Genomic DNA, 144179 nt, shown 5'->3' with positions numbered 1-144179 from the left:
ACTTGATTGCAAATAGCCATGGTTACTTTTTGCCATATCTAATGATCTGATGGCTCCCTTGGTCAAGTTAATAATTTGTAACAGGTATATTTACAATCTTCTTTCATCTGTGTATGACCTAGCAACATGATAGGACTCATCCAAAGTGTGCCTGTGTGAGCCTATGTGTTTAATTTTATTATAGATGCATATAGGTTGCTGTTGCTAAAATAAATTATCATAGTTCTTGATAGAATTTATTTAGGCCCATTTAGTTTTTGGGCCTATTCAATTAATAACAGTTGTTCTTATTAAGGTTAAATTCCTCTCTTTTGGGCCTTGCGTGAGAGTTGGGAGCCATAGTAGTGGGTACGACATACTGAACCCAGCACCCCCTCACATGAACCACCCCAATTGTGAAGGCCCATTTGCCTGATTTGAATAACTGTACTAGGTTAATTAAACTAGTTTAACCTAATAAAATTGATTAGGAACATAATTAATTTCATTTATTTTGAAATTAATTTAAGAAAATTATAGTTTAAAGAATTCTTTATTCTAAGCTAAACTATATGTATTTTCTTGTATTTAATTAAATATAGAATTATAACTGTTGCTCCAAAATTCGCCCAAAATACGTGGACCAGTCGAGAGGGGACACGTGGATCAGATGACTTGGAAAGATTTGCTAAGTCGTTTTATGCCACCAGGAAGCGCTATTAGCATGGGTCCCGGAGGAGACACCCGGAGTACAAGGTACTCCAGGAGGCTAGTATAGCATGAAGGCTCTCCGGGATGTGTCAGGTCTCTCCCGAGAAATCAAGTCGCATTTAATGCTGCATGGGAGGAAGCGTGTTGGGACTGTAACACGCAATAAAGTCTCACGGCACAACCCCCAAACAGCAGCGCTACAGTAATGATCATTTAAGTCTAGCGACGGCTACTCTGCGAAGAGTCACGTCAATCACAAGACAAAAAGGACATTCTCCATAAAAACCCTACAACACCTAGGGATTTGACCATGCATCACCCATGGTATATTCATCGGAAATGCCCAACTTTATGGATACTTACAGACACATGTGTAAGAACAATTCTAGGGATTACCCCACCAAAACACTATAAATACCCCCTCAAAGCTCATTTAAAGGGGTCGAGAATCTTGGTTGCAAAAGAGCAAGAAGAGAAAAAACTCACCAAGAACATTCTCTGTATTTAAGAGAAAAACATTCTCTCAAGTGTAGAATCTGTATTAAATACATCCATTAATAGCAGTGGCTCGTGGACTAAGGCTCATTAACGCCCCAACCACGTAAAAAGTCTTCATCTCACTTTCTTACAGCTCCTTATTATAATTATATTTTAATAGTTGCCGAAAACCTCGGTCAACATTTTGGTGCTTTCATTGAGAGCTGAGGAAAGCTGCTTCACAACAAGCATTTAACTTCACGACAATGGTGGAGACAAGAGCTACACGTCATCCTCGCCCTCTAGAAGACGCTCAAGATCCCAATGAGGAAGATGTAGCCTCAAGGGCAGCAGAGGAGTCCGAGGAAGAAGAAGAAGAAATAGTTCCCGATGAAAACTACGAGGAACACCTCGACGAGTATGCCTATGACGGAGGAAGCTACTCGGAGCTGGTGCTCCTTAGACAAAAAGCTATCGATCATGAAGCTGAGATCGAAGCTCAGAAAGCGCAAAATCAAAAAATGCAGGAAGTGATGCTAGCCATGCAGAAAGCCATGGAGGCAGCTGGTATTCGCGTGCATCCCAAGGCGATGGCCGCTGGACTCGACGGGGAGCCAGCAACGTCTTCGCCTAATTCCCAGCAGTAAAGGCCTAGGGAACCTAGCCCTATAAGGCACCCTGCTGAGGAAAACCAAACAAAAAACCCTACTTCTGCCCCTGGTCGAAAGAAAACGCAGGATCCGCGAAAGGTCCGCTCGGATTTCCCTAAAGGGAAAGGTCCACAGAGGGGCAAGCCCCAAAGAGGGAGTCTTGGCCCTCAGGATCGAGGGGACCGGAAAAGCGTTTCCGTGCACCAGGAACCAGGGGGTAGAGGAAGAAGAGGACAGAGATGTCCACCCATTGATCTGAGAAATCAAATCAATGGGAATCAAGGTGACCTCCGGGATCACCTTGACCAAAAAAGATACAGGCCCGAAGTCTCCTCGGGTACTGTAAACGAAGGGATTATGGCCGAACTCGCCATACTTCGAAAAGATATTGCTCGAGTCTCCCAGAGGCAGAAGGGAGATGACTCCGACTCGGACAGTGAGGATCGGGAGCCTTGTGCCAAACATATCCTGGAGGCGGAGCTCCCTAAAAACTTCAAAATGCCCGAAATGGCAGCATATACTGGGAACTCCGACCCCAGTGATCACTTGTCACGGTTCAACCGGGTCATGACAGTCATGCGGGTCAGCAATGACGCCAAATGCTTATGCTTCCCCCTCACTCTGAGCGGATCGGCAGAGGAATGGTTCAAGAAATTGGAACCAGGATCGGTGGGTTGTTGGAACAAACTCCAAACCAACTTCCGGAGACAGTTTGTCGCTGCCAGGAAGGTCAACTTGGAGGTTAGTGCCTTGACCAACATCAAGCAACTGCCCACCGAGACCTTGAAGAATTACATCAAGAGGTTCCGGGAGGAAGCCTCGAAGACCAAGAAGGTCGACGACGGACAACAGCTTGCGCTTCTCCAAGCAGGAATCCGCACTGGGACTCCCTTCTGGAACGAATTACAGCAAGAAGGCGCTCCTAGCCTTCAGGACTTCCAGAAGCGAGTCCAAAAATATATTAACCTCGAAGAAGCCCAGATCGTGGCTTACGGAGGCTATTATCCCACGGGATAGCGGGATACATGCCGGGAGTATCGCCCTCGGGTCGTCCCGACCGCGACCCCTCCGTAAGTGGCATACGTTCTCGCTACTCCTGGATACGACGGGGCCAAGCTTTGGCCCCGGCATCTTCCCATTACGGCAACCGTCCGGGTGAATGGACGGACCCCTTCACGGGCTGCCCCGATCGCTAGCTTAACAGGCCCTACCCGTGGGTCGAGGAGCAAAAGGTCCTCCAAGGGCAAAGACCCGAACGGGAGAGAAGCGCCAAAAAGAAGGGGTACACACCCCAATACACCCGATACACGAGCTCACGGACTCTCGGGAACGTGGATATTTTGCCACAAGGCGAATACGCACTACGGAGACCACGGCCATTGTACAAAGACGGCTCCGGAGAGATCCGAGTAAAAGGTGCGAGTACCACAACGACATTGGTCACAGCACCAATGAGTGTAAAAATCTCAAAGACGAGATTGAGAATTTGATCCGTTTGGGCCACCTCTATGAGTGGATCAAAAATAGGTTGCCCCACCTTAATCCAGGGCAGGTGGCAGGGGGTATGCCTCCGGGAACACCAGGGGGTACGGCAGGGAGTATTGCCTCCAGCCTGCTCCCGCAGTGACACCCAAGTATACCCGGACTACCGCCCCGCCTAATGGACGGGTAGCCATGATCTCCGGAGGTCCCCATATCGGAGGAAACACTCGCAAGGAGCGAAAGAGATATGCCGAGGCCGCAAGACACAGTGACGTGTGGGAGGTCACTCAACTCCCGGCTCAAAGGCCTCGGCTAATGGACCAACCCATAACTTTCACGGAAGAAGACGCCAAGGCGGTGCGTTTTCCTCATCACGACCCACTGGTCATAGAGACCCCCATCGCAAATAAGGTAGTGGCTAGGGTCCTGATTGACAACGGGAGTTCCGTGAACTTGCTCTTCAAAGAAGCCTTCACTGTGATAGGGTTGACCGACCGGGACCTCTCGCCTAGTGGATCGCAGCTCACAGGGTTTAACGGGACGACGCTAATCCCGATGGGAAAAGTCAGGCTCCCGGTTACCCTGTGCCCCGATACCCCCCAAAGCACATTCAAGTATTGCACCTTCGTGGTGGTAGACTGTCCAACAGCCTACAACGCAATCTTAGGCCGACCGGCCCTCGTCGACTTTGGTGCAATAACCTCAATCCGACATCTATGCCTAAAATTCCCTACCCAGGAAGCCGGAGTCGGAACGGTGAGGGGAAATCAAGGAGAGGCCAGGCAATGTTACAATGTTGCCACCCACTTGCCAGTACTCATGGTCCGGGGGCCCCCTGAGATAGAGAAGGCTGAAGAGGACGAGTTGGATCCTCGCATAGGGTCCGAAAGGGTCGTAGAACCAATGGAGGACGTCGAAGAAATACCAGTGTGCGACGACGACTCCACCAAAGTACTCCGGATAGGGAGAAGCCTGGATCCGGAGGAAAAAGATAAAATAATAAAAACACTGAAGGGCGCCATCGACATTTTCGCATGGCGCCAAGAAGACATGACCGGCATCAACCCTCATGTCATCACCCATGTACTCAATGTCAACCCGGACGTGCCCCCTGTACAGCAAAAGAGACGCCCGCTCGACTCGGTGAAAGCCGAGGCCTTAGAGAAAGAGGTGGATAAACTTTTGTCCAATGGCATGATCCGCGATGTATAATATCCGGAATGGCTGGCCAATCCGGTCCTGGTGCCCAAGCCGAACGAGACTTGGCGGGTTTGTATAGATTTCACAGATCTAAACAAAGCCTGCCCAAAGGACTGCTTTCCGCTGCCCAGGATCGACCAGATGGTAGACGCCACGTCCGGATTTAAGCTGCTGTCTTTCATGGATGCCTATGCTGGGTACAACCAAATAAAAATGCATACGGCAGACCAGGAGTGCACTAGCTTCAGGACCGATAAGGGGGTATACTGTTACCTAGTCATGCCTTTCGGACTGAAAAACGCCGGAGCAACCTATCAAAGAATGGTTAACCGGATGTTTAAAAGCCTCCTGGGACGAAACATGGAGGTATATGTAGACGACATGCTCATCAAATCCAAAGCATGCAACAGCCATGCAAACGACTTAGAGGAATGTTTCGAAGTCGTCCGGAGAATACCAAACTCGCGGCGAAAGGATGGCCGCGTACGTCACAATAGTCCGAGAACTACTCCACGAGTTCACGGACTATAAAATAGAAAGAATCCCCCGAGAAAAGAACGCTCACGCGGACTGTCTGGTTAAGTTAGCCTCGGACAGCGAAATCGAAGAGCTGGGGGTAGTACCAGTGGAACGCTTGGCAGAGCCAAGCATCAAAATAAAAGAGACCACACAAGCGGTTGGGCAAGAACCCAGCTGGATGGTCCCCATCATAAAGTACATAACCACAGGTGAGTTGCCCCAAGAGAGGGCACTGTCTCGAAAGATTCAGTATCAGGCTCATCGTTATGTAATGACGGATCAAATTCTCTACCGGAGAGGACTCAGCATGCCTTATTTAAGGTGTGTATCGGACCCTGAAGCTAGACAAATCATACTGGAGGTCCATGAAGGGTTCTGTGGAGATCATACGGGAGGACCCAGCCTCTCAAAGAAAATATTGAGGCAGGGGTACTTCTGGCCAACAATGAAAAAAGATTGTATAGACTATGTCCAAAAGTGTGACTCGTGCCAAAGGTACGCGAACATACCGAGAGCTCCTCCAAATGAGATCACTTTGATGACCAGCCCCTGGCCCTTCGCGGTCTGGGGAATAGATCTCATCGGGTCTCTACCTACGGGAAAAGGAGGGGTAAAGTATGCAATAGTAGCAGTGGACTACTTCACCAAGTGGACAGAGGCTGAGCCTATGAAGACAATAACTGCTAAGAAGGCGTTGGACTTTGTTATCAAAAACATAGTGTGTCGATACGGCTTGCCTCACAAGATAGTCTCAGACAATGGAAAGCAATTTGATTGCGAGGAATTTACTGACTTTTGCAACCGACACGGAGTGGTAAAAAACTTCTCCGCGGTAGCCCGGCCTCAAACAAACGGCCAGGCGGAAGCAGTCAATAAAATCCTAAAGGTCACCTTGAAAAAGAAGCTGCTGGCCTGTAAAAATAATCGGCCCGAAGAATTGCCAAGGGTATTGTGGGCCTACGGACGACCCCCGAACCACAACCGGTCACTCGCCGTTCTCAATGGCGTACGGTTGTGAAGCAATGGTCCCGGTGGAAACATTATTCCCATCCCACAGGAGGACGACTTATGATCCGGCCACCAATCAGGCCCTGCTCCAAGAGGCTCTGGATCAAGTCGAAGAACTTCGGGATGAGTCCCAAATACGGATGGCTGCTTATCAAAAGAAGGTGACCAAGTATTTTAACTCCAAGGTTAAAAATAGAAAATTCGTTATTGGGGATATGGTCCTAAGAAGGGTTTTCCCAGCCACCCAAGAACCCGGAGTGGGGGTACTTGGACCAAATTGGGAAGGACCATATGAAATCGAGGACGAAATCGGTTCTGGCACTTACAAACTGAAAAGAATGGACGGAACTACTGTCCCAAGAGCCTGGAATGCCGATCACCTCAGAAAATATTACCAGTAGCGAATTAAACTTGGATTTTGTTCAAAGGGTTTGTACCGTCCAAATGTATGCCTCCTCTATATTAAATAAAACTGAGTGCCTTAAAAACAAAGTTTCTATGCCACTCAGGGGGTACTAGGGTATACCGCACGGACAAACAAAAACAAACTAAGTAAAATATCCTGACCCAAAGGGCAGGTCAATCTAAGTAAAATATCCTGACCCAAAGGGCAGGTCAAAAAATATGCGCAAAAATAAAGAGCATAAGTATAAAAACCCTGAGCCAAAGGACGGAGTTAAAATACCTAAGTGTGACAAATAAAGATCGCATATGTATAAGAAAAAATATCCTAGCCCGAAGGGTAGGTCATACACATGTAAATGGGCCGGGGGACGGAGCCTTAAGATATAATTGTCTCCCTTCAAATAAAAGCCGCCGCCTATATGTAAATTGTTCTAAGGCGGCGGCAAATATGTACAAACAAAAAAAAAGAGTTATAAGAAGAACGGGTAGAATGCGGGTCAATAATACGGCGGCTCGGTCGGCCGCGGAGGAAGACGAGGTCCAATCCGTGCCTCAAGCGCAGCATCAAGCTTCTTCTTCTTTTCCCGAAATCTGGCAATCATTTCCTCGGGTTTGGGATAAAAAGTAAGCTTGATACTCTGATCATTGGTGGCCCAAGCCATGTAGACACCATCATCAAAGCGCTTCGGGCACCGGGCGCAGGAGACAGGAGAAAGGAGCTCGGCCCTCTTGGCCTTCCTGGTAGACTGATCTTTGTAATCCCTAAGCTCCTTCAACCCCGCAGCTAGAGCGGCCTTGGATTCGATATCCGACTGGTGAGTCTCCTCTAGAGACCTCACCTTGGCGGCCATTTCATCCAAAGCCTCCCTGGCCTCCCGGAGATCTCGCCTGGCCTTCTCGACAGCCTCGGTTTGAGCCCTTAGTTCCTCCTGATGATGGGCCTCCATCCTGTCTCTCCGCTGGGCCTCGTCCCGGATCATGGCCTCACTTTGAGCCTCCCTCGGTGGGCCTCCTCTTCCTTGGCCTTGGCCGCTGCCTCCTGGCGCTCGGCAGCCTCCTGGTAGATCTGCCTCTCCGCTGTGAGGTCTTGGAGGACCTTCCTGACGTCGTTCATGTCCCCAAAGTCGGACAGAGCGAAGCCATGGTTTATGATGTTCCTGGAGAGTCGACCAGCCTCAGCAGCAAGCTGAACCATAACGAGGTATAAGGAAAAATTTCTCAAAAGGAAGAAAACAAAATACAAACAACAAAAGGGAAATGCAAAAAATTGCAAAGTACTTACCACTGTGAGAGAATGGCTGAGGTCCTGGACCTGGAAGATAGAGTTCAGGGAAGCACAAGTGGCAAACCGCTTGGGCGCACAACGTGTAAGCTGAGAAGCGAACTCACCGGTCATCTCCGCGGCAAAGGGAGCCAAAGTGGGCCCTAGGAGGGGACGGAACCAGTCCGTTAAGGGGTCCAGATTGAGGTTCCACGGATCATGATAGTCCGGCTGGTTGATGCTCGCCTCAACCTCAGCTCGCAGTATCCTCCTAAGGGCCTCCACTTCGGCATACCCCCGGGAGTACTCGTCCATAGCATAGTTGTGCTTGGCTATGCAAAGCTCCTGCCTCACCTCGTCCCCCGGAATCGGGGTAAGATCAATGTGGGGAGGAGCAGGATTTTCCTCCATCGATGAAACCCCGCCGTCTAGGCCATGAGCAGGAGTGTCGGCCCTCCGAGGCCTCTTCGGCTCGTCCTGGGCAATCATCTTGCCCTTACGCTTGCGAATCAGAGCCACTTCAGGCTCCTCCTCGTCCTCCTCTGCTACCACTGGAGGGGCTTGAGGCTCTCCAGTACCCTCAACGGCTTCCTCCGAAAAGTCCCACCCTTTCCCTTGGCCTTCTCCCGGAAGCACCTCCTCGTCATCCACTAAGTCAATGGTTTCGGGGGGAGCGCCGGAAGGAACCTTCAAGGAAGAAGCCGGGGAAGAGGGGGTGAAAGCCGGAGGAGCCACGGGAGTATGAACCCCGGCAAGCTGTTCCAGGATGGCATCCATGGAGGTACCTGTTCCAATAAAATAAGCAAGTGTTAGAAGTTCGTGAGGAACCGCTTATAAAAGATGCAGCAAATAAGCTACTCCTACACGAACTTCCTAATTCGGCCCTAGCAAAGTCCCGAACTTTAATGCTGGCAGCATCATCTCCAAGATAACTGTCCGAGGGCCGAAACCAGCTGGACGCTATGTAAGCCGACGGACCTAAGGGAATAGGTTCCGGAGGGCCGGAGCCCATCCGGGACCGACCTAGGTAATCTCCTAAGTTCGTAAAATAAAATTCCTTCAAATGATCCCCCCACCGGGTCGACGGCATCTTAAACCTACGGAGACGCTCGTCGAACCCTATGGGCCTATGACTGGTATATTCATCAACGGAAGGAACATAGCGAATTATCAAGGGAGACTTACCGCCGACACCGGAAGTGCTAGCACCGGGAGCACCCGAGTTTGGTTCGGGGGCTGAAGGCTGAGGCCGGGAAGTCTGATTCTCAGAAGAACCTTCAAGACGAAGGGGCCTCCCGGCGGAAGGACCCCCAATCTCTTCTTGAAGTATCTTGTCAAAAAATTTAGCCTCGGACTTCCCGCCAATGGCTTGGCTCCTTCGCACCACCGGACTCCCCACGCGAAGCCCTCTCCCAGAGGCAGCCTGGGCCTTAGAATACGCCTTCTCCTGGGCCTTCCGGTAGAGATAATCTTGGTACTTCTTCTCTGCCGTAGCAATGAGCTCATCCCGGAAGGCCTTCTCCGCAAACCGCGCCCCTCACATTGGGGCAGATGACCCGTGAGAGGTTGGAGTCATCCACGGATTGATGAGAAAGGATAAGTTTGGCCTTCCTACAATTCTCCGTGGTGACCAGACCCCCGACATCAAGATCGGCATGGTCGTAAGAGGCGAAGGCTTGGGCCCTTCGAAAGAAAGCCTGAGTGGGAAGCGTCCGCTGGTAAGGTGGGATCCGCACCCACTCCGTGAGAAGCTCCGGGTGGTCCACGGCCCTGAACCCGGACGAGAAGAAAAAGCGGTGGCGGTACTCCTTAACATGAGTCTGCCTATTATATGGAACCACCCCCTCGTTAGCAGGGTGGATCCGGAACCCATAAAAACCATCCTTAAGTTTGTCCCCTTTCTTGGGGACGGATACAAGTTCATAAAAATATAAAATTTCCGCCGGGCTGGGAGACCCCCAGCCACGGGCGGTGTAAAAAATGAATAAGCCTGAGAGCAGGCGGTAAGCTTGAGGAATAAGTTGGTATGGCGCAAGGCCGACAAATACAAGAAAATTCACAAAGTAATCTTGGAGCGGGAGCATGGCACCGGTCATCAAATGGGTCTGACTCCAAGCCCCGAAGCCCTCATAGTTGTGGTTAGGCGTCTCCGAGTCACGAGGAGGCCGGTGGAAGGTCCCCGAGGTGGAGGGTTTGATCCCAGCCACATTAATAATGTTCTCCAGCTGGTGAGGACAGGTCAGGGTCGATCGAAGCTCGGCCGCTTCCCAACCAGTTGCACGGGACTTGTACCCCTCCTGGGCAACGGGTCCCAGAGAAACCTCCTCCAGGGTGGCCATGCTTTTCCCTTTCTTCTTCGAAGATTTCGAGCCAGAAGCAGACATTTTATGCTCTGAGAAAAACAAAAGGGAAAAAGAAAAACCCAACAGTTAGGTCCCATACCAAACCCTAAATCAAGAAAAAGGGAGTGGGGGTCCCCTAACCGCTGGAAAGAGGCCCCCTCCGGACACGTGTCACCTGGGAAACTCTGGAGAGAATCCCTCAACAAGTGTCGGGTGCAGTGAAATTGCAGAAAGTGGTTTCGCAAAAAGAAAAAAAGGAGAGAAAAGCCATCCTATGCCCTAAGCAACTGTTAAACGAAGAACACATGGCCCTCTTCAAACAGAACTGTATAACTACAACTTGGGCATGATAAATGGTGATTCTACAACTAATGCAGTAAACATAAAAAAAAAAAAAGAACTCGAAGAACTTAAACACTCACACACCCAGAAGCCTCTAAGTGCGAACCCAGAAAACGAACGAAGTAAATATAAGCATGTTATTATCTAAGGATGCAAGGAACTTACAGTCGATCGTTGAACTGGAGAAACTGAAAGGTGGTTGAGTGAGAGTTGAGAAGCACTGGCAAAACCAAACACTGGAAAATTGAATGAAGTGTCTGAGTGTTAAGATAGTTCGTGCTACTTCGAGAAATTTTCTCTCTAGGAAATTCGAGCAGAAATGGCAAGGAATGGAAAGTAACCGAAATGAAGGAAAGGTGGTGGCTTTTATAGGCAAAAGTGCATGAGGAACAGGCGTCTTCACCTACCAATCGCACGGTAGGGGAAACGCACGATTCGAATTTCCAAAGATCAACGGACCAGATCAATCTACCATTAAGGCGGTGGAAACGTTTGAGTATCCGTCTGACACCATCAATGCGCCGCATCAATCATGGGGCGTGAAACGAATCGACCTCTGCAAAAGCGAATCGCTGCATTTAATGCCGTTATCAGACACACCTCCACGCTCCCCCAAGTTGTATCAGAAGACCGAGGAGGCGGCTGGAAACATTCCTGCAAAAAGCATATCGCTGCATTAAATGACATCATTTAATTTGCCCCCACGCGCTCGAGGCTCGAGCTAGGGAAACGAGGGGTCAACCGGAGACACTTGAACAAGCCTTGGTTTATTTTTACTAAGTAAACAAGGCTTGGGGGGTAAATGTTGCTCCAAAATTCGCCCAAAATACGTGGACCAGTCGAGAGGGGACACGTGGATCAGATAACTTGGAAAGATTTGCTAAGTCGTTTTATGCCACCAGGAAGCGCTATTAGCATGGGTCCCGGAGGAGACACCCGGAGTACAAGGTACTCCAGGAGGCTAGTATAGCATGAAGGCTCTCCGGGATGTGTCAGGTCTCTCCCGAGAAATCAAGTCGCATTTAATGCTGCATGGGAGGAAGCGTGTTGGGACTGTAACACGCAATAAAGTCTGACGGCACAACCCCCGAACAGCAGCGCTACAGTAATGATCATTTAAGTCTAGCGACGGCTACTCTGCGAAGAGTCACGTCAATCACAAGACAAAAAGGACATTCTCCATAAAAACCCTACAGCACCTAGGGATTTGACCATGCATCACCCATGGTATATTCATCGGAAATGCCCAACTTTATGGATACTTACAGACACATGTGTAAGAACAATTCTAGGGATTACCCCACCAAAACACTATAAATACCCCCTCAAAGCTCATTTAATGGGGTCGAGAATCTTGGTTGCAAAAGAGCAAGAAGAGAAAAAACTCACCAAGAACATTCTCTGTATTTAAGAGAAAAACATTCTCTCAAGTGTAGAATCTGTATTAAATACATCCATTAATAGCAGTGGCTCGTGGACTAAGGCTCATTAACGCCCCAACCACGTAAAAAGTCTTCATCTCACTTTCTTACAGCTCCTTATTATAATTATATTTTAATAGTTGCCGAAAACCTCGGTCAACAATAACCATCTAGATTCTTTCTGGAGTTTAATTTAAATTTTTCATTAAATATTCCTATTTAAGTTGATATTTAGTTATCTACAACTAACCAACTTAAATCTGAATATCTTTTGAATTTCAAATTTCAAAATTAAGTTGAGGAATTTTAGACATTGGTTATTAAGATTCTTTAGATATTTTTTAAGTTAATATCTTTTCGAATATTAACTTAAAATGGAATATTTTTGAATTAAGTTGTTACAACTTAATTTTTGATATTTAATTAAATTTAAATTTGAAAATATTTAACTTCTAGATTTTTTCTAATACAACTTAAATTAGATATTTTTTCAAATTTTGTGGAAAAGATACTTAGTCAAATAAGATATTTTCTAGATAGTTATTTCTAGACTACTTATTATTTCTAATATTAAATAGGAAAATATTATACATTGTGAAATTAATTATTTATATAATTAATTTTGGTACAATTTATTTTAAGTATATTTTTTCCTAGTATTAAACTAGAGATTAATAATTAAGCATTCTCTACACTTAATTATTTATTTCTTGAATTTAATACATTTAATTAATTTGAAAATTAAATATCCAAGTTGATTTTTATCATCATACTTAAATATTTTTTTTTCATGACATTTAATTAAATAAAAAATTATTTTTAGTTGAAATTTATTTTTTCAACAAAATTTAAATAATTTTCAAAATATATTTTTTCTCTATTTTATTAATCAAATTTTGAAATTGCATTTCTTAAATGCTGGAATTTCAAATTTTATTTGAAAATAGATTAAGTTGTAAATTAATTATTTATTTTAATTAATTCTTGGATCAACTTAAATCAATGATTTTTTCATTTATTGATTAATTTAAAATAAATTGAATTAAAGTATATTATTAGAAATTGAATTAATTAGTCAAAGGAAAATCTAGATAGATGATATTTTTGCTTGAAGTATTTTTCTAGTGTATTTAATTAAATAGAAAATTAATATTTAAGTTGATTTTCATCATCATACTTAAATATTTGAAATTTTTCTTATATATTTAATTAAATAGGAAAATTATATTTTTTATTGTAAATTAATTTTATTAATTAATTTTGGGCCAACATTAAATTAGAATAATTTTTCCAGGATTAATTTTTTTATTTTAACTTGCATTTTCGAAAATTGTATCCTTGAATACTTTAATTTTTCGAAATGCAATATATATTTATAGAAAATTAAATTTTAGTTGTAAATTAATTTAAATTAATTTTGTAACTTAAATTGAATATTTTTCTAAATATTTATTGGAAATTATTACTAAGATGGAAATAATTCATGTTATTTTCATATCCATCTAAGTAAAATTTATAAATATTAAATTAAAATTTATATTTAGAATTTTTCATTCTAAATTAGAAATTTTAAATAAATATATATTTAAAATAAATAAATTAAATAAAGAGAATCAAAGAAAATACAACTCACTTTAAATAATGAGCTTGATTATTATTAAGATATTCGATCTCCATTGTTGGTCTTACAAAAGTTAAATGTTTTCAATATAACCTCGAGACGCTAGACTTCGTCCCCCTATGGATGGTTATTCGTTGAACGCATTTAACACCGTAAGATTTCATTTGATAAGTGTTTTGTGAGTTTTCGTCTCTATTTAGACTCTCCCCTACGGTGACTACTTAGAGATAAACTCATAAAATATGAAACAATGGTGGAAGCTCATAAAATAAGAATAACCTTGACTCTCGCCTACCGGGACAACGTTGGATTCTTATTTTGATCGAATAAAAGGTTGCTAGAATGGTTTCTATTTTAGAAGAGCTGACAACTCTATTCAATAAATGATACTTTGACTCTCGCCTACCGGGACACTGTATCAGTTTGTTGAAAACCTTTGAAATTATTTAGGATTGTATGTTTTAGTATTTTCACTTGTCATTCCTACTTGCTATATGCTTATAATTTCTGAATTGTGTATGAATTTATATTGAACCATGTTATTTTCTGTTATTAAGTTGTAGTTTAATTTCGAATCTTCATTGTTGGTCTAACATGTTTGTTTTTCTAATGAGATAAATCCCTAATGGATTTTCACCATTAGACATACATAATAGTGTAAGATCTCGAAAGATAAATATTGTATATGCAACATCTAACTGTTCATCAATTGATGACACCTTATACTAGTATTTTTACAATATGAAACAAGAAGATTGTATAAATAAGATTACTTTGACTTTCGCTAATCGAAGCATCGTTGGATTCTTATTTTAAACGAAATTATCCTAATTCCTCTTAGCTTATTCATTTCGAACTAGCTTCAAAACATATCATTGGATGAATGGTCTATAAATCATTTCATGTCATTATATTTTCTCTTAAGAAATTAAATGACGCATATGATTATAATCCCGAAATTCTATTCCCAATTGATATAAATCCTCAATCTTAGAAATCTCCTACTTGTATGGGCAAATCAGACTTAGAGTTAAATTAGTAGTGGTGGTCCAAGATAGAATTACTCATTATATTTGGTATAAATTTAAGTCTTTGACTTTAATTTTAGATTCCAAATAGAAATTTTCTTATATTTCTAATTCTAGATACAATACTGTTGACCGAGATTTTCGGCAACTATTAAAATATGATTGTAATGAAGAGCTGTAAGAAAGTGAGATGAAGATTTTTTACGTGGTTGGGGCGTTAATGAGCCTTAGTCCACGAGTCTTTGTTATTAATGGATGTATTTAATACAGATTCTACACTTGAGAGAATGTCTTTCTCTTAAATACAGAGAATGTTCTTGGTGAGTATTTTCTCTCCTTGCTCTTTTGCAAACCAAGATTCTCGACCCCATTAAATGAGCTTTGAGGGGGTATTTATAGTGTTTTGGTGGGGTAATCCCTAGAATTGTTCTTACACATGTATCTGTAAGTATCCATAAAGTTGGGCATTTCCAATGAATATACCATGGGTGATGCATGGTCAAATCCCTAGGTGCTGTAGGGCTTTTATGAAGAATGTCCTTTTTGCCTTGTGATTGACGTGACTCTTCGCAGAGTAGCTATCGCTAGACTTAAAAGATCATTACTGTAGCGCTGTTGTTTGGGGGTTGTGTCGTCAGACTTTATTGCGTGTTACAGTCTCAACACGCTTCCTCCCATGCAGCATTAAATGCGACTTGATTGCTCGGGAGAGACCTGACATATCCCAGAGAGCCTTCACGCCATACTAGCTTCCTGGAGTACCTTGTACTCCGGGTGCCTCCTCCGGGACCCATGCTAACAGCGCTTCCTTGTGGCGCACAAAGACTTAGTAAATGTTTACAAGTTATCTGATCCACGTGTCCCCTCTCGACTGGTCCACGTATTTTGGGCGAATTCTGGAGCAACATTTACCCCCCAAGCCTTGTTTACTTAGTAAAAATAAACCAAGGCTTGTTCAAGTGTCTCCGGTCGACTCCTCGTTTCCCTAGCTCAAGCCTCGAGCGCGTGGGGGCAAATTTAATGATGTCATTTAATGCAGCGATTTGCTTTTTGCAGGAATGTCTCCAGGCGCCTCCTCGGTCTTCTGATACGAACTTGGGGCGCGTGGAGGTGCGTCTGATAATGGCATTAAATGCAGCGATTCGCTTTTGCAGAGGTCGATTCGTTTCACGCCCCATGATTGATGCGGCGCATTAATGGTGTCAGACGGATACTCAAACGTTTCCACCGCCTTAATGGTAGATTGATCTGATCCGTTGATTTTCGGGAATTCGAATCGTACGTCTCCCCCACCGTGCGATTGGTAGGTGATGACGCCTGTTCCTCATGCGTTTTTGCCTATAAAAGCCACCACCTTTCCTTCATTTCGATTACTTTCCATTCCTTGCCATTTCTGCTCGAATTTCCCAGAGAGAAAATTCCTCAAAGTAGCACGAACTGTCTTAATACTTAGACACTTCATTCAATTTTCCAGTGTTTGACTTCGCCAGTTCTCCTCAACTTTCACTCAACCACATTCAGTACCCCCAGTTCAACGATCTACTGTAAGTTTCTTGCATCCTTAGATAATAACATGCTTATATTTACTTCGTTCGTTTTCTGGGTTCGTACTTAGAGGCTTCTGGGTGTGTGAGTGGTTAAGTTCTTTGAGTTCTGCTTTAGGTTTACTGCGTTAGTTGTGGAATCGCCATTATCATGCCCCTGTTGTAGTCATACAGCTTTGTTTGAAGAGGGCCATGTGTTCTTCGTTTAACAGTTGCTTAGGGCATAGGATGGCTTTTCTCTTTTCTTTTTCTTTTTGCAAAACCACTTTCTGCGATTTCACTGCACCCGACACTTGTTCAGGGATTCTCTCCAGAGTTTCTCATGTGACACGTGTCCGGAGGGGGCCTCTTTCCAGCGGTTAGGGGACCCCCACCCCCTTTTTCTTGATTTAGGGTTTGGTATGGGACCTAACTGCTGGACTTTTCTTTTTCCCTTTTTGTTTTTCTCAGAACACAAAATGTCTGCTTCTGGCTCAGAATCTTCAAAGAAGAAAGGGAAAGGTATGGCCACGCTGGAAGAGGTTTCTCTGGGACCCGTTGCCCAGGAGGGGTATAAATCCCCTGCAACTGGTTGGAAAGCGGCCAAGCTTCGATCCACCCTGACTTGTCCTCACCAGCTGGAGAACATTATTAATGTGGCTGGGATCAAACCCTCCACCTCAGGGACCTTCCACCGGGCCTCCTCGTGACTCGGAGACGCCTAATCATAACTATGACGGCTTCGGGGCTTGGAGTCAGACCCATTTGATGACCGGTGCCATGCTCCCGCTCCAAGATTACTTTGTTAATTTTCTTGTATTTGTCGGCCTTGCGCCATACCAACTTATTCCTCAAGCTTACCGCCTGCTCTCAGGCTTATTTATTTTTTACACCGCCCGCTGCTGGGGGTCTCCCAGCCCGGCGGAAATTTTATATTTTTATGAACTTGTATCCGTCCCCAAGAAAGGGGACAAACTTAAGGATGGTTTTTATGGATTCCGGATCCACCCTGCTAACGAGGGGGTGGTTCCGTATAATAGGCAGACTCACGTTAAGGAGTACCGCCACCGCTTTTTCCTTTCTTCCGGGTTCAGGGCCGTGGACCACCCGGAGCTTCTCACGGAGTGGGTGCGGATCCCACCTTACCAGCGGACGCTTCCCACTCAGGCTTTCCTTCGAAGAGCCCAAGCCTTCGCCTCCTATGACCACGCCGATCTTGATGTCGGGGGCCTGGTTACCACGGAGAATTGCAGAAAGGCCAAACTTATCCTTTCTCATCAATCCGTGGATGACTCCAACCTCTCACGGGTCATTTGCCCCAATGTGAGGGCGCCGGTTGCGGAGAAGGCCTTCCGGGACGAGCTCATTGCCACGGCAGAGAAGAAGTACCAAGATTATCTCTACCGGAAGGCCCAGGAGAAAGCGTACTCTAAGGCCCAGGCTGCCTCGGGGAGAGGACTTCGCGTGGGGAGCCGCAATCCAGTAGGTGATATCATAGCCACTCCTGCTCCTGAACCGTTGTCAGTAGAAGCTCCGTCCACAAATACTCTCCAAGTGGGGATTGGTGGTTCCGGTGTATTGGCTGTTGCCTCGGCTTCATTGCATTCGGTGATGAAGTCTGCCAAGGCTTGGCCTTTTATGGAAATTCGGGGCACGTAATGTAAGTCGAACTGACTCAGCTCCATCGCCCACTTGAGGAGTCTTCCGGATGCTTCAGGCTTCTAAAGAACTTGCCGGAGCGGATGATTGGTCAAGATTCTGATCGGATGGGCTTGGAAGTATGGTCTCAACTTCCTTGATGCCATCAGGAGGCAGAATACTAATTTTTCAATGACCGGGTACCTTGTCTCGGCCCCTACCATGCGCTTACTAACATAGTACACGGGGTGCTGAATTTTTTCTTCCTCCCGGACCAGTGCAGCGCTGACCGCATGTTCGGAGACGGCCAAGTAAAGGAACAAGTCTTCTCCAAGGACGGGTTTTGATAGGATAGGAGGTTTGGCCATGTGGTCTTTTAATCTTTTGAATGCCTCCTCGCATTCATCCGACCATTCGAACTTTTGGCATTTCTTCAGTATGTTGAAGAAGGGTATGCACTTGTTCGTGGATCGTGAGATAAAGCGGCTCAGTGCGGCTACCTTTCCGGTCAAGCTCTGCACGTCCTTATGTTTCTTGGGGGATGGCATGTCCAGGAGAGCTTGGATTTTCTCCGAGTTCGCTTCGATCCCCCTTTGGCTGACTATGAAGCCCAGGAATTTTCCCGACTTGACCCCGAAGGTGCATTTTTTCGGATTGAGCTTCATGCCGTATCTCCGGACAACTTCGAAACATTCTTCTAAGTCGCTTGCATGGCTGTTGCATGCTTTGGATTTGACGAGCATGTCGTCTACATATACCTCCATGTTTCGTCCCAGGAGGCTTTTAAACATCCGGTTAACCATTCTTTGATAGGTTGCTCCGGCGTTTTTCAGTCCGAAAGGCATGACTAGGTAACAGTATACCCCCTTATCGGTCCTGAAGCTAGTGCACTCCTGGTCTGCCGTATGCATTTTTATTTGGTTGTACCCAGCATAGGCATCCATGAAAGACAGCAGCTTAAATCCGGACGTGGCGTCTACCATCTGGTCGACCACAGGCGGCGGAAAGCGGTCCTTTGGGCGAGTGCTTTGTTTAGATCCGTGAAATCTATACAAACCCGCCAAGTCCCGTTCTAGCTTGGGCACCGGGATCGGATTGGCCGGCCATTCGGATAATACACGTCGCGGATCATGCCATTGGACAAGAGTTTGTCCACCTCTTTCTCTAAGGCCTCGGCTTTCACCGAGTCGAGCGGGCGTCTCTTTCTTGTATAGGGGGCATGTCCGGGTTGACATTGAGTACATGGGTGATGACATGAGGGCTGATGCCGGTCATGTCTTCTTGGCGCCATGCAAAGATGTCGATGGCGCCCTTCAGTGTTTTTATTATTTTATCTTTTTCCTCCGGATCCAGGCTCTTCCCTATCCGGAGTACTTTGGTGGAGTCGTCGTCGCACACTGGTATTTCTTCGACGTCCTCCATTGGTTCCACGACCCTTTCGGACCCTATGCGAGGATCCAACTCATCCTCTTCAGCCTTCTCTATCTCAGGGGGCCCCCGGACCATGAGTACTGGTAAGTGGGTGGCAACATTGTAACATTGCCTGGCCTCTCCCTGATTTCCCCTCACCGTTCCGACTCCGGCTTCCTGGGTAGGGAATTTTAGGCATAGATGTCGGATTGAAGTAATTGCACCGAAGTCGACGAGGGCCGGTCGGCCTAGGATTGCGTTGTAGGCTGTTGGACAGTCTACCACCACGAAGGTGCAATACTTAAATGTGCTCTGGGGGGTATCTGGGCATAGGGTAACTGGGAGCCTGACTTTTCCCATCGGGATTAGCGTCGTCCCGTTAAACCCTGTGAGCCGTGATCCACTAGGCGAGAGGTCCCGGTCGGTCAATCCTATCGCAGTGAAGGCTTCTTTGAAGAGCAAGTTCACGGAACTCCCATTGTCAATCAGGACCCTAGCCACCACCTTATTTGCGATGGGGGTCTCTATGACCAGCGGGTCGTGGTGAGGAAAACGCACCGTCTTGGCGTCTTCCTCTGTGAACGTTATGGGCTGGTCCATTAGCCGGGGCCTTTGAGCCGGGAGTTGAGTAACCTCCCACACCTCACTGTGTCTTGCGGCCTCTGCATATCTTTTTCGCTCCTTGCGAGTGTTTCCTCCGATATGGGGACCTCCGGAGATCATGGCTACCCGTCCATTAGGCCGGGGCGGTAGTCCGAGGATATGCTGGGTGTCACCTGCGGGAGCAGCTGGAGGCAATACTCCTGCTGTACCCCCTGGCGTTCCCGGAGGCATACCCCCGGCCACCTGCCCTGGATTAAGGTGGGGCAACCTATTTTTGATCCACTCATAGAGGTGGCCCAAACGGATCAAATTTTCAATCTCGTCTTTGAGATTTTTACACTCATTGGTGCTATGACCAATGTCGTTGTGGTACTCGCATCTTTTACTCGGATCTCTCCGGGAGCTATCTTTGTACAACGGCTGGGGCCTCCGGTAGTGCGTATTTTGCCTAGTTGCAAAATATACACGTTCCTGAGAGTCCGTGAGCTCTGTGTACTGAGTATATTGGGGTGTGTATCCCTTCTTTTGGCGCTTCTCTCCCGTTCGGGTGCTGCCCTTGGAGGACCTTTTGCTCCTCGACCCCTGAGTAGGGCCTGTTAAGCTAGCAGTCGAGGCAGCCTGTGAGGGAGTTCGTCCATTCACCCCGGACGGGTTGCCGTAATGGGAAGATGTCGGTGCCAAAGCTTGACCCTGGCTGTATCCGGGAGTAGCGGAGAACTGTATGCCACTTACTGGTGGAGTTGCGGTCGGGACAGTACCCGAGGGCGACACTCCTGGCATGTATCCTGCTATCCCGGTGGGATAGTAGCCTCCGTAAGCCACGATCTGGGCTTCTTCAAGGTTAATATATTTTTGGACTCGCTTCTGGAAGTCCTGAAGGCTAGCAGCGCCTTCTTGCTGCAACTCGTTCCAGAAGGGAGTCCCAGTGCGGATTCCTGCTTGGAGAAGCGCAAGCTGTTGTCCGTCGTCGACCTTCTTGGTCTTCGAGGCTTCCTCTCGGAACCTCTTGATGTAATTCTTCAAGGTCTCGGTGGGCAGTTGCTTGATGTTGGTCAAGGCACTAACCTCCAAGTTGACCTTCCTGGCAGCGACAAATTGTCTCCGGAAGTTGGTTTGGAGTTTGTTCCAGCAACCCACCGATCTGGTTCCGGTTTTTGAACCATTCCTCTGCTGATCCGCTCAGAGTGAGGGGGAAGCACAAGCATTTGGCGTCATTGCTGACCCGCATGACTGTCATGACACGGTTGAACCGTGACAAGTGATCACTGGGGTCAGAGTTCCCAGTATAGGCCGCCATTTCGGGCATCTTAAAGTTTTTAGGGAGCTCCGCCTCCAGGATATGATTGGCACAAGGCTCCCGATCCTCACTGTCCGAGTCGGAGTCGTCTCCCTTCTGCCTCCGGGAGACTCGAGCAATATCTTTTCGAAGTATGGCAAGTTCCGCCATAATCCCTTCGTTTACAGTGCCCGAGGAGACTACGGGCCTGTATCTTTTCTGGTCAAGGTGATCCCGGAGGTCACCTTGATTCCCATTGATTTGATTTCTCAGATCAATGGGAGGACATCTCTGTCCTCTTCTTCCTCTACTCCCTGGTTCCTGGTGCACGGAAACGCTTTTCCGGTCCCCTCGATCCTGAGGGCCAAGACTCCCTCTTTGGGGCTTGCCCCTCTGCGGACCTTTCCCTTTAGGGAAATCTGAGCGGACCCTTCGCGGATCCTGCACCTTTTTCTTTCGCCCAGGGGTAGAAGTAGGGTTTTTTGTTTGGTTTTCCTCAGCAGGGTGCCTTATAGGGCTAGGTTCCCTAGGTCTTTGCTGCTGGGAGTTAGGCGAAGACGTCGCTGGCTCCCCGTCGAGCCCAGCTGCCATCGCCTTGGGGTGTACATGAATACCAGCTGCCTCCATGGCTTTCTGCATGGCTAGCATCACTTCTTGCATTTTTTGATTTTGCACTTTCTGAGCTTCGATCTCAGTTTCATGATCGATAGCTTTTTGTCTAAGGAGCACCAACTCCGAGTAGCTTCCTCCGTCATAGGCATACTCGTCGAGGTGTTCCTCGTAGTTCTCGTCGGGAACTATCTCTTATTCTTCTTCCTCGGACTCCTCTGCTGCTCTTGAGGCTACATCTTCCTCATTGGGATCTTGAGCGTCTTCCAGAGGGCGAGGATGACGTGTACTTCTGGTCTCCACCATTGTTGTGAAGTCAAATGCTTGTTATGTAGCAGCTTTCCTCAGCTCTCAATGAAAGCACCAAAATGTTGACCGAGATTTTCGGCAACTATTAAAATATGATTGTAATGAAGAGCTGTAAGAAAGTGAGATGAAGATTTTTTACGTGGTTGGGGCGTTAATGAGCCTTAGTCCACGAGTCTTTGTTATTAATGGATGTATTTAATACAGATTCTACACTTGAGAGAATGTCTTTCTCTTAAATACAGAGAATGTTCTTGGTGAGTATTTTCTCTCCTTGCTCTTTTGCAAACCAAGATTCTCGACCCCATTAAATGAGCTTTGAGGGGGTATTTATAGTGTTTTGGTGGGGTAATCCCTAGAATTGTTCTTACACATGTATCTGTAAGTATCCATAAAGTTGGGCATTTCCAATGAATATACCATGGGTGATGCATGGTCAAATCCCTAGGTGCTGTAGGGCTTTTATGAAGAATGTCCTTTTTGCCTTGTGATTGACGTGACTCTTCGCAGAGTAGCTATCGCTAGACTTAAAAGATCATTACTATAGCGCTGCTGTTTGGGGGTTGTGCCGTCAGACTTTATTGCGTGTTACAGTCTCAACACGCTTCCTCCCATGCAGCATTAAATGCGACTTGATTGCTCGGGAGAGACCTGACATATCCCAGAGAGCCTTCACGCCATACTAGCTTCCTGGAGTACCTTGTACTCCGGGTGCCTCCTCCGGGACCCATGCTAACAGCGCTTCCTTGTGTCGCACAAAGACTTAGTAAATGTTTACAAGTTATCTGATCCACGTGTCCCCTCTCGACTGGTCCACGTATTTTGGGCGAATTCTGGAGCAACAAATACAGTTACACTTTCTCAAGTGTTTAATATCCATCTTTTATTAATGGATTCAAACTATATGGAATATGAGTTAGGTATTCTGTGACCAGGATCCACTTGCATTATTCTAAGAATTCTTTTATAAATCTAAGTCATCAAAAGACACTACCATTTTTTTTAATCTATGGCATTTTATCTTGTTCATAGGGGATTTGACAAGATCAATCTCTGCAAAGAGTTAATATGCCTATATCCACTGAAAGTAGTTCATCTCATTCACAGATGGATGTACATTCAGGGGTGGATATGAGTTTTTTGTCGTATTCTTAAAACGATAACTCTAGATTATACCATTAAGGTAAGTGGTTAAAGATCTTACGAACTGATAGGGGTGGAGAAATAGTTAGTAGATATGCAGTTCAAAGATCATTAAATTGATTTTTGAATTATATCCAATTACCTCCCCAGAAATTTCGAGTTGCATGTTGATGATTAGTTACTAGTCGTTGCCTAATTCCTTCTATGGTAATACAATTTCAGAATGATGTAATGGTTGGCTAGTTAATGTAAATCATTACTAGATTCAAGGATGACCTAATCAAAATCTTAAGAAAAGCTAGAACTCTTAACCATGGTTTGTTAGCTATTCTAAGTAATTAGGGGTGGACCATCCCATTGTTAATAGATAAGAAAGTGTTTGTTCAAACAAATACTACTTTTCTAAGAAAATGACTAAGTCTGAAAATCAAGTAGCAAATAAAGGAGATATTTAATTCTTGATTCCAAAAGTGTTCTATCATCTTACATATGATAATTCCACTGCCTCTGTTGTCTTGTCACAACCAAAGAGGTTAATACCATTTAGTTTTCTTAGACATAATTCACGGTACCTTGTCGTAGTGGGAGAGTTTCTAGGAACTCACCTTCTTATGACTTGGGAGACACTAGTGATTAAAATCCATTGTGAGTTTAAACAACTAATGGATTGTCAAGAGAAGAAACTAAGAAGAAAAGCCAATAGAACTCTGGTTTAATCCATTCACATGGAATAACCTAAAGTTTTCTATTACAAGGACATAAAAGGAAATTTTAGTTAATAAGTCTATTCAATGGACTTAACAAACTTCCTGTTCCTAGTATTATAGGTTTGAGTTTATCTAAACCTATGGCTTGTGGTATACCTGGTAATTACTTACTCTAATGCAAGCAACTTACTTTAGTAAGATGCTGAAGCATTTTCTTTCTAATGGAAATCTATAGAAGCTTCACAACTTCTTAGGCATAGATTTTATTTATCTAAGGAAAAGTCTCAACTATTCCAGAAAAGATAAAGCCATGAAAGAATTTCTTAAATCAACAGTGAGAGGTCTTAGACATGCTTTAGTATGCCTTAGACCAGACACCTGCTGTTGAGTGGGAGTAATGAGTAGGTATCAGATTAATCCAGGAGAAGAACATTGGAAGACAATCAAGTAAATCCTAAGATTAAGAAGAGGAACTATATGTTAGTCTATAAGGGTGTGTTTAAAACTCTTAGACTACACCATATCAGATTTCGAAATTTGCCTTTGTGCTAGTAAATCTTTCTGATAAGATGGTGGTTACTCTGGGGGTGGAATAGTGATTTTGGAGAAGTGTAAAAACCTATCTAAAGTCTCTAGGTCTACCAGAAAGGGACTGAATGTTAAGGTTGCAGGAAAGGTACTTATTCAGTCTAAGGAAAGTTCTATACATTTTTGGCATCATTCCAAATTGCCTTAAACTACTAGTGTTAATTTCCTGATTAACCAAAAGTAGTTGCCAAAGATATAGAATCCAGTATCCCAAGAGAGTAGACATATAGAGAGGAATTTCACATTATCAATGATTTTGTGATTAAAGGAAGAGTAATGGTGGAGAAAAGGTTGTGTTTAATTCAACCTTTCAGGTCCTATTACGAGGAGTTTACTACTACTACACTTGATTTGTATATCAAGGTGTTGAGATTATTTGAAACGCACTTTTTGTTTTATATTAGTGCAAGTGGGAGTTTGTTGGGTTTTATGCCCTAAATAAAACTCATTTCAATATTATCAGATTTACTTATTAATATAGATCAGAAATGACACTTAATGTTGCATGGTTCACATGATTTATTTCTTGATTATATGTACATAATGTATAAATTCATCTGAAACCCTTTTGACATACTTGATCCTGTTTATTGTGCCGTCAACACATTGGAAAGTAAACATGACTATGTGAATAAAGTTTCCTAGATTTATCAGCCATAGGGTTTTACTGATATGATAATCTACAACAGAGTTTACTTGCATTTGGAGAAGTGCTATGTTCTTTCCAGAGCATTGGTTAAATTAAAGCTCAGGTTGGATGCATGGAGTATGCATCGGAAGGGACCGATATTAAACTTTGACTTAGATTTATTAAACTTACCGTAATATCTATTCAAGTCAATATCGCCAAGTTGATCCTAGATCAAATGTTCTTAATCCTGTTATGATTAGGCTCAACCTTGAAAGGCTATTCGTGTTCTTTGATTTGTTAGTTAAGCCTACTTTTAGGTCAGGGTGATACGTACATTTTGGGAACACGGTAGTGCAATTGAGTGGGAGCGCTATCATAAACATGGAATCTATAGCTTCTATCTGGCGAATAGTAAGCAAAGGATGATCTCCTTCGAGCTTGACCAAACGAACATAAATGGTGGAGTACTCATTTCACATAATCTGAAATATCATTTATACGGGGTCAAGTGTTTTAAGGATAAAATACATTGTAGGGTGTAACAGTAATCTAATCCCTTTACGGTGTAGATCATTCATATAGAGGATCATTGATCACATTAGGATTATAACAATGGATAACTAATGATGTGTCTATATGGTGGAACATATAGAGCATTCTATATACTGAGAGTGCAATTCTCAGTTCTATGCGTGGATTCAACGAAGAATTAATAAGTTAGTGAATTTTAGTGCTAAATTCTTGATCTACTTATTGGAAGGTCGGTTATATAGACCCATGGTCCCCGCACTAGTTGAGATAATATTGCTTGTAAGACTCATGTAATTGGTTTTGATTAATCAATTATAATTCTCAATTTAGACTATGTCTATTTGTGAATTTTTCACTAAGTAAGGGCGAAATTGTAAAGAAAGAGTTTTAGGGCCATATTTGTTAATTATGATACTTTGTATGGTTCAATTAATAAATATGATAAATGACAATATTATTTAATAATTATTTATAGTTATTAAATAGTTAGAATTGGAATTTAAATGGTTGAATTAGAAAATTGGCGTTTTTGAGAAAATCAGATGCAGAAAAGGTAAAACTGCAAAATTGCAAAAAGTGAGGCCCAAATCCACTGTGTAGGGCCAGCCACTTTTGTAGGAAATTTAAACTGATTTTTTCATTATTTTAATGCCAAATAATTCAAACCTAACCCTAGTGGAATGCTATAAATAGATAGTGAAGGCTTCAGGAAATTTCACACTTTTCTTCTGACACTTCTGATTCAGAAAAAACTGAGCCTTCTCTCTCCCTATCTTTGGCCGAACCCACTCTCTCTTTCTTCCCTCTCAAATTTCGAAAATCTTAGTGTGAGAGTAGTGCCCACACACAGCAAGTGATACCTCAATAATAGTGAGGAAGATCGTGAAGAAAGATATTCAGCAAAAGGAGTTTCAGCGTCAAAGATTGAGAGAAAGAGATCCAGGTTCAGATATTGATAATGCTCTGCTACAGAAAGGAATCAAGGGCTAGATATCTGAACGGAAGGAGTCATATTATTCCGCTGCACCCAATGTAAGGTTTCCTAAACTTTATATGTGTTTATTTCATCGTTTTAGAAAGTTCATATTTAGGATCTTAGATCTACTCACAAGTATGTTGATTAACACCCTAAATATGAACTTTCTAAAACGATGAAATAAACACATATAAAATTTAGGAAACCTTACATTGGGTGCAGCGCAATATAATGACTCCTTCCGTTCAGAGATCTAGCCCTTGATTCCTTTTTGTAGCAGAGCATTATCAATATCTGAACCTGGATCTATTTCTCTGAATCTTTGATGCTGAAACTCCTTCTTGCTAAAAGTCTTTCTTCACGATCTTCCTCACTATGGTTGAGGTATCACTTGCTGTGTGTGGGCACTATTCTCACACTAAGAATTTCGAAATATTGAAGAAGAAAAGAAGAGGGAAGTGGCGGCTAAAGATAGGGAGAGAGAGAGGCTCAGTTTTTCTGAATCAGAAGTGTAAAAAATTTAGTGTAATTTTCCTGAAGCCTTTACTATCTATTTATAGCATTCCACTAGGGTTAGGTTTGAATTATTTGCCATTAAAATAATGAAAATATCAGTTTAAATTCCCTACAAAAGTGGTCGGCCATGCATAGTGGATTTGGGCCTCACTTTTTGCAATTTTGCAGTTTTATCTTATCTGCATCTGATTTTCTCAAAAACGCCAATTTTCTAATTCAACCATTTAAATGCCAATTCTAACTATTTAATAACTATAAATAATTATTAAATAATATTGTCATTTATCATATTTATTAATTGAACCATACAAAGTATCAATATTAACAAATATGCCCCTAAAACTCTTTCTTTACAATTTTGCCCTTACTTAGTGAAAAAATTCACAAATAGACATAGTCTAATTTGAGAATTATAATTCATTAATCAAAACCAATTACATGAGTCTTACAAGCAATATTATCTCAACTAGTGCGGGGACCATGGGTCTATATAACCGAGCTTCCAATAAGTAGATCAAGAATTTATTACTAAAATTCACTAACTTATTAATTCTTCGTTGAATCCACGCATAGAACTTAGAATTGCACTCTCAGTATATAGAATGCTCTATATGTTCCACCATATAGACACATCATTAGTTATCCATTGTTATAATCCTAATTTGATCAATGATCCTTTATATGAATGATCTACACTGTAAAGGGATTAGATTACCGTTACACCCTACAATGTATTTAATCCTTAAAGCACTTAACCCCGTATAAATGATATTTCAGCTTATGTGAAATGAGATCTCCACCATTTATTTTTGTTTGGTCAAGCTCGAAGGAGATCATCCTTTACTTACTATTCGCCAGATAGAAGCTATAGATTCCATGTTTATGTTAGCGCTCCCACTCAATTGCACTACCGTGTTCCCAAAATGTACGTATCACCCTGACCTAAAAGTAGGCTTAACTAACAAATCAAAGAACACGGATAGCCTCATGAGATTGAGCCTAATCATAACAGGATTAAGATCATTTGATCTAGGATCAACTAGGCGATATTGACTTGAATAGATATTACGGTAAGTTTAATAAATCTAAGTCAAAGTTCAATATCGGTCCCTTCGGATGCATAGTCCATGCACCCAACCTCAGCTTTACTTTAACCAATGCTCTGGAAAGAACATAGCATTTCTCCAAATGCAAGTAAACTCTGTTGTAGATTATCATATCAGTAAAACCCTATGTCTGATAAATCTAGGAAACTTTATTCACATAGTCATGTTTACTTTCCAATGTGTTGACAACACAATAAACAGGATCAAGTATGTGAAAAGGGTTTCAGATGAATTCATACATTATATACATATAATCATGAAATAAATCATGTGAACCATGCAACATTAAAAGTTATTTCTGATGTATATTAATAAGTAAATTTGATTATATTGAAATGAGTTTTATTTAGGGCATAAAACCCAACAGCTACTTGGGTCCCCAAGTCGAGGATCAACATCTTCATCCTCGCCTTGGGAAGTTTCCTAATTGGGAATATTTGTTCCCTTGTCCGGGCTTTGGCTCGAGGATACTTCCTTCTTAGCCTTGGCCACTGCAAGGTTGTAACATTCCCGAGTAGATTGTTGATTCCCTCTAAAACACCCTACCCCGTTTTTGGTTGGAAACTTCAGGCACGAGTGGAATATTGGTGTGACAGCTTTTAACTCATACAAGGCTGGTCGGCTTAGCATTACGTTAAAGGCTGAAGGAACATCTAATATCAGGAATTGTGCCATGATAGTTATGCTCGTCGGAGCTTATCCAACTGTGAGGGGTAGCCGGATTTGTCCTAGAGGCGCAACTCCTTGTCCGGAGAAACCATAGACGGGCTGAAGGCATGGAGTTAAATCCTTGAGCTGGAGCCCCATCTTCTCGTAAGCAGTCTCAAACAAAATGTTTGAAGAAGCTCCATTATCGATCATGGTTTTGGATACCATTTTGTTTGCTATCTGGACTTCCACGACCAGCGGGTCGTTGTGCGGAAATCTTATTTGGACAGCATCTTCGTCGTTGAACGTTATGGTTGGCTCTCCTGCACGTGGAACTTTGGGCTTCCTCTCTTCCACGGCCAGGATGACTTCTTCTTCCTTGTATTGAGCTGTGCGGGCATATCGTTCTCGAGCTTTGCCCGTGTCTCCAGCGATGTGCGGGCCTCCAATGATGACTTGCAAGTGTCCATCTATTGGAAAAGGCATTAGATCCTGGTTATTCTGACCTTGGTTGGCCTTGACATACTTCTGTAAGTGCGGGTAATTTTTCTTGATCAGAAGTTCTATCCTGCTTCAAGTTGTAGCACTCGTTGGTGTCGTGGCCGTAGTCTCCATGGAACCGACAAAACTTTGTCATGTCCCTTTTGCTGGTATCTTTCTTCATGGGCCCGGGCTTCTTGTACGGAATTAGCGACTGAGTCGCTATATACACACTTTCTATATCTTCAATTAAGATAATGAATGCAGCGTGTTTGGTGCGATCACGGGAAGTCTGTCCGGGTTTTTTGGTGAACTTTCCCTTCTTCCCGTTTCCTTGCTTGTGGTTGTTGCCTGAATGCTTGCCACTTGAATTGCTGGAATATTGGGGAAGCTGGGCAAACGTTCCAGTAGAAGGAACCTTTGTTTTGTTCGGCTTTTGCTCACCTTCTGCTAGCTGAATGGCTTCTTCGAGCTTGATGAAACCTTCAGCCCGGTCAAGGAAATCACTCATTGAGTCAACCAGTCCGTTTTTCCTTATATCCTTCCACAGTTCGCCAAGGACTTCAATGCCCCCAGTATCGCGGATAACTTTCCATCCTCGGTTACCCGTGATACCTTGGTCGCTTCCGTCATGAATCTGTTGATGTATGCCCGGACTGGCTCGCCTGGTCGCTGTTTTACTTCGACCAAATCACCCAGATGCAATGGGAGTTGGCGTGAGGAAGAGAATTGTGCATGGAATTCCAAAGAGAAGGTTTTCCATGAACTAAACTTTCCAGGAGCCAACTTGAAATACCATTGTTGTGCGGCTTCCGACAGAGTGGCGGGGAAGATTCTGGAACATACGTCTCCTCGTACCCCTTGTAAATCCATTTGCATTTCGAAATAGTTGAGATGGGAGAGAGGATCTTCTCTCCCAGTGTACATCTTCCACGTTGGCATCTTGAACTTGTGAGGTAGTGGCAAGAGATTGATCTCTGGTGAGAAGGGAGTTTCACGTGCACGGTCTAACTCAAGATCGTTGTTACACTGCCCGACCATGCCATGAACATATTCTTCAGTTCGTCGAGCTGGGCCTGTACGGCTGGGCTGACTTGATTGGCATTCTGGTCAGGTTGGATTACGTCAGCGTCTTTCTGAGCGGGGATTTGAGTATGGGCTCTGGACTGCACGTTCGTTGTAGTATTCTGCTCGTCTGTTCCCCTTCTTATGTTTAAGTCGTCCCTTAGGTCATGGGTTGTTCCCAACCTATCGAACACAGAAGAACCTGGCTGCCTTAGCGATTGGTTCGCTTGGTTGGCAGATGGAATGGCTCCATTATTTTGCGTGGATCCGTCGAGCATGACCCCTCTAGATGAATTCCCGAACAAGGTCTGTCTACCTACCTCTTGGCCCACGAGTGGAACTCATGACCGGGGATTTGACGGCTGACCGTTGGTTGTCTGGGAAGCATTCACCGTCGGCTAATCCTCGGTTTCTCCTAGGGGAATGATGCTCGGCGTTTGCTGGCCTACAGTCTGATAGGCTCTTCGTATCAGCACGGTGGCTTGCCGACTACGATCTTCAATTTCTTCATGGTGAGCCCTTAATGCCTCCATCTCTTTGTCCCTCCACTCTGCGAACATACGCCTCTGTTCGTCAAATGCGAGGTTTACTGCGGCACGTAATTCCTCTTGATCGTGATGCAGGGTATTGTTGTGAAACTGCATGAGTCCGAGCGCAGCGCAGAGGTTTTGCAATTCAGTTGCGTCTTCGATGGTCGTTTGGGCGTTGATGCCTGGTGGAACAGTCATGTTATGAATGTCCTGGCTGTGTGTGGAACCGTTGTTTTCGGTCTCTTGCACACCAAGCACAGTTTCAGTAACAGGAGTCGTCTCACCATTCACCACGCTTAGGATTGACAACGGGTGGAACCCTTAAACTCCCTAGGTCCTGCAATGTCGGATCCAGCGTCTGTGAGTTTGCTGGGTCGGATAGGCCTCCACGAGTTTGTACCATCGTGTCGAGTATTGAAAAGAGCGATCTGTGATTCTGCTCTCAATGAAAGCACCAAAACGTTGACTTCGCTTTTAGCCAACGACAATGAGTCTTTTTGATAAGCGCTAAACGATATGTCGTAATAAGAATATGTAATAAAGCAATAATAAGACAGAAATTTTATAGAGGTTCAGCCCCGAGCAGTTTGGTAATAGCCTAATCCTCGTTAGTTGTATTGACTTAAGAATAAGGAAGAAGTTTCCTTTTCTTATAGCTCTTACCATAATATCTCTGAATATATAATTCTTAGATAGCCTTAGCTTATAGCATTTCGGCGTACAATTTCTCGGATCCCTTGCCCAGTGAACATTCCTCACTATGTATAGGGCTGGAAACTTGAGGAGGAAGAGTTTCCTCTATCGTTACAATGCGCATAAATAGAAAGATCGTGTGATCAATGCTGAATGCAAGGATCGTGGGATTGACGCTGAATACACTGATAGTGGGATCGTGTGTATGCCACACCCACGTAAGTTGATCCCTGAGTTATAGGGATTGCGTTGGAGACTCATGATGCGTTTAGTTGAATTCGCTAAGTGTTGCTCATTCTGCACGGCTCGTTGAGTATTCCATTATGGACATACCATCGAGGCATCCTGCTCGGCATATTGATCCGAATAGATTCTCTAAGTAGAGTCCACGTGTCACCATTCTCGTGATGCCACGTCAGAGTGCCAAATTTGGGATAACATTAATCAAACATACTTGGTAGTAAATCTAGATCCTGGTAAAATATTTCCAACAACTGGCACCAGAGCCAAGGTAATGATTTACTTTCATGAAGTATGAATTAAAACGATGTTTTGTGTTGATTTGGATGGTTTCATGTTAGTTTATGTGCTTATGTGTAATGCCCTGTCCAACAGGGACGCCACGTGTGTGCAATTTAATAAAATACTGATAATTATATAATATGTAATTATATTAAAAGTGTGGGTAATTAAATTTTGATAATTAAAATTCAACTTTTAAACCGTTTAACAAAAGATAGATAATATGGACTACGGGGTCCCCCTGTTTTAAAAATATTTACAAAATGGTTTCAAAGTATTTTACAACATAAACTTTATATTTCCCAAAATACAATCAAAATAGAGCATCCTGTTTACTGGGCTGCCTACGGCCGGTATGTACATTGCTGCTGCGACCACAAACTCATGGTTGCTCAACTTTAGCTTTCCCTTTACCTGCACCATAAAGCACCCGTGAGTCACAGAGACTTAGCAAGAAAGTGATCAAAACAATAATTGAAAGAAAAGTGAATATCAACTTGATCTTATGCCATCATGTTTACTCACTATACAATTTAATAAGCATTCCTTTAAACATTACACAGTCCTGGTACTTAATAAAGTACCCCTTTTTTACCACTCGTCACATACGAGCTGAATATGTCACTATCGTTGCCCGATAAAGCAAACGATAAGTAAGAAACCTAACCGCGGTTTCAAGAGTAATTACTCATAACGGTAATAACCGTTTCCAACCCTAGGTCATAACCTAGGCTCATTAAATATTTAATAAAAATCTTGATAATAATCAAGATCACTTCCATTCAACCAATAAACTTTAACCACATACGGTGCTTACCACTTTTCTTACCTTAATTCAGAAGTCAAGAATATGGCCGACCTGGGTGGAAAAACAAGCTAGGCAATCCCGGTCCTATGTCACGACAATTGAAACACAATAAATACCTTAACTTAAAATTCCGGATTAAAACCCTAATTTAAAACCGATTAGACTTAGCCTTCACCAACTTTAAAATAATTCAAATAACTTAAAATCATTCAAAGGCAGGTACTAGGTTCAACCCCGAGCCAAAACAGGGTTCAGAGAAAACCCGAGAAATTTTCCCCTGCTGTAACCGGTCTACCGGTTCTGATACACCACAACCAATCCGGTCGACCGGTTGCTGTCAGACCAGAAAAATTCTAGGTTTTCTTCCCCAGCTCGAACCAAAACCATTTCAGACCTAAATTGCATTTCCAGAACAGTTCAATATACCAAGTATAACATATTCAACACATCATTTAATCACAATTCACCATTTAACTCAAAATCACCATCTCACTTGACAATTTGCACTAAACATCACTTTCAACACCAATTCAATTGAACAGCCCTTAATCTCACTCAATTTTCATTCAAACAAGTTCCAATTCAACCCTAAGAACCTACCTTACCCTCAGTTTATACCCCAGCTCAGAATTCATTGAAAACCTTCACCAAAACTTAAACTAAACTCAAGAAAACCAATCAAGAAAAGAGTAGAAAATCATACCTTCACTTAGCTAGCTTCTAGGGCTTAGATTAGCTCAAGAGTGGATGAGTTTCACCTGGTTCCCAGCTGCTCCTAGGGTTCGGCAGAAGGAGAAGAAGAAGAGAAGCTTGGTGTTGAGTTTTGAAATGTTTTCTTGCCTTGGAAGGAAACTCTTTAAATAGGGTTTTCTTCTTTTTTTTTTTAAAAAAAAAAAAAATAATAGGCAGCTTAAAAAATAAAAGAAAAGTAAAAAAAAAAGGTTCCATTGAATTTGCTAAGCTACCCCTCTCACATAATTTTTTTAAAAAAAAACCTTAGGGGCATTTTGGTAATTTTACTAATTCCCCAATCCGACATTCTAATAAAATTCTAACTTAATCCGGGATATTCTCAAAATAATTCTTTCATTTAATGTCGTGACATTACTAACCACATAGCTAAATTTCCACAATTGCCGGGTCCAAAATAATGTATTTCATTAAATAATTTCTCAACAATTTACCTAAGTAAGATCATAATCCTACTTCATTTCCAAAGTAATTACATATTTAATAAAATATGTCCATTTAAATATTATTTATTTTCTGGGATATTACGTTATGTGATGAATGTTTGTGTTGTACGAAATTTTTCCATAAAAAATATTTTTTTTCTATTTTTGAAAATATTTTATTTGGATTCCTTGTGAAAAATTAAACAATTTTCATTTTTACGGAATTTGATTCCCATAAAAATTGGTGATGTTATGAATTTTGGAAAATCGGGATTCAAGACTATCGAGTGGGTGCTCGTGAGCACCAGGCACTCGGTCTGCAAGCCCCATCCGCGCTCGTGACATGCCCAGACGACCCTGTTGATCCGCCCATGATCACCCTGCCAACGCCGAGCTTTGCCGCTCATTCCCCCTGCAGGTCTCCTTGTCCGCGCGCGTAGGAGGCTGCGTGCAGCCTTCCTGGGCTGCACGTGCAGCCTCCTGGGTTGCATTCACCCATTTGCGATTTTTTGTGGGTTTTTCCCCAAAAATTTGAATTTTCATGGGATTGTTTCCCAAAATTCGATTTTTCTAATTTTAAAATTTTCCAATTTGAAATATTTCCTTTTTTTTTTTTGAAATATTTCCAATTTTAGATATTTCCAATTATGGTAAGATTTAAAAATTTGTTAGCTTCTTTAATATTTATATATTATTTAATTATAAGATTAGATATTTTGATATTTAACATATTTAAAAATTAAAAGATAACCTTGAATTTTTATTTAAAATATTATATTAAAATTATTTTATATGACAAATTAAATAATTAATAAATTTGAAATTAACATAGATATTTTTATAGATACACTTACCATAATATTTTTAAATTCATAATTTGTTATTTTGTTAAATATTTAATTATTTATAAATTATAAGTTTAAAAATGGTATTTTTCTATATATATATCATTTTTTTTTCTTATTGGAAATTTATAAATCATATCTTAAATATTTAAATAACTTAGATATTTTGTAGAAATTTGAATATTGCTTAATTCGAGATATTTTGACATATAATTATGGTAATTATTATTTGTTTATTATTTTTTTCCTTAAAAAATAATTATCTAACCAAATCTATTTTAAAATTAGTTTATTTTAATTAAATTATAAGATTTGCAAGTGATATTAAAGATTCTTTCTTTCAAATCATTGATCTTATTTGATATTTAATTTAATTTGATTCAAATAAACCTAGATATTTTAAAATTAGTTTCTTCATTTTGAGATTTTGAGGTTTGTTTTTAACAACCCTAAATTTTCAAAATTTAATTGGTTAGTTTAAGAATAATAATTTAATTATATTAATATCTTATTTCACATATGTTACATGGACAATGTTTGTTTATTTATTTATATTGTTTACTCAAAATTTTGTTCAACAAACCTATTATTTATTTGATCTAAATTGCTATGATTAACTTGTTGACAGATCCAATGATCTGATTTTAATCATAGTCCAATTGTCAATAGATCTTATAAATAATTTGTAACAGGTAAATTTTGTACTTCTTTCATCTGTGTAAACCTAGTAACATGATAGGGCCCATCCAAATCATTTGACCTGTGTGAGCCTATATGTTTGCTATTGGGCTTAGATGCATATAGGAAGCCCATTTAAGTTTTACTAAGTAAATGGACTAGGTTGCTAAAATAAAATTTGACATAAGTAATTTTATTTAGGCCCAATTAGATTTGGGCTTATTCAATGAATATCAATTGTTTATTTAAAGGTTAAATTCCTCTCTTTTGGGCCTTGTGTGAGAGTTGGGGCCCAATAGAAGTGGGTACGACATACTGAACCCAGCTCCCCCTCACATGAACTACCCCAATTGTGAAGGCCCATGTGCCTTATTTAAATAATTGTATTAGGTTAATTATATTAGTCTAACCTAATTAAAATTGAATTAGCAACATAATTAACTTTTTAAAATATATGAAATTATTTTTCATTTTATATTTTAAATTTAATTTTAGAAAAACACTTAGTTAATGATATATATTCTAGATCGTTATTTCTAGTACTAATTATTATTTCTAATATTAAAATAGAAAAATATTTTTGATTGTGAAATTAATTGTTTAATAATTAATTTTGGTACAATCTAAGTTTAGTATATTTTCCTAGTATTAACCTAGAATTAATAATTAAGTTTCCTCTATACTTAATTATTTATTTCTTGAATTTAATACATTTAATTAAATTGAAAATTTCAATATCTAAGTTGATTTTCATCATGATACTTAAATATTGTTATTTTCATCTTATTTAATTAAAGTTGAAAATTATTTTAAGTTTGGAATCTTATTTCAGAATAACTTAAATTTAAATAATTTTCAAAATATATTTTATTTTATTTTATTAATCTTTTTCCCACAATTTCGAAATTGCATTTCTTAAATGCAGAAATTTTGAATTTTATTTCAAAAATATATTAAAGTTGAAAATTATTTATTTTAATTTTGGACCAACTTAAATCAATGATTTTTTTCATTTAATGATTAATTAAAATAAATGAACTAAAATATATTATAATTAGAAATTGAATTAATTAGTCTATGAAAGTCTAGATAGTTATTATCTGTTTTGCTTGAAGTATTTTTCTAGTGTATTTAATTAAATAGAAAATTAATATTTAAGTTGATATTCATCATGATACTTAAATATTTGAAATTTTTGTTGTAAATTAATTTTATTAATTAATTTTGGGCCAACATAAAATTAAGATAATTTTTCCAGGATTTATTTTTATTTTATTTTAAAGCATTTTTCGAAAGTAGTATTCTTAAATACTTCATTATTTTTCGAAATGCAATATATATTTATAGAAAATTAAATTAGAGTTGTAAATTAATTTAAATTAATTTTGAAACAACTTAAATTGAATAATTTTCTAAATATTTATTGGAAATTATTACTAAGATGGAAATAATTCACGTTATTTTCACATCCATCTAAGTATAATTTATAAATATTAATTTAAAATTTATATTTGGAATTTTTCATTCTAAATTGGAAATTTTAATTAAATAAATATATATTTAAAATAAATATTAGAAGAAAATACACTTTAAATAATGAGCTTTATTATTAGGACATTCGATCTCCATTGTTGGTTTTACATAACTATTGTTTTAGTGAGTAATCCTCCCTAATGGAGGAACGTTCATTAGCAAGTTAGCATCGTTTAATCTCGAAAGATAAGTATTCTTGTAAGTTTTTTGTATAGTATTGATCACCCTAATGGTGGCGACTATATAAGACTTGCAAGAGTATGAAAACAATGGTGGAAGCTCATAAGATAGAATAGCCTTGACTCTCGCCTAAACGGGACAACACTGGATTCCAATCTTTATCGAATAAAAGGTTGCTAGAATATTTATCATTTTAGATGAGCTGACAACTCTATTCAATGGATGGTATCACTGACTCTCGCCTAAACGGGACACTGATATCAGTTTGTTGAAGACCTTGGAAATTATTTAGGATTGTATGTTTTAGTATTTTCACTTGTCATTCCTACTTGCTATGTGATTAATAATTTCTGAATTGTGTATGAATTTATATTGAACTATGTTATTTTCTATTATTAAATTGTAGTTTAATTTTGAGTCCTTGTATGAGTTTTTGTTAGGGTCTGGATTTCAGTATAGGTCCAGATCAGGCTCCGGGTGTAGGTTCGCGTCCTGGGTCTTGGTCAAGGTTGGGTCCGAGTCCAAAGTTACAATCCCTATCTGAGTCTAGATTCAGTTCAGGTTCTAAGTCCTTGGTTCTTATCCTGGTCTGGGTTCGAGTTTAGGTCCGGGTCCGGGTCTAGCATTGGGTTTGATTCTAGGTGTGGGTGTTTGAGTTCGGGTCTTAGTCTGTGTTTGGGTTTGTGTCCAGGTCTGGACCCCGATCTGGGTCTAGGTTCGGGTCAAGGTCCATGTTCGGGTCCCGAGTGCGGGTCCAAGTTTGGGTCTGGGTCAGGATCTCGGTCCAAACCTAGGTCAAGCATTTCGATCCCAGTCTTGGTCTTCGTCCGAGTCCAGGTTCGTATCCGGATCCCTATCTAGGTCCAAGTCTCTGTTTGGCATCATGTCCTAGATTTAGCTCCAGGTCTGGGTCTCAGTTCCGGTCTGGGTACACGACCGTGTCCAGGCCTGAGTTCTAGTGTCAGTTTGGGTCTGAGGCTAGGTCTGTGGTCGGTTCTAGGTCTGGGTCCGGGTCCTGGTCACGGTCCTAGTCTTCTTCTAGGGTCCTAGTGTTGGGTTTTATGCCCTAAATAAAACTCTATACAATCTCATTAGTTATCAATACACGAAATTTGAAGTGATTTATGTTTGCATGAATTTTACATGCTAATGGTTTAATATGTTTATTACATTTACACACAAAATCAGTTAAATCCAGATCATATGTTTATTCACAATTACAGTATCGTCAACACAGTGGAATGTGATTGTGATCATATGAATCAAAAGACTAAGTCCCTATTTCATCAGTGTTATTGGATTTACACTCATGTGATAATCAGCGATGATGTGTACTTACACTTGGAGTAAGTGTTATGTTCTTTCTAGGACATTAGTAAAGTATACTAGTTTCGAATGTATGGGGTATACATTGGACTGGACCGATATTGCAACTAAGTTAAGATATTACAAACTTACGTTATATATCTTTCCAAGTCAATATCAGTAGTTGATCTTAAGATTAAAAGAATCTAAATCCTGATATGCTTAGGCTCAACTCAGGAGTACTATTCATGTTCTTTGATTTATTAGTTAAGCCTACTTTTGGGTCAGGGTGACACGTATATTTTGGGAACATGATAGTATGATTGAGTGGGAGTGTTGAACATAAATATGGAATCTATAGCTTCTACAGGTGTATAGAAGTCAAGTGATGATTCCCTTCGAGCATAGAAAATAGAAGTAAATGGATGAGCTCTTGTTTAACTGACTAATTATTAGATCACTAAACACCATTTACAGGTAGCTAAGTGTTTTAGGGGGCAAAATACAGTGAGGGGTGAGAACGGTAAAATTATCCCATCTCGATGTAGATCATCTATATAGAGGATCTTTGATCACAATAAGATTATAACAATGGTTAAATGAGATAGCATACCTGTATCTTGGAACATATAATATGCTCTATATAAGTCTGAGAGTGCAATTCTAATTTCTAAGAGTGGATTCAACGAAGAATTAATAAGTAGGAATTTACTTGGTAAATTCGGTTCACTTATTGGAAGCTCAGCATATAGATCCATGGTCCCCATTCTAGTTGAGAACATTCTGCTTGTAAGACTCAATAATTGATTCGTGATTAGTCAATTATAATTCTAAAGTTAGATTATGTCTAATTTGTGAATTTTCACTAAGCAAGGGCGAAATTGTAAAGAAAAGAGATTCTAGGTTTATTTATTTATTAATGGACTTTATATGTCTAGTTAATAATTAAATGACATGACAATATTATTTAATAATCTATTTTAGTTATTAAATAATTAGTTTTGGCATTTAAATGGTTAGAATTGGAATATTGGCATTTTTGAGAAAATAGAAATAAAATTTGTTAAAACTGCAAAATCAAGTGGGGCCCATTATCACACCATGGCTGGCCACTTATTGTGGAATTTCAAATTGATATTTTCATTATTTTAATGCCAAATAATTCTTAACCTAAACCTAGTACTTGCCTATAAATAGAAAGTGATGGCTCAGTCAAACACAAGTTTTCAATAACATCTTTTGACAGAAATTTCTCTCTCTAGAAAAACTGAGCCTTCCCCTTTTCGACCCTAGTGAAAGAGTGAGTGCCCACACACATCAAGTAGTAACTCAATCATAGATTGGAAGACTGTGAAGGATCAAACTCAAAGAGAAGGACATTCGGGCTCAGATCTTGATTATACTCTGCGACAGAAAGGATACAAGGGTTAGAGATCTGAGTGGAAGGAGACATTAATTCCGCTGCATCAATGTAAGGTTTTCTTAACTTTATATGTGTTTATTTTATCGTTTTAGAAAGTTCATATTTAGGGTGTTAAACAACATACTTGTGAGTAGATCTAAGATCCTGGTAAAATAATATCCAACAACTGGCCTCAGAGCCATGGTAATTGATTTGCTTGCAAGAAATTTGGACTTTAAAACGACTGTTTGTTATTTGGATGGTTTCATATTGTATTGAGTGTTATATGATGATTGATTGATGTTTGTGAATTTTCGTGAAACATAATTGAAATTTTATTTCTGGAATTATTTTTATTGGATAGTATGGAAAAAATTAAGCAAGTTACTTTTTTACAGAACTCAATTTCGATTTAATTTGAATTAGTTAAGATTTTTTGAAGATTCGAAAAAAAAAATAGGGCAGCAGTTGTCACCCACGCGCGCGGACAGCACGAATTCAGACAAGCAACGACCGAGCTTGCTGTCTGAATCATGCCATGCGCTCGCGGAAACCCTGTCTGAAGCCCCTTACGCGCGCGGAAATCATGCATATTTCCCCAGCGCTGTGTCTCCTCGCACAAGACACCCACTCGCGCGCGCGGACGGGTATGCACTGCATCCCGTCCGTACAGCTTGCAATTTTTTCATTTTTCTTCGTTTTTTCATGCTTTTTCATGGATTTAACTTCTGATTTTTTGTGTAGTTCTATATTTATACATTTACTATTCCTAATTAAATTCTAATTATCATAATTATTTTATTTAATATTTTTTAAATTTAATTCATGACATTAGTGTAATTTGAATTTGAAGAATAGTAAATATCTATCTTTTTTGCTTAATTATCTATCTTATTTTTAAATTTGATTATATCTTATCTTATTTTTAAATTTAAGGTCAAATATTAAATTTTTAAATTATTTTTCTTAAATAATTTGACCTTATTTAAATTTAAAATAAGATAACTATAATCATGAAATTTTAAATAGATGTAAGATATTTTGCTAACTTTTAAATTTTGTTATTTTATTTATTTTAAATTAAATTTAAAATATGGAAAAGATATTTAATTTATCTTTTTTTTTAATTTTTATTTATAAAATAACATTTAATTTTTTAAAAGTAGTTAGCAAATTTTGAAATGATATTTAGTTGAAACCTAATTTTTCGAAATTGTAGGTTTAATTTTAAATATTTATTAAAATAATTTCGAAATTAAATTTATGTTATTTTTATTTTAATTTTCGAAAAAAAATTAATATTTTTTTTCGAAAAATTAAATATTAATTTTATTTATTTATGTAATTATTTTATTTTTCGAAATTTATTTATTTAATTATTAAATAAATCCTACTTCCAACTATCCAGCTAACCTTGTTCCAGGAGTATGTGGTTTTAGCTTGTGTGTAAGTTTTCAAAACCTATTATTACTTGATTGCAAATAACCATGGTTAACTTGTTGACAGATCCAATGATATGATTTTAACTCATGGCTCCCTTGGTCAAGTTAATAATTTGTAACAGGTAAATTTTAGAATCTTCTTTCATCTGTGTATGACCTAGCAACATGATAGGATCCATCCAAGTGCGTGCCTGTGTGAGCCTATATGTTTATTTTATTATATAGATGCATATAGGTTGTTGCTAAGTGAAATGTGTTGGAAATTATTTTACCAGGATCTTAGATCTACTCACAAGTATGTGTTGGAAATATGAACTTTCTAAAACGATGAAATAAACACATATAAAGTTTAGGAAACCTTACATTGGTTGCAGCGGAATTAAATGACTCCTTCCGTTCAGATATCTAGCCCTTGATTCCTTTCTGTAGCAGAGCCTTATCAATATCTGAACCTGGATCTCTTTCTCTGAATCTTTGATGCTGAAACCTCCTTCTTGCTGAAAGTCTTTCTTCACGATCTTCCTCACAATGATTGAGGTATCACTTGCTGTGTGTGGGCACTACTCATACACTAAGAATTTCGAAATCTCAATGAGGAAGAGAGAGTGAGTGGGTTCGGCCAAATATAGGGAGAGAGAAGGCTCAGGTTTTTCTGATTCAGAAAGTGTCAGAAAAAAGTGTAGAAATTTTAGTGTAAATTTCCTGAAGCCTTCACTATCTATTTATAGCATTCCACTAGGGTTAGGTTTGAATTATTTGGCATTAAAATAATGAAAATATCAGAGGGAAAAACCCTATAAAAGTGGCCGGCCCTATACTAGTGGATTTGGGCCGCACTTTTTGCACTTTTGCAGTTTTATCTTTTCTGCATCTGATTTTCTCAAAAACGCCAATTTTCTAATTCAACCATTTAAATGCCAATTCTTACTATTTAATAACTATAAATAATTATTAAATAATATTGTCATTTATCATATTTAGTAATTAAACCATACAAAGTATCATAATTAACAAATATGCCCCTATAAACGCTTTCTTTACAATTTCGCCCTTACTTAGTGAAAAAATTCACAAGTAGACATAGTCTAAATTGAGAATTATAATTGATTAATCAAAACCAATTATATGAGTCTTACAAGAAATATTATCTCAACTAGTGTGGGGACCATAACCGAGCTTCCAATAAGTAGATCAAGAATTTAGCACTAAAATTCACTAACTTATTAATTCTTCGTTGAATTCACGCATAGAACTTAGAATTGCACTCTCAGTATATAGAATGCTCTATATGTTCCACCATCTAGACACATCATTAGTTATCCATTGTTATAATCCTAATTTGATCAATGATCCTCTATATGAATGATCTACACTGAAAGGGATTAAATTACCGTTACACCCTACAATGTATTTATTCCTTAAAACACTTGACCCCGTATAAATGATATTTCAGCTTATGTGAAATGAGTACTCCACCATTTATGTTCGTTTGGTTAAGCTCGAAGGAGATCATCCTTTACTTAGTATTCGCCAGATAGAAGCTATAGATTCCATGTTTATGATAGCGCTCCCACTCAATTGCACTATCGTGTTCCCGAAATCTACGTATCCCCCTGACCTAAAAGTAGGCTTAAGTAACAAATCAAAGAACACGAATAGCCTTTCAAGATTGAGCCTAATCATAACAGGATAAAGAACATTTGATCTAGGATCAACTAGGCGATATTGACTTGAATAGATATTACGGTAAGTCTAATAAATCTAAGTCAAAGTTCAATATCGGTCCCTTCTGATGCATACTCCATGCATCCAACCTGAGCTTTACTTTAACCAATGCTCTGGAAAGAACATAGCACTTCTCCAAATGCAAGTAAACTCTGTTGTAGATTATCATATCAGTAAAACCCTATGTCTGATAATCTAGGAAACTTTATTCACATAGTCATGTTTACTTTCCAATGTGTTGACGGCACAATAAACAGGATCAAGTATGTTAAAAGGGTTTCATTATGTACATATAATCATGAAATAAATCATGTGAACCATGCAACATTAAATGTTATTTCTTATCTATATTAATAAGTAAATTTGATTATATTGAAATGAGTTTTATTTAGGGCATAAGACCCAACAAAGTCCCACTTGCACTAATATAAAACAAAAAGTGCGTTTCAAATAATCTCAACACCTTGATATACAAATCAAGTGTAGTAGTAGTAAACTCCTCGTAATAGGATCTGAAAGGTTGAATTAACCACAACCTTTTCTCCGCCATTACTCTTCCTTAATCACAAAATCATTGATAATGTGAAATTCCTCTCTATATGTCTACTCTCTTGGGATACTAGATTCTATATCTTTGGCAACTACTTTTGGTTAATCAGGAAATTAACACTAGTAGTTTAAGGCAATTTGGAATGATGCCAAAAATGTATAGAACTTTCCTTAGACTGAATAAGTGCCTTTCCTGCAACCTTAACATTCAGTCCCTTTCTGGTAGACCTAGAGGCTTTAGATAGGTTTTTACACTTCTCCAAAATCACTATTCCACCCCCAGAGTAACAACCATCTTGTCAGAAAGATTTACTAGCACAAAGGCAAATTTCGAAATCTGATATGGTGTAGTCTAAGAGTTTTAAACAGACCCTTATAGACTAACATATTGTTCCTCTTCTTTATCTTAAGATTTACTTGATTGTCTTCCAATGTTCTTCTCCTGGATTCATCTGATACCTACTCATTACTCCCACTCAACAGCAGGTGTCTGGTCTAAGGCATACAAAAACATATCTAAGACCTCTCACTGTTGATTTAAGAAATTCTTTCATGGCTTTATCTTTTCTGGAATAGTTGAGACTTTTCCTTAGATAAATAAAATCTATGCCTAAGAAGTTGTGAAGCTTCTATAGATTTCCATTAGAAAGAAAATGCTTCAGCATCTTACTAAAGTAAGTTGCTTGCATTAGAGTAAGTAATTACCATGTATACCACAAGCCATAGGTTTAGATGAACTCAAACCTATAATACTAGGAACAGAAAGTTTTGTTAAGTCCATTGAATGGACTTATAAACAAAAATTTCCTTTTATGTCCTTGTAATAGAAAACTTTAGGTTACTCCATGTGAATGGATTAAACCATAGTTCTATTGGCTTTTCTTCTTAGTTTCTTATCTTGACAATCCATTACTTGTTTAAACTCACAATGGATTTTAATCACTAGTGTCTCCCAAGTCATAAGAAGGTGAGTTCCTAGAAACTCTCCCACTACGACGAGGTACCATGAATTATGTCTAAGAAAACTAAATGGTATTAATCTCTTCGGTTATGACAAGACAACAGAGGCAGTGTGATCATGATATATCAAATAAGATGATAGAACACTTTTGGAATCAAGAATTAAATATCTCCTTTATTTGCTACTTGTTTTTCAGGCTTAGTCATTATCTTAGAAAAGTAGTATTTGTTTGAACAAACACTTTCTTATTTATTGACTATGGGATGGTCCACCCCTAATCACTTAGAATAGCTAACTGTTGCTCCAAAATTCGCCCAAAATACGTGGACCAGTCGAGAGGGGACACGTGGATCAGATGACTTGGAAAGATTTGCTAAGTCGTTTTATGCCACCAGGAAGCGCTATTAGCATGGGTCCCGGAGGAGACACCCGGAGTACAAGGTACTCCAGGAGGCTAGTATAGCATGAAGGCTCTCCGGGATGTGTCAGGTCTCTCCCGAGAAATCAAGTCGCATTTAATGCTGCATGGGAGGAAGCGTGTTGGGACTGTAACACGCAATAAAGTCTGACGGCACAACCCCCGAACAGCAGCGCTACAGTAATGATCATTTAAGTCTAGCGACGGCTACTCTGCGAAGAGTCACGTCAATCACAAGACAAAAAGGACATTCTCCATAAAAACCCTACAGCACCTAGGGATTTGACCATGCATCACCCATGGTATATTCATCGGAAATGCCCAACTTTATGGATACTTACAGACACATGTGTAAGAACAATTCTAGGGATTACCCCACCAAAACACTATAAATACCCCCTCAAAGCTCATTTAATGGGGTCGAGAATCTTGGTTGCAAAAGAGCAAGAAGAGAAAAAACTCACCAAGAACATTCTCTGTATTTAAGAGAAAAACATTCTCTCAAGTGTAGAATCTGTATCAAATACATCCATTAATAGCAGTGGCTCGTGGACTAAGGCTCATTAACGCCCCAACCACGTAAAAAGTCTTCATCTCACTTTCTTACAGCTCCTTATTATAATTATATTTTAATAGTTGCCGAAAACCTCGGTCAACATTTTGGTGCTTTCATTGAGAGCTGAGGAAAGCTGCTTCACAACAAGCATTTAACTTCACGACAATGGTGGAGACAAGAGCTACACGTCATCCTCGCCCTCTAGAAGACGCTCAAGATCCCAATGAGGAAGATGTAGCCTCAAGGGCAGCAGAGGAGTCCGAGGAAGAAGAAGAAGAAATAGTTCCCGATGAAAACTACGAGGAACACCTTGATGAGTATGCCTATGACGGAGGAAGCTACTCGGAGCTGGTGCTCCTTAGACAAAAAGCTATCGATCATGAAGCTGAGATCGAAGCTCAGAAAGCGCAAAATCAAAAAATGCAGGAAGTGATGCTAGCCATGCAGAAAGCCATGGAGGCAGCTGGTATTCACGTGCATCCCAAGGCGATGGCCGCTGGACTCGACGGGGAGCCAGCAACGTCTTCGCCTAATTCCCAGCAGCAAAGGCCTAGGGAACCTAGCCCTATAAGGCACCCTGCTGAGGAAAACCAAACAAAAAACCCTACTTCTGCCCCTGGTCGAAAGAAAACGCAGGATCCGCGAAAGGTCCGCTCAGATTTCCCTAAAGGGAAAGGTCCGCAAAGGGGCAAGCCCCAAAGAGGGAGTCTTGGCCCTCACGATCGAGGGGACCGGAAAAGCGTTTCCGTGCACCAGGAACCAGGGGGTAGAGGAAGAAGAGGACAGAGATGTCCACCCATTGATCTGAGAAATCAAATCAATGGGAATCAAGGTGACCTCCGGGATCACCTTGACCAAAAAAGATACAGGCCCGAAGTCTCCTCGGGTACTGTAAACGAAGGGATTATGGCCGAGTCTCCCGGAGGCAGAAGGGAGACGACTCCGACTCGGACAGTGAGGATCGGGAGCCTTGTGCCAAACATATCCTGGAGGCGGAGCTCCCTAAAAACTTCAAAATGCCCGAAATGGCAGCATATACTGGGAACTCCGACCCCAGTGATCACTTGTCACGGTTCAACCGGGTCATGACAGTCATGCGGGTCAGCAATGACGCCAAATGCTTATGCTTCCCCCTCACTCTGAGCGGATCGGCAGAGGAATGGTTCAAGAAATTGGAACCAGGATCGGTGGGTTGTTGGAACAAACTCCAAACCAACTTCCAGAGACAGTTTGTCGCTGCCAGGAAGGTCAACTTGGAGGTTAGTGCCTTGACCAACATCAAGCAACTGCCCACCGAGACCTTGAAGAATTACATCAAGAGGTTCCGAGAGGAAGCCTCGAAGACCAAGAAGGTCGACGACGGACAACAGCTTGCGCTTCTCCAAGCAGGAATCCGCACTGGGACTCCCTTCTGGAACGAATTACGCGCAAGAAGGCGCTGCTAGCCTTCAGGACTTCCAGAAGCGAGTCCAAAAATATATTAACCTCGAAGAAGCCCAGATCGTGGCTTACGGAGGCTATTATCCCACCGGGATAGCGGGATACATGCCAGGAGTATCGCCCTCGGGTACTGTCCCGACCGCGACCCTTCCGGTAAGTGGCATACAGTTCTCTGCTACTCCCGGATACAGCCAGGGCCAAGCTTTGGCCCCGGCATCTTCCCATTACGGCAACCCGTCCGGGGTGAATGGACGGACCCCTTCACAGGCTGCCCCGACTGCTAGCTTAACAGGCCCTACCCAGGGGTCGAGGAGCAAAAGGTCCTCCAAGGGCAGCACCCGAACGGGAGAGAAGCGCCAAAAGAAGGGGTACACACCCCAATACACCCAGTACACAGAGCTCACGGACTCTCAGGAACGTGTATATTTTTCCACAAGGCAGAATACGCACTACCGGAGACCACAGCCATTGTACAAAGACAGCTCCCGGAGAGATCCGAGTAAAAGGTGCGAGTACCACAACGACATTGGTCATAGCACCAATGAGTGTAAAAATCTCAAAGACGAGATTGAGAATTTTATCCGTTTGGGCCACCTCTGAGTGGATCAAAAATAGGTTGCCCCACCTTAATCCGGGGCAGGTGGCAGGGGGTATGCCTTCGGGAACACCAGGGGGTACAGCAGGAGTATTGCCTCCAGCTGCTCCCGCAGGTGACACCCAGCATATACCCGGACTACCGCCCCGGCCTAATGGACGGGTAGCCATGATCTCCGGAGGTCCCCATATCGGAGGAAACACTCGCAAGGAGCGAAAGAGATATGCCGAGGCCGCAAGACACAGTGAGGTGTGGGAGGTCACTCAACTCCCGGCTCAAAGGCCTCGGCTAATGGACCAACCCATAACGTTCACGGAAGAAGACGCCAAGACGGTGCGTTTTCCTCACCACGACCCGCTGGTCATAGAGACCCCCATCGCAAATAAAGTGGTGGCTAGGGTCCTGATTGACAATGGAAGTTCCGTGAACTTGCTCTTCAAAGAAGCCTTCACTGCGATAGGGTTGACCGACCGGGACCTCTCTCCTAGTGGATCGCAGCTCACAGGGTTTAACGGGACAACGCTAATCCCGATGGGAAAAGTCAGGCTCCCAGTTACCCTGTGCCCGGATACCCCCCAAAGCACATTCAAGTATTGCACCTTCGTGGTGGTAGACTGTCCAACAGCCTACAACGCAATCTTAGGCCGACCGGCCCTCGTCGACTTTGGTGCAATAACCTCAATCCGACATCTATGCCTAAAATTCCCTACCCAGGAAGCCGGAGTCGGAACGGTGAGGGGAAATCAAGGAGAGGCCAGGCAATGTTACAATGTTGCCACCCACTTGCCAGTACTCATGGTCCGGGGGCCCCCTGAGATAGAGAAGGCTGAAGAGGACGAGTTGGATCCTCGCATAGGGTCCGAAAGGGTCGTAGAACCAATGGAGGACGTCGAAGAAATACCAGTGTGCGACGACGACTCCACCAAAGTACTCCGGATAGGGAGAAGCCTGGATCCGGAGGAAAAAGATAAAATAATAAAAACACTGAAGGGCGCCATCGACATTTTCGCATGGCGCCAAGAAGACATGACCGGCATCAGCCCTCATGTCATCACCCATGTACTCAATGTCAACCCGGACGTGCCCCCTGTACAGCAAAAGAGACGCCCGCTCGACTCGGTGAAAGCCGAGGCCTTAGAGAAAGAGGTGGATAAACTTTTGTCCAATGGCATGATCCGCGATGTATACTATCCGGAATGGCTGGCCAATCCGGTCCTGGTGCCCAAGCCGAACGGGACCTGGCGGGTTTGTATAGATTTCACAGATCTAAACAAAGCCTGCCCAAAAGACTGCTTTCCGCTGCCCAGGATCGACCAGATGGTAGACGCCACGTCCGGATTTAAGCTGCTGTCTTTCATGGATGCCTATGCTGGGTACAACCAAATAAAAATGCATACGGCAGACCAGGAGTGCACTAGCTTCAGGACCGATAAGGGGGTATACTGTTACCTAGTCATGCCTTTCGGACTGAAAAACGTCGGAGCAACCTATCAAAGAATGGTTAACCGGATGTTTAAAAGCCTCCTGGGACGAAACATGGAGGTATATGTAGACGACATGCTCGTCAAATCCAAAGCATGCAACAGCCATGCAAACGACTTAGAGGAATGTTTCGAAGTCGTCCGGAGATACGGCATGAAGCTCAACCCAAAAAAATGCACCTTCGGGGTCAAGTCGGGAAAATTCCTGGGCTTCATAGTCAGCCAAAGGGGGATCGAGGCGAACCCGGAGAAAATCCAAGCTCTCCTGGACATGCCATCCCCCAAGAAACATAAGGACGTGCAGAGTTTGACCGGAAAGGTAGCCGCACTGAGCCGCTTTATCTCACGGTCCACGGACAAGTGCATACCCTTCTTCAACATACTGAAGAAATGCCAAAAGTTCGAATGGACAGATGAATGCGAGGAGGCATTCAAAAGGTTAAAAGACCACATGGCCAAACCTCCTATCCTATCAAAATCCGTCCTCGGAGAAGACTTGTTCCTTTACTTGGCCGTCTCCGAGCATGCGGTCGATCTTTGCCTTTGGTCGGGAGGAAGAAAAAATTCAGCACCCCGTGTACTATGTTAGTAAGCGCATGGTAGGGGCCGAGACAAGGTACCCGGTTATTGAAAAATTAGTATTCTGCCTCCTGATGGCATCAAGGAAGTTGAGACCATACTTCCAAGCCCATCCGATCAGAATCCTGACCAATCATCCACTCCGGCAAGTTCTCCAGAAGCCTGAAGCATCCGGAAGGCTCCTCAAGTGGGCGATGGAGCTGAGTCAGTTCGACTTACATTACGTGCCCCGGATTTCCATAAAAGGCCAAGCCTTGGCGGACTTCATCACCGAATGTAATGAAGCCGAGGCAACAGCCAATACACCGGAGCCACCCATCCCCACCTGGAGAGTATTTGTGGATGGAGCTTCTAATGAGAACGGTTCAGGAGCCGGAGTGGCTATGATATCACCTACTGGATTGCGGCTCCAGGCAGCACTCCGATTCAACTTCACAGCTTCCAACAATGAAGCCGAATATGAAGCCTTGATAGCAGGACTGAAATTGGCCAAAGTTGTAGGAGACAAAAGAGTAGAAGTCTACAGTGACTCTCAACTGGTCGTAAACCAGGTTTCCGGAGAATACCAAACTCGTGGCGAACGGATGGCCGCGTACGTAACAATAGTCCGAGAACTGCTCCACGAGTTTACGGACTATAAAATAGAAAGGATCCCCCGAGAAAAGAACGCTCACGCGGACTGTCTGGCTAAGTTAGCCTCAGACAGCGAAATCGAAGAGCTGGGGGTAGTACCAGTGGAATGCTTGGCAGAGCCAAGCATCAAAATAAAAGAGACCACACAAGCGGTTGGGCAAGAACCCAGCTGGATGGTCCCCATCATAAAGTACATAACCACAGGTGAGTTGCCCCAAGAGAGGGCACTGTCTCAAAAGATTCAGTATCAGGCTCATCGTTATGTAATGATGGATCAAATTCTCTACCGGAGAGGACTCAGCATGCCTTATTTAAGGTGTGTATCGGACCCTGAAGCTAGACAAATCATGCTGGAGGTCCATGAAGGGTTCTGTGGAGATCATACGGGAGGACCCAGCCTCTCAAAGAAAATATTGAGGCAGGGGTACTTCTGGCCAACAATGAAAAAAGATTGTATAGACTATGTCCAAAAGTGTGACTCGTGCCAAAGGTACGCGAACATACCGAGAGCTCCTCCAAATGAGATCACTTTGATGACCAGCCCCTGGCCCTTCGCGGTCTGGGGAATAGATCTCATCGGGTCTCTACCTACGGGAAAAGGAGGAATAAAGTATGCAATAGTAGCAGTGGACTACTTCACCAAGTGGACAGAGGCTGAGCCTATGAAGACAATAACTGCTAAGAAGGCGTTGGACTTTGTTATCAAAAACATAGTGTGTCGATACGGCTTGCCTCACAAGATAGTCTCAGACAATGGAAAGCAATTTGATTGCGAGGAATTTACTGACTTTTGCAACCGACACGGAGTGGTAAAAAGCTTCTCCGCGGTAGCCCGACCTCAAACAAACGGCCAGGCGGAAACAGTCAATAAAATCCTAAAGGTCACCTTGAAAAAGAAGCTGCTGGCCTGTAAAAGTAACTGGCCTGAAGAATTGCCAAGGGTATTGTGGGCCTACCGGACGACCCCCAGAACCACAACCGGTCACTCGCCGTTCTCAATGGCGTACGGTTGTGAAGCAATGGTCCCGGTGGAAACATTATTCCCATCCCACAGGAGGACGACTTATGATCCGGCCACCAATCAGGCCCTGCTCCAAGAGGCTCTGGATCAAGTCGAAGAACTCCGGGATGAGTCCCAAATACGGATGGCTGCTTATCAAAAGAAGGTGACCAAGTATTTTAACTCCAAGGTTAAAAATAGAAAATTCGTTATTGGGGATATGGTCCTAAGAAGGGTTTTCCCAGCCACCCAAGAACCCGGAGTGGGGGTACTTGGACCAAATTGGGAAGGACCATATGAAATCGAGGACGAAATCGGTTCTGGCACTTACAAACTGAAAAGAATGGACGGAACTACTGTCCCAAGAGCCTGGAATGCCGATCACCTCAGAAAATATTACCAGTAGCGAATTAAACTTAGATTTTGTTCAAAGGGTTTGTACCGTCCAAATGTATGCCTCCTCTATATTAAATAAAACTGAGTGCCTTAAAAACAAAGTTTCTATGCCACTCAGGGGGGTACTAGGGTATACCGCACGGACAAACAAAAACAAACTAAGTAAAATATCCTGACCCAAAGGGCATGTCAATCTAAGTAAAATACCCTGACCCAAAGGGCAGGTCAAAAAATATGCGCAAAAATAAAGAGCATAAGTATAAAAACCCTGAGCCAAAGGACAGGTTAAAATACCTAAGTGTGACAAATAAAGATCGCATATATATAAGAAAAAAATATCCTAGCCCTAAGGGTAGGTCATACACATGTAAATGGCTCGGGGACAGGCCTTAAGATATAATTGTCTCCCCTTTAAATAAAAGCTGCCGCCTATATGTAAATTGTTCTAAGGCAGCAGCAAATATGTACAAACAAAAAAAAAAAAAGAGTTATAAGAAGAACGGGTAGAATCTGGGTCAATAATACGGCAGCTCAATCAGCCCGCGGAGGAAGACGAGGTCCAATCCGTGCCTCAAGCGCAGCATCAAGCTTCTTCTTCTTTTCCCGAAATCTGGCAATCATTTCCTCGGGTTTGGGATAAAAAGTAAGCTTGATACTCTGATCATTGGTGGCCCAAGCCATGTAGACACCATCATCAAAGCGCTTCGGGCACCGGGCGCAGGAAACAGGAGAAAGGAGCTCGGCCCTCTTGGCCTTCCTGGTAGACTGATCTTTGTAATCCCTAAGCTCCTTCAACTCCGCAGCTAGAGCGGCCTTGGATTCGATATCCGACTGGTGAGTCTCCTCTAGAGACCTCACCTTGGCGGCCATTTCATCCAAAGCCTCCCTGGCCTCCCGGAGATCTCGCCTAGCCTTCTCGACAGCCTCGGTTTGAGCCCTTAGTTCCTCCTGATGATGGGCCTCCATCCTATCTCTCCGCTGGGCCTCGTCCCGGATCATGGCCTCCGCCTGAGCCTCCCTCCGGTGGGCCTCCTCTTCCTTGGCCTTGGCCGCTGCCTCCTGGCGCTCGGCAGCCTCCTGGTAGATCTGCCTCTCCGCTGTGAGGTCTTGGAGGACCTTCCTGACGTCGTTCATATCCCCAAAGTCGGACAGAGCGAAGCCATGGTTTATGATGTTCCTGGACCATAACGAGGTATAAGGAAAAATTTCTCAAAAGGAAGAAAACAAAATACAAACAACAAAAGGGAAACACAAAAAATTGCAAAGTACTTACCACTGTGAGAGAATGGCTGAGGTCCTGGACCTGGAAGATAGAGTTCAGGGAAGCACAAGTGGCAAACCGCTTGGGCGCACAACGTGTAAGCTGAGAAGCGAACTCACCGGTCATCTCCGCGGCAAAGGGAGCCAAAGTGGGCCCTAGGAGGGGACGGAACCAGTCCGTTAAGGGGTCCAGATTGAGGTTCCACGGATCATGATAGTCCGGGTGGTTGATGCTCGCCTCAACCTCAGCTCGCAGAATCCTCCTAAGGGCCTCCACTTCGGCATACCCCCGGGAGTACTCGTCCATAGCATAGTTGTGCTTGGCTATGCGAAGCTCCTGCCTCACCTCGTCCCCCGGAATCGGGGTAAGATCAATGTGGGGAGGAGCAGGATTTTCCTCCATCGGGGAAACCCCGCCGTCTAGGCCATGAGCAGGAGTGTCGGCCCTCCGAGGCCTCTTCGGCTCGTCCTGGGCAATCATCTTGCCCTTACGCTTGCAAATCAGAGCCACTTCAGGCTCCTCCTCGTCCTCCTCTGCTACCACTGGAGGGGCTTGAGGCTCTCCAGTACCCTCAACGGCTTCCTCCGAAAAGTCCCACCCTTTCCCTTGGCCTTCTCCCGGAAGCACCTCCTCGTCATCCACTAAGTCAATGGTTTCGGGGGGAGCGCCGGAAGGAACCTTCAAGGAAGGAGCCGGGGAAGAGGGGGTGAAAGCCGGAGGAGCCACGGGAGTATGAACCCCGGCAAGCTGTTCCAGGATGGCATCCATGGAGGTACCTGTTCCAATAAAATAAGCAAGTGTTAGAAGTTCGTGAGGAACCGCTTATAAAAGATGCAGCAAATAAGCTACTCCTACCCGAACTTCCTAATTCGGCCCTAGCAAAGTCCCAAACTTTAATGCTGGCAGCATCATCTCCAAGATAACTGTCCGAGGGCCGAAGCTAGCTGGACGCTATGTAAGCCGACGGACCTAAGGGAATAGGTTCCGGAGGGCCGGAGCCCATCCGGGACCGACCTAGGTAATCTCCTAAGTTCGTAAAATAAAATTCCTTCAAATGATCCCCCCACCGGGTCGACGGCATCTTAAACCTACGGAGACGCTCGTCGAACCCTATGGGCCTATGACTGGTATATTCATCAACGGAAGGAACATAGCGAATTATCAAGGGAGACTTACCACCGGCACCGGAAGTGCTAGCACCGGGAGCACCCGAGTTTGGTTCGGGGGCTGAAGGCTGAGGCCGGGAAGTCTGATTCTCAGAAGAACCTTCAAGACGAAGGGGCCTCCCGGCGGAAGGACCCCCAATCTCTTCTTGAAGTATCTTGTCAAAAAATTTAGCCTCGGACTTCCCGCCAATGGCTTGGCTCCTTCGCACCACCGGACTCCCCACGCGAAGCCCTCTCCCAGAGGCAGCCTGGGCCTTAGAATACGCCTTCTCCTGGGCCTTCCGGTAGAGATAATCTTGGTACTTCTTCTCTGCCGCAGCAATGAGCTCATCCCGGAAGGCCTTCTCCGCAACCGGCGCCCTCACATTGGGGCAGATGACCCGTGAGAGGTTGGAGTCATCCACGGATTGATGAGAAAGGATAAGTTTGGCCTTCCTACAATTCTCCGTGGTGACCAGGCCCCCGACATCAAGATCGGCATGGTCGTAAGAGGCGAAGGCTTGGGCCCTTCGAAGGAAAGCCTGAGTGGGAAGCGTCCGCTGGTAAGGTGGGATCCGCACCCACTCCGTGAGAAGCTCCGGGTGGTCCACGGCCCTGAACCCGGACGAGAAGAAAAAGCGGTGGCGGTACTCCTTAACATGAGTCTCCCTATTATATGGAACCACCCCCTCGTTAGCAGGGTGGATCCGGAACCCATAAAAACCATCCTTAAGTTTGTCCCCTTTCTTGGGGATGGATACAAGTTCATAAAAATATAAAATTTCCGCCGGGCTGGGAGACCCCCAGCCACGGGCGGTGTAAAAAATTAATAAGCCTGAGAGCAGGCGGTAAGGTTGAGGAATAAGTTGGTATGGCGCAAGGCCGACAAATATAAGAAAATTCACAAAGTAATCTTGGAGCGGGAGCATGGCACCGGTCATCAAATGGGTCTGACTCCAAGCCCCGAAGCCCTCATAGTTGTGGTTAGGCGTCTCCGAGTCACGAGGAGGCCGGTGGAAGGTCCCCGAGGTGGAGGGTTTGATCCCAGCCACATTAATAATGTTCTCCACTGGTGAGGACGAGTGTCGGGGTCGATCGAAGCTCGGCCGCTTCCCAAATCCGGTTGCCAGACGGGACTTGTACCCCTCCTGGGGAACGGGTCCCAGAGAAACCTCCTCCAGGGTGGCCATGCTTTTCCCTTTCTTCTTCGAAGATTTCGAGCCAGAAGCAGACATTTTATGCTCTGAGAAAAACAAAAGGGAAAAAGAAAAACCCAACAGTTAGGTCCCATACCAAACCCTAAATCAAGAAAAAGGGAGTGGGGGTCCCCTAACCGCTGGAAAGAGGCCCCTTCCGGACACGTGTCACCTGGGAAACTCTGGAGAGAATCCCTCAACAAGTGTCGGGTGCAGTGAAATTGCAGAAAGTGGTTTCGCAAAAAGAAAAAAAGGAGAGAAAAGCCATCCTATGCCCTAAGCAACTGTTAAACGAAGAACACATGGCCCTCTTCAAACAGAACTGTATAACTACAACAGGGGCATGATAAATGGCGATTCTACAACTAATGCAGTAAAAAAAAAATAAAAAGAACTCGAAGAACTTAAACACTCACACACCCAGAAGCCTCTAAGTGCGAACCCAGAAAACGAACGAAGTAAATATAAGCATGTTATTATCTAAGGATGCAAGGAACTTACAGTCGATCGTTGAACTGGAGAAACTGAAAGGTGGTTGAGTGAGAGTTGAGAAGCACTGGCAAAATCAAACACTGGAAAATTGAATGAAGTGTCTGAGTGTTAAGATAGTTCGTGCTACTTCGAGAAATTTTCTCTCTAGGAAATTCGAGCAGAAATGGCAAGGAATGGAAAGTAACCGAAATGAAGGAAAGGTGGTGGCTTTTATAGGCAAAAGTGCATGAGGAACAGGCGTCTTCACCTACCAATCGCACGGTAGGGGAAACGCACGATTTGAATTTCCAAAGATCAACGGACCAGATCAATCTACCATTAAGGCGATGGAAACGTTTGAGTATCCGTCTGACACCATCAATGCGCCGTATCAATCATGGGGCGTGAAACGAATCGACCTCTGCAAAAGCGAATCGCTGCATTTAATGCCGTTATCAGACACACCTCCACGCGCCCCCAAGTCGTATCAGAAGACCGAGGAGGCGGCTGGAAACATTCCTGCAAAAAGCATATCGCTGCATTAAATGACATCATTTAATTTGCCCCCACGCGCTCGAGGCTCGAGCTAGGGATACGAGGGGTCAACCGGAGACACTTGAACAAGCCTTGGTTTATTTTTACTAAGTAAACAAGGCTTGGGGGGTAAATGTTGCTCCAAAATTCGCCCAAAATACGTGGACCAGTCGAGAGGGGACACGTGGATCAGATGACTTGGAAAGATTTGCTAAGTCGTTTTATGCCACCAGGAAGCGCTATTAGCATGGGTCCCGGAGGAGACACCCGGAGTACAAGGTACTCCAGGAGGCTAGTATAGCATGAAGGCTCTCCGGGATGTGTCAGGTCTCTCCCGAGAAATCAAGTCGCATTTAATGCTGCATGGGAGGAAGCGTGTTGGGATTGTAACACGCAATAAAGTCTGACGGCACAACCCCCGAACAGCAGCGCTACAGTAATGATCATTTAAGTCTAGCGACGGTTACTCTACGAAGAGTCACGTCAATCACAAGACAAAAAGGACATTCTCCATAAAAACCCTACAGCACCTAGGGATTTGACCATGCATCACCCATGGTATATTCATCGGAAATGCCCAACTTTATGGATACTTACAGACACATGTGTAAGAACAATTCTAGGGATTACCCCACCAAAACACTATAAATACCCCCTCAAAGCTCATTTAATGGGGTCGAGAATCTTGGTTGCAAAAGAGCAAGAAGAGAAAAAACTCACCAAGAACATTCTCTGTATTTAAGAGAAAAACATTCTCTCAAGTGTAGAATCTGTATCAAATACATCCATTAATAGCAGTGGCTCGTGGACTAAGGCTCATTAACGCCCCAACCACGTAAAAAGTCTTCATCTCACTTTCTTACAGCTCCTTATTATAATTATATTTTAATAGTTGCCGAAAACCTCGGTCAACACTAACAAACCATGGTTAATAGTTCTAGCTTTTCTTAAGATTTTGATTAGGTCATCCATGAATCTAGTAATGATTTACATTAAGTATACAACCATTACATCATTCTGAAATTGTATTACCATAGAAGGAATTAGGCAACGACTAGTTACTAATCATCAACATGCAACTCGAAATTTCTGGGGAGGTAAGTTTGGATATAATTCAAAAATCAATTTAATGATCTTTGAACTGCATATCTACTAACTATTTCTCCACCCCTATCAGTTCGCAAGATCTTTAACCACTTACCTTAATGGTTTTAACCATTGCTAGAAATTAATAAATTTTTTCAAACATTTCAAATTTCTTGCTAAAAGGTATAATCTAGAGTTACGTTTTAAGAATACAACGAAAAACTCATATCCACCCCTGAATGTACATCCATCTGCGAATGAGATGAACTACTTTCAGTGGATATAGGCATATTAACTCTTTGCAGAGATTGATCTTGTCAAATCCACTATGAACAAGATACAAATGCCATAGATTAAAAAAATGGTAGTGTCTTTTGATGACATAGGTTTAGTTACATCAAAGAGTTCTTAGAATACTGCAAGTGGATCCTGGTCACAGAATACCTAACTCATATTCCATACAGTTTTAATCCATTAATAGAAGATGGATATTAAACACTTGAGAAAGTGTAACTGTATTGTATTCTGGAATTACAAATATAAGAAAATTTCTATTTGGAATCTAAAATTAAAGTCAAAGACTTATATTTATACCAAATATAATGAGTAATTCTATCTTTGACCACCACTACTAATACAAACTCTAAGTCAGATTTGCCCATACAAGTAGGAGATTTCTAAGATTGAGGATTGATATCAATTGGGAATAGAATTTCAGGATTATAATCATATGTGTCATTTAATTTCTTAAGAGAAAATATAGAATGACATGAAATGATTTATAGACCATTCATCCAATGATATGTTTTGAAGCTAATTCGAAATGAATAAGCTAAGAGGAATTAGGATAATTTCGTTTATAAATAAGAATTCAACGATGCTTCGATTAGCGAAAGACAAAGTAATCTTATTTATGTAATCTTCTTGTTTCATATTGTAAAAATACTAGTCTAAGGTGTCATCAATTGATGAACAACTAGATGTTGCATATACAATATTTATCTTTCGAGATCTAACACTATCATGTATGTCTAATGGTGAAAATCCACTAGTGATTTATCTCATTAGATAAACAAGCCAAGTTAGACAAACAATGAAGATTCGAAATTAAACTACAACTTAATAACAGAAAATAACATGGTTCATACATAATTCAGAAATTATAAGCATATAGCAAGTAGGAATGACAAGTGAAAATACTAAAACTTACAATCTTAAATAATTTCCAAGGTTTTTCAACAAACTGATACAGTGTCCCGTTTAGGCGAGAGTCAAAGCATCATCCATTGAATAGAGTTGTCAGCTCATCTAAAATGATAACCATTCTAGCAACCTTTTATTCGATCAAGATTGGAATTCAGCGTTGTCCCGTTTAGGCGAGAGTCAAGGCAATTCTATCTTATGAGCTTCCACAATTTTTTCATAATTTGCAAGTCAAGTATGGTCGCCACCATTAGGGTGAACTATACCATACAAAACACTTACAAACTACTTATCATTCGAGATTAAACGGTGCGAAATTGCTAATGAACGTTCCTCCATTAGGGAGGATTACTCACTAAAACAAACGCGGTGTAAAACCCACAATGGAGATCGAATGTCTTAATAATAAAGCTCATTATTTAAAGAGAGTTGTATTTTCTTTGATTCTCTTTATTTAATCTATTTATTTTAAATATATATTTATTTAATTAAAATTTCCAATTTAGAATAAAAAATTCTAAATATAAATTTTAATTTAATATTTATAAATTTTACTTAGATGGATAAGAAAATAACATGAATTATTTCCATCTTAGTAATAATTTCCAATAAATATTTAGAAAAATATTCAATTTAAGTTGTTACAAAATTAATTTAAATTAATTTACAACTCAAATTTAATTTTCTATAAATATATATTGCATTTCGAAAAATTAAAGTATTCAAGGATACAATTTTCGAAAATGCATGTTAAAATAAAAAATTAATCCTGGAAAAATTATTTTAATTTAATGTTGGCCCCAAAATTAATTAATAAAATTAATTTACAACAAAAAATATAATTTTCCTATTTAATTAAATATATAAGAAAAATTTCAAATATTTAAGTATGATGATGAAAATCAACTTAAATATTAATTTTCTATTTAATTAAATACACTAGAAAAATACTTCAAGCAAAAATATCACCTATCTAGATTTTTCTTTGACTAATTAATTCAATTTCTAATAATATATTTTAATTCATGTATTTTAAATTAATCAATTAATGAAAAAATCATTGATTTAAGTTGGTCCAAAATTAAAATAAATAATTTACATCTTTAATCTATTTTTCAAATAAAATTCGAAATTCCAGCATTTAAGAAATGCAATTTCGAAATTTGATTAATAAAATAAAGAAAAAAAATATATATTTTGAAAATTATTTAAATTTAGTTGAAAAAATAAATTTCAACTAAAAATAATTTTCTATTTAATTAAGTGTCATGCAAAAGAAATATTTAAGTATCATGATGAAAATCAACTTAGATATTTAATTTTCAAATTAATTAAATGTATTAAATTCAAGAAATAAATAATTAAGTGTAGAGAAGGCTGAATTATTAATCTCTAGTTTAATACTAGGAAAAAATAAATTGTACCAAAATTAATTATTTAAAATAATTAATTTCACAATGTATAATATTTTCCTATTTAATATTAGAAATTGTTGACCGAGATTTTCGGCAACTATTAAAATATGATTATAGTAGTGAGCTGTAAGAAAGCGAGATGAGGATTTTTACGTGGTTGGGGCGTTAATGAGCCTTAGTCCACGAGTCTTTGTTATTAATGGATGTATTTAATACAGATTCCACACTTGAGGGAATGTAGTCCTCACAAATACAGAGAATGTTCTTGGTGAGTATTTACTCTTCTTGCTCATATGCAACCCAAGATTCTCGACCCCATTAAATGAGCTTTGAGGGGGTATTTATAGTGTTTTGGTGGGGTAATCCCTAGAATTGTTCTTACAAACGTATCTGTAAGTATCCATAAAGTTGGGTATTCCCAATGAATATACCATGGGTGATGCATGGTCAAATCCCTATGTCTTTTGTAGGGTTTTTATGAGGAATGTCCTTTTTGCCTTGTGATTGACGCGACTCTTCGCAGAGTAGCCGTCGCTAGACTTAAATGATCATTACTGTGGCGCTGCTGTTTGGGGGTTGTCTTGAGTCGGACTTTATTGCGTGTTACAGTCCCAACACGCTTCTTCCCATGCGGCATTAAATGCGACTTGATTGCTCAGGAGAGGCCTGACACATCCCGGAGAGGCTTCATGCTATGCGAGCTTCCGGGAGTACCTTGTACTCCGGGTGCCTCCTCCGGGACCTATGCCCAGGGTGCTTCCTTGTGGCGTACAAAGACTTATCAAATATTTACAAGTTATCTGATCCACGTGTCCCTATTCGACTGGTCCACGTATTTTGGGCGAATTCAGGGGCAACATTTACCCCCCAAGCCTTGTTTACTTGGAAAAATAAACCAAGGCTTGCTTAGGTGCCTCCGGTTGACTCCTCGGTTCCCTGGCTCAAGCCCAGAGCGCGTGAGGGCACATTTAATGATGACATTTAATGCAGCGATTCGCTTTTTGCAGAGATGTCTCCGGCCGCCTCCTCGGTTTCTTGACACGAGCTTGGGGCGCGTGAGGGTGTGTCTAGTGATGGCATTAAATGCAGCGATTCGCTTTCCTGCAGAGGTCGATTTGTTTCATGGCCTTTGATTGATGCGGCGCATTAATGGTGTCAGACGGATACTCAAACGTTTCCACCGCCTTTATGGCAGCTCGATCTGATCCGTTGATCTTTGGGTATTCGAATCGTGCATCTCCCCCACCGTACGATTGGTAGGTGGTGACGCCTGTTCCTCATGCACTTTTGCCTATAAAAGCCACCATCTTTCCTTCATTTTGGTTACTTTCCATTCCTTGCCATTTTTGCTCGAATTTCCCAGAGAGAAAATTCTTCAAAACAGCACGAACCGTCTTAACACTTCGCCATTTCTTCCATTCTTCCGTGTTTGCTATCATCAGTTCTCCTCAACTTTACTCGGCCACACTCAGGACCCCCAGTTCAACAATTTACTGTAAGTTTCTTGCATCCTTTGATAGTGGCATGCTTTTACTTGCTTTGTTTGTTTTTCTGGGTTTGTACTTTGAGATTTCTGGGCATGCAAGTGTTTAGGTTCTTCAGGTGTTCTGTTTTGTGTCTATTGCTTTAGTTGTAGGACCGCCATTATCATGCCTCTGTTATAATCGTGCATTTTTGTTGAAGAGAGCCATAGGTTCTTCGTTCGACGGTTGCTTAGGGCATAGAATGGGGTCTTTTCCCTTCTATTTCTTTTACTCTGTAAAACCATTTTCTGCGATTTTACTGCACCCGACACTTGTTCAGGGAATCTTTCTAGGGTTTTCCATGTGACACGTGTCCGGAGGGGGCCTCTTTCCAGCGGTTAGGGGACCCCCACTCCCTTTTTCTTGACTTAGGGTTTGGTATGGGACCTAACTGCTGGAATTTTCTCTTTCTCTCTTTTTTTTTTTTGTTTTTCACAGAATACAAAATGTCTGCTTCTGGTTCGAAATCTTCGAAGAAGAGCGGGAAAGGCATGGCCACTCTGGAGGAGGTTTCCCTGGGATCCGTTGCCCAGGAGGGGTACAAATCCCGAGCGACCGGGTGGGAAGCGGCTGAGCTTCGTTCCACCCTAACTTGTCCTCACCAGCTGGAGAATATTATAGACGTTGCTGGGATCAAACCTTCCACTTCAGGGACCTATCACCGGCCACCTCGCGACTCGGAGACGCCTAATCACAATTATGACGGCTTCGGGGCTTGGAGTCAGACTCATCTGATGGCCGGTGCCATGCTCCCGCTTCAAGATTATTTTGTTAATTTCCTTGTATTTGTCGGCCTTGCGCCATATCAACTCATTCCTCAAGCTTATCGCCTGCTTTCAGGCTTGTTAATTTTTTATACCGCCCGCGGATGGGGATCTCCCAGCCCGGCGGAAATTTTGTATTTTTATGAACTTGTATCTGTCCCCAAGAAAGGGGACAAACTTAAGGACGGTTTCTATGGGTTTTGGATCCATCCCGCTAACGAGGGGGTGGTTCCGTACAATAGGCAGACTCACGTTAAGGAGTATCGCCATCGCTTTTTCTTTTCCTCCGGGTTCAGGGCCGTGGACCACCCGGAGCTCCTTACTGAGTGGGTGCGGATCCCACCCTATCAGCGGACGCCCCCTACTCAGACCTTCCTCCGGAGGGCCCAAGCCTTTGCCTCCTACGACCGCGCCGATCTCGATGTCGGGGGTTTGGTCACCACGGAGAATTGCAGGAAGGCCAAACTTATCCTTCCTCATCAGTCCGTGGAGGACTCCAACCTCTCACGGGTCATCTGTCCCAACCTAAGGGCGCCAGTCGCGGAGAAGGCCTTCCGGGATGAGCTTATTGCCACGGCAGAGAAAAAATACCAAGATTATCTCTACCGGAAGGCCCAGGAGAAGGCATACTCTCAGGCCCAGGCTGCCTCTGGGAGGGGACTTTGCGTGGGGAGCCCGGTGGTGCGGAGGAGTCAGGCGATTGCCGGGAAGTCTGAAGCTAAATTTTTTGACAAGATTCTTCAAGAAAAGATTGGGGATCGTCCTGCCAGGAGGCCCCTTCGTATTGAGGATTCTTCTGAGAAGCAAACTCCCCGGCCACAGCCTTCGGTCCCAGAGCCAAACTCGGGGGCTCCTGGTGCTAGCACCTCCGGTGCCGGCGGTAAGTCTCCTTTGATAATTCGTTATGTTCCTTCCGTTGGTGAATACGCCAGTCATAGGCCCGTAGGGTTCGACGAGCGTCTTCGTAGGTTTAGGATGCCATCGACCCGGTGGGGGGATCGTTTGAAGGAATTTTATTTTTCGAACTTAGGAGATTACCTAGGTCGGTCCCGGATGGGCTCCGGCCCTCCGGAACCTATTCCCTTAGGTCCTTCAGCTTACATAACGTCCAGCTGGTTCCGGCCCTCGGACAGTTATCTCAGAGATGACGCTGCCAGCCTTAAAGATCAGGACTTTGCTAGGGCCGAATTAGGAAGTTCGGGTAGGAGTAGCTTATTTGTTGTATCTTGTATAAGTGGTTCCTCACGGACATCTAACACTTGCTTATTTTGTGAAACAGGTGTCTCCATGGATGCCATTTTGGAACAGCTTGCCGGAGTTCATACTCCCGTGGCTCCTCCGGCCTTTACCTCTTCCCCCCCGGCCCCTTCCCTGAAGGTTTCTTCCAGCGCTCCCCCCGACACTATTGACTTAGTGGATGACGAGGAGTGCTTCCGGGAGAAGGCCAAGGGAAGCAGTGGGACTTCTCGGAGGAAGTTGCTGATGGTACGGGAGAGCCCCGAGCCCTTCCGGAGGAAGCTGAGGAAGGCGAAGAGGAGCCTGAGGTGGCTCTGATTCGTAAGCGCAAGGGCAAAATGATTGCCCAGGATGAGCCCAAGAAGCCTCGGAGAGCCGACACTCCTGCTCATGGTCTTGACGGCGGGGTTTCCCCCATGGACGAAAATCCTGCTCCTCCCAACATCGTGCTTACCCCAGTTCCGGGGGACGAGGTGAGGCAAGAGCTTCAGATAGCCAAGCATAACTATGCTATGGACGAGGGCTCCCGGGGGTACGCCGAAGTGGAAGCCCTTAGGAGGATTCTGCCGGCGGAGGTTGAGGCGAGCATCAACCACCCAGAGTACCAGGATCCGTGGGACCTTAATCTGGACCCCTTATCGGACTGGTTCCGTCGCTTCCTAGGGCCCACCTTGGCTCCTTTTACCGCGGAGATGACCGGCGAGTTCGCTTCTCAGCTCACTCGATGCGCGCCTAAGCGGTTCGCCACTTGTGCTTCCCTGAACTCCATCTTCCAGGTCCAGGACCTCAGTCATTCTCTCACGGTGGTAAGTACTTCGCAATTTTTGCTTTTCCTTTTATTTTTTCTCCTTGAGAAACTTCTCCTTCTTACCCTTGCATTATGGTTCAGCTTGCTACTGAGGCTGGCCGCCTCTCCAAGAACATCATAAATCATGGCTTCGTTCTGTCCGACTTTGGGGACATGAACGATGTCAGGATGGTCCTTAAGGACCTCACAGCGATGAGGCAAATCTACCAGGAAGCTACCGAGCGCCAGGAGGCGGCTGCCAAGGCCAACGAAGAGGAGGCCAAACGGAGGGAGGCTCAGGCGGAAGCCATGATCCGGGACGAGGCCCAGCGAAGGGACAGGATGGAGGCCCAGCACCAGGAGGAACTGAGGGCTCAAAGCGAGGCTGCTGATAAGGCCAGGCGAGACCTCCGGGAGGCCAGGGAGGCTTTGGATGAAATGGTCGCCAAGGTGAGATCTTAAGAGGAAACTCACCAGGCGAACATAGAGTCCAAGGCTGCTCTAGCTGCGGAGCTGAAGGAGCTTAGGGACTTCAAAGAACAATCCATCAAGAAGGCCAAAAGAGCCGAGCTCCTCTCTCCTGTTTCCTGCGCCCGGTGTCCGAAGCGCTTTGACGATGGAGTCTACATGGCTTGGTCCACCAACGACCAAAATATCAAGCTTACTTTTTATCCCAAACCCCAGGAAATGATTGCCAAATTTCGGGAAAAGAAGAAGAAGCTTGATGCCGTGTTAGAGGCACGTATCGGACCTCGCCTTCCTCCACGGGCTGACTGAGCTGCTGTACAACCGACCCAGTATAACCAAGATTCCACCCAGTTCTTTTATTATTCTCTTTTCTTCTTTTTTTTTTTGTACATACTTGCGGCTGCCTTAGAACAATATATATATAGGAGCAGTTTTTATTTGAAGGGGAGACAATTATATTTTAAGGCCTGTCCCCGGGCCATTTATATGTATATGACCTGCCCTTTGGGCCAGGATATTTTTTATGTGATCTTTCTTTTGTCACACTTATGTTTTTTAACCTCTCCTTTCGATCAGGATGTTTATGCTTATGCTTTTTATTTTTGTGCATACTTTCTGACCTGCCCTTTGGGTCAGGATATTTTACTTAGTTTGTTTTTCTGTTTGTCCGTGTGGTATACCCTAGTACCCCCCTGAGTGGCATAGAAACTTTGTTTTTAAGGCACTCAGTTTTATTTAATATAGAGGAGGTATACATTTGGACGGTACAAACCCTTTGAACAAAGTCTAAGTTTTATTTCGCTACTGGTAACATTTTCTGAGGTGATCGGCATTCCAGGCTCTTGGGACGGTGGTTCCGTCCATTCTTTTTAGTTTGTAAGTGCCGGAACCGATCTCGTCCTCGATCTCATATGGTCCTTCCCAATTTGGTCCAAGTACCCCCACTCCGGGTTCTTGGGTGGCTGGGAAAACCCTTCTTAGGACCATATCCCCAATAGCGAATTTTCTGTTTTTAACTTTAGAGTTAAAATACTTGGTCACCTTCTTTTGATAAGCAGCCATCCGTATTTGAGACTCATCCCGGAGTTCTTCGACTTGATCCAAAGTTTCTTGGAGCAGTGCCTGATTAGTGGCAGGATCGTAAGTCGTCCTCCTGTGGGATAGGAATAATGTTTCTACCGGGACCATTGCTTCGCAACCGTACGCCATTGAGAAAGGCGAGTGGCCGGTTGTGGTTCTGGGGGTCGTCCGGTAGGCCCATAATACCCTTGGCAATTCTTCAGGCCAGTTATTTTTGCAGGCCAGCAGCTTCTTTTTCAAGGTGACCTTTAGGATTTTATTGACTGCTTCCGCCTGGCCGTTTGTTTGAGGCCTGGCTACCGCGGAGAAGCTTTTCACTACTCCTTGTTGGTTGCAGAAGTCAGTAAATTCCTCGCAATCAAATTGCTTTCCATTGTTTGAGACTATTTTGTGAGGCAAGCCGTATCGACACACTATGTTTTTGATAACAAAGTCCAATGCCTTCTTGGCAGTTATTGTCTTCATAGGCTCAGCCTCTGTCCATTTGGTGAAGTAGTCTACTGCTACTATTGCATACTTTACCCCTCCTTTCCCTGTAGGTAGAGACCCGATGAGATCTATTCCCCAGACCGCGAAGGGCCAGGGACTGGTCATCAGGGTGATCTCGTTTGGAGGAGCTCTCGGTATGTTCGCGTACCTTTGGCCCGAGTCACACTTTTGGACATAGTCTATACAATCTTTTTTCATTGTTGGCCAGAAGTACCCTTGCCTCAATATTTTCTTTGAGAGGTTGGGTCCTCCCGTATGATCTCCACAGAACCCTTCATGGACCTCTAGCATGATTTGTCTAGCTTCAGGGTCCGATACACACCTTAAATAAGGCATGCTGAGTCCTCTCCGGTAGAGAATTTGGTCCATCATTACGTAACGATGAGCCTGATACTGAATCTTTCGAGACAGTGCCCTCTCTTGGGGCAACTCACCTGTGGTTATGTATTTTATGATGGGGACCATCCAGCTGGGTTCTTGCCCAACCGTTAGTGTGGTCTCTTTTATTTTGATGCTTGGCTCTGCCAAGCGTTCCACTGGTACTACCCCCAGCTCTTCGATTTCGCTATCCGAGGCTAACTTAGCCAGACAGTCCGCGTGAGCGTTCTTTTCTCGGGGGATCCTTTCTATTTTATAGTCCGTAAACTCGTGGAGCAGTTCTCGGACTATTGTTACGTACGCGGCCATCCGTTCGCCACGAGTTTGGTATTCTCCGGAAACCTGGTTTACGACCAGTTGAGAGTCACTGTAGACTTCTACTCTTTTGGCTCCTACAACTTTTGCCAATTTCAGTCCTGCTATCAAGGCTTCATATTCGGCTTCATTGTTTGAAGCTGTAAAATCAAATCGGAGTGCTGCCTGGAGCCGCAGTCCAGTTGGTGATATCATAGCCACTCCGGCTCCTGAACCGTTCTCATTAGAAGCTCCGTCTACAAATACCCTCCAGGTGGGGATTGGTGGTGCCGGCGTATTTACTGTTGCCTCGGCTTCATTGCATTCGGTAATGAAGTCTGCCAAGGCTTGGCCTTTTATGGAAATCCGGGGGACGTAGTGTAAGTCGAATTGACTTAGCTCCATCGCCCACTTGAGGAGTCTTCCGGATGCTTCAGGCTTCTGGAGAACTTGTCGGAGCGGATGATTGGTTAGGATTTTGATTGGATGGGCTTGGAAGTATGGCCTCAGCTTCCTTGACGCCATCAGGAGGCAGAATACTAATTTTTCAATGACCGGGTACCTTGTCTCAGCCCCTATCATGCGCTTACTGACATAATACACGGGATGCTGAATTTTCTCTTCCTCCCGGACCAGGGCAGCGCTGACCGCGTGCTCGGAGACGGCCAAGTAAAGAAACAAGTCTTCTCCAAGGACGGGTTTCGATAGGATAGGGGGTTTGGCCATGTGGTCTTTTAACCTCTTTTAATGCCTCCTCGCATTCATCCGACCATTCGAACTTCTGGCATTTCTTTAGCACGTTGAAGAAGGGTATGCATTTGTCCGTGGATCGTGAGATAAAGCGACTCAGTGCGGCTACCTTTCCGGTCAAGCTCTGCACGTCTTTATGCTTCTTGGGGGATGGCATGTCCAGGAGAGCTTGGATTTTCTCCGGGTTTGCCTCGATCCCCCTTTGGCTGACTATGAAGCCCAGGAATTTTCCTGACTTGACCCCAAAGGTGCACTTTTTTGGGTTGAGCTTCATACCGTATCTCCGGACGACTTCGAAGCATTCTTCTAAGTCGCTTGCATGGCTGTTGCATGCTTTGGATTTGACGAGCATGTCGTCCACATACACCTCCATGTTTCGCCCCAGGAGGCCTTTAAACATCCGGTTAACCATTCTTTGATAGGTTGCTCCGGCGTTTTTCAGTCCGAAAGGCATGACTAGATAGCAGTATACCCCCTTATCGGTCCTGAAGCTAGTGCACTCCTGGTCTGCCGTATGCATTTTTATTTGGTTGTAACCAGCATAGGCATCCATGAAAGACAGCAGTTTAAATCCGGACGTGGCGTCTACCATCTGGTCGATCCTGGGTAGCGGGAAGCAGTCCTTTGGACAAGCTTTGTTTAGATCTGTGAAGTCTATACAAACTCGCCAAGTCCCGTTCGGCTTGGGCACCAGGACCGGATTGGCCAGCCATTCCGTATAGTATACGTCGCGGATCATGCTGCTGGACAAAAGTTTGTCCACCTCTTTCTCTAAGGCCTCGGCTTTCACCGAGTCGAGCGGGCGTGTCTTTTGCTGTACAGGGGGCATGTCCGGGTTGACATTGAGTACATGTGTGATGACATGAGGGCTTATGCCGGTCATGTCTTCTTGGCGCCATGCAAAGATGTCGATGGCGCCCTCCTCGGTCTTCTGATACGACTTGGGGGCGCGTGGAGGTGTGTCTAATAATGGCATTAAATGCGGCGATTCACTTTTGCAGAGGTCGATTCGTTTCACGCCCCATGATTGATGCGGCGCATTAATGGTGTCAGACGTATACTCAAACGTTTCCACCGCCTTAATGGTAGATTGATCTGGTCCGTTGATCTTTTGGGAATTCGAATCGTGCGTTTCCCCCACCGTGCGATTGGTAGGTGAAGACGCCTGTTCCTCATGCACTTTTGCCTATAAAAGCCACCACCTTTCCTTCATTTCGGTTACTTTCCATTCCTTGCCATTTCTGCTCGAATTTCTCAGAGAGAAAATTCCTCAAAGTAGCACAAACTGCTTTAACACTTAAACACTTCTTTTTATTTTTCCAGTGTTCGATTTTGCCAGTGCTTCTCAACTCTCACTCAACCACGCTCAGTACCCCCAGTTCAACAATCAACTGTAAGTTTCTTGCATCTTTAGATAATAACATGCTTTCATTTACTTCGTTTGTTTTCTGGGTTCGCACTTAGAGGCTTCTGGGTGTGTGAGTGTTTAAGTTCTTCGAGTTCTGCTTTATGTTTACTGTGTTAGTTGTAGAGCCGCCTTTGTCATGCCTCTGTTGTAGGCATACAGCTTTGCTTGAAGAAGGCCATGTGTTCTTCGTTTAGCAATTGCTTAGGGCATAGGAAGGCTTTTCTCTTTTCTTTTCCTTTTTGCAAAACCATTTTTCTGCGATTTTACTGCACTCGACACTTGTTCAGGGATTCTCTCTTGAGTTTCCCAGGTGACACGTGTCCGGAGGGGGCCTCTTTCCAGCGGTTAGGGGACCCCCACTCCCTTTTTCCTGATTTAGGGTTTGGTATGGGGCCTAACTGCTGGGTTTTTTCTTTTTGTTTTTCTCAGAACATAAAATGTCTGCTTCTGGCTCGAAATCTTCGAAGAAGAAAGGGAAAAACATAGCCACTCTGGAGGAGGTTTCTCTGGGACCTGTTGCCCAGGAAGGGTACAAGTCCCGCGCCACTGGTTGGGAAGCGGCCGAGCTTCGATCGACCCTGACTTGCCCTCACCAGCTGGAGAACATCATTAATGTGGCTGGGATCAAACCCTCTACCTCAGGGACCTTCCACCGGCCTCCTCGTGACTCGGAGACGCCTAATCACAACTATGACGGCTTCGGGGCTTGGAGTCAGACCCATTTGATGGCCGGTGCCATGCTCCCGCTCCAAGATTACTTTGTGAATTTTCTTGTATTTGTCGGCCTTGCGCCATACCAACTTATTCCTCAAGCTTACCGCCTGCTCTCAGGCTTATTTATTTTTTACACCGCCCGCGGCTGGGGGTCTCCCAGCCCGGCGGAAATTTTATATTTTTATGAACTTGTATCCGTCCCCAAGAAAGGGGACAAACTTAAGGATGGTTTTTATGGGTTCCGGATCCACCCTGCTAACGAGGGGATGGTTCCATATAATAGGCAGACTCATGTTAAGGAGTACCGCCACCGATTTTTCTTCTCGTCCGGGTTCAGGGCCGTGGACCACCCGGAGCTTCTCACGGAGTGGGTGCGAATCCCACCTTACCAGCGGACGCTCCCCACTCAGGCTTTCCTTCGAAGGGCCCAAGCCTTCGCCTCCTACGATCATGCCGATCTTGATGTCGGGGGCCTGGTCACCACAGAGAATTGTAGAAAGGCTAAACTTATCCTTTCTCATCAATCCGTGGATGACTCCAACCTCTCCAAGGTCATCTGCCCTAATGTGAGGGCGCCGGTTGCGGAGAAGGCCTTCCGGGATGAACTCATTGCTACGGCAGAGAAGAAGTACCAAGATTATCTCTACCGGAAGGCCCAGGAGAAGGCGTATTCTAAGGCCCAGGCTGCCTCTGGGAGAGGGCTTCGCGTGGGGAGTCCGGTGGTGCGAAGGAGCCAAGCCATTGGCGGGAAGTCCGAGGCAAAATTTTTTGACAAGATTCTTCAAGGAGAGATTGGGGGTCCTTCCGCCGGGGGGCCCCTTCGTCTTGAAGGTTCTTCTGAGAACCAGACTTCCCGGCCTCAGCCTTCAGCCCCCGAACCAAACTCGGGTGCTCCCGGTGCTAGCACTTCCGGTGCCGGTGGTAAGTCTCCCTTGATAATTCGCTATGTCCCTTCCGTTGATGAATATACCAGTCATAGGCCCATAGGGTTCGACGAGCGTCTCCGTAGGTTTAAGATGCCGTCGACCCGGTGGGGGGATCATTTGAAGGAATTTTATTTTACGAACTTAGGAGATTACCTAGGTCGGTCCCGGATGGGCCCCGGCCCTCCGGAACCTATTCCCTTAGGTCCGTCGGCTTACATAGCGTCCAGCTGGTTTCGGCCCTCGGACAGTTATCTTGGAGATGATGCTGCCAGCATTAGAGTTCGGGACTTTGCTAGGGCCGAATTAGGAAGTTCGGGTAGGAGTAGTTTATTTGCTGCACCTTTCATAAGCAGTTTCTCACGAACTTCTAACACTTGCTTATTTTATTGAAACAGGTACCTCCATGGATGCCATCCTGGAACAGCTTGCCGGGGTTCATACTCCCGTGGCTCCTCCGGCTTTCACCCCCTCTCCCCCGGCTCCTTCCTTGAAGGTTCCTTCCGGCGCTCCTCCCGAAACCATTGACTTAGTGGATGACGAGGAGGTGCTTCCGGGAGAAGGCCAGGGGAAAGGGTGGGACTTCTCGGAGGAAGCCGCCGAGGGTGCTGGAGAGCCTCAAGCCCTTCCAGTGGTAGCAGAGGAGGACGAGGAGGAGCCTGAAGTGGCTCTGATTCGCAAGCGTAAGGGCAAGATGATTGCCCAGGACGAGCCGAAGAGGCCTCGGAGGGCCGACACTCCTGCTCATGGCCTAGATGGCGGGGTTTCCCCGATGGAGGAAAATCCTGCTTCTCCTCACATTGATCTTACCCCGATTCCGGGGGATGAGGTGAGGCAGGAGCTTCGCATAGCCAAACACAACTACGCTATGGATGAGTACTCCCGGGGGTATGCCGAGGTGGAGGCCCTTAGGAGGATTCTGCGAGCTGAGGTTGAGGCGAGCATCAACCATCCGGACTATCATGATCCATGGAACCTCAACCTGGACCCTTTAACGGACTGGTTCCGTCCCCTCCTAGGGCCCACTTTGGCTCCCTTTGCCGCGGAAATGACCGGTGAGTTCGCTTCTCAGCTTACACGCTGTGCGCCCAAGCGGTTTGCCACTTGCGCTTCCCTGAACTCCATCTTCCAGGTCCAGGACCTCAGCCATTCCCTCACAGTGGTAAGTACTTTGCAATTTTTTGCGTTTCCTTTTTGTTGTTTGTATTTTGTTTTCTTCCTTTGAGAAATTTTTCCTTATACCCCGTTATGGTTCAGCTTGCTGCTGAGGCTGGTCGCCTCTCCAGGAACATCATAAACCATGGCTTCGCTCTGTCCGACTTTGGGGACATGAGCAACGTCAGGAAGGTCCTCCAAGACCTCACAGCGGAGAGGCAGATCTACCAGGAGGCTGCCGAGCGCCAGGAAGCAGCGGCCAAGGCCAAGGAAGAGAAGGCCAAGGCCAAGGAAGAGGAGGCCACCCGGAGGGAGGCTCAGGCGGAGGCCATGATCCAGGCCGAGGCCCAGCGGAGAGGCAGGATGGAGGCCCATCATCAGGAGGAACTAAGGGCTCAAACCGAGGCTGCCGAGAAGGCCAGGCGAGATCTTCGGGAGGCCAGGGAGGCTTTGGATGAAATGGCCGCCAAGGTGAGGTCTCTAGAGGAGACTCACCAGTCGGATATCGAATCCAAGGCCGCTCTAGCTGCGGAGTTGAAGGAGCTTCGGGACTACAAAGATCAGTCTACCAGGAAGGCCAAGAGGGCCGAGCTCCTTTCTCCTGTCTCCTGCGCCCGGTGCCCGAAGCGCTTTGATGATGGTGTCTACATGGCTTGGGCCACCAATGATCAGAGTATCAAGCTTACTTTTTATCCCAAACCCGAGGACATGATTGCCAAATTTCGGGAAAAGAAGAAGAGGCTTGATGCTGAGCTTGAGGCACGGATTGGACCTCGTCTTCCACCGCGGGCTGACTGAGCTGCCATATTATTGACCCAGATTTTACCCGTTCTTCTTATAACTTTTTTTTCTTTTTTGTTTGTACATACTTGCTGCTGCCTTAGAACAATTTACATGCAGGCGGCAGCCTTTATTTGAAGGGAGACAATTTAAGGCCTGTCCCCGGGCCATTTACATGTGTATGACCTACCCTTCGGGCTAGGATATTTTTTTTTTATTTATATATATATGCGATCTTTTTTTTCACACTTATATATTTCAACCTGTCCTTTGGCTCAGGGTTTTTATACTTACGCTCTTTATTTTTGCGCATATTTTTTGACCTGCCCTTTGGGTCAGGATATTTTACTTAGCTTGACCTGCCCTTTGGGTCAGGATATTTTACTTAGATTGACCTGCCCTTTTGGTCAGGATATTTTACTTAGATTGACCTGCCCTTTGGGTCAGGATATTTTACTTAGATTGACCTGCCCTTTGGGTCAGGATATTTTACTTAGATTGTTTTTGTTTGTCCGTGCGGTATACCCTAGTACCCCCCTGAGTGGCATAGAAACTTTGTTTTTAAGGCACTCAGTTTTATTTAATATAGAGGAGGCATACATTTGGACGGTACAAACCCTTTGAACAAAATCTAAGTTTAATTCGCTATTGGTAATATTTTCTGAGGTGATCGGCATTCCAGGCTCTTGGGACAGTAGTTCCGTCCATTCTTTTCAGTTTGTAAGTGCCAGAACCGATTTCGTCCTCGATTTCATATGGTCCTTCCCAATTTGGTCCAAGTACCCCCACTCCGGGTTCTTGGGTGGCTGGGAAAACCCTTCTTAGGACCATATCCCCAATAGCGAATTTTCTGTTTTTAACCTTGGAGTTAAAATACTTGGTCACCTTCTTTTGATAAGCGGCCATCCGTATTTGGGACTCATCCCGGAGTTCTTCGACTTGATCCAGAGCTTCTTGGAGCAGGGCCTGATTGGTGGCCGGATCGTAAGTCGTCCTCCTGTGGGATGGGAATAATGTTTCCACCGGGACCATTGCTTCACAACCGTACGCCATTGAGAACGGCGAGTGACCGGTTATGGTTCTGGGGGTCGTCCGGTAGGCCCACAATACCCTTGGCAATTCTTCGGGCCGGTTATTTTTACGGCGGCAGCTTCTTTTTCAAGGTGACCTTTAGGATTTTATTGACTGCTTCCGCCTGGCCGTTTGTCTGAGGCCGGGCTACCGCGGAGAAGCTTTTCACTACTCCTTGTTGGTTGCAGAAGTCAGTAAATTCCTCGCAATCAAATTGCTTTCCATTTTCTGAGACTATTTTGTGAGGCAAGCCGTATCGACACACTATGTTTTTAATAACAAAGTCCAACGCCTTCTTAGCAGTTATTGTCTTCATAGGCTCAGCCTCTGTCCACTTGGTGAAGTAGTCCACTGCTACTATTGCATACTTTACCCCTCCTTTTCCCGTAGGTAGAGACCCGATGAGATCTATGCCCCAGACCGCGAAGGGCCAGGGGCTGGTCATCAAAGTGATCTCATTTGGAGGAGCTCTCGGTATGTTCGCGTACCTTTGGCACGAGTCACACTTTTGGACATAGTCTATACAATCTTTTTTCATTGTTGGCCAGAAGTATCCCTGCCTCAATATTTTCTTTGAGAGGCTGGGTCCTCCCGTATGATCTCCACAGAACCCTTCATGGACCTCCAACATTATTTGTCTAGCTTCAGGGTCCGATACACACCTTAAATAAGGCATGCTGAGTCCTCTCCGGTAGAGAATTTGATCCATCATTACATAACCATGAGCCTGATACTGAATCTTTCGAGACAGTGCCCTCTCTTGGGGCAACTCACCTGTGGTTATGTATTTTATGATGGGGACCATCCAGCTGGGTTCTTGCCCAACCGTTTGTGTGGTCTCTTTTATTTTGATGCTTGGCTTGCAAAGCGTTCCACTGGTACTACCCCCAGCTCTTCGATTTCGCTGTCCGAGGCTAACTTAGCCAGACAGTCCGCGTGAGCGTTCTTTTCTCGGGGGATTCTTTCTATTTTATAGTCCGTGAACTCGTGGAGCAGTTCTCGGACTATTGTTACGTACGCGGCCATCCTTTCGCCGCGAGTTTGGTATTCTCCGGAAACTTGGTTTACGACCAGCTGAGAATCGCTGTAGACTTCCACCCTCTTGGCTCCTACAGCTTTAGCCAATTTTAGCCCTGCTATCAGGGCCTCATATTCGGCTTCATTATTCGAAGCTGTGAAGTTGAATCGGAGTGCTGCCTGGAGCCGCAACCCAGTAGGTGATATCATAGCCACTCCGGCTCCTGAACCGTTTTCATTAGAAGCTCCATCCACAAATACTCTCCAAGTGGGGATGGGTGGCTCCGGCGTATTGGCTATTGCCTCGGCTTCGTTACATTCGGTGATGAAGTCCGCCAAGGCTTGGCCTTTTATGGAAATCCGGGGCACGTAATGTAAGTCGAACTGACTCACCTCCATTGCCCACTTGAGGAGTCTTCCGGATGCTTCAGGCTTCTGGAGAACTTGCCGGAGTGGATGATTGGTCAAAATTCTGATCGGATGGGCTTGGAAGTATGGTCTCAACTTCCGTGATGCCATCAGGAGGCAGAATACTAACTTTTCAATAACCGGGTACCTTGTCTCGGCCCCTACCATGCGTTTACTAACATAGTACACGGGGTGCTGAATTTTTTCTTCCTCCCGGACTAGTGCGGCACTGACCGCATGCTCGGAGACGGCCAAGTAAAGGAACAAGTCTTCTCCAAGGACGGGTTTTGATAGGATAGGAGGTTTGGCCATGTGGTCTTTTAACCTTTTGAATGCCTCCTCGCATTCATCTGTCCATTCGAACTTTTGGCATTTTTTCAGTATGTTGAAGAAGGGTATGCACTTGTCCGTGGACCGTGAGATAAAGCGGCTCAGTGCGGCTACCTTTCCGGTCAAACTTTGCACGTCCTTATGTTTCTTGGGGGATGGCATGTCCAGGAGAGCTTGGATTTTCTCCGGGTTCGCCTCGATCCCCCTTTGGCTGACTATGAAGCCCAGGAATTTTCCCGACTTGACCCCGAAGGTGCATTTTTTCGGGTTGAGTTTCATGCCGTATCTCCGGACGACTTCGAAACATTCCTCTAAGTCGCTTGCATGGCTGTTGCATGCTTTGGATTTGACGAGCATGTCGTCTACATATACTTCCATGTTTCGTCCCAGGAGGCTTTTAAACATCCGGTTAACCATTCTTTGATAGGTTGCTCCGGCGTTTTTCGATCAGAAAGGCATGACTAGGTAACGTATACCCCTTATCGGTCCTGAAGCTAGTGCACTCCTGGTCTGCCGTATGCATTTTTAATTGGTTGTACCCAGCATAGGCATCCATGAAAGACAGCAGCTTAAATCCGGACGTGGCATCCACCATCTGGTCGATCCTGGGCAGCGGAAAGCAGTCCTTTGGGCAGGCTTTGTTTAGATCTGTGAAATCTATACAAACCCGCCAAGTCCCGTTTGGCTTGGGCACCAGGACCGGATTGGCCAGCCATTCCGGATAGTATACGTCGCGGATCATGCTATTGGACAAAAGTTTATCCACCTCTTTCTCTAGGGCCTCGGCTTTCACCGAGTCGAGCGGGCGTCTCTTTTGCTGTACAGGGGGCATGTCCGGGTTGACATTGAGTACATGGGTGATGACATGAGGGCTGATGCCGGTCATGTCTTCTTGGCGCCATGCAAAAATGTCGATGGCGCCCTTCAGTGTTTTTATTATTTTATCTTTTTCCTCCGGATCTAGGCTTCTCCCTATCCGGAGTACTTTTGTGGAGTCGTCGTCGCACACTGGTATTTCTTCGACGTCCTCCATTGGTTCTACGACCCTTTCGGATCCTATGCGAGGATCCAGCTCGTCTTCTTCAGCCTTCTCTATCTCAGGGGGCCCCCGGACCATGAGTACTGGCAAGTGGGTGGCAACATTATAACATTGCCTGGCCTCTCCTTGATTTCCTCTCACCGTTCCGACTCCGGCTTCCTGGGTAGGGAATTTTAGGCATAGGTGTCGGATTGAAGTTATTGCACCAAAGTCGACAAGGGCCGGTCGGCCTAAGATTGCGTTGTAGGCTGTTGGACAGTCTACCACCACGAAGGTGCAATAGTTGAATGTGCTTTGGGGGGTATCCGGGCACAGGGTAACTGGGAGCCTGACTTTTCCCATCGGGATTAGCGTTGTCCCGTTAAACCCTGTGAGCTGCGATCCACTAGGAGAGAGGTCCCGGTCGGTCAACCCTATCGCAGTGAAGGCTTCTTTGAAGAGCAAGTTCACGGAACTTCCATTGTCAATCAGGACCCTAGCCACCACTTTATTTGCGATGGGGGTCTCTATGACCAGCGGGTCGTGATGAGGAAAACGCACCGTCTTGGCGTCTTCTTCCGTGAACGTTATGGGTTGGTCCATTAGCCGAGGCCTTTGAGCTGGGAGTTGAGCGACCTCCCACACCTCACTGTGTCTTGCGGCCTCGGCATATCTCTTTCGCTCCTTTCGAGTGTTTCCTCCGATATGGGGACCTCCGGAGATCATGGCTACTCGTCCATTAGGCCGGGGCGGTAGTCCGGGTATATGCTGGGTGTCACCTGCGGGAGCGGTGGAGGCAATACTCCTGCTGTACACCCTGATGTTCCCGAAGGCATACCCCCTGCCACCTGCCCCGGGTTAAGGTGGGGCAACCTATTTTTGATCCACTCATAGAGGTGGCCCAAACGGATCAGATTCTCAATCTCATCTTTGAGATTTTTACACTCATTGGTGCTGTGGCCAATGTCGTTGTGGTACTCGCACCTTTTACTCGGATCTCTCCGGGAGCTGTCTCTGTACAATGGCTGGGGTCTCCGGTAGTGCGTATTCTGCCTTGTGGCAAAATATACACGTTCCTGAGAGTCCGTGAGCTCTGTGTACTGGGTGTATTGGGGTGTGTACCCCTTCTTTTGGCGCTTCTCTCCCGTTCGGGTGCTGCCCTTTGAAGACCTTTTGCTTCTAGACCCCTGGGTAGGGCCTGTTAAGCTAGCAGTCGGGGCAGCCTGTGAAGGAGCCCGTCCATTCACCCCGGACGGGTTGCCGTAATGGGAAGATGCCGGGGGCAAAGCTTGGCCCTGGCTGTATCCGGGAGTAGCAGAAAACTGTATGCCACTTACCGGAGGGGTCGCGGTCGGGACAGTACCCGAGGGCGATACTCCTGGCATGTATCCTGCTATCCCGGTGGGATAATAGCCTCCGTAAGCCACGATCTGGGCTTCTTCGAGGTTAATATATTTTTGGACTCGCTTCGGAAGTCACGAAGGCTAGCGGCGCCTTCTTGCGTAATTCGTTCCGAAGGGAGTCCGGTGCGGATTCCTGCTTGGAGAAGCGCAAGCTGTTGTCCGTCGTCGACCTTCTTGGTCTTCGAGGCTTCCTCTCGGAACCTCTTGATGTAATTCTTCAAGGTCTCGGTGGGCAGTTGCTTGATGTTGGTCAAGGCACTAACCTCCAAGTTGACCTTCCTGGTGGCGACAAATTGTCTCCGGAAGTTGGTTTGGAGTTTGTTCCAACATCCCACCGATCCTGGTTCCAATTTCTTGAACCATTCCTCTGCCGATCCGCTCAGAGTGAGGGGGAAGCATAAGCATTTGGCGTCATTGCTGACCCGCATGACTGTCATGACTCGGTTGAATCGTGACAAGTGATCACTGGGGTCGGAGTTCCCAGTATATGCCGCCATCTCGGGCATCTTGAAGTTTTTAGGGAGCTCCGCCTCCAGGATATGTTTGGCACAAGGCTCCCGATCCTCACTGTCCGAGTCGGAGTCATCTCCCTTCTGCCTCCGGGAGACTCGGGCAATATCTTTTCGAAGTATGGCAAGCTCTGCCATAATCCCTTTGTTCTGATGCACCCGAGGAGACTACGGGTCCGTATCTTTTGGTCAAGGTGATCCCGGAGGTCACCTTGATTCCCATTGATTTGATTTCTCAGATCAATGGGTGGACATCTCTGTCCTCCTCTTCCTCTACCCCCTGGTTCCTGGTGCACGGAAACGCTTTTCCGGTCCCCTCGATCCTGAGGGCCAAGACTCCCTCTTTGGGGCTTGCCCCTCTGCGGACCTTTCCCTTTAGGGAAATCCGAGCGGACCTTTCGCGGATCCTGCACCCTTTTCTTTCGACCAGGGGCAGAAGTAGGGTTTTTTGTTTGGTTTTCCTTAGCAGGGTGCCTTATAGGGCTAGGTTCCCTAGGCCTTTGCTGCTGGGAATTAGGCGAAGACGTCGCTGGCTCCCCGTCGAGTCCAGCGGCCATCGCCTTGGGATGCACGTGAATACCCGCCTCCATGGCTTTACGCATGGCTAGCATCACTTCATGCATTTTTTGATTTTGCACTTTCTGAGCTTCGATCTCAGCTTCATGATCGATAGCTTTTTGTCTGAGGAGCACCAGCTCTTGGTAGCTTCCATCATCATAAGCATACTCGTCGAGGTGTTCCTCGTGGTTTTCATCGGGAACTATTCCTTCTTCTTCTTCCTCGGACTCCTCTGCTGCCCTTGAGGCTACATCTTCCTCATTGGGATCTTGAGCGTCTTCTAGAGGGCGAGGATGACGTGTAGCTCTTGTCTCCACCATTATCGTGAAGTTAAACGCTTGTCGTGAAGCAGCTTTCTTCAGCTCTCAATGAAAGCACCAAAATGTTGACCGAGGTTTTCGGCAACTATTAAAATATAATTATAATGATGAGCTGTAAGAAAGCGAGATGAAGACTTTTTACGTGGTTGGGGCGTTAATGAGCCTTAGTCCACGAGCCACTGCTATTAATGGATGTATTTAATACAGATTCTACACTTGAGAGAATGTTTTTCTGTTAAATACAGAGAATGTTCTTGGTGAGTTTTTTCTCTTCTTGCTCTTTTGCAACCAAGATTCTCCGACCCCATTAAATGAGCTTTGAGGGGGTATTTATAGTGTTTTGGTGGGGTAATCCCTAGAATTGTTCTTACACATGTGTCTGTAAGTATCCATAAAGTTGGGCATTTCCGATGAATATACCATGGGTGATGCATGGTCAAATCCCTAGGTGCTGTAGGGTTTTTATGGAGAATGTCCTTTTTGTCTTATGATTGACGTGACTCTTCGCAGAGTAGCCGTCGCTAGACTTAAATGATCATTACTGTAGCGCTGCTGTTCGGGGGTTGTGCCGTCAGACTTTATTGCGTGTTACAGTCCCAACACGCTTCCTCCCATGCAGCATTAAATGCGACTTGATTTCTCGGGAGAGACCTGACACATCCCGGAGTGCCTTCATGCTATGCTAGCTTCCGGGAGTACCTTGTACTCCGGGTATATCCCCCGGGACCCATGCGAATAGCGCTTCCTGGTGGCATAAAAAGACTTAGCAAATCTTTCCAAGTTATCTGATCCACGTGTCCCCTCTTGACTGGTCCACGTATTTTGGGCAAATTTTGGAGCAACAGTTATAATTCTATATTTAATTAAATACAAGAAGATACATATAGTTTAGCTTAGAATAAAAAAAATCTTTAAACAATAATTTTCTTAAATTAATTTCAAAATAAATGAAATTAATTATGTTGCTAATCAATTTTATTAGGTTAAACTAGTTTAATTAACCTAGTACAGTTATTCAAATCAGGCAAATGGGCCTTCACAATTGGGGTGGTTCATGTGAGGGGGTGCTGGGTTCAGTATGTCGTACCCACTACTATGGCTCCCAACTCTCACACAAGGCCCAAAAGAGAGGAATTTAACCTTAATAAGAACAACTGTTATTAATTGAATAGGCCCAAAAACTAAATGGGCCTAAATAAATTCTATCAAGAACTATGATAATTTATTTTAGTAACAACAACCTATATGAATCTATAATAAAATTAAACACATAGGCTCACACAGGCACACTTTGGATGGATCCTATCATGTTGCTAGGTCATACACAGATGAAAGAAGATTGTAAATATACATGTTACAAATTATTATCTTGACCAAGGGAGCCATCAGATCAATAGATCTGGCAAAAGGTAACCATGGATATTTGCAATCAAGTAATAATAGGTTTTGAAAACTTACACACAAGCTAAAACACATACTCCTGCAACAAGGTTAGCTGGATAGTTGGATGTAGGATTTATTTAATTTTAAATTAAATTATTAATTTCGAAATGATTAATTAAATAAATAAAATATTTATTTTCGAAAAATTAAAATAAAAAAAAATCGAAAATTTAAAAAAAAAAATTAAATTTAAAATTAAACCTACAATTTTGAAAAATTAGGTTTCAACCAACCTAAATATCATTTCAAAATTTGCTAACTACTTTTAAATGAATATCTTTTTCAGATTTTAAATGTAATTTAAATAAATAAAATAACAAAATTTAAAAGTTAGCAAAATATCTTATATCTATTTAAAATTACATGATTATAGTTATCTTATTTTAAATTTAAATAAGGTCAAATTATTTAAAAAAAATTAATTTAAAATATTAAAATTTGACCTTAAATTTAAAAATAAGATAAGATATAATCAAATTTAAAAATAAGATAGATTATTAAGCAAAAAAGATAGATATTAACTATTTTCAAATTCAAATTACACTAATATTTTGAATTAAATTTAAAAAATATTAAATTAATTCAAAATGATAATTAGAATTGAATTAGGAATAGTAATAGTATAAATACAGAACTACACAAAAAATAGGAAGTTAATTCCATGAAAAAGCATGAAAAAGCATGAAAAAATGAAGAAAAACGAAAAAATTGTGAGCTGTACGGACAGTTTTCGGGATCGCAGGAAAATTTTAGCAGAGCCCCGATTTTTTCGAATCTTCAAAAAATCATAACTAATTCAAATTAAATCGAAATTGAGTTCTGTAAAAAAGTAAGTTGCTTAATTTTTTCCATACTATCCAATAAAAATAATTCCAGAAACAGATATTCAATTATTTTTAACGAAAATTCACAAACACCAATCAATCATCAAATAACACTCAATACAACATGATACCATCCAAAAACAAACAAACAATCGTTTTAAAGTCTAAATTTCTTGCAGGTAAATCAATTACCATGGCTCTGAGGCCAGTTGTTGGAAATTATTTTACCAGGATCTTAGATCTACTCACAAGTATGTTGATTAACACCCTAAATATAAACTTTCTAAAACGATGAAATAAACACATATAAAGTTTAGGAAACCTTACATTGGGTGCAGCGGAATAATATGACTCCTTCCGTTCAGATATCTAGCCCTTGATTCCTTTATGTAGCAGAGCATTATCAATATCTGAACCTGGATCTCTTTCTCTCAATCTTTGATGCTGAAACTCCTTTTGCTGAATGTCTTTCTTCACGATCTTCCTCACTATGATTGAGGTATCACTTGCTGTGTGTGGGCACTACTCTCACACTAAGATTTTCGAAATTTGAGAGGGAAGAAAGAGAGAGTGGGTTCGGCCAAAGATAGGGAGAGAGAAGGCTCAGATTTTTCTGATTGAGAAAGTGTCAGAAAAAAGTGTAGAAATTTTAGTGTAAATTTCCTGAAGCCTTCACTATCTATTTATAACATTCCACTAGGGTTAGGTTTGAATTATTTGGCATTAAAATAATGAAAATATCAGAGGGAAAAACCCTATAAAAGTGGCCGGCCCTATACTAGTGGATTTGGGCCTCACTTTTTGCAATTTTGCAGTTTTATCTTTTCTGCATCTGATTTTCTCAAAAACGCCAATTTTCTAATTCAACCATTTAAATGCAAATTCTTACTATTTAATAACTATAAATAATTATTAAATAATATTGTCATTTATCATATTTATTAATTGAACCATACAAAGTATCATAATTAACAAATATGCCCCTATAAACTCTTTCTTTACAATTTCGCCCTTACTTAGTGAAAAAATTCACAAATAGACATAGTCTAAATTGAGAATTATAATTGATTAATCAAAACCAATTATATGAGTCTTACAAGCAATATTATCTCAACTAGTGCGCGGACCATGGGTCTATATAACCGAGCTTCCAATAAGTAGATTAAGAATTTAGCACTAAAATTCACGAACTTATTAATTCTTCGTTGAATCCACGCATAGAACTTAGAATTGCACTCTCAGTATATAGAATGCTCCATATGTTCCACTATATAGACACATCATTAGTTATCCATTGTTATAATCATAATTTGATCAATGATCCTCTATATGAATGATCTACACTGTAAAGGGATTAAATTACCGTTACACCCTACAATGTATTTATTCCTTAAAACACTTGACCCCGTATAAATGATATTTCAGCTTATGTGAAATGAGTACTCCACCATTTATGTTCGTTTGGTTAAGCTCGAAGGAGATCATCCTTTACTTACTATTCGCCAGATAGAAGCTATAGATTCCATGTTTATGATAGCGCTCCCACTCAATTCCACTACCGTGTTCCCAAAATGTACGTATCACCCTGACCTAAAAGTAGGCTTAACTAACAAATCAAAGAACACGAATAGCCTTTCAAGATTGAGCCTAATCATAAAAGGATTAAGAACATTTGATCTAGGATCAACTAGGCGATATTGACTTGAATAGATATTACGGTAAGTTTAATAAATCTAAGTCAAAGTTCAATATCGGTCCCTTCTGATGCATACTCCATGCATCCAACCTGAGCTTTACTTTAACCAATGCTCTGGAAAGAACATAGCACTTCTCCAAATGCAAGTAAACTCTTGTTGTAGATTATCATATTAGTAAAACCATATGTCTGATAAATCTAGGAAACTTTATTCACATAGTCATGTTTACTTTCCAATGTGTTGACGGCACAATAAACAGGATCAAGTATGTGAAAAGGGTTTCATTATGTACATATAATCATGAAATAAATCATGTGAACCATGCAACATTAAATGTTATGTCTGATTTATATTAATAAGTAAATCTGATTATATTGAAATGAGTTTTATTTAGGGCATAAAACCCAACAAAATGTCACACCATGATAGATTTTATTTAGGTCCATTTACTTTTTGGACCTATTCAATTAATAATAGTTATTTATTTTAAGGTTAAATTCCTCTCTTTTGGGTCTTGTGTGAGAGTTGGGAGCCATAGAAGTGGGTACGACATACTGAAACCAGCACCCCCTCAAATGAACTACCCCAATTGTGAAGGCCCATTTGCTTGATTGGAATAACTGTACTAGGTTAATTATATTAGTTTGACCTAATAAAATATAATTAGCAACATAATTAACTTTTGAAATATATGAAATTTATTTTCATTTTAATATTTTAAAGTTAATTTTAAGAAAAACACTTTTAGTTTTAGATTTTATTTCTAGACAAACTATTTGTATTTTTCTTGTATTTAATTAAAGAAAGAATTTTAACTAACTAGATTCTTTCTAGAACTTATTTAATTAAATATTCCTATTTAAGTTATAAATTATTTATTTTAACTGATTTTTCATATCTAACTTAAATTTGAATATTTTATTTAAATTTAAAATTAAGTTGAGGAATCCTAGGCATTAGTTATTAAAGATTCTTAAGATATTTTTTAAGTTAGTTTTAAACTTAAAATGGAATATTTTTCAAATTAAGTGGTCATAACTTAATTTTTGGATATTTAATTAAATCTAAATTTGAAATTATTTAAGTTCTAGATTTTTTCTAAACAACTTAAATTAGATATTTTTCAAATTTTTGTTGAAAAGATACTTAGTCAAATAAGATATTTTCTAGATAGTTATTTCTAGACTACTTATTATTTCTAATATTTAAATAGGAAAAATATTATACATTGTGAAATTAATTATTTAAATAATTAATTTTGGTAAAATTTTATTTAAGTATATTTTTCCTAGTATTAAACTAGAAATTAATAATTAAGCCTTCTTTACACTTAATTATTTATTTCTTGAATTTAATACATTTAATTAAATTGAAAAATTTAAATATCTAAGTTGATTTTCATCATGATACTTAAATATTTATTTTTCATGACACTTAATTAAATAGAAAATTATTTTTAGGTTGAAATTTAATTTTTTCAACTTAAATTTAAATAATTTTTCAGAATATATTTTTTCTTTATTTTATTAATCAATTTCAAAAATTGCATTTTAATTATGCAATATTTTTGAATTTAATCTTGAAAAATAGATTGAGTTGTAAATTTATTATTTATTTTAATTAATTCTTGGACCAACTTGAATCAATGATTTTTTCATCTATTGATTAATTTAAAATAAATGAAATTTAAAATATATATATATTATTAGAAATTGAATTAATTAGTCAAAAGAAAATCTAGATAGGTGATATTTTTGCTTGAAGTATTTTTCTCAGTATTTATTATTTTTCAAAAATTTGTATAGTTTTTATACTTTATTTTTTCGAATAAAATAAATATATTCTTATGGAAATTTTTAAGTTGCTAATTAATTTAAATTAATACCACCTAAATTAATTTCCTTAATATTTATATTTAAAATTACTACTAAGATGGAAATAATTAATTTTATTTCAATCGTCATCTAAATATAATTTTATAAATATTATATTAAATTCTCAATTTTTGATTTTTTTTTAATTCTAAATTTGATATTTAATGAATATATTTATTAGAATAATAAAGAAAATACATTTTAAAGAATGAGCTTTATTATTATTAAGATATTCGATCTCCATTATTGGTTTTACATCGCGTTTGTTTTAGTGAGTAATCCTCCCTAATGGAGGAACGTTCATTAGCAATTTCGCACCATTTAATCTCGAAAGATAAGTAGTTTGTAAGTGTTTTATATGGTATAGATCACCCTAATGGTGGCGACCATATTTGACTTGCAAATTGCAAAACAATGGTAGTAGCTCATAAGATAGAATAGCCTTGACTCTCGCCTAAACGGACAATGCTGGATTCCAATCTTGATCGAATAAAAGGTTGCTAGAATGTTTAACATTTTAGATGAGCTGACAACTCTATTCAATAGATGGTAGCTTTGACTCTCGCCTAAACGGGACACTGATATCAGTTTGTTGAAAAACCTTGGAAATTATTTAGGATTGAATTTTTTTTTTTAAGTATTTTCTCATATCATTCCTACTTGCTATGTGCTTATAATTTCTGAATTGATTTTGTGTTAAACTATTATTGATTTCTATTTGTTGTTTTCTATTATTTTGTAGTATCCTGTATAAGCATGATGAATTCCATGTTATCACTATTAACTAAAAATAAGCTGAATGGATCTAACTTTCCTAAATGGAATGAGAACATTAATATTGCTCTCATAGGAGAAAGTGCCTTGTTTGTTTTAACTGAGCCGTCACCTGAAGTGCCGGGGGATAATGCATCCAAAGCTGTGAAAGAAAAGTATGAGCGTTGGCAGAAAGCAAATGACAAAGCTCTATATTTTATGCTTTCCAGCATGGTTGACACCCTCAAAACTCGGTTTTCTAAAACCGAAAAGGCTGCTGAAGTATTGACGAAGTTAAATGAGCTATTCGGTAAGGCATCACTTCAGTCTCGCTTTGACGCGACTAAGAAGTACATCAATGCACGGATGGAACCCCATCAAAACATGCGTGATCATGTTCTCCTCATGGCAAGCTATTTCCAAGAAGCCCAGGATCATGGTGCTGAAAAGGATAGTGCTACTCAAGTAATCCTTATCTTGAATAGTCTAACTCCAGCATTTCTACCATACACATCAGATTATGTCATGAATAAGAAGGAAATAGACTTTCATGAGTTAGTCAATGACCTTCGTGTTGGAAATTATTTTACCAGGATCTTAGATCTACTCACAAGTATGTTTATTAACACCCTAAATATGAACTTTCTAAAACGATGAAATAAACACATATAAAGTTTAGGAAACCTTACATTGGGTGCAGCGGAATATAATGACTCCTTCCGTTCAGATATCTAGCCCTTGATTTATTTCTGTAGCAGAGCATTATCAATATCTGAATCTGGATCTCTTTCACTGAATCTTTGATGCTGAAACTCCTTCTTGCTGAAAGTCTTTCTTCACGATCTTCCTCACTATGATTGAGGTATCACTTGCTGTGTGTGGGCACTACTCATACACTAAGAATTTTGAAATTTAAGGAAGAAGAAAGAGAGAGTGGGTTCGGCCAAATATAGGGAGAGAGAAGGCTCAGTTTTTTCTGAATCAGAAGTGTCAGAAGAAAAGTGTGTAATTTTCCTGAAGCCTTCACTATCTATTTATAGCATTCCACTAGGGTTAGGTTTGAATTATTTGGCATTAAAATAATGAAAATATCAGAGGTAAATTCCTATAAAAGTGGCCGGCCCTATACTAGTGGATTTGGGCCTCACTTTTTGCAATTTTGCAGTTTTATCTTTTCTGCATCTGATTTTCTCAAAAACGCCAATTTTCTAATTCAACCATTTAAATGCCAATTCTAACTATTTAATAACTATAAATAATTATTAAATAATATTGTCATTTATCATATTTATTAATTGAACCATACAAAGTATCATAATTAACAAATATGCCCCTAAAACTCTTTCTTTACAATTTCGCCCTTAGTGAAAATTTCACAAATAGACATAGTCTAATTTGAGAATTATAATTGATTAATCAAAACCAATTATATGAGTCTTACAAGCAATATTATCTCAACTAGTGCGGGGACCATGGGTCTATATAACCGAGCTTCCAATAAGTAGATCAAGAATTTAGCACTAAAATTCACTAACTTATTAATTCTTCGTTGAATCCACGCATAGAACTTAGAATTGCACTCTCAGTATATAGAATGCTCTATATGTTCCACCATATAGACACATCATTAGTTATCCATTGTTATAATCCTAATGTGATCACTGATCCTCAATATGAATGATCTACATTGTAAAGGGATTAAATTACCGTTACACCCTACAATGTATTTATTCCTGAAAACACTTGACCCCGTATAAATGATATTTCAGCTTATGTGAAATGAGTACTCCACCATTTATGTTCGTTTGGTCAAGCTCGAAGGAGATCATCCTTTGCTTACTATTTCCCAGATAGAAGCTATAGATTCCATGTTTATGTTAGCGCTCCCACTCAATTGCACTATCGTGTTCCCGAAATGTACGTATCACCCTGACCTAAAAGTAGGCTTAACTAACAAATCAAAGAACACGAATAGCCTTTCAAGATTGAGCCTAATCATATCAGGATTAAGATCATTTGATCTAGGATCAACTAGGCGATATTGACTTGAATAGATATTACGGTAAGTTTAATAAATCTAAGTCAAAGTTCAATATCGGTCCCTTCCGATGCATACTCCATGCATCCAACCTGAGCTTTACTTTAACCAATGCTCTGGAAAGAACATAGCACTTCTCCAAATGCAAGTAAACTCTTGTTGTAGATTATCTTATCAGTAAAACCCTATCTCTGATAAATATAGGAAACTTTATTCACATAGTCATGTTTACTTTCCAATGTGTTGACGACACAATAAACAGGATCAAGTATGTGAAAAGGGTTTCAGATGAATTTATACATTATGTACATATAATCATGAAATAAATCATGTGAACCATGCAACATTAAATGTTATTTCTGATCTATATTAATAAGTAAATCTGATTATATTGAAATGAGTTTTATTTAGGGCATAAAACCCAACAAACTCCCACTTGCACTAATATAAAATAAAAAAGTGTGTTTCAAATAATCTCAACATCTTGATATACAAATCAACTGTAGTAGTAGTAAACTCCTCGTAATAGGATCTGAAAGGTTGAATTAACCACAACCTCTTCTCCACCATTACTCTTCCTTAATCACAAAATCATTGATAATGTGAAATTCCTCTCTATATGTCTACTCTCTTGGGATACTGGATTCTATACTTTTGGCAACTACTTTTGGTTAATCAGGAAATTAACGCTAGTAGTTTAAGGCAATTTTGAATGATGCCAAAAACGTATAGAACTTTCCTTAGACTGAATAAGTACCTTTCCTGTAACTTTAACATTCAGTCCCTCTCTGGTAGACCTAGAGACTTCAGATAGGTTTTTACACTTCTCCAAAATTACTATTCCACCCCTAGAGTAACCACCATCTTATCAAAAAGATTTACTAGCACAAAGGCAAATTTCGAAATCTTATATGGTGTAGTCTAAGAGTTTTAAACACACCCTTATAGACTAACATATAGTTCCTCTTCTTAATCTTAGGATTTACTTGATTGTCTTCCAATGTTCTTCTCCTGGATTAATCTGATACCTACTCATTACTCCCACTCAACAGCAGGTGTCTGGTCTAAGGCATACAAAAGCTTGTCTAAGACCTCTCACTGTTGATTTAAGAAATTCTTTCATGGCTTTATCTTTTCTAGAATAGTTGAGACTTTTTCTTAGATAAATAAAATCTATGTCTAAGAAGTTGTGAAGCTTCTATAGATTGCCATTAGAAAAAAAATGCTTCAGCATCTTACTAAAGTAAGTTGCTTGCATTAGAGTAAGTAATTACCAGGTATACCACAAGCTATAGGTTTAGATAAACTCAAACCTATAATAATAGGAACATGAAGTTTGTTAAGTCCATAGAATAGACTTATTAAATAAAATTTCCTTTTATGTCCTTGTAATAGAAAACTTTAGGTTATTCCATGTGAATGGATTAAACCATAGTTCTATTGGCTTTTCTTCTTAGTTTCTTATCTTGACAAGCCATTACTTATTTAAACTCACAATGGATTTTAATCACTAGTGTCTCCCAAGTCATAAGAAGGTGAGTTCCTAGAAACTCTCCCACTACGACGAGGTACCGTGAATTATGTCTAAACAAACTAAATGGTATTGATCTCTTCGGTTGTGACAAGACAACAGAGGCAGTGGGATCATCATATATCAAATAAGATGATAGAACACTTTTGGAATCAAGAATTAAATATCTCCATTATTTGCTACTTGTTTTCAGACTTAGTCATTATCTTAGAAAAGTAGTATTTGTTTGAACAAACACTTTCTTATCTATTGACAATGAGATGGTCCACCCCTAATCACTTAGAATAGCTAACAAACCATGGTTAATAGTTCTAGCTTTTCTTAAGATTTTGATTAGGTCATCCATGAATCTAGTAATGATTTACATTAAGTACCCAACCATTACATCATTCTGAAATTGTATTACCATAGAAGGATTTAGGCAATGACTAGTAACTAATCATCAATATGCAACTCGAAATTTCTGGGGAGGTAAGTTTGGATATAATTCAAAAATCAATTTAATGATCTTTGAACTGCATATCTACTAACTATTTCTCCACCCCTATCAGTTCGCAAGATCTTTAACCACTTACCTTAATGGTTTTAACCATTGCTAGAAATTATTGAAATTTTTTAAACATTTCAAATTTCTTTGCTAAAAGGTATAATTTAGAGTTATCGTTTTAAGAATACAACGAAAAACTCATATCCACCCCTGAATGTACATCCATCTGCGAATGAGATGAACTACTTTCAGTGGATATAGACATATTAACTCTTTGCAGAGATTGATCTTGTCAAATCCAATATGAACAAGATACAAATGCCATAGATTAAAAAAAAATGGTAGTGTCTTTTGTGTTGGGTTTTATGCCCTAAATAAAACTCATTTCAATATAATCAGATTTACTTATTAATATAGATCAAAAATAACATTTAATGTTGCATGGTTCACATGATTTATTTCATGATTATATGTACATAATGTATAAATTCATCTGAAACCCTTTTCACATACTTGATCCTGTTTATTGTGCCGTCAACACATTGGAAAGTAAACATGACTATGTGAATAAAGATTCCTAGATTTATCAGACATAGGGTTTTACTGATATGATAATCTACAACAAAGTTTACTTGCATTTGGAGAAGTGCTATGTTCTTTCCAGAGCATTGGTTAAAGTAAAGCTCAGGTTGGATGCATGGAGTATGCATCAGAAGGGACCGATATTGAACTTTGACTTAGATTTATTAAACTTACCGTAATATCTATTCAAGTCAATATCGCCTAGTTGATCCTAGATCAAATGATCTTAATCCTGATATGATTAGGCTCAATCTCAGGAGGCTATTCTTGTTCTTTGATTTGTTAGTTAAGCCTACTTTTAGGTCAGGGTGATACGTACATTTTGGGAACACGGTAGTGCAATTGAGTGGGAGCGCTATCATAAATATGGAATCTATAGCTTCTATCTGGCGAATAGTAAGCAAAGGATGATCTCCTTCGAGCTTGACCAAACGAACATAAATGGTGGAGTACTCATTTCACATAAGCTGAAATATCATTTATACGGGGTCAAGTGTTTTAAGGAATAAATACATTGTAGGGTGTAACGGTAATTTAATCCCTTTACAGTGTAGATCATTCATATAGAGGATCATTGATCACATTAGGATTATAACAATGGATAACTAATGATGTGTCTATATGGTGGAACATATAGAGCATTCTATATACTGAGAGTGCAATTCTAAGTTCTATGCGTGGATTCAACGAAGAATTAATAAGTTAGTGAATTTTAGTGCTAAATTCTTGATCTACTTATTGGAAGCTCGGTTATATAGACCCATGGTCCCCGCACTAGTTGTGATAATATTGCTTGTAAGACTCATGTAATTGGTTTTGATTTATCAATTATAATTCTCAAATTAGACTATGTCTATTTGTGAATTTTTCACTAAGTAAGGGCGAAATTGTAAAGAAAGAGTTTATAGGGGCATATTTGTTAATTATGATACTTTGTATGGTTCAATTAATAAATATGATAAATGACAATATTATTTAATAATTATTTATAGTTATTAAATAGTTAGAATTGGCATTTAAATGATTGAATTAGAAAATTGGCGTTTTTGAGAAAATCAGATGCAAAAAAGGTAAAACTGCAAAATTACAAAAAGTGAGGCCCAAATCCACTAGTATAGGGCCAGCCACTTTTGTAGGAAATTTAAACTGATATTTTCATTATTTTAATGCCAAATAATTCAAACCTAATCCTAGTGGAATGCTATAAATAGATAGTGAAGGCTTCAGGAAATTTACACTTAAATTTCTACACTTCTTCTGATTCAGAAAAACTGAGCCTTCTCTCTCCCTATCTTTAGCTGACCACTCTCTCTCTTCTTCCTTTGAATTTTGAAATCCTTAGTGTATGAGTAGTCCCCACACACATCAAGTGATACCTCAATCATAGTGAGGAAGATCGTGAAGAAAGATCATCAGCAAAGGAGATTCAGCATCAAGGATTCAGAGAAAGAGATCCAGGTTCAGATATTGATAATGCTCTGCTACAGAAAGGAATCAAGGGCTAGATATCTGAACGGAAGGAGTCATTATATTCCGCTGCACCCAATGTAAGGTTTCTTAAACTTTATATGTGTTTAATTTATCGTTTTAGAAAGTTCATATTTAGGATGTTAATAAACATACTTGTGAGTAGATCTAAGATCCTGGTAAAATAATATCCAACAACTGGCCTCAGAGCCAAGGTAATTGATTTACTTGCAAGAAATTTGGACTTTAAAACGATTGTTTGTATGTTTTTTGGATGGTATCATGTTGTATTGAGTGTTATTTGATGATTGATTGATGTTTCTGAAATTTTCGTGAAGAATAATTGTGATTTCGTTTCTGGAATTATTTTTATTGGATAGTATGGAAAAAATTAAGCAAGTTAGCCTTTTACAGAACTTAATTTGGATTTTATTTGAATTAGTTATGATTTTTAGAAGATTTGACAAAATCGGGGCTGTGCTGATAGTTTCCTGCGATCGCAGAACTGTCCGTACAGTTTCGGAATTTTTCTTTTTTCTTCAATTTTTCATACTTTTTCATGGAATTAACTTCCAATTTTTTGTATGGTTTTGTATATATACTATTACTATTCCTAATTCAATTCTAATTATCATTTTGAATTAATTTAATTTTTTTTTTAAATTAATTCAAGATATTAGTGTAATTTGAATTCGAATAGAATTAGTATTTATCTTTTTGCTTAAAAATATATCTTATTTTTAAATTTGATTATATTTTTTTTAAATTTAAGGTCAAATTTTTTAAATATTTATAATATCTTTTAAGATATTTATAATATCTTTTAAGATATTTAAGATATTTTAAAAATATCTTTTAAGATATTTATAAAATCTTTTAAGATATTTTAAAATATCTTATCTTTTAAGATATTTAAAAATATCTTATCTTTTAAGATTTTTTTTTAAATCTTTTTAAGATATTTTGACCTTATTTAAATTTAAAATAGATATTTATAATCATGTAATTTTAAATAGATATAAGATAAAAAGTAGGTTTAATTTTAAATTTTTTTTTATTTTCGAAATTTAATTTTAAATTCCGAAATTAATTTTTTTTTAAATTATTTTTCGAATATTAAATTTTTTTTAATTTAATTATTTATTTATTCGAAATTATTTATTTAAAATTAAATAAATCCTACTTCCAACTATCCAGCTAACCCTGTTGCAGGAGTATGTGTTTTAGCTTGTTTGTAAGTTTTCAAAACCTATTATTACTTGATTGCAAATAGCCATGGTTACTTTTTGCCAGATCTAATGATCTGATGGCTCCCTTGGTCAAGTTAATAATTTGTAACAGGTAAATTTTACAATCTTCTTTCATCTGTGTATGACCTAGCAACATGATAGGACCCATCCAAAGTGTGCCTGTGTGAGCCTATGTGTTTAATTTGATTATAGATACATATAGGTTGTTGTTGCTAAAATAAATTATCATAGTTCTTGATAGAATTTATTTAGGCCCATTTAGTTATTGGGCTTATTCAATGAATAACAGTTGTTCTTATTAAGGTTAAATTCCTCTCTTTTGGGCCTTGTGTGAGAGTTGGGAGCCATAGAAGTGGGTACGACATACTGAACCCAGCACCCCCTCACACAAACCACCCCAATTGTGAAGGCCCATTTGCCTGATTTGAACAACTGTACTAGGTTAATTACACTAGTTTAACCTAATAAAATTGATTAGCAACATAATTAATTTCATTTATTTTGAAATTAATTTAAGAAAATTATAGTTTAAAGAATTTTTTATTCTAAGCTAAACTATATGTATTTTCTTGTATTTAATTAAATATAGAATTATAACCATCTAGATTCTTTCTGGAACTTAATTTAAATTTTTAATTAAATATTCCTATTTAAGTTGATATTTAGTTATCTACAACTAACCAACTTAAATCTGAATATCTTTTGAATTTCAAATTTCAAAATTAAGTTGAGAAATTTTAGTCATTGGTTATTAAGATTCTTTAGATATTTTTTAAGTTAATATCTTTTCGAATATTAACTTAAAATGGAATATTTTCAAATTAAGTGGTTACAACTTAATTTTTGATATTTAATTAAATTTAAATTTGAAAATATTTAAGCTCTATATTTTTTCTAATACAACTTAAATTAGATATTTTTTCAAATTTTGTGGAAAAGATACTTAGTCAAATAAGATATTTTCTAGATAGTTATTTCTAGACTACTTATTATTTCTAATATTAAATAGGAAAATATTATACATTGTGAAATTAATTATTTAAATAATTAATTTTGGTACAATTTATTTTAAGTATATTTTTTCCTAGTATTAAACTAGAGATTAATAATTAAGCCTTCTCTACACTTAATTATTTATTTCTTGAATTTAATACATTTAATTAATTTGAAAATTAAATATCTAAGTTGATTTTATCATCATACTTAAATATTTCTTTTTCATGACATTTAATTAAATAGAAAATTATTTTTTAGTTGAAATTTAATTTTTCAACTAAATTTAAATAATTTTCAAAATATATTTTTTTCTTTATTTTATTAATCAATTTTCGAAATTGCATTTCTTAAATGCTAGAATTTCGAATTTTATCTTGAAAAATAGATTAAGTTGTAAATTAATTATTTTAATTAATTCTTGGATCAACTTAAATCAATGATTTTTTCATTTATTGATTAATTTAAAATAAATTGAATTAAAGTATATTATTAGAAATTGAATTAATTAGTCAAAGGAAAATCTAGATAGATGATTTTTTTGCTTGAAGTATTTTTCTAGTGTATTTAATTAAATAGAAAATTAATATTTAAGTTGATTTTCATCATCATACTTAAATATTTGAAATTTTTCTTATATATTTAATTAAATAGGAAAATTATATTTTTTGTTGTAAATTAATTTTATTAATTAATTTTGGGCCAACATTAAATTAGAATAATTTTTCCAGGATTAATTTTTTATTTTAACATGCATTTTCGAAAATTGTATTCTTAAATACTTTAATTTTTCGAAATGCAATATATATTTATAGAAAATTAAATTTGAGTTGTAAATTAATTTATATTAATTTTGTAACAACTTAAATTGAATATTTTTCTAAATATTTATTGGAAATTATTACTAAGATGGAAATAATTCATGTTATTTTGATATCCATCTAAGTAAAATTTATAAATATTAAATTAAAATTTATATTTAGAATTTTTCATTCTAAATTGGAAATTTTAAATAAATATATATTTAAAATAAATAAATTAAATAAAGAGAATCAAAGAAAATACAACTCACTTTAAATAATGAGCTTGATTATTATTAAGATATTCGATCTCCATTGTTGGTCTTACAAAAAGTTAAATGTTTTCAATATAACCTCGAGACGCTAGACTTCGTCCCCCTATGGATGGTTATTCGTTGAACGCATTTAACACCGTAAGATTTCATTTGATAAGTGTTTTTTAAGTTTTCGTCTCTATTAGACTCTCCCCTACGGTGACTACTTAGAGATAAACTCATAAAACATGAAACAATGGTGGAAGCTCATAAAATGAGAATAACCTTGACTCTCGCCTACCGGGACAACGTTGGATTCTTATTTTGATCGAATAAAAGGTTGCTAGAATGGTTTCTATTTTAGAAGAGCTGACAACTCTATTCAATAAATGATGCTTTGACTCTCGCCTACCGGACCTTTGTATCAGTTTGTTGAAAACCTTGGAAATTATTTAGGATTGTATGTTTTAGTATTTTCACTAGTCATTCCTACTTGCTATATGCTTATAATTTATGAATTGTGTATGAATTTATATTGAACCATGTTATTTTCTGTTATTAAGTTGTAGTTTAATTTCGAATCTTCATTGTTGGTCTAACATGTTTGTTTTTCTAATGAGATAAATCCCTAATGGATTTTCACCATTAGACATACATAATAGTGTAAGATCCCGAAAGATAAATATTGTATATGCAACATCTAGCTGTTCATCAATTGATGACACCTTAGACTAGTATTTTTACAATATGAAACAAGAAGATTACATAAATAAGATTACTTTATATTTCGCTAATCGAAGCATCGTTGGATTCTTATTTATAAACGAAATTATCCTAATTCCTCTTAGCTTATTCATTTCGAATTAGCTTTAAAAACATATCATTGGATGAATGGTCTATAAATCATTTCATGTCATTATATTTTCTCTTAAGAAATTAAATGACGCATATGATTATAATCCCGAAATTCTATTCCCAATTGATATAAATCCTCAATCTTAGAAATCTCCTACTTGTATGGGCAAATCTGAGTTAGAGTTTGTATTAGTAGTGGTGGTCCAAGAAAGAATTACTCATTATATTTGGTTGAATTTAAGTCTTTGACTTTCATTTTAGAATCCAAACAGAAATTTTCTTATATTTCTAATTCCAGAATACAATACAGTTACACTTTCTCAAGTGTTTAATATCTATCTTCTATTAATGGATTAAAACTGTATGGAATATGAGTTAGGTATTCTGTGACCAGGATCCACTTGCAGTATTCTAAGAACTCTTTGATGTAATTAAACCTATGTCATCAATAGACACTACCATTTTTTTTATCTATGGCATTTGTATCTTGTTCATAGTGGATTTGACAAGATCAATCTCTGCAAAGAGTTAATATGCCTATATCCACTGAAAGTAGTTCATCTCATTCGCAGATGGATGTACATTCAGGGGTGGATATGAGCTTTTCGTTGTATTCTTAAAACGATCACTCTAGATTATACCTTTTAGCAAAGAAATTTGAAATGTTTGAAAAATTTCATTAATTTTTAGCAATGGTTAAAACCATTAAGGTAAGTGGTTAAAGATCTTGCGAACTGATAGGGGTGGAGAAATAGTTAGTTGATATGCAGTTCAAAGATCATTAAATTGATTTTTGAATTATATCCAAACTTACCTCCCCAGAAATTTCAAGTTGCATATTGATGATTAGTTACTAGTCGTTGCCTAATTCCTTCTATGGTAATACAATTTCAGAATGATGTAATGGTTGTATACTTAATGTAAATCATTACTAGATTCATGGATGACCTAATCAAAATCTTAAGAAAAGCTAGAACTGTTAACCATGGTTTGTTAGCTATTCTAAGTGATTAGGGGTGGACCATCCCATTGTCAATAGATAATAAAGTGTTTGTTCAAACAAATACTACTTTTCTAAGAAAATGACTAAGTCTGAAAAACAAGTAGCAAATAAAGGAGATATTTAATTCTTGATTCCAAAAGTGTTCTATCATCATATATAACATATGATGATCCCACTGCCTCTGTTGTCTTGTCACAACCGAAGAGATCAATACCATTTAGTTTTCTTAGACATAATTCACGGTGCCTTGTCGTAGTGGGAGAGTTTCTAGGAACTCACCTTCTTATGACTTGGGAGACACTAGTGATTAAAATCCATTGTGAGTTTAAACAAGTAATGGATTGTCAAGATAAGAAACTAAGAAGAAAGCCAATAGAACTATGATTTAATCCATTCACATGGAATAACCTAAAGTTTTCTATTACAAGGACATAAAAGGAAATTTTCGTTTATAAGTCTATTCAATGGACTGAACAAAACTTCCTGTTCCTAGTATTATAGGTTTAAGTTTATCTAAACCTATGGCTTGTGCTATACCTGGTAATTACTTACTCTAATGCAAGCAACTTACTTTAGTAAGATGCTGAAGCATTTTCTTTCTAATGGCAATCTATAGAAGCTTCACAACTTCTTAGACATAGATTTTATTTATCTAAGAAAAAGTCTCAACTATTCCAGAAAAGATAAAGCCATGAAAGAATTTCTTAAATCAACAGTGAGAGGTCTTAGATATGCTTTTGTATGCCTTAGACCAGACACCTGCTGTTGAGTGGGAGTAATGAGTAGGTGTCAGATTAATCCAGGAGAAGAACATTGGAAGACAATCAAGTGAATCTTAAGATTAAGAAGAGGAACTATATGTTAGTCTATAAGGGTGTGTTTAAAACTCTTAGACTACACCATATCAGATTTCGAAATTTGCCTTTGTGCTAGTAAATATTTCTGATAAGATAGTGGTTACTCTGGGAATGGAATAGTGATTTTAGAGAAGTGTAAAAACCTATCTGAAGTCTCTAGTTCTACCAGGAAGGGACTGAATGTTAAAGTTGCAGGAAAGGTACTTGCTCAGTCTAAGGAAAGTTCTATACATTTTTTGGCATCATTCCAAATTGCCTTAAACTACTAGTGTTAATTTCCTGATTAACCAAAAGTAGTTGCCAAAGAGATAGAATCCAGTATCCCAAGAGAGTAAGACATATAGAGAGGAATTTCACATTATCAATGATTTTGTGATTAAAGGAATAGTAATGGTGGAGAAAAGGTTGTGTTTAATTCAAACTTTCAGATCCTATTACGAGGAGTTTACTACTACTACACTTGATTTGTATATCAAGGTGTTGAGATTATTTGAAACACACTTTTTGTTTTATATTAGTGCAAGTGGGAGTTTGTTGGGTTTTATGCCCTAAATAAAACTCATTTCAATATAATCAGATTTACTTATTAATATAGATCAGAAATAACATTTAATGTTGCATGGTTCACATGATTTATTTCATGATTATATGTACATAATGTATAAATTCATCTGAAACCCTTTTCACATACTTGATCCTGTTTATTGTGCCGTCAACACATTGGAAAGTAAACATGACTATGTGAATAAAGATTCCTAGATTTATCAGACATAGGGTTTTACTGATATGATAATCTACAACAGAGTTTACTTGCATTTGGAGAAGTGCTATGTTCTTTCCAGAGCATTGGTTAAAGTAAAGCTCAGGTTGGATGCATGGAGTATGCATTGGAAGGGACCGATATTGAACTTTGACTTAGATTTATTAAACTTACCGTAATATCTATTCAAGTCAATATCGCCTAGTTGATCCTAGATCAAATGATCTTAATCCTGATATGATTAGGCTCAATCTCAGGAGGCTATTCGTGTTCTTTGATTTGTTAGTTAAGCCTACTTTTAGGTCAGGGTGATACGTACATTTTGGGAACACGGTAGTGCAATTGAGTGGGAGCGCTATCATAAATATGGAATCTATAGCTTCTATCTGGCGAATAGTAAGCAAAGGATGATCTCCTTCGAGCTTGACCAAACGAACATAAATGGTGGAGTACTCATTTCACATAAGCTGAAATATCATTTATACGGGGTCAAGTGTTTTAAGGAATAAATACATTGTAGGGTGTAACGGTAATTTAATCCCTTTACAGTGTAGATCATTCATATAGAGGATCATTGATCACATTAGGATTATAACAATGGATAACTAATGATGTGTCTATATGGTGGAACATATAGAGCATTCTATATACTGAGAGTGCAATTCTAAGTTCTATGCGTGGATTCAACGAAGAATTAATAAGTTAGTGAATTTTAGTGCTAAATTCTTGATCTACTTATTGGAAGCTCGGTTATATAGACCCATGGTCCCCGCACTAGTTGAGATAATATTGCTTGTAAGACTCATGTAATTTGTTTTGATTAATCAATTATAATTCTCAAATTAGACTATGTCTATTTGTGAATTTTTCACTAAGTAAGGGCGAAATTGTAAAGAAAGAGTTTATAGGGTCATATTTGTTAATTATGATACTTTGTATGGTTCAATTAATAAATATGATAAATGACAATATTATTTAATAATTATTTATAGTTATTAAATAGTTAGAATTGGCATTTAAATGATTGAATTAGAAAATTGGCGTTTTTGAGAAAATCAGATGCAAAAAAGGTAAAACTGCAAAATTACAAAAAGTGAGGCCCAAATCCACTAGTATAGGGCCAGCCACTTTTGTAGGAAATTTAAACTGATATTTTCATTATTTTAATGCCAAATAATTCAAACCTAATCCTAGTGGAATGCTATAAATAGATAGTGAAGGCTTCAGGAAATTTACACTTAAATTTCTACACTTCTTCTGATTCAGAAAAACTTAGCCTTCTCTCTCCCTATCTTTAGCTGACCACTCTCTCTCTTCTTCCTTAGAATTTCGAAATCCTTAGTGTATGAGTAGTGCCCACACACATCAAGTGATACCTCAATCATAGTGAGGAAGATCGTGAAGAAAGATCATCAGCAAAGGAGATTCAGCATCAAGGATTCAGAGAAAGAGATCCAGGTTCAGATATTGATAATGCTCTGCTACAGAAAGGAATCAAGGGCTAGATATCTGAACGGAAGGAGTCATTATATTCCGCTGCACCCAATGTAAGGTTTCTTAAACTTTATATGTGTTTAATTTATCGTTTTAGAAAGTTCATATTTAGGATGTTAATAAACATACTTGTGAGTAGATCTAAGGTCCTGGTAAAATAATATCCAACATTTTGATGACATAATTTTAGTTACATCAAAGAGTTCTTAGAATACTGCAAGTGGATCCTGGTCACAGAATACCTAACTCATATTCCATACAGTTTTAATCCATTAATAGAAGATGGATATTAAACACTTGAGAAAGTGTAACTGTATTGTATTCTGGAATTAGAAATATAAGAAAATTTCTATTTGGAATCTAAAATTAAAGTCAAAGACTTAAATTTATACCAAATATAATGAGTAATTCTATTTTGGACCAGCACTACTAATACAAACTCTAAGTCAGATTTGCCCATACAAGTAGGAGATTTCTAAGATTGAGGATTTATATCAATTGGGAATAGAATTTCGAGATTATAATCATATGCGTCATTTAATTTCTTAAGAGAAAATATAATGACATGAAATGATTTATAGACCATTCATCCAATGATATATTATTGAGCTAATTCGAAATGAATAAGCTAAGAGGAATTAGGATAATTTCGTTTATAAATAAGAATCCAACGATGCTTCGATTAGCGAAAGACAAAGTAATCTTATTTATGTAATCTTCTTGTTTCATATTGTAAAAATACTAGTCTAAGGTGTCATCAATTGATGAACAGGTAGATGTTGCATATACAATATTTATCTTTCGAGATCTTACACTATTATGTATGTCTAATGGTGAAAATCCATTAGGGATTTATCTCATTAGAAAAACAAACATGTTAGACCAACAATGAAGATTCGAAATTAAACTGCAACTTAATAACAGAAAATAACATGGTTCAATATAAATTCATACACAATTCAGAAATTATAAACATATAGCAAGTAGGAATGACTAGTCAAAATACTAAAACATACAATCCTAAATAATTTTCAAGGCTTTCAACAAACTGATACAGTGTCCCGGTAGGCGAGAGTGAAAGTATCATTTATTGAATAGAGTTGTCAGCTCATCTAAAATAGAAACCATTCTAGCAACCTTTTATTCGATCAAAATAAGAATCCAACGTTGTCCCGGTAGGCGAGAGTCAAGGTTATTCTTATTTTATGAGCTTCCACCATTGTTTCATGTTTTATGAGTTTATCTCTAGGTAGTCACCGTAGGGGAGAGTCTAAATAGAGACGAAAACTCACAAAACACTTATCAAATGAAATCTTACGGTGTTAAATGCGTTCAACGAATAACCATCCATAGGGGGACGAAGTCTAGCGTCTCGAGGTTATATTGAAAACATTTAACTTTTGTAAGACCAACAATGGAGATCGAATATCTTAATAATAATCAAGCTCATTATTTAAAGTGAGTTGTATTTTCTTTGATTCTCTTTATTTAATTTATTTATTTTAAATATATATTTATTTAAAATTTCCAATTTAGAATGAAAAATTCTAAATATAAATTTTACTTAGATGGATATGAAAATAACATGAATTATTTCCAGCTTAGTAATAATTTCCAATAAATATTTAGAAAAATATTCAATTTAAGTTGTTACAAAATTAATTTAAATTAATTTACAACTCAAATTTAATATTCTATAAATATATATTGCATTTTGAAAAAATAAAGTATTCTAGGACACAATTTTCGAAAATGCATGTTAAAATAAAAAATTAATCCTGGAAAAATTATTCTAATTTAATGTTGGCCCAAAATTAATTAATAAAATTAATTTACAACAAAAAAAATATAATTTTCCTATTTAATTAAATATATAAGAAAAATTTCAAATATTTAAGTATGATGATGAAAATCAACTTAAATATTAATTTTCTATTTAATTAAATACACTAGAAAAATACTTCAAGCAAAAATATCATCTATCTAGATTTTCCTTTGACTAATTAATTCAATTTCTAATAATAATATACTTTAATTCAATTTATTTTAATTAATCATTAAATGAAAAAAAAAATATTGATTTAAGTTGGTCCAAAATTAAAATAAATAATTTACAAGTTTAATCTATTTTTCAAATAAAATTCGAAATTCCAGCATTTAAGAAATGCAATTTCGAAATTTGAGTAATAAAATAAAGAAAAAATATATTTTGAAAATTATTTAAATTTAGTTGAAAAAATAAATTTCAACTAAAAATAATTTTCTATTTAATTAAGTGTCATGAAAAAGAAATATTTAAGTATGATGATGAGAATTAACTTAGATATTTAATTTTCAAGTTAATTAGATTCAAGAAATAAATAATTAAGTGTAGAGAAGGCTTAATTATTAATCTCTAGTTTAATACTAGGAAAAATATACTTAAAATAAATTGTACCAAAATTAATAATATAAATAATTAATTTCACAATGTATAATATTTTCCTTTTAAATATTAAAAATAATAAGTAGTCTAGAAATAACTATCTAGAAAATATCTTATTTGACTAAGTATCTTTTCCACAAAATTTGAAAAAATATCTAATTTAGGCTGTATTAGAAAAAATCTAGAACCTAAATATTTTTCAAATTTAAATTTAATTAAATATCAAAAATTAAGTTGTAACCACTTAATTTGAAAATATTCCATTTTAAGTTAATATTCGAAAAGATATTAACTTAAAAAATATCTAAAATATTCCATTTTAAGTTAATATTCGAAAAGATATTAACTTAAAAAATATCTAAAGAATCTTAATAACCAATGCCTAAAATTCCTCAACTTAATTTTGAAATTTTAAATCCAAAAGATATTCAGATTTAAGTTGGTTAGTTGAATATAACTAAATATCAACTTAAATAGGAATATTTAATGAAAAATTTAAATTAAGCTCCAGAAAGAATCTAGATGGTTATAATTCTATATTTAATTAAATACAAGAAAATACATATAGTTTAGCTTAGAATAAAAAAATCTCTAAACTATAATTTTCTTAAATTAATTTCAAAATAAATGAAATTAATTATGTTGCTAATCAATTTTATTAGGTTAAACTAGTTTAATTAACCTACTACAGTTATTCAAATCAGGCAAATGGGCCTTCACAATTGGGGTGGTTCATGTGAGGGGGTGCTGGGTTCAGTATGTCGTACCCACTACTATGGCTCCCAACTCTCACACAAGGCCCAAAAGAGAGGAATTTAACCTTAATAAGAACAACAGTTATTAATTGAATAGGCCCAAAAACTAAATGGGCCTAAATAAATTCTATCAAGAACTATGATAATTTATTTTAGCAACAGCAACCTATATGCATGTATAATAAAATTAAACACATAGGCTCACACAGGCACACTTTGGATGGGTCCTATCATGTTGCTAGGTCATACACAGATGAAAGAAGATTGTAAATATACCTGTTACAAATTATTTACTTGACCAAGGGAGCCATCAGATCATTAGATCTGGCAAAAAGTAACCATGGCTATTTACAATCAAGTAATAATAGGTTTTGAAAACTTACAAATAACCTAAAACACATACTCCTGCAACAAGGTTAGCTGGATAGTTGGATGTAGGATTTATTTAATTTTAAATTAAATAATTAATTTCGAAATTAAATAATTAATTTAAAAAAATTTCGAAAATTTAAAAATTTGAAATAAAAAAAAAATCGAAATTAAATTAAAATTTAAATTTAAAATTAAACCTACAATTTTGAAAAATTAGGTTTCAACTAACCTAAATATCATTTCAAAATTTGCTAACTACTTTTAAAATTTAAATGTTATTTTATAAATAAAACTTAAATAAAAAATTAGAAAAGATAAATGAATATCTTTTTCAGATTTTAAATGTAATTTAAATAAATAAAATAACAAAATTTAAAAGTTAGCAAAATATCTTATATCTATTTAAAATTACATGATTATAGTTATCTTATTTTAAATTTAAATAAGGTCAAATTATTTAAAAAAAAATTAATTTAAAAAATTTAAAATCTGACCTTAAATTTAAAAATAAGATAAGATATAATCAAATTTAAAAATAAGATAGATAATTAAGCAAAAAAGATAGATACTAACTATTTTCAAATTCAAATTACACTAACATCTTGAATTAAATTTAAAAAATATTAAATTAATTCAAAATGATAATTAGAATTGAATTAGGAATAATAATAGTATAAATATAGAACTACACAAAAAATCGGAAGTTAATTCCATGAAAAAGCATGAAAAAACGAAGAAAAACGAAAAAATTGTGAGCTGTACGGATAGTTTTCGCGATCGCAAGAAAATTTCAGCACAGCTCCGATTTTTTTGAATCTTCAAAAAATCATAACTAATTCAAATTAAATCGAAATTGAGTTCTGTAAAAAAGTAACTTGCTTAATGTTTTCCATACTATCCAATAAAAATAATTCCAGAAACAGAATCGCAATTATTTTTCACGAAAATTTACAAACATCAATCAATCATCAAATAACACTCAATACAACATGATACCATCCAAAAACAGACAAACAATCGTTTTAAAGTCCAAATTTCTTGCAAGTAAATCAATTACCATGGCTTTGAGGCCAGTTTCTCGAAATTATTTTACCAGGATCTTAGATCTACTCACAAGTATGTTTATTAAGACTCTAAATATGAACTTTCTAAAACGATGAAATAAACACATATAAAGTTTAGGAAACCTTACATTGGGTGCAGCGGAACATAATGACTCCTTCCGTTCAGATATCTAGCCCTTGATTCCTTTCTGTAGCAGAGCATTATCAATATCTGAATCTGGATCTCTTTCTCTGAATCTTTGATGCTGAAACTCCTTCTTGCTGAAAGTCTTTCTTCACGATCTTCCTCACTATGATTGAGGTATCACTTGCTGTGTGTGGGCACTACTCATACACTAAGAATTTCGAAATTTAAGGAAGAAGAAAGAGAGAGTGCGTTTGGCCAAAGATAGGGAGAGAGAAGGCTCAGTTTTTTCTGAATCAGAAGTGTCAGAAGAAAAGTGTGTAATTTTCCTAAAGCCTTCACTATCTCTTTATAGCATTCTACTAGGGTTAGGTTTGAGTTATTTGGCATTAAAATAATAAAAATATCAGAGGTAAATTCCTATAAAAGAGGCCGGCCCTATACTAGTGGATTTGGGCCTCACTTTTTGCAATTTTGCAGTTTTATCTTTTCTGCATCTGATTTTCTCAAAAATGCCAATTTTCTAATTCAACCATTTAAATGCCAATTCTAACTATTTAATAACTATAAATAATTATTAAATAATATTGTCATTTATCATATTTATTAATTGAACCATACAAAGTATCATAATTAATAAATATGCCCCTAAAACTCTTTCTTTACAATTTCGCCCTTACTTAGTGAAAATTTCACAAATAGACATAGTCTAATTTGAGAATTATAATTGATTAATCAAAACTAATTATATGAGTCTTACAAGCAATATTATCTCAACTAGTGCGGGGACCATGGGTCTATATAACCGAGCTTCCAATAAGTAGATCAAGAATTTAGCACTAAAATTCACTAACTTATTAATTCATCGTTGAATCCACGCATAGAACTTAGAATTGCACTCTCAGTATATAGAATGCTCTATATGTTCCACCATATAGACACATCATTAGTTATCCATTGTTATAATCCTAATGTGATCACTGATCCTCTATATGAATTATCTACATTGTAAAGGGATTAAATTACCGTTACACCCTACAATGTATTTATTCCTTAAAACACTTGACCCCATATAAATGATATTTTAGCTTATGTGAAATGAGTACTCCACCATTTATGTTCGTTTGGTCAAGCTCGAAGGAGATCATCCTTTGCTTACTATTTGCCAGATAGAAGCTATAGATTCCATGTTTATGTTAGCGCTCCCACTCAATTGCACTATCGTGTTCCCAAAATGTACGTATCACCCTGACCTAAAAGTAGGCTTAACTAACAAATCAAAGAACACGAATAGCCTTTCAAGATTGAGCCTAATCATATCAGGATTAAGATCATTTGATCTAGGATCAACTAGGCGATATTGACTTGAATAGATATTACGGTAAGTTTAATAAATCTAAGTCAAAGTTCAATATCGGTCCCTTCCGATGCATACTCCATGCATCCAACCTGAGCTTTACTTTAACCAATGCTCTGGAAAGAACATAGCACTTCTCCAAATGCAAGTAAACTCTTGTTGTAGATTATCATATCAGTAAAACCCTATGTCTAATAAATCTAGGAAACTTTATTCACATAGTCATGTTTACTTTCCAATGTGTTGACGGCACAATAAACAGGATCAAGTATGTGAAAAGGGTTTCAGATGAATTTATACATTATGTACATATAATCATGAAATAAATCATGTGAACCATGCAACATTAAATGTTATTTCTGATCTATATTAATAAGTAAATCTTATTTTATTGAAATGAGTTTTATTTAGGGCATAAAACCCAACACTTCAAACTTTTGAAAATTTGATTGGAGCAAGAAGAAAGGGAGTAAACCTCCCAATCCTGGGAATGGTAATGGGACGATAAAACCTGAAGCAAATATTGCATCTGCTTCAAAACCCAAATTGAAGAAGAAGTGGAAGAACACCAAGAAGCGTGCAAAAGCCATGAAAAACAAAAAGGCTGCTGCTTCTGGTGATTCTACACTTAAAGGAAAGTGTTTCTACTGCAATGAGAAAGGTCATTGGAAACCCCAGTGTCCTAAACTTCTTGCAAAGAAACAAGGTATTTCTATTTATAAACTTTAACAGTTTTAGTGAATTATTATCCAATTCGATTTATGAGTCTGGACTAACTTTGTTTATTTGTTTTCTTCTTCTTATAGGCCAAGCTACTTGAACTCAGATGAGTTGGATCAGAAAGCTGGACCAAGAATCAAAATCGTCTAGATGAAGATGAAGCTCTTCAATCTATTTTGAATTAATTGTTTTAATTTAAAGACAATTTGGATTTCGAATTTTAGTTAGGGATATTTATCCCTGTTTTTCTCATATTGTTGCAATATTATTTTTTATTCATAAATTTATTTTAATTTTCGAATTCAAACCATTGCAATTTATGAGATTGAGCTTCATTTACTTTATCTTCATCAATAATTACCACATTATATTTATATGTTTGTATGTGTAAGTGTTTTTATTATTGATGCAAATTTTATAATATTTACAACTCTTCATAGAGTTATATTAAATAAACACTAGAAACTATTTCTATGTTTATTAATAATTGTTAATTCTAATACAATTATTAAGAATTTGTTTAATAAAAGGATCTTTTGATCTGATAGGGGTAGAGAAAAGTTAAGAAAACTATGCAGTTCAACGATCCTTTATATCTAATGAACTCTGGATAGTATTCAACTCCACATAAACTCTATCACACTTAGAGAATCATGATCTTTACAACCTTTAGGGGTGGATCATAATCTCTATATACTTAGGGGTGGAGTCTATTCCACATTACCCTATGTAACACATATTTTCTTTAAACATGGAAGTAATATAATGACTTAGCTATTATCAATATAAATCCTCGATCTTGATTGTATGTTCCAATTTAGTTTTACTATTGTAGTAAAATTTTGATACCTATTAAAAGTTCTTTGATAAAGTTTCACACTACCTTAATTGAGTGGGAGAATTTTAAAATTCTTTACCCATCTTCATTAGGTTGACACTTGTGATAGGTACTTAAGAACACTACTGAAAAGCAAATCTAACTGTAAAGCCCGCTTAGTTAATTTGGAAATTAGCAGTTATTTATGTTAATCAGGAAATTATTTATAGCTATTTAAATAATTTATTATGGAATTCAGATATGCATAATTATGTTATCAGCAGTTTTTATATTTCGCATTTCCGGTGTCCGGTATTTTGGAACGCGGCGTTTGGCTCAGTAGAAATCACAACTTAGTATGTTAGTATTTTGGGGACGGGTTTAGACATTGGGAATGTCGGGAATGGCCGGGAATTTAGATTGTCCCAAAAATACCCCTTTAGTATGATTTTCATGGTTTTATGGTGGAGGGGCAAAATGGTCTTTTTGCCCCATTAGTGTGTTGTTTTATGTGATTTATTAAATGGAAAAATAAGTGTTTATTTTATTAAATGTTGGCTGAAATGATTTTAGTTAAATGGCATTACTATTTTAAGTTCCTTCATTTTTCACACTTAGAGAAAAAAATAGAAATTTTCAAAAAGAAACACTCTCTTTTCCTCTCTAACTTTCGGCTGAAGCTTTTGGAGTGCATGAACTGAATTCTCTTTGATTTTCCAAGCAACTTTCATCCATTCTTGAGACTCTTTGCAAGCTAGGTTAGCTCATCTCCTTCCTTTCTTAAAATTCTTGAGTTTTGATGAAATTATGAGTAAATGCATGTTAATTTTGAATGTGTTGCTGCTGCTTGTGATTGTTGTTATTTTTATGTTCAAATGCTGGATTATTTATGCTTAGTTAGGTTGGAATGCATGCTAGATAGGTTGTGCAAAGTTTGGAAATTTTCTATGCAAAATGTGTGATTTTGAAGATGAATTGTGTAATCTGTTGCTGGGTTATTGTTAATGTTTTTGATTGTTTTCTGGGGTAATATTATGCTAGTTTAAGGTGGATTAAGCTAGTGGATTGCTTGTTTAGTTGGTTGTGCTCAAGCTTGAGTTTGGAACTCAAAGCTTGAGCTTTAATGGTGAATTTCGTGTATGAGGTTTCTGGGTAGGTTTGATGCTTTGGTTTTGTTATTTGGGACCTATTGAGGAGGTCTGGAAAGTTTGGGATCAATTGGGTTCGAATTGGTCAAGTTATGGGAATTTTTGGTTGCTGCCTGCGAGGAACCGGAATTCCGGTTGAGCATCCGGAATTCCGGATGGGGTTCGTATTTTTCAGAACCGGAATTCCGGTTGGGCAACCGGACTTCCGGATGGGGGAATTTTCAGAACCCTAGTTTTCCTCATTTTTGGGTTTTTAGGGGTATTGCCATGCTTTTTATCGATAGGGAAACTTTTAGTTTCGAGTTTTAGTCCCCGGGAAGTGATTTAGCGTGTCACTTATAGCGTTGTGGTTTTTATGGTTTAGGAGCCGCAATCCGCCGTTCGGCTTAAGTTCCAACAGGTTGACCGCACACCCGAAATCGGAATCCGTAAGATTAGTATAACAAAGATGCATATGTAGTTTACATGTTTAGCGTGCATGTAGGAAGCCCGTTAGTTTACATTAGATATGTATTTAGGCTTCGAACCACCCAACCCCGTCACGTCGGTACAGCCGGAGTATGACCAAGAGCCGGAGTATGACCGGTTCGACCGATCAGCCGACACCGGGTTGGTGGTTCGGTGCTATTGACCTATCCCGTCGGTACAGCCGGAGTATGACCAGCGGCGGAGTATGACCGGCTCGACCGATCGGGAGGATACTTGTCAATAGTGCCGTCCCCCGAACGTTCAAAACTCGCACCATGTTGGACATGGCAAGAGTGCTCGCACCATGTTGGACATGGCAAGAGCGGGACTCAGTATCGTGTTGGACACGGCAGTCAGTTTTATGTATGATATTATTATGCTTTTCTTACTGAGTCTGTCGACTCACAGTTTACGTTGCATGTGTAGGTAAAGGCAAGGCAGTTGCTGATGGACCGTGAGTGAGCTTATGGGATTGTACATGTCGGGGCGGTTAGGCCTGGAGCGTACGATCCTCGGGACAGCACGGCTGAGATTTTGTAAATGTCGTTAGACGACTTTATTTTGATGTAAAAGTTAAACAGTAAAAACGTTTGTAAAGATTTTTATAAATCGGGATCCCGAGACTTTTTATAATATGGTTTATAAGTTTAATTAAAAAGCAAAATTTTAATTAATCACGTTTTTCCATAAACCTCGTTGATTAGCAACGAGTCGCACAAGACGTTTAAAAATCACGTAATACGCCTAAGATAGTTAGGGTGTTACAATTTGGTATCGTAGCCGCGGTGTTGTCTTCCGAAGATCGTCACGACATGTACAATCATCATCAGCAGTTAGCTCGGTTCACGGTTCAGTAAGCCTTTATTGCTTTAGTAGTTTATTTTATTCAGTTATGAAAAAGAAAAGCCTGTTAGGAAGCATGTTAGTAGCCTGATAGTAGAATAGGCGCATGTTTCATTTCTAATTTCCAAATTAAGCGGCATTAGTAAGCTCGCCCTGAATACGACCTGATATGCCAACTCTTGGTTTCGCAGGCGGTTCTAACTAGATGGACGCCAGGCGGACTACCAGGAGTCGAGGCAACTCAGTGGGGTCGAATCAGGGAGAGGGAGCTCGGTTTCCCCCACCTGCTAGGGGCCGAGGTAGAGGTCCCCGAGGGCGGTGGCTCGTGGTCGGGGTGATGAGAACCCGCCACAGCTGCCCAGCTCCCCGCCCGATCGGGGAGCCCCGAACTCGGGAGTTGCGGTTTGCGGAGATGCAAGCCAGATCGAAGAGCAAGACCTCGAGATTCGCAGGTTGAGACAGCAGGTGCTCCTGCGGTTCCGGTGCCGGTAGTTCCGGCGGCACTCGCCCTCGCCGCCTGTGCCGAGATGGTAGTGGCGGCCCACGCATTGGAACCTTTATATGAGCGGTTCCGGAAACAAGCACCTCCGTATTCCCGGGAGGTCCGGATGTGTCGAAAGCCGAGCGGTGGCTTACGGTGATCACCGAATCTTGAACTTTATGGGTGTCACCGCAACGGCCGACGGAGTGGTGTGTGCCACATTTCAGTTCCAGGAGGATGCCCTGGTATGGTGGGACATGGTGTCTCAGATTCATGATGTCACCACCATGACTTGGGAGAGGTTCCAGGAACTTTTCAACGCGAAGTACTACAACGAGGCGGTTAGAAGCGCCAAGAGAAAGGAATTCGTTCACCTGACCCAGCGGGAGAACATGAGTGTCACTGAGTATACAACTCAGTTTGACCGGTTGGCGAGGTTAGCCTCGGGTATTGTGCCGACCGACTTCAGCAGAAAGGAGAAGTATCTGGACGGGTTGAATCCCAAGATCAGGCATGACCTGATGATTACCACCGACGACAGCACCACCTACGCTCAGATGGTGGAGAAGGCACTGCGAGCTGAGGGCGCAGTGGGGTGTATGTCAGATTCAGCCAGTACTCCGGTTGGTGGCGGAGCTCCTACCCCTCCTGCATCAGGCTTTAGCAGGGGGAGTAGTGGTTCGGCCATTGACCAGAGGAAGAGGGCACCCACTGCTTCCGGCGGCTCGAGTCAGAACAAGAGGTTCCGGGGAACCGGAACGGCAGGGAGTCGTCCTGGTGGTAATGAGACTCGCTTCTCCTACCCCGAGTGCCCTATCTGCAAGAGGCACCATCGGGGAGAGTGCAAGGGGCAGGGATGCTTTCATTGTGGCATGCCCGGGCACTTCAAGAGGGAATGTCCCCAGCTCCGGCCAGAGGCACCGAGAGCTCCAGCGATGCCCACTCCAGCCAGGGTATTCGCGATCACGCAGCCGATGCGGATGCCGGCCCATCGGCTTGTTACAGGTCAGATTCTTATTAACGACTCATTTTATTCAGTGCTGTTTGATTCTGGGGCTACACGTTCTTATGTGGCGGCCAGAGTCTTTAGTAAGTTGGGTAGACCCTTTGATAGATATGAGTCAGGGTTTGGAACCCTGTTACCTGGCGGAGAATTGGTTATCTCCAATAGGTGGATTAGGTCTATGCCGATCAGGATAGATGGTAGAGAGTTGAGCGCTGATCTGATAGAGATGAGCTTAGTCGAATTTGATATTATTTTAGGAATGGATTTCCTATCTAAATATTCGGCGAGCATTGATTGCAAGAGGAAGATGGTGGTCTTCCAACCGGAAATTGAAGAACCGTTCGTATTTGTGGGTTCGGTTCAGGGATCTCGGATCCCGGTGATCTCGGCTATGTCAGCGAGAGAATTATTGCACGGTGGGTGCTTAGGGTTTCTGGCCGTGGTGGTGGACACCACTCGGCCAGACACCATTCGGCCAGAGGACATCAGCGTGGTTCGGGAATTTTTGGACGTTTTTCCCGAAGAACTTCCAGGGTTACCACCTCATCGGGAGATCGACTTCGTGATTGACTTGGCACCAGGGGTGGATCCGGTTTCTAAAGCCCCGTATAGGATGGCTCCAGCTGAACTTAAGGAGTTAAAGATTCAGCTCCAGGGGTTGCTTGACATAGGGTTCATTCGGCCCAGTGTATCACCTTGGGGAGCCCCGGTTTTGTTCGTGAAGAAGAAGGATGGATCTATGAGAATGTGCATCGACTACAGAGAGTTGAACAAGCTGACGGTGAAGAATAAATATCCATTACCTAGGATCGATGACTTGTTCGATCAGCTTCAGGGGAAGACGGTCTTTTCTAAGATTGATCTCCGTTCGGGTTATCATCAGTTGAGGATCCGAGAGGAGGACATTCCAAAGACGGCTTTCCGCACTAGGTATGGACACTACGAGTTCCTGGTTATGTCATTCGGACTAACCAACGCTCCTGCAGCATTCATGGACCTGATGAATAGAGTATTCAAGGATTTCCTCGATATCTGTGTGATTGTGTTTATCGACGACATCCTCGTGTACTCTCAGTCAGAAGAGGAGCATGAGTTACATCTTCAGATGGTACTGCAACGACTTCGAGAACATAGACTCTACGCCAAGTTCAAGAAATGTGAGTTCTGGTTGTCTCAAGTGTCCTTCCTATGGCACATTGTGAGTAAAGATGGGATCAAGGTGGATCCCGGGAAGATCGAATCCGTCAGGGATTGGCCGAGACCGAAGACAGTGACAGAGATCAGAAGCTTTTTGGGATTAGCTGGGTACTATCGTAGGTTCGTGGAGGGGTTCTCCAAAATTTCAATGCCCCTAACCGAGCTTACAAAGAAGAATCAGCGATTTATCTGGACAGATAAATGCGAAGCTAGTTTTCAGGAGCTGAAACAGAGATTGATTACTGCTCCGGTACTAGCTTTGCCTTCGGACGAGGAGAAGTTCGTGGTCTATTGTGACGCATCCAAACAGGGTTTGGGGTGCGTATTGATGCAAGCCGATCGGGTTATCGCTTACGCCTCCCGTCAGTTAAAGGATTATGAACAGCGATACCCGACTCATGATTTAGAATTGGCCGCAGTGGTTTTTGCACTGAAGATTTGGCGGCATTACTTGTATGGTGAGAAGTGCGAGATCTACACCGACCATAAGAGTCTCAAGTATTTCTTTACTCAGAAAGATTTGAACATGAGACAAAGGCGTTGGTTGGAATTAGTGAAGGACTATGATTGTGAGATCCTTTACCATCCCGGGAAAGCCAATGTAGTGGCCGATGCCCTGAGCAGAAAGGGTCCCGGGCAAGTAGCTAGCATGGTTCAGATCTCACCTCAGCTAGCAGAGGATATGGTCGTGTCCGCATTGAGTTTGTGGTAGGTCGGCTACACAACTTAACGCCGCAATCCGATCCGTTAGAAAGAATAAAAGTTGCTCGGACGACGCATCCGGAGTTAGTGAAGATCCGGGATGAGGTATTGGCCGGTCAAGCCAAGGACTTTTCAAAGGTGTCGGATAGTGGGATGCTTTTGTATAAAGCCAGGGTTTGTGTCCCGAACAGTGTGGACTTGAGGAACGAGATCTTTGAGGAGGCTCATTCTACCCCATATTCTCTGCATCCCGGCACCACCAAGATGTACCAAGACTTGAAACCGTACTTCTGGTGGAACGGTATGAAGAAGAATTTGGTAGAATTCGTATCGAGATGCCTCACATGTCAGCAGATCAAGGCTGAACATCAGAGACCAGCAGGGTTGTTGCAGCCTCTAACCCTACCAGAATGGAAATGGGAGGATATTACTATGGATTTTGTGGTCGGGTTACCTAGGACCACGGGTATGTATGATTCCATCTGGGTAGTGGTGGACCGATTTACGAAATCGCTCATTTTCTCACGGCCAAAACGACGTTTACAAAGTGGATCGGGCTTGGCGAGTTATATGTCAGGGAGATAGTGAGACTTCACGGGGTACCGAAGTCTATAGTTTCGGACAGGGATCCGAAATTCACCTCCAAATTTTGGCAAAGTTTGCAACGGGCAATGGGTACGAAGCTAAAATTCAGTACAGCATTTCATCCTCAGACAGATGGTCAGTCCGAAAGGACAATTCAGATATTGGAGGATATGCTGAGAGCCTGTGTTATGGACTTTGAGGGTTCATGGAATAAATACCTACCGTTAATAGAGTTTTCGTACAACAACAGCTTATCGCAGTACGATAGGGATGGCACCCTATGAACTCGTTGTACGGTAGGAAGTGCGCATCCCCTATCCACCGGGATGAGACAGGGGAGAGGAAATACCTAGGTCCGGAGTCGATTCGGCGGACCAATGAGGCAATAGAGAAGATTAAAGCTAGAATGCTTGCCTCCCGGAAAGGCATGTAAGAGTTACGCAGATCCGAAACGTAGGGATGTTGAGTTCCGAGTGGGGGACCATGTGTTTTTACGAGTATCTCCGATGAAGGGGATTAAACGTTTTGGGAAAAGAGGCAAGTTATGCCCTAGATTTACAGGACCTTTCGAGATTCTCGAGAAGATAGGTCAAGTGGCATATCGGTTAGCATTGCCTCCAGCTTTATCAGCAGTGCACAACGTATTTCATGTCTCAATGTTGAGAAAATACGTTTCAGACCCCTCTCATATACTCAGTTATGAGAGCCTTCGGCCTTCGATCGGATATGTCCTATGAGGAACAGCCAGTGCAGATCCTGGATAGAAAGGATAAAGTCCTTCGGAATAAGACCATAGCGTTGGTCAAGGTTCTCTGGAGAAACAGTAAGGTGGAAGAAGCCACCGGGGAGCTAGAATCAGATTTGCGAGCTCAATATCCAGAGTTATTCAGGTTAGATTTCGGGGACGAAATCCTTTTAAGGGGGGGATAGTTGTAAAGCCCGCTTAGTTAATTTGGAAATTAGCAGTTATTTATGTTAATCAGGAAATTATTTATAGCTATTTAAATAATTTATTATGGAATTCAGATATGCATAATTATGTTATCAAATAGCTTTTATATTTCGCATTTCCGTGTCCGTATTTTGGAACGCGGCGTTTGGCTCAGTAGAAATCACAACTTAGTATGTTAGTATTTTGGGGACGGGTTTAGACATTGGGAATGTCGGGAATGGCCGGGAATTTAGATTGTCCCAAAAATACCCCTTTAGTATGATTTTCATGGTTTTATGGTGGAGGGGCAAAATGGTCTTTTTGCCCCATTAGTGTGTTGTTTTATGTGATTTATTAAATGGAAAAATAAGTGTTTATTTTATTAAATGTTGGCTGAAATGATTTTAGTTAAATGGCATTACTATTTTAAGTTCCTTCATTTTTCACACTTAGAGAAAAAAATAGAAATTTTCAAAAAGAAACACTCTCTTTTCCTCTCTAACTTTCGGCTGAAGCTTTTGGAGTGCATGAACTGAATTCTCTTTGATTTTCCAAGCAACTTTCATCCATTCTTGAGACTCTTTGCAAGCTAGGTTAGCTCATCTCCTTCCTTTCTTAAAATTCTTGAGTTTTGATGAAATTATGAGTAAATGCATGTTAATTTTGAATGTGTTGCTGCTTTGTGATTGTTGTTATTTTTATGTTCAAATGCCGGATTATTTATGCTTAGTGAGGTTGGAATGCATGCTAGATAGGTTGTGCAAAGTTTGGAAATTTTCTATGCAAAATGTGTGATTTTGAAGATGAATTGTGTAATGCTGTCGGGTTATTCTTAATGTTTTTGATTGTTTTCTGGGGTAATATTATGCTAGTTTAAGGTGGATTAAGCTAGTGGATTGCTTGTTTAGTTGGTTGTGCTCAAGCTTGAGTTTGGAACTCAAAGCTTGAGCTTTAATGGTGAATTTCGTGTATGAGGTTTCTGGGTAGGTTTGATGCTTTGGTTTTGTTATTTGGGACCTATTGAGGAGGTCTGGAAAGTTTGGGATCAATTGGGTTCGAATTGGTCAAGTTATGGGAATTTTTGGTTGTCGTCGCGAGGAACCGAATTCCGGTTGAGCATCCGGAATTCGGATGGGGTTCGCATTTTCAGAACCGGAATTCCGGTTGGGCAACCGGACTTCCGGATGGGGGAATTTTCAGAACCCTAGTTTTCCTCGTTTTTGGGTTTTTAGGGGTATTGCCATGCTTTTTATCGATAGGGAAACTTTTAGTTTCGAGTTTTAGTCCCCGGGAAGTGATTTAGCGTGTCACTTATAGCGTTGTGGTTTTTATGGTTTAGGAGCCGAATAATCCGCCGTTCGGCTTCGGTTCACAAAGTTGACCTAAGCACACCCGAAATCGGAATCCGTGTAAGATTAGTATAACAAGATGCATATGTAGTTTACATGTTTAGCGTGCATGTAGGAAGCCTGTTAGTTTACATTAGATATGTATTTAGGCTTCGAACCACCCAACCCTGTCACGTCGGTACAGGCTGGAGTATGACCCGCAGCCGGAGTATGACCGGTTCGACCGATCAGCCGACACCGGTTGGTGGTTCGCTATTGACCTATCCCGTCTGCAGACAGCCGGAGTATGACCAGCACGGAGTATGACCGGCTCGACCGATCAGAGGATACTTGTCAATAGTGCCGTCCCCCGAACGTTCAAAACTCGCACCATGTTGGACATGGCGGTAGTGCTCGGTACCATGTTGGACATGGCGGTAGGCGGGACTCCGCATCGTGTTGGACACGGCAGTCAGTTTTATGTATGATATTATTATGCTTTTCTTACTGAGTCTGTCGACTCACAGTTTACGTTGCATGTGTAGGTAAAGGCAAGGCAGTTGCTGATGGACCGTGAGCGAGCTTATGGGATTGTACATGTCGGGGCGGTTAGGCCTGGAGCGTACGATCCTCGGGACAGCACGGCTGAGATTTTGTAAATGTCGTTAGACGACTTTATTTTGATGTAAAAGTTAAACAGTAAAAACGTTTGTAAAGATTTTTATAAATCGGGATCCCGAGACTTTTTATAATATGGTTTATAAGTTTAATTAAAAAGCAAAATTTTAATTAATCACGTTTTTCCATAAACCTCGTTGATTAGCAACGAGCTGCACAGTACGTTTAAAAATCACGTAATACGCCTAAGATAGTTAGGGTGTTACACTAACCATACACATGGATAGGTATAACTTATCAGAATTATGAGAATAAGATAAAGAACACTAGTTCAGTCCATTCGAATGACTTGAACCAAGAATTCTTAATCCTCATAAAATTTTGTGATATCTTAATTTTGATAACTTAGTCTTAACTTAAAGTTTCAGACTAATTCAAAAGTCACAACTAGGTAACTCTCCAAACAATCAGAGGTTAAAAGTATTATTTAACCAGACATTTGCCTTTGAGTGGGAGCTATCTGAGATGTAATCAAATAAGGAACATTAGAAGATATTCAAGAAAGATTTATGAAAGTGATCTATATGTTAGATATTAAGGAGCTGTGTATCAGTTGTCCTTGTATCTCACCAACTCATTTCGAAATTCATGAGATGGTGCTTACTTTGGGGGTGGAGGAGTTATTCTATAATAATTCAAGCTCTACCAGAGAAGAACTATAACTTTGTAAATTCGAAAATACCAGAAAGTTATATTACTGAAGAAAAGTCTACACTGTATTATCTCAATTACATATTTTAAAATATGAGAGATAGGTCTTTTGTTTATTCAGATGTACTTTAAAACAGTAAGGATTTCAGTATCCCTTAATGAGTAAAGCATATAGTAAAGGATGTTTCATAAGTGTATTTATGAACTAGCTTCCAGAAGTTTGGGTGGATTCAAATATACTACACTTGATCTGAAGATCAAGACATCAGATTGACCTATTTGCACAATTTGTTTTATATTAGTGCAAGTGGGAGTTTGTTGGGTTTTATGCCCTAAATAAAACTCCTTACAATCTGATTAGTAATCAATACAAGAAATTTGAAGTTATTTATGTTTGCATGAATTTTACATGCTAATGGTTTAATATGTTTATTACATTTACACACAAAATCAGTTAAATCCAGAGCATATGTTTATTCACAATTACAGTATCGTCAACACAGTGGAATGTGATTGTGATCATATGAATCAAAAGACTAGGTTTTCTTATATTCCGCTGCACCCAATGTAAGGTTTTCTTAAACTCTTATGTGTTTATTTCATTGTTTTAGAATTCATATTAGGATGTTAATAAAACATACTTGGTAGTAAATCTAGATCCTGGTAAAATGTTTCCCAAGTTCCTATCCAAATTCTCGGTCCAGGTCCCAGTTATTGTGTGGGTTTAGGTCTCGGTCTAGGTTCAGGTTCGAGTCCTAGTCTTGGTTCGGGTTTAGGTCTCTGTTTGGGTTATGATCTGGGTTCGGGTTTGAGTTTAGGTTCTACTCCTAGTCCTAGTCCTAGTTCGGTTCTAGTTCCATTTGCGATTTTGAGTTCGAGTTTGGGTTTGAGTTCGGGTCGGAGTTCGAGTCCTGGTCTGAGTTTGGGTTCGGGTCTTGATTTCAGTCTAGGTCCAGATCAGGCTCCGGGTGTGGGTTCACCTCCTGGGTCTTGGTGTTGGGTCTGAGTCCCAAGTTCTAATCGCGATCAGAGTCTGGATTCAGTTCTGGGTCTAAGTCCTTGGTTCTGATCCAGGTTTGGGTTGGGATCCGGGTCCGGATCCCAATTCGGGTCTACGTCTTATTTGGAGTCTGGGTCCTGGTACGGTTACGGTTCTAGATCTAGGTCCAATTTCAGTTATGATTCCAAGTCCAAGTCCTAGTTCCAGTCCCGGTCAACTTCCAGTTTTGGTTCAAATTTTGGGTCACAGGGTACGGGTTCAGGTCCACTTTTGGGTTTGGGACTGGGTTAAGGTCCGGGTCCTTATCAAGGTTTGAATCTAAGGTTGGGTCCCAAATCCAGACACCGACTACGGGTTTTGTCCAAGCCCTGGGTCCAGATCACGATCCCAATCTCAGGTCCCAGTTTGGATCCATTTCTTGTGCCGGGTCATGAGCTGGGTCCTAGGTTGAAGTTCTATTCTGGGTCGGGTACTAGGTTCCTGTCCTAGTTCTGTTTCCCGGGTCCCAGTTATTGTGTGGGTTTGGGTCTCGATCTAGGTTCGAGCTTGAGTCCTAGTCTCGGTTTGATTTTAGGACTCTGTCTGGGTTTTGATCTGGGTTTGAGTTTGGGTTTTGGTCCTGGCCCTGGCCCTAGTCCTAGTTCGGTTCTAGTTCCATTTGCGATTCTGAGTTTGAGTTTGGGTTTAGGTCCTGGCCCTGGCCCTAGTCCTAGTTCGGTTCTAGTTTCATTTGCGATTCTGAGTTCGAGTTTGGGTTAGAGTTCGGGTCAGAGTTTGAGTCTTGGTCTGAGTTTTTGTTAGGGTCTGGATTTCAGTATAGGTCCAGATCAGGCTCCGGGTGTAGGTTCGCGTCCTGGGTCTTGGTCTAGGTTGGGTCCGAGTCCCAAGTTCCAATCCCTACCTGAGTCTGGATTAAGTTTCTGGTTCTAAGTCCTTGGTTCTTATCCTGGTCTGGGTTCGAGTTTGGGTCCGGGTCCGGGTCTAGCATTGGGTCTGATTCTAGGTGTGGGTGTTTGAGTTCGCGTCTGAGTCTGTGTTTAAGTTTGTGTCCAGGTCTGGACCCCGATCTGGGTCTAGGTTCGGGTCAAGGTCCATGTTCGGGTCCCGAGTGCAGGTCCAAGTTTGGGTCTGGGTCAGGATCTCGGTCCAAATCTAGGTCAAGCATTTCGATCCAAGTCTTGGTCTTCGTCCGAGTCCAAGTTCGTATCCGGATCCCTATCTAGGTCCAAGTCTCTGTTTGGCATCATGTCCTAGATTTAGCTCCAGGTCTGGGTCTCAGTTCCGGTCTGGGTACACGACCGTGTCCAGGCCTGAGTTCTAGTGTCAGTTTGGGTCTGAGGCTAGGTCTGTGGTCGGTTCTAGGTCTGGGTCCGGGTCCTGGTCACGGTCCTAGTCTTCTTCTAGGGTCCTAGTGTTGGGTTTTATGCCCTAAATAAAACTCTTTACAATCTCATTAGTTATCAATATAAGAAATTTGAAGTGATTGATGTTTGCATGAATTTTACATGCTAATGGTTTAATATGTTTATTACATTTACACACAGAATCTGTTAAATCCAGATCATATGTTTATTCACAATTACAGTATCGTAAACACAGTGGAATGTGATTGTGATCATACGAATCAAAAGACTTGGTCCCTATTTCATCAGTGTTATTGGATTTACACTAATGTGATAATCAGCGATGATGTGTACTTACACTTGGAGTAAGTGTTATGTTCTTTCTAGGACATTAGTAAAGTACACTAGTTTCGAATGAATGGAGTATACATTGGACTGGACCGATATTGCAACTAAGTTAAGATATTACAAACTTACCGTTATATATCTTTCCAAGTCAATATCAGTAGTTGATCTTAAGATTAAAAGAATCTAAATCCTGATATGCTTAGGCTCAACTCAGGAGTACTATTCATGTTCTTTGATTTATTAGTTAAGCCTACTTTTGGGTCAGGGTAATACGTATATTTTGGGAGCATGATAGTATGATTGAGTGGGAGAGCTGAACATAAATATGGAATCTATAGCTTCTACATGTGTGTAGAAGTCAAGTAATGATTCCCAAGTTCCAATCCCGATCTTAGTCTTGATTCAGTTCTGGGTCTAAGTCCTTGGTTCTGATTCTGGTCTGGGTTCGAGTTAAGGTACAGGTCCGGGTCTAGCTTTGGGTCTGATTCTAGGTGTAGATGTTTCAGTTCGGGTTTGAGTCTGTGTCTGTGTTTGTGTCGAGGTCTGGACCCCGATCTTTGTCTAAGTTCGGGTCCAGGTCCAAGTTCGGGTCCTGAGTGCAGGTCCAAGTTTGGGTCTGGGTCAGGATCTCGGAAAAGATTTAGGTCCAGCATTTCGATCCCAGTCTGGGTCTTGGTCTGAGTGTAGGTTTGTATCCGGATCCCTATCTAGGTCCAAGTCTGTGTTTGGGATCGAGTCCCAGATTTAGGTCCATGTCCGCGTCTCAGTTCCGGTCTAGGTACACGATCGTGTCTGGGCCCCAGTTCGAGTCTCAGTTTGGGATTGAGGCTAGGTCTGTGTTCATATCTAGGTCTGGGTCTGGGTCCTGGTCATGGTCCTAGTCTTGTTCTACGGTCCTCGTTCAGCGATTCTTGTTCAGGTTCTAATTTTGGGTCCCAGGTCTAGGTCTGGGTTCGCGTTTGGTTCTTCGTCTGGCATCTGGTCCTAGTCTGAGTCCTAGATCTAGGCACCGACTACGGGTCTATTCCAGGCCCCGTTACACGAATCCCAAGTCAAGATCTGGATCATTGTCATGGGTCTCGGTCTTGTTCTAGTTCAGGTCCCAGGTCCGATTTCTGAGTTTGGGTTCGAGATCGAGACTGGGGTGAGGTTCTAGGTCCCGACCCTTGTTTTGTGTCCCTAGTCTGGTTCCATGTTTGGGTCTGAATTTAGGTTCGGGTTCGGGTCACGAGTCCAGGTTTGGGTTGGGATCTAGGTCGGGCTCTCAATTCCGGTCTAGGTCTGATTTGGAGTCCGGGTCCTGGTCCAGTTACGGTTCACGATCTAGGTCCCATTTCAATTATGATTCCAAGTCCAAGTCCTAGTTCGAGTCCCGGTCAACTTCTGGTTTTGGTTCGAATTTTTGGTCACAGGGTACGGGTTCAGGTCCACTATTGGGTTTGGGACATGGTTCAGGTCCAGGTGTGGGTTAGGGTCCTTGTCAGGGTTCGGTTCCACGGCTGGGTCCCAAATCAAGAATTAGACTGCGGGTTTTTTCCAAACCCTGGATCCAGATCAGGATCCCAATCTCGGGTCCCAGTCTGAGCCACGAGCTGGGTCCTAGGTTCAAGTACGGGTCTGGGTCGGGCACAAGGTCCTAGTCCTAGTTCTATTTCGCACGTCCCTATCCTTATTCTGGGTCTAGGTACCGGTTTGTGTGAGTTTGGGTCCGGGTCTAGGTTCGGGTTCGAGTCCTAGTCTCGGTTCGGGTTTAGGTCTTTGTCTGGGTTATGATCTGGGTTCTGTTTTGGGTTTAGGTCCTTGTCCTGGCCCTAGTCCTAGTTCAGTTCTAGTTCCATTTGCGATTCTGAGTTCGAGTTTGGGTTTTAGTTCAGGTCAGAGTTCGAGTCCTGGTCTGAATTTGAATTCGGGTCCGAATTTCAGTCTAGGTTCAGATCACGCTCCGGTTGTGGGTTCGCGTCCTGCGTCCATGTCTAGGTTGGGTCAAAGTCCCAAGTTCCAATCCCGATCTGAGTCTGTATTCAGTTGTTGGTGTAAGTCCTTTGTTCTGATCCTGGTCTGGGTTCGAGTTTGGGTCCCGGTCTAGCTTTGGGTTTGATTCTAGGTGTGGGTTTGAGTTCCGGTCCGAGTCTGTGTCTAGGTTTGTGTCCAAGTCTTTACCCCGATCTGGGTCTAGGTTCATGTCCAAGTCCAAGTTACGATCCCGAGTGCGGGTCCAAGTTTAGGTCTGGGATAGGATCTCGGTCCAGATCCAGGTCCAGCATTTCGATCCCAGTCTAGGTCTTGGTTTGAGTCCATGTTCGTATCCGGATCCCTATCTTGGTCCAAGTCTGTGTTTGGGATTGCGTTCCAGATTAAGGTCCAAGTCCAGGTCTCAGTTCCGGTCTGGATACACGACCGTGTCTGGGCCCGAGTTCCAGTGTCAGTCTGAGGCTCGGTCTGTGTTCGGTTCTAGGTGTGGGTCCGGGTCCTAATCACGGTCCTAGTCTTGTTCTAGGGTCCTGGCTCGGCGATTCTTGTTCAGGTTCTAATTTTGGGTCCCAGGTCTAGGTTTGGCTTCGGGATCGAGACTCAGGTGCGGTTCTAGGTCTCGACTTTGGTTCTGTGTCCCTAGTTTGGTTCCATGTTTGGGTCTGAGTTCTGGTTCGGGTTCGGTTCCCGAGTCCAGGTTTGGGTTGGGATCCGGGTTTGCTCCCAATTCTTGTCTATGTCTTATTTGGTGTCTGGGTCCTTGTCCGGTTACGGTTCTGGATCTAAGTCCAATTTCAGTTATGATTCCAAGTCCAAGTCCTATTTCCAGTCCCGATCAACTTCCGGCTTTGGTTCCAATTTTGGGTCATAGGGTACGGGTTCGGGTCCACTTTTGGGTTTGGGACTAGGTTTAGGTCTTGGTGTGGGTTCGGGTCGTTGTCAGGGTTCGGGTCCAGGGCTGGGTCCTAAATCCAGACACCGACTACGGGTTTTGTCCAAGCCCTAGGTCCAGATCCGGATCCCAATCTCAGGTTCCAGCCTGGTTCCATTTTTTATTCTGGGTCACGAGCGGGTTCCTAAGTTCAACTTCGGGTCAGGGTCAAGTACTAGGTCACGGTCCTAGTTCTTTTTCCCAGGTCCATATCCTGATTCTGGGTCTAGGTCCCAGTTATTGTGTGGGTTTGGGTCCCGTTCTAGGTTCGGGTTCGAGGTCGAGTCCTAGTCCCGATCAAGGTTTAGGTCTCTGTTTGGGTTTTGATCTGGGTTCGGGTTTGGGTTTAGGTCCTGGTCCTGGTCCTAGTCCTAGTTCGGCTCTAGTACCATTTGCAATTCTGTGTTCGGGTCCTGGTCACGGTCCTAGTCTTGTTCTAGGGTCCTGGTTGGGCGATTCTTGTTCAGGTTATAATTTTTTGTCCAAGGTTTAGGTCTGGGTTTGGGTTTGGTTCTTTGTTTGGGTTCTGGTCCTAGTTTAAGTCCCAGATTTAGACACTGACTACTGGCCTGCTCCAGGCCTTGTTACCCGAGTCCCGAGTCATGATCTGGATCACTGTCATGGGTCTCGGTCTGGTTCTAGTGTCCCAGGTCCCATTTCTGAGTTTGGGTTCGGGATCGAAACTACGGTCCGGTTCTAAGTCCCGACCCTGGTTCTGTGTTCCTAGTCTGGTTCCATCTTAGGGTCTGAGTTCAGGTTCCGGTTCGGGTTCTGAGTCCAAGTTTGGGTTGGGATCCGGGTCCGGCTCCCAATTTGGGTCTAGGTTTTATTTGGAGTCCGGGTCCTGGTCCGGTTACGGTTTTGGATCTAGGTCCAATTTCAGTTATTATTCCAAGTCCAAGTCCTACTTCCAGTCCCGGTCAACTTTCGATTTTGGTTCCAATTTTTTGTCACATGGTACGGGTTTGGGTGCACTTCTGGGTTTGGGATTGGGTTCAGGTTCGGGTGTGGGTTCGGGTCCAGGGCTGGGTCCCAAATCCAGACACCGACTACGGGTTTTGTTTAAGCGCTGGGTCCAGATCTGGATCCCAATCTCGGGTCCCAGTCTTGCTCCATTTCTGGTGTCGGCTCACGAGCTTGGTCCTAGGTTCAAGTTCGGGTCTGGGTCGGTTACTAGGTCCCGGTCCTAGTTCTGTTGCCTAGGTCTTTATCCTGATTCTAGGTCTAGGTCCCAGTTATTGTGTGGGTTTGGGTGCCAGTCTAGGTTTGGGTTCGAGTCTCAGTCTCGGTTCGGGTTTATGTCTTTGTCAGGGTTTTTATCTGGGTTCGGGTTTAGGTTTAGGTCCTGGTCCTAGTCCTAGTCCTAGTTCGGCTCTAGTTCCATTTGCTATTCTGAGTTCGAGTTTGGGTTTTAGTTTGGAGTTCGAGTCATGGTCTGAGTTTGGGTTCAGCTCCGAATTTCAGTCTAGCTCCAAATCAGGCTCTGGGTGTGTGTTCCCGTCCTGGGTCTTTGTCTAGGTTGGGTCCGAGTCGCAAGTTCCAATCCCGATCTTAGTCTGGATGCAGTTCTGGGTCTAAGTCCTTGGTTCTGATCCTGGTCTGGTTCGAGTTTGTGTCCGGGTCCGGGTCTAACTTTGGGGCTGATTCATTGTGTGGGTTTGAGTTCGGGTCCGAGTCTGTGTCCGGGTTTGTGTCAAGGTATGTACCCCGATCTGGGTCTAGGTTCGGGTCCACATCATAGTTCGGGTCCCAAATGCAGTTCCAAGTTTTGGTCTGGGTCAGGATCTCGGTCCAGATCTACGTCCAACATTTAAATCCCAGTCTGGGTTTTGGTCCGAGTCCAGTTTTGTATCCAGATCCCTATCTAGGTCCAAGTCTATGTTTGGGATCGGGTCCCAGATTTAGGTCCAAGTCCAAGTTTGGGTCCCGAATGTGGGTCCAGGTTTGGGTCTCGGTCACGATCTTGTTCCAAAAGTAGGTCTAGCATTCCGATCCCCGTTTGGGTCTTGGTCCGTGTGCAGGTTTGTATTCGAATCCCTCTCTAGGTCCAAGACAGTGTTTGGGATCGGGTCCAAGATTTAGGTCCAGGTTCGGGTCTCAGTTCCGGTCTGGGTACACGACCGTGTCCGGGCCCGAGTTCCAGTCTCAGTTTGGGTCTGAGGCTAGGTCTGTGTTCGGCTCTAGGTCTGGGTCCTGATCAGGGTCCTAGTCTTGTTCTAAGGTCCTGGCTCGGCGATTCTTATTCAGGTTCTAATTTTGGGCCCCAGGTCTAGGATTGGGTTCGGGTTTGCTTCTTAGTCTAGGTTCTGGTCCTTGTCTGAGTCCAAGATCTAGACACCGACTACTGGTCTGTTCCAAGCCCCGTTACCCGAATCACGAGTCATGATTTGGATCACTGTCACGGGTCTCGGTCTGGTTCTGGTTCAGTCCAAGGTCCCATTTCTGAGTTTAGGTTCGGGATCGAGATTGGGGTGCAGTTCTAGGTCCCGACCCAAGTTCTGTGTCCCTAGTCTGGTTCCATGTTTGGGTCTTAGTTTAGGCTCGGGTTCGGGTCCTGAGTCCAGGTTTTTGTTGGGATCTGGGACCGGCTCCCAATTTGTGTTTAGGTCTGATTTGGAGTCCGGGTTTGGGTCCTGGTCCGGTTACGGTTCTGGATCTAGGTCCAATTTCAGTTTTGATTCCAAGTCCAAGTCCTTGTTCCAGTCATGGTCAACTTCTGGTTTTGGTTCCAATTTTGGGGCATAAGGTACGGGTTCGGGTCCACTTTTGGGTTTGGGACTAGGTTCAGATCTTGGTGTGGGTTCGGGTCGTTATTAGGGTTCGGGTCCAGGGCTGCGTCCCAAATCAAGACACCGACGACGGGTTTTGTCCAAGCCCTGGGTCCAGATCCGGATCCCAATCTCGGGTCCCAGTCTGGTTCCATTTTTGGTGTCGGGTCACGAGCTGGGTCCTAGGTTCCACTTCGGGTCTAGGTCGGGTACTAGGTCCCGGTCCTAGTTCTATTTCACAGGTCCCTATCCTGATTCTGGGTCTAGGTCCAGGTTATTGTGCGGGTTTGGGTCCCGGTCTATGTTCGGGTTCGAGTCCTAGTCTCGGTTCGGGTTTAGGTCTCTGTCTGGGTTTTGATCTGGGTTAGGGTTTGGGTTTAGGTCCTTGTTCTGGTCCTAGTCCTATTTCAGTTCTAGTTCCATTTGCGATTCGGAGTTCGAGTCATGGTTTGAGTTTGGGTTCGAGTCCGGATTTCAGTCTAGGTCCAGATCAGGCTCCAGATTTGGGTTCGTGTTTTGGTCCGGGTTCGGGTCTAGCTTTGGGTTTGATTCTAGGTGTGGGTGTTTGAGTTTGCGTTCGAGTCTGTGTCCGTGTCTGTGTCCAGGTCTTGACCCTGATCTGGGTCTAGGTTCGGGTACAGGTCAAAGTTCGAGTCCCGAATGCGGGTTAAAGTTTGGGTCTGGGTCAGGATCTCCGTCCAGATCTAGGTCCAGCATTTCGATCCCACTCTGGGTCTTGGTCAGAGTCCAGGTTTGTATCCGGATCCCTATCTATGTCCAAGTCTGTGTTTGGGATCGGGTCCCAGATTTAGGTCCAGGTCCGGGTGTCAATTCCGATCTGGGTACACGACCGTGTCCGGGCCCGAGTTCCAGTCTCAGTTTGGGTCTGAGTCTAGGTCTGTGTTTGGTTCTAGGTCTGGGTCCGGGTCCTGGTCACGGTCCTAGTCTTGTTCTAGGGTCCTGGTTCGGCGATTCTTGTTCACGTTCTAATTTTGGTTCCCAGGTCTAGGTCTGGGTTCGGGTTTGGTTCTTCGTCTAGGTTCTGGTCCTAGTCTGAGTCCCAGATCTAGACACCGACTACTGGTCTATTCCAGGCCCTGTCACCCGAGTCCCGAGTCATGATCTGGAATCACTATCAAGGGTCTCGGTCTTGTTCTGGTTAAGGTCCCATTTCAGAGATTGGGTTCGGGATCGAGACTGGGGTGCGGTTCTAGGTCCTGACCCTGGTTTTGTGTCCATAGTTTGGTTCCATGTTTGGGTTTGAGTTCTTGTTCGGGTTCGGGTCGCGATTCCAAGTTTGGTTGGGATCCGGGTCCGGCTCCTCATTCGGGTATAGGTCTGATTTGGAGTCTGGGTCATGGTCCGGTTACGGTTCTGGATCTAGGTCCAAATTTAGTTATCATTCTAAGTCCATGTCCTAGTTCCAGCCCTGATGAACTTCTTATTTTGGTTCCAATTTTGGGTCATAGGGTACAGGTTCATGTCAACTTTTGGGTGTGGGACTTGGTTCAGGTCCTTGTGTGGGTTCGGGTCCTTGTCAGGGTTCGGGTCCAGAGCTGGGTCCCAAAATCAGACACCGACTACGGGTTTTGTCAAAGCCCTGGGTCCAGATCCGGATCCCAATCTTGGGTCCCAGTCTGGTTCCATTTCTGGTGCCGGGTCACGAGCTTGGTCCTAGGTTCATGTTTGGTTCTGGGTCGGGTACTAGGTCCTGGTCCTAGTTCTGTTTCCTAGGTCCATATCCTGATTCTGGGTCCATGTGCCGGTTATTGTGTGGGTTTGGGTCCCGGTCTAGGTTCAGGTTCGAGTCCTAGTCTCAATTCGGGTTTAGCTCTCTGTCATGGTTCTGAACTGGGTTCGGGTTCGGGTTTAGGTCGTGGTCCTGGTCCTAGTCATAGTTCGGTTCTAGTTCCATTTGCGATTTTGAGTTTGAGTTTGGGTTTGAGTTCGGGTCAGAGTTCGAGTCATGGTCTGAGTTTGGGTTCGGTTCCGAATTTCAGTCTAGGTCCAGATTTTGCTCCGGTTGTGGTTCGCGTCCTGGGTCTTAGTCTAGGTTGGGTCTGAGTCCCAAGTTCCAATCCCGATTTGAGTTTGGATTCAATTCGTGGTCTAAGTCCTTGGTTCTGATCCTTGTTTGGGTTCGAGTTTGGGTCCGGGTCAGGGTCTGGCTTTGGGTCTGATTCTAGGTGTGGGTGTTTGAGTTCAGGTCCTACTCTGTGCCAGGGTTTGTGTCCAGGTTTGGACCCCGATCTGGGTCTAGCTTCGGTTCCAGGTCCAAGCTCGTGTCCTGAGTGCGGGTCTAAGTTTGGGTGTGGGTCAGGATCTCCGTCAAGATCTAGGACCAGCATTTCGATCCCAGTCTGGGTCTTGGTCAAAGTCCAGGTTCGTATCCGGATACCTATCTATTCTAAGTCTGTGTTTTGGATAGCGTCCCAGATTTAGGTCTAGGTCTGGATCTCAGTTCTGGTCTGGTTACACGACCGTGTTTGGGCCCGAGTTCCAGTCTCAGTTTTGGTCTGAGGCTAGGTCAGTGTTCGGTTCTAGGTCTGAGTCCGGGTCCTGGGCACGGTCCTGGTCTTGTTCTAGGGTCCTGGTTCGGCGATTCTTGTTCAGGTTCTAATCTTCGGTCCCAGGTCTAGGTCTAGGTTCGGGTTTGGTTCTTCGTCTGGGTTCTCGTCCTAGTCTGAGTCCCAGATCTAGACACCGACTACTGGTCTGTTCCAGTCCCCGTTACCCGAATCCCGAGTCAAGATCTAGATCACTGTCACAGGTCTCGGTCTTGTTCTAGTTCAGGTCCCAGGTCCCATTTCTAAGTTTGGGTTTTGGATCGAGATTGGGATGCGGTTCTAGGTCCCGACCCTCGTTCTGTGTCCGTAGTCTGGTTTCATGTTTGGGTCTGAGTTCAGGTTCGAGTTCGTGTCCCGAGTCCAGGTTTGGGTTGGGATTCGGGTCTGGCTCGCAATTCGGGTCTAGGTCTGATTTGGAGTCTGGGTCCTGGTCCCGTTACGGTTCTGGATCTAGGTCCAATTTCAGTTATGATTAAAAGTCCAAGTCCTGGTTCTAGTCCCGGTCAACTTCCGGTTTTGGTTCCAATTTTGGGTCACAGGGTACGGGTTCGGGTCAACTTTTCGGTTTGGGACTGGGTTCAACATCCTTCGAGGAAACAAAAAGTTCGAATGGACAGAAGAATGTGAAAGAGCTTTTTAAGACCTAAAGGCACAGCTCGCAAAACCTCCCGTCCTCTCTAAACCTCTGGACGTTGAGGAGCTGGGGATATACCTAGCAGTAACGAAGCATGCCATAAGCGCCGTACTAATCAGAGAAGAAGATGGCGTGCAGCATCCAATCTATTACATCAGTAAAAGACTCATCGAGGTCGAAGGCCGATATCTGTTGATAGAATAGCTCGCCTACTGCCTCATCTTAGCAACAAGAAAGCTACGACCTTACTTTCAAGCTCATCCTGTTCGGGTGTACACCGACCAACCACTACGGCAAATACTTCAAAAGCCAGATGCCTCAGGGCGATTACTCAAGTGGGCGGTGGAATTGGGGCAGTACGAAATCAACTTCCAACCACGAACAGCTATCAAAGGCAAAGCCTTGGCCGACTTTTTGGTGGAATGCACAGGAAAAACTGAAAGCATCCCAGAAGGCGATCTCGAGTCAACATCAGAGCCGAGCAGCACTGAAAACAAGCTGACCTCGAAGCTACATGTGGATTGATTGGCCACAGATCAACAATCCGGCATAGGAATTGCCCTTTTCACACCTGGGGGGCAACACCTGCATGCAGCGGTCAAATTCTGATTCAAAGCCTCCAACAACGAGGCCGAATATGAAGCCCTAATCGCTGGACTCAAACTAGCGAAGGAGATGAAGGCCGAGCACATCAAGATATGAAGTGACTCACAACTAGTGGTAAATCATGTATCTAGCGAATACGAGTCTCGGGGAGAAAAATGATAGCATATCTGAGCAAAATACATGATCTGCTCGCACAATTCAAAAGCTATAGCCTCAAGCAAATTCCAAGAGAAGAAAATACAACAGCAGATGCGCAAGCCCGATTGGCGAGCAGCAATATAAGTGACAAGGGGAACCTGGTCCCGATCCAGTTTCTTGAAGAGCCTAGCATCACCGGCACGGAAGAAATTGAAATGATCGACACATCTTCGAACTGGATGACGCCAATAGCAGCCTATCTCAACTCTGGGGAACTCCCAGATAACCGAAATGAAGCTCGGAAAATGAGAAGAAAGGTAGCACGGCACATCATCGTAGACGGGATCATGTACAAAAGAGGACTCTCGATGCCATTACTCAGGTGTGTCACACCAAATGAAGCTGCACGGCTTCTATATGAAGTTCAAGACAGATTCTGTGGAAATCATGCAGCCGGACAAAGCTTATCAAAGAAAATTCTAAGGCAAGGCTACTTCTGGCCGACGATGATTGAATATTCGAAAGCTTATGTGAAGAAGTGCGACAAATGCCAGAGATTTTCAAAGATACCAAGAGCTCTGCCCAACGAGCTGACACAAACACAAAGTCCGTGGCCCTTTGCCATCTGGGGAATTGACCTAATCGGACAGTTACCTAAAGGTAAAGGCGGAGTGCAGTACGCAGTGGTAGCAGTCGACTACTTTACTAAGTGGACTGAAGCCGAACCACTCGCAACTATCACATCAAAGAAGGTTCAGGACTTTATAGTGAAGAACATCATATGCCGGTTTGGACTACCGTACAAAATAGTTTCGGACAACGGCAAGCAGTTCGACAGTCAATCTTTCACTGATTTCTGTACGAAGAATGGCATCATCAAAAGCTTCTCCGCAGTGGGACATCCCCAAGCAAATGGGCAAGTTGAAGCAGTCAATAAGACCTTGAAGGACACACTAACAAAGAAACTTGAAGATGCCAAAGGAAATTGGCCGGAAGAACTCCCTGAAGTTCTACGGTCATACCGTACAATGGAGAAAACAGCAACTGGTCAGACACCATTCTCAATGGCGTACGGTTATGAAGCTATGCTGCCCGTCGAACTCGAGCCACCATCCCACAGAAGGTTGACGTACAATCAAGGTACCAATCACATACTCCTTTCAGAATCACTTGATGAAATTGAAGAAAAACGAGCAATTGCAAACTTAAAGTTGGTAGCTCATCAACAAAAAGTAGCTTGGTATTTCAATAAACAAGTGAAATCTCAGAATTTCTTTGTGGGAGATATGGTCCTAAAAAGGGTATTCCTAAACACCAAAGACAGCAAGTCAGGCGTACTAGGACCTAACTGGGAAGGACCATATCAGGTGGTCAAAGTTCTCGACTCCGGAGCATACAAACTGGGTAAGTATGACGAAAAAATGCAACTCATTCTAGTACCACGATACTGGAATGGAGAACATTTAAGGAAATACCACCAATGAGTACTCAGGTCGGGTAGACCACTTCAAAGTACTCAGGTCAAATAGACCATTTCAAAGTACTCAGGTCGGGTAGACCACATTAAAGTACTATTGAACATTCGCTTATAAGTGAATGGCCTCTTGGGCGGACTACGCGCAAAGGCTTCAGAAACAAAAGTACTCAGGTCGGGTAGACCACTTTAAAGTACAATTTCTTATTTTTTTTATGTCATGTTAAGCTAAAAAGATCTATCTCTGAGGTAAGTTACTACGGTAACAAATACATTTTTGATCAATAAAAGAATAAAGATAGTATTTCCAATTCTATTGAGTCGAAAAAATCAGCATGATTATAATTACCTAAAGTGCGTACAAAAGGTTCAGTCGAACCCAAAACACCAAACAGAAAAGCAATATATTTGTGAAAGACAAGTGACCAAGAGTCATACGTCTGCTCGGTCACTTGGGGGGCACCTATACCTGTACAAAGCATTTCGTAAACATAAAACAATCACAATTGGACTGCAATTATAAATAGAGAATGAAATTCATTAAGGATAACAAGAGCATATAGTACCGGGATTAAAAGCTGCCCAGTCAGCCACTTGTCCAAAAAATGAAAAATAATTCAAAGTTTAAAAGCCGCTTGGCCGGTCATGATGTCTTAAAGGCCTTAAGGCCATATATAATATATATAAACAGGAGAGATAAAAAGATCAATGTTCAAACGGCTGGAGTGCCAGGCTTTGGGTTTGCTTCTTCTGAGCAAACTGGAGCAAGAGGATCTGTTGTTCGAGCAGGAGAAGCATCAGCAGCCTGGTCAGAAGCTTGGCCGGAGGTTTAAGCAGCCACCTCTTTCTCACCATAGGCAACTTGGGCTGCGCAGTACTCGAGGTACATATCCTTGCAATCGCCCAAGTAGTCGAAGTTGGCCTGGGGATTAGCCTTCCAAAAATCAAAGAAGAGCTCGAGGCCGGCAGTCTCCAAAGCATTGACCTTCTCCTTCAAACAGTTCGCCTTGGCCGCCTGAGCGTCCTTATCTTCCTTCAGCAGAAGAAGGACCTGCCGCAGAGAACTCCTCTCATCCTGAAGACGATCAACTTCAGCAGATAAGGTCTCGATGGTTTCCCCAAAGCGATCAGCAGCCTCGAGGTCCTTTGTCACCACGGTGATCTTCTTCTCGGCGGCAAACAGCTTCTTGTTGGCCTCACCCAACTCATGACGAACAGCTGCAGTCTCCGCCCTGGCCTCCTCAACTTCCTTCTTGGCCAAGTCCGCCTCCGCCCTCAAGGTGCCGAACAGAGCCGCACTCTTGGAAGTAGCAGATTTAGCCCGGGAGTAGGTGTAAGCCAACTTCATACCGACCTGCATAAAGGAAAAATTCAGCATATGGAGCTAAGTGTGAAAAGTTAAAAGGGAAGTATCAAAAAAGACTAACCCTGGTGAGCTCCTTCAAGACTTCGCCCATCAACACATCCAGAGATGAGTCGTCAGCACCAGCCAGTTGCTCACCGACCTCAGGAACAAGCCGGTTCATGTAGTGAGCCATCACCTCCTTGCCCTTCTTGGCCTCAGGCAGCACGGGCATGGTGGAGTTGGTGCCTGCACCCACTCAGGGATCAACCTGACCAGTTCGGACCCAGATGTCGGTAGCCCAGACTCCTTAGACTTGGCAGATTTGGGAGTGGAAGGATTTGCAGTAGTCAGCTCCTCAGAAAGGTCAATAACCTCTCCAGAAGGCCTCTTCTCTAAAGACCCCTCTCTGCCCTTAGACTTCTTGGCCGGAGGGGAGGCGCTAGAGCTTCCGCTCATCCTCTTCCTTAAAGCGTCGATCATCTGCCGAGACATGTCTGCACAGAATAAAAACAACGTGGTTAGCAAAAACAAACTGAAAATAAAAAGCATGAAAGTCAAGAAGCTAAAGAAGAAGTAAAGCGCAGAGTGATTGCCCGCCCAGAAAGTCAGAAGTCCATCATCACCTGATATCTCAGCCATAGCAGCCTTCCCTTTTCCAGCATAGGGATGAGATAGCTGAATAGGTGAAATGGGCTCCCTTATGCGAATGGCATCTTCAACAGGCCTGGGCGTGGCTGGGAGTTTCTTCTTCCTCTTCAAAGGAGTCACCTGCTCAGCATCAGCCTCGGCTTCATCTTCAGGATTCATGGACTCTTGAGCATACTGCTTTGCTCGGGCACCTCCCTTCAACTTAGCCTCTCGCTTAAGTTGAATGAGCTCATCCTCCTTATTAGCTCCTTCAGGCCGGGCAGCAGTAGATTTCCCCTTCTTCCCCGTCACGGACTTAGAAGAAAAGTCCTCTGGGTAAAGCCCTGTTGGAAATTATTTTACCAGGATCTTAGATCTACTCACAAGTATGTTTATTAACACCCTAAATATGAACTTTCTAAAACAATGAAATAAACACATATAAAGTTTAGGAAACCTTACATTGGGTGCAGCAGAATAATATGACTCCTTCCGTTCAGATATCTAGCCCTTGATTCCTTTCTGTAGCAGAGCATTATCAATATCTGAACCTGGATCTCTTTCTCTAATTCTTTATTGCTGACACTCCTTCTTGCTGAAAGTCTTTCTTCACGATCTTCCTCACTATGGTTGAGGTATCACTTGCTGTGTGTGGGCACTACTCTTGTACTAAGGATTTCGAAATTCAAGAGGGAAGAAAGAGAGAGGGAGTGGTCGGCCAGATAGGGAGAGAGAAGGCTCATGTTTTTCCGAATCAGAAGTGTAATTTTCTTGAACCCTTCACTATCTATTTATAGCATTCCACTAGGGTTAGGTTTGAATTATTTGGCATTAAAATAATGAAAATATCAGTTTAAATTCCCTACAAAAGTGGTCGGCCATGCATAGTGGATTTGGGCCTCACTTTTTGCAATTTTGCAGTTTTATCTTTCTACATCTGATTTTCTCAAAAACGCCAATTTTCTAATTCAACCATTTAAATACCAATTCTAACTATTTAATAACTATAAATAATTATTAAATCATATTTTCATTTATCATATTTATTAATTGAACCATACAAAGTATCCTAATTAACAAATATGCCCCAAAAACTCTTTCTTTACAATTTCGCCCTTACTTAGTGAAAAATTCACAAATAGACATAGTCTAATTTGAGAATTATAATTGCTTAATCAAAACCACTTACATGAGTCTTACAAGCAATATTATCTCAACTAGTGCTGGGACCATGGGTCTATATAACCGAGCTTCCAATAAGTAGTTCAAGAATTTATTACTAAAATTCACTAACTTATTAATTCTTCGTTGAATCCACGCATAGAACTTAGAATTGCATTCTCAGTATATAGAATTCTCTATATGTTCCACCATATAGACACGTCATTAGTTATCCATTGTTATAATCCTAATTTGATCAATGATCCTCTATATGAATGATCTACATTGTAAAGGGATTAGATTACCGTTACACCCTACAATGTATTTAATCCTTAAAACACTTAACCCCGTATAAATTATATTTCAGCTTATGTGAAATGAGATCTCCACCATTTATTTTCGTTTGGTCAAGCTCGAAGGAGATCATCCTTTACTTACTATTCGCCAGATAGAAGCTATAGATTCCATGTTTATGTTAGCGCTCCCACTCAATTGCACTACCGTGTTCCCAAAATGTACGTATCACCCTGACCTAAAAGTAGGCTTAACTAACAAATCAAAGAAAACGAATAGCCTCTTGAGATCGAGCCTAATCATAACAGAATTAAGATCATTTGATCTAGGATAAACTAGGCGATATTGACTTGAATAGATATTACGGTAAGTTTAATAAATCTAAGTCAAAGTTCAATATCGGTCCCTTCTGATGCATACTCCATGCATCCAACCTGAGCTTTACTTTAACCAATGCTCTGGAAAGAACATAGCACTTCTCCAAATGCAAGTAAACTCTGTTGTAGATTATCATATCAGTAAAACCCTATGTCTGATAAATCTAGGAAACTGTATTCACATAGTCATGTTTACTTTCCAATGTGTTGACGGCACAATAAACAGGATCAAGAATGAGAAAAGGGTTTCAGATGAATTTATACATTATGTACATATAATCATGAAATAAATCATGTGAACCATGCAACATTAAATGTTATTTCTGATCTATATTAATAAGTAAATCTGATTATATCGAAATGACTTTTATTTAGAGCATAAAACCCAACAAGCCCGTACTGCACCAGATTTTCATCGGAGGTCAACTAGATGATATCCCTGTCTTCCGCCGGCAACCGGGCAAGTTTTTGAGCCCTATCCCTAAGAGTAAGGGTGAGGGGAGGACGGTGATATGTCGGGATCTGTTGAAACCGAGTCCGGGTGATGTTTGGGTCCTTCACCATGCAGTACTCATCAACAAAATGCCCTATTTTGCTGATAGCCTTGTGGTCCGTCCCGCACAACCACTTGAAGCCTGGCTGAGAAAAGTAAAAATACCCCGACCTGCCTTTCTTGGGGGTAGACTTCACGTCGAAGAACCAAGCAACCTCGTGGGGAGAAGGATCATCCCATCCCTGGGAAGCGTAGAGGACGAAGAGAGCGGACAAATACTTAATGTCCTTGGTTGTAATCTGAGCCGGACAGAGGCCAAAGAAGTCTGCCACATCTCGAAAGTACTTATGCAAGGGCATCAGCGCCCCTTGCTGGCCGTGAGCCCCCGCCCAGGCGCACATCCCCTTATCTGGGTTTGTGGCACAATTGTCGTGGGCGGGAATGTAGCAGTCTAGCTCGCCCAGGTATTCGTCCTGGTCGAGAGTGCAGAGGCGTGCCTCCAAAATCTTGGACGAAGGACTCACCAACCTAGCCCCCAAGGCACCCTGCCTCCTGTGAGGAACCGCCTCAGCAAGCTCCTCACTAACGTAATCAACGCCCTCAACCAGGACGTCCCCGTCAGCATCAACTGGTTGCCCAGCCTCATTGTACTCCCCATAATTAGGGGGTTCAATCTCTCCCTCTCCCTCAGCAGTGGGAGGGCTGCCCGGACGCGGCTCATCCAGTTCCTCAACCTCCTGGACTTCGACGTCCCCCTCACGATCCTCCTCCATTGGGACCGCCAAATCCTGTTTAGCGTCGGGCAGAGTGGCAAGCCGAGCCACCTGTGGGTCAGAAGCGTCAGCCAGACGCATAGTTTTCTTCGTACGAGCCATCATCCTATGGCTCGGTATGGAAGCAGAAGAATATCCTTCTCGTGAAGGAGAATTAGCACGAAGACAAGGGTGGACTTTGTGCAGAAGTTGAAGCAGCTCCTGGTCGATTTGATGCTCGGGCTCCCAAGACTCACCTGGGTTCATCTACAAAAGACAACACGCAAGATGAGTGTTGGACAGAGTATCAAACGAAAAAATAAGCAAATATGCCGACCAAGAGTACCAAATAGATTAAAGAACGACCATGTTCAAAGAAAAGTCTTAACTCAAGAAGGCAGAAAGTTTTTCTTGAGTTAGGGCAAAAAAGTTCATTAAGCTTGAAAAAAGCAGAATGGAAAATAGACGCAATGCAGTTCTAAAATAAGCCTTACGGCTGAAAGCTAACACAAGGACATGGAAAAGAAGAGTCGCAGAAGTTTGAAACCCTAGGGTTTCCTACAGTGTTCTTTCTACAACGAAGTTACATTCAAAGCATAAGCATGCAAAGGAAAAGCATAAAGGGAATCAGAAACATACTCAAAGATTCGAGTGTCCGGGTTCAAGCAAGCCAGAAATCGTCTGTAAGCTCTTCAGCAACTTTGAAGCCAGAAAGTTCTCTCTTTTCGCTCTGAAGTTTTCTTAACAACGAAGGGTGATGAAATGAGGTAATGTGCCAGTACTCCGAGTATTTATAGGCAAAAGGGGAACTGTACGTAAAGGAACCTTAGACGCCTCGACTTCCCGCCTTGAAAGCGAATATGGGAAATCAAAATAATCGAGTGCATCCGTCAGCCGTGGAGAGAGAAATTCAGATTTTCAAAATATTAATTATCAGAGCATTAATTAGCCGAAAACTGAAGGGACGCCCAGTCAGCTTCACATCGAGTCTCGAACGGTCATGCTCGACACGTGTCCCCTTACAAAGGCACAGCCAGGTCAGAATAAGTCTATACGCAACCTCAGAGGTCCCGTACAGACTTGGGGGGCAAATGTTATCCCAAAATTGGCACTCTGACGTGGCATCACGAGAATGGTGACATGTGGACTCTACTTAGAGCATCTGGTCAGATCAACATGCCGAGCAGGATGCCTCGCTGGCATATCCATCATGGAATACTCAACGAGCCGTGCAGGATGAGCAACACTTAGCGAATTCAACTAAACGCATCGTGAGTCACCAGCTTAATCCCTATAACTCAGGGATCAACTTACGTGGATGCGGCATACACACGATCCCACTATCAGTGTATTCAGCCTCAATCCCACGATCCTAGCATTCAGCATTGATCACACGATCTTTCTGTTTATGCGCATTGTAACGAGAGAGGAAACTCTTCCTCCTCAAGTTTCCTGCCCTATAAATAGTGAGGAATGTTCACTGGGCAAAGGACGGAGAAATTGTACGCCGAAACGCTATAAGCTAAGGCTATCTAAGAATTATATATTCAGAGATATTATTGTAAGAGCTATAAGAAAAGGAATCTTCTTCCTTATTCTTAAGTCAGTACAACTAACGAGGATTAGGCTATTACCGAACTACTCGGGGCTGAACCTCTATAAAATTTATGTGCCTTATTATTGCTTTACTACATATTCTTATTACGACATATCGTTTATCGCTTATCAAAAAGACTCATTGTCGTTGGCTAAAAGCGAAGTCAACAGAAATAATTCACGTTATTTTCATATGCATCTAAGTATAATTTATAAATATTAAATTAAAATTTATATTTAGAATTTTTTATTCTAAATTGGAAATTTTAATTAAATAAATATATATTTAAAATAAATTGATTAAAATAAATAATAGAAGAAAATACACTTTAAATAATGAGCTTTATTATTAGGACATTCGATCTCGATTGTTTGTTCTACATAGTTCTTGTTTTAGTGAGTAATCCTCCCTAATGGAGGAACGTCCATTAGCAATTTAACGTCGTAGAATCTCGAAAGATAAGTATTATATGTAAGTGTTTTATGTAGTATTGATCACCCTAATGGTGGAAACTGTATTTGACTTACAAAAGTATGAAATAATGGTGGAAGCTCATAAGATAGAATAGCCTTGAGTCTCGCCTAACCGGGATAACGCTGGATTCCAATCTTGATCGAATAAAAGGTTGCTAGAATGTTTATCATTTTAGATGAGCTGACAACTCTATTCAATGGATTGTATCACTGACTCTCGCCTAAACGGGACACTGATATCAGTTTGTTGAAGACCTTGGAAATTATTTAGGATTGTATGTTATAGTATTTTCACTTGTCATTCCTACTTGCTATATGTTTAATAATTTCTGAATTGTGTATGTATTTATATTGAACCATGTTATTTTCTGTTATCAAATTGTAGTTTAATTTCGAATCTTCATTGTTTGTCTAACTTGGTTTGATGTTCTAATGGGACCAATCCCTAATTGATTGTCAACATTAGACAAACATAATAGTGTTAGATCTCGAATGATAAATATTGTGAATGCAACATCTAGCTGTTCATCAATTGATGACACCTTAGACTAGTATTTACAATATGAAACAAGAAGATTGTATAAATAAGATTACTTTGACTCTCGCTAATTGGAGCATCGTTGGATTCTTATTTAAATACGAAATTATCCTAATTCCTCTTAGTTTATTCATTTCGAATTAGCTCAATAACATATCATTGGATGAATGGTCTATAAATCATTTAATGTCATTCTATTTTCTCTTAAGAAATTAAATGACGCATATGATTATATTCCCGAAATTCTGTCCCAAAATGATATGAATCCTCAATCTTAGAAATCTCCTAATTGTATGGGCAAATCAACTTAGAGTCAAATTAGTAGTGGTGGTCCTAGAAAGAATTACTCATTATACAGTTACACTTTCACAAGTGTTTAATAACCATTTTCTATCAATGGATTCAAACTGTATGAGTTTAGTATTCTGTGACCTGAATCTACTTGCACTATTCTAAGAACTCTTTGATGTAACTAAACCTAAGTCATCAAAAGATACAACCACATATTTTATAAATCTATGGAATTTGTATCTTGTCCATATTGGTTTTGACAAGATCATTCTCTACAAAGAGTTAACATGCCTATATCCACTGAAAGTAAGTTCATCTCATTCGTAGATGGATGTACATTCAGGGGTGGATATGAGTTTTCGTTGTATTTTTAAAACGATAACTCTAAATTTTACCTTATGCAAAAGAAATTTAAAATGTTTGAAAAATTTCATGAATTTCTAGCAATGGTGAAAAACCATTAAGGTAAGTGGTTAAAGATCTTGCGAACTGATAGGAGTGGAGAAAAATTTAGTAGATAAGCAGTTCAAAGATCATTAAGTTGATTTTTGAATTATATCCAAACTTACCTCCCCAGAAATTTCGATTTGCATATTGATGATTAGTTACTAGATGTTGCCTAAATCCTTCTATGGTAATACAATTTCAGAATGATGCAATGGTTGTATACTTAATGTAAATCATTACTAGATTCATGGATGACCTAATCGAAATCTTAAGAAAAGCTAGAACTGCTAACCCTGGTTTGCATGTTTGTTAGCTATTCTAAGTGATTATGGGTGGACCATCCCATAGTCATTAGATAAGAAAGTGTTTGTTTAAACAAATACTACTTTTCTAAGAAAATGACTAAGTCTGAAAATAAAGTAGCAAATAAAGGAGATATTTTTTTCTTGATTCCATAAGTGTTGTATCATCTTATTCGTTACAAGATGATCCCACTACCTCTTTTGTCTTAACACAACCGAAGAGGTCAATACCATTTAGTTTTCTTACACATAATTCACGGTACCTTGTCGTAGTGGGAGAGTTTCAAGGAACTTCACTTCTTATGACTTGGAAGACACTAGTGATTAAAATCCATTGTGAGTTTAAACAAGTAATGGATTGTCAAGATAAGAAACTAAGAAATAAGCCAAGAGAACTATGGTTTAATTCATTCACATGGAGTAACCTAAAGTTTTCTATTACAAGGACATGTTAGGAAATTTTTGTTTATAAGTCTATTCAATGGACTTAACAAAACTTCTTGTTCCTAGTATTATAGGTTTGAGATTATCTAAACCTATGGCTCCTGGTATACCTGGTTAATTACTTACTCTAATGCAAGCAACTTACTTTAGTAAGATGCTGAAGCATTTTCTTTCCAATGGCAATCTATAGAAGCTTCACAACTTCTAGACATAGATTTTATTTATCTAAGGAAAAGTCTCAACTATTCTAGAAAACATAAAGCCATGAAAGAATTTCTGAAATCAACAGTGAGAGGTCTCAGATATGCTTTAGTATGCCTTAGACCAGAGACCTGCTCTTGAGTGGGAGTAATGAGTAGGTATCAGATTAATCCAGGAGAGGAACATTGGAAGACAATCAAGTTAAGAAGAGGAACTATATGTTAGTCTATAAGGGTGTGTTTAAAACTCTTAGACTACACCACATTAGATTTCGAGACTTGCCTTTGTGCTAGAAAGTCTGCTGATAAGATGGTGATTACTCTGGGGGTGGAGTAGTGATATTGGAGAAGTGTAAAAACCTATCTGAAGTCTCTAGGTCTACTAGAGAGAGACTGAATGTTAAAGTTGCAGGAAAGGTACTTATTCAGTCCAAGGAAAGTTCTATACATTTGTGGCACCGTTCCAACTTGTCTTAACTACTAGTGTTACTTCCTAAATAACCGAATAGTAGTTGCCAAAAGTATAGAATCCAGTATCCCAAGAGAGTAGACATATAGAGAGGAATTTCACAATGTCAAGGATTTTGTGATTAAGGAAGAGTAATGGTGGTGAGAAGGTTGTGTTTAATTCAACCTGTCAGATCCTATTACGAAGAGTATACTACTACTACACTTGATTTGTATATCAAGGTGTTGAGATTATTTGAAATGCACATTTTGTTTTATATTAGTGCAAGTGGGAGTTTGTTGGGTTTTGTGCCCTAAATAAAACCCATTTCAATATAATCAGATTTACTTATTAATAAAGATCAGAAATAACATTTTATGTTGCATGGTTCACATGATTTATTTCATGATTATATATAATGTATGAATTCTAGTTAAGTCCAGAACGTATGAATTTGTTAATGATTATAGTGTTGTCAGCACAGTGGAATATAATCTTAATTATATGTTCAAAAGTTTATTCCCTGATTTGTCAGTTCACTTGATTTAGACTGACATGATAATCAGCGATAGGTATTCTTACACCTTGGATAAGTGTTATGTCCTTTCTAGGGCATTGGCAAAGTTTACCAGTATCGGATGTATGGAGTATACATCGGAAGGGACCGATATTGAACTTTGATTAGATATATTAAAATTTACCGTAACATCTATTCAATTTAATATCACCTGTTGATACTAGATCAAATGATCTTAATCCTGATATGATTAGGTTCGATCTCAAGAGTATTATACATATTCTTTGATTTGTTAGTTAAGCCTACTTTTTGGTCAGGGTGATACGTACATTTTGGGAACATGATAGTATAATTGAGTGGGAGCGCTAACATAAATATGGAGTCTATAACTTCTATAGGAATTTAGAAGTGAACTATGATATCCTTCGAGCTTGGCTAAAAAGAGATAAATGGTGGAGATCTCATTTCACTTCGCTGAAATATCATTTATACAGAGCTAAGTGTTTTAAGGATAAAATACATTGAAGGTGTAACGGTAACTTAGTGCCTATTGAATGTAGATCATCTATTAAAGGGTCATTGATCAAATTAGGATTGTAACAATGGCTAAGTAATGACGTATCTATATCGTGGAATATGTAGAGCGTTCTATATGACTGAGAGTGCAATTCCAAGTTCTAAGTGTGGATTCAATAAGGAATTAATAAGTTAGGGAATTTACTTGGTAAATTCGGTTCGACTTATTGGAAGCTCGGTTATATAGGCCCATGGTCCCCATACTAGTTGAGACCATACTGCTTGTAAGACTCAGTTAATTGATTTAGATTAATCAATTATAATTCGAAAGTTAGACTATGTCTAGTTTATGAATGTTCACTAAGCAAGGGCGAAATTGTAAAGAAAAGAGATTCTAGGTTTATTTATTAATTAAGAGACTTTACATGTCTAAATTAATAAATATATTAAATGACAATATTATTTAATAATTATTTTTAAGTTATTAAATAATTAGGATTGGCATTTAAAAGGTCAAATTGGAAAATTGGCATTTTTGAGAAAATAGGAATGAAAATAACAAAATGGGAAAGTTGAAAAGTGAGGCCCGATTTTCTTATATGGGCCGCCCACTATGCAAGAGGTTTACCATTTTATTTTTTTCCATAATTTTAATGCCATACAATTCTAACCTAAACCTAGAGGGGATTCTATAAATAGAAAGTGTTGGCTTCAAGAGACTAATGACTTTGAACATTATTTCTTTCAGAAAAAGCCTTGCCGCCCTTCTCTCTCTTTTCTTCTCTAAATGTTTCGAAATTCCCTTGAGTGATAGAGTAGTGCCCACACAGATCAAGTGGTATCTCAATCATAGTGTGTAAGAGTGTGGATAATCAACATCAAAGAAGGAGAGAAAGTGATCCAGATTCAGATCTTGATTATGCTCTGCTAGAGAAAGGAATCAAGGGCTAGAGAATGGAAGGAGACATTATATTCCGCTACACCCAATGTAAGTTTTTCTAAAACTCTTATGTGTTTATTTCATTGTTTTCGAATTCATATTAGGATGTTAATGAAACATACTTGGTAGTAAATCTAGATCCTGTTAAAATATTTCCAACATGATCCGAGTCCCAAGTTCCAATCCCGATCTGAGTCTGGATTCAGTTCTGGGTCTAAGTCCTTGGTTCTGACCCTGGTCTGGGTTCGAGTTTCGGTTCTTTGTCTGGGTTCTGATCCTAGTCTGAGTCCCAAATCTAGACACCGACTACTGGTCTGTTCAAGGCCCCGTTACCCGAATCCCGAAACAAGATCTGAATCAATGTCAGGGGTCTCGCTCTGGTCCTGGTTCAGGTCCCAGGTCCCATTTCTGAGTTTCGGTTCGAGATCGAGACTGGGGTGCGGTTCTAGGTTTCGACCCTTGTTCTATGTCGCTAGTCTGGTTCCATGTTTGGGTCTGAGTTTAGGTTCGGGTTCGGGTCCCGAGTCCAGGTTTGGGTTTGGATCCGGGTGTGGCTCACAATTCGGGTCTAGGTCTGATTTGGAGTCCGGGTCCTGGTCCGATTACGGTTCTGGATCTAGGTCCAATTTCAGTTATGATTCCAAGTCTAAGTGCTAGTTCCAGTCCCGGTCAACTTCCGGC

This window comes from Cannabis sativa, chromosome 2, assembly GCF_029168945.1.
Source record: "Cannabis sativa cultivar Pink pepper isolate KNU-18-1 chromosome 2, ASM2916894v1, whole genome shotgun sequence".
In the NCBI taxonomy this organism is placed as follows: domain Eukaryota; kingdom Viridiplantae; phylum Streptophyta; class Magnoliopsida; order Rosales; family Cannabaceae; genus Cannabis; species Cannabis sativa.
The sequence above is the reverse complement of the archived record's forward strand: the minus strand, read 5'-3'. Positions refer to the sequence as shown.